This window comes from Rhodamnia argentea, chromosome 1 (genome assembly GCF_020921035.1).
Source record: "Rhodamnia argentea isolate NSW1041297 chromosome 1, ASM2092103v1, whole genome shotgun sequence".
Classification (NCBI taxonomy): Eukaryota; Viridiplantae; Streptophyta; class Magnoliopsida; order Myrtales; family Myrtaceae; genus Rhodamnia; species Rhodamnia argentea.
This window is the reverse complement of record NC_063150.1, coordinates 33483662-33595884: the sequence shown is the minus strand read 5'-3', so window position 1 is coordinate 33595884 and position 112223 is coordinate 33483662. Positions and strand designations below refer to the sequence as shown.

General features: G+C 40.5%; 9 protein-coding genes and 2 long non-coding RNA genes across 19 annotated transcripts; 5 read left to right on the top strand and 6 right to left on the bottom strand.

The window, feature by feature from the left end:
- Positions 1–3749: 3749 nt before the first annotated feature.
- Positions 3750–11043, top strand: LOC115738877 (histidine kinase 3-like). The gene is given in 12 exon segments (XM_030671657.2): positions 3750–4594; positions 4597–5057; positions 5525–5806; positions 6044–6213; positions 6399–6611; positions 7400–7586; positions 7676–7727; positions 7847–8076; positions 8173–8271; positions 8460–9598; positions 10167–10509; positions 10645–11043. Coding segments are annotated over 11 exon segments (3120 nt in total). The 5' UTR covers positions 3750–4572; the 3' UTR covers positions 10432–10509; positions 10645–11043.
- A 9099-nt stretch (positions 11044–20142) lies between these two features.
- On the top strand, positions 20143–23337 carry LOC115738881 (nuclear transport factor 2B). The gene is made up of 3 exons (XM_030671665.2): positions 20143–20252; positions 20286–20589; positions 22993–23337. Exons 1-3 carry the CDS (start codon positions 20161–20163, stop codon positions 23065–23067), a joined length of 471 nt encoding a protein of 156 aa, XP_030527525.2. The 5' UTR covers positions 20143–20160; the 3' UTR covers positions 23068–23337.
- A 2051-nt stretch (positions 23338–25388) lies between these two features.
- Positions 25389–37340, bottom strand: LOC115738878 (calmodulin-binding transcription activator 4). Of its 6 annotated transcripts, none has more exons than XM_030671658.2 (13): positions 37118–37340; positions 35850–35975; positions 35632–35747; positions 35357–35445; positions 33945–33990; positions 32649–33132; positions 31372–31520; positions 30825–30912; positions 30447–30664; positions 28824–29506; positions 26766–27336; positions 26341–26634; positions 25389–25738 (listed from the first exon to the last, which is right to left on the bottom strand). In XM_030671658.2, the coding sequence occupies exons 1-13, from the start codon at positions 37128–37130 to the stop codon at positions 25643–25645; spliced, it is 2973 nt and encodes a 990-aa protein (XP_030527518.1). In that variant the 5' UTR covers positions 37131–37340; the 3' UTR covers positions 25389–25642. The 6 variants fall into 6 exon arrangements, with proteins under 6 accessions (XP_030527518.1, XP_030527519.1, XP_030527520.1 ...); XM_030671659.2 differs by having other exon boundaries at positions 30447–30661; XM_030671660.2 differs by having other exon boundaries at positions 32655–33132.
- A 2500-nt stretch (positions 37341–39840) lies between these two features.
- LOC115738810 lies at positions 39841–43222 on the top strand. The gene is made up of 3 exons (XM_048278335.1): positions 39841–40214; positions 40336–40346; positions 42822–43222. Exons 1-3 carry the CDS (start codon positions 40010–40012, stop codon positions 43035–43037), a joined length of 432 nt encoding a protein of 143 aa, XP_048134292.1. The 5' UTR covers positions 39841–40009; the 3' UTR covers positions 43038–43222.
- Positions 43223–44047: 825 nt separating this feature from the next.
- LOC115738880 lies at positions 44048–47124 on the bottom strand. Its single transcript, XM_030671664.2, has 2 exons — positions 46348–47124; positions 44048–44483 (listed from the first exon to the last, which is right to left on the bottom strand). Exons 1-2 carry the CDS (start codon positions 46757–46759, stop codon positions 44467–44469), a joined length of 429 nt encoding a protein of 142 aa, XP_030527524.1. The 5' UTR covers positions 46760–47124; the 3' UTR covers positions 44048–44466.
- A 3173-nt stretch (positions 47125–50297) lies between these two features.
- On the top strand, positions 50298–53708 carry LOC125314242. Its single transcript, XR_007197804.1, has 2 exons — positions 50298–50730; positions 53431–53708. It is a non-coding gene; the product is annotated as an uncharacterized LOC125314242 (long non-coding RNA).
- On the bottom strand, positions 51257–66297 carry LOC115738879 (MADS-box protein 04g005320-like). Of its 3 annotated transcripts, XM_030671663.2 has the most exons (7): positions 65982–66295; positions 63064–63139; positions 62643–62704; positions 62465–62564; positions 52828–52869; positions 51662–51703; positions 51257–51561 (listed from the first exon to the last, which is right to left on the bottom strand). In XM_030671663.2, the coding sequence occupies exons 1-7, from the start codon at positions 66164–66166 to the stop codon at positions 51448–51450; spliced, it is 621 nt and encodes a 206-aa protein (XP_030527523.1). In that variant the 5' UTR covers positions 66167–66295; the 3' UTR covers positions 51257–51447. The 3 variants fall into 3 exon arrangements, with proteins under 3 accessions (XP_030527523.1, XP_048132047.1, XP_048132052.1); XM_048276090.1 differs by lacking the exon at positions 52828–52869 and having other exon boundaries at positions 51662–51709; positions 65982–66297; XM_048276095.1 differs by lacking the exons at positions 62465–62564; positions 62643–62704 and having other exon boundaries at positions 65982–66296.
- Positions 54842–60755, top strand: LOC125314243. The gene is made up of 3 exons (XR_007197805.1): positions 54842–56856; positions 59933–59936; positions 60743–60755. It is a non-coding gene; the product is annotated as an uncharacterized LOC125314243 (long non-coding RNA).
- A 3479-nt stretch (positions 66298–69776) lies between the features above and the next one.
- On the bottom strand, positions 69777–76716 carry LOC115739011 (agamous-like MADS-box protein MADS4). The gene is made up of 8 exons (XM_030671858.2): positions 76244–76716; positions 74020–74098; positions 72030–72097; positions 71832–71931; positions 71134–71175; positions 71000–71041; positions 70562–70722; positions 69777–70093 (listed from the first exon to the last, which is right to left on the bottom strand). Exons 1-8 carry the CDS (start codon positions 76426–76428, stop codon positions 70015–70017), a joined length of 756 nt encoding a protein of 251 aa, XP_030527718.1. The 5' UTR covers positions 76429–76716; the 3' UTR covers positions 69777–70014.
- A 12793-nt stretch (positions 76717–89509) lies between these two features.
- On the bottom strand, positions 89510–101020 carry LOC115738910 (probable DNA primase large subunit). Of its 2 annotated transcripts, XM_030671712.2 has the most exons (21): positions 100827–101020; positions 100589–100650; positions 100382–100485; positions 100213–100294; positions 100064–100123; positions 99805–99862; positions 99410–99429; positions 99050–99133; positions 98885–98949; positions 98247–98295; positions 98070–98117; positions 97896–97985; positions 97730–97789; positions 96482–96541; positions 94657–94731; positions 94396–94481; positions 92669–92762; positions 92475–92582; positions 91456–91525; positions 90833–90904; positions 89510–89814 (listed from the first exon to the last, which is right to left on the bottom strand). In XM_030671712.2, exons 1-20 carry the CDS (start codon positions 100957–100959, stop codon positions 90870–90872), a joined length of 1443 nt encoding a protein of 480 aa, XP_030527572.2. In that variant the 5' UTR covers positions 100960–101020; the 3' UTR covers positions 89510–89814; positions 90833–90869. The 2 variants fall into 2 exon arrangements, 1 of the variants encoding a protein (XP_030527572.2); XR_007199503.1 differs by lacking the exons at positions 89510–89814; positions 90833–90904; positions 91456–91525 and adding exons at positions 91532–92196; positions 96334–96378 and having other exon boundaries at positions 92350–92582.
- Positions 101021–102196: 1176 nt separating this feature from the next.
- Positions 102197–107233, bottom strand: LOC115738911 (protein LAZY 1-like). The gene is made up of 5 exons (XM_030671713.2): positions 107102–107233; positions 106950–107022; positions 105736–106511; positions 105242–105527; positions 102197–102475 (listed from the first exon to the last, which is right to left on the bottom strand). The coding sequence occupies exons 1-5, from the start codon at positions 107105–107107 to the stop codon at positions 102456–102458; spliced, it is 1161 nt and encodes a 386-aa protein (XP_030527573.1). The 5' UTR covers positions 107108–107233; the 3' UTR covers positions 102197–102455.
- Positions 107234–112223: the final 4990 nt, after the last annotated feature.

The following is a 112223-nucleotide window of genomic DNA, read 5'->3' as shown; positions in this document are numbered from 1 at the left end:
TGGTTATCGTGTAAAAAAAAAAGCCGTGATATTTCCTTAATCGGTTGCTTAATTACTTGCGACGGACAAGCTCCGGAAAAAGTACACTAAAAGTGCCATAACTTTTAAAAATCGTTTACTTGAGTGCCATGTTGACGTGGCAGTAGGAAAGCTGATGTGGCACTTCGAAAAAGTTATTGTAGCACGTCGGAAAGGCGACGTGGCACGCCGGAAAAGTTTGCGTAGCACTCAAGCGAACGACTTGCTACGACACTCAAGTGAACAATTTTGCTCCGACGTATCACTCAAGTGAACGATTTTTGAAAATTATAGCACTTAAGTGAACGTTTTGAAAGTTATGACATTTAAGCGAACACCGTACATAAGTTATGACATTTCTAATGTACTTTTCCCAACAAGCTCTTTTAACAAGTTCCAAAATGGTCGTTGGCCCAATCGTTTTTCACTCGTGGGTCTTCGAGTTACCAGCAAGGCAAACTTCTGCTTGCGTGTGGGAAAGAGGTTAACCAAATGTCGGCTGTGGTTGTCCACCGTCCCCCATTATCAGAAAGCCTGTTGTTCTTCGCGGACTCGACAACATCAAGCTGCGCACTAATTGGTCGGAACTCCTGTGTCCCCATTATTTGGAGCACCTCTTCTTGCGCTTTTCGTAGGAGATCACTTCCGATTCGCGGGAGGGGAGGAAAAAACCGAGAAAGGTACGGTGTGAAGTGGTGTATATATGTCAGTTGATACATTACTCATTGCTTCAGTTTTTGAGTAAATATCAAGTTCGAATTTTGACTTGAACTCTCTCTTGGTTATCTCTCGATGAAGGTATTGAGTTTTACTATAAACACCTAATAATATTGAATCGCACTGTAATTTCACACAAGTGCTATAGAAAACACTAAGTTTAAAAACCCGATATTAAGGTAATAATATGTTACGAGTCGATTAGAAATGCTCGTGTAGATAGATTACCACTATAAAATTATAGTTTATATATAAATCGTCGAACATTGTTCTTTTGTTATAATCCAAGGGCATGATTGAGGAGATATTTGACCGTTCGAAGGCTCGTTAAACGTCGTGTAAACCCCCGCGAGCCGTTGGTAAGACTTAAACGAGCGACTTACGGTTCCTAAACCAAAAAATCTCTCAACACCACGGCTGATAAATCAGTTCTTCTGTAATGAAAACTTGCAACGACTGGTTTTCTAACGTAAACGTCATGTTGAGCTTATGCACGCGAAGCAAAAGCGACATAATCTCCTCTCTTTAGACAAGATACAAGTCTCGATAAGCTACGATGCATATGGACGGACGATGCGCGACCAACTGACGTGGTCGACCAAAATTTCGCTAGCGAATGAACAAGATCTTAAAACCTTGGGTGCGGGGTGCGCCAACACTTTTACGGACCCGTGCTTATCTTAATGTAAATATCACCCAATTCCTTAACTGTTCCAACACCGAACACCTCTATTTATTGATCAGGTGTTACTCAACGAATTAATTATTGATACTTTGTCTTTTCAGCGAATTAAGTGCTCTATTGAAGTACAAGATAGCGTCCAATGCATCCACCCTGTAGCCGTCTGCGTACGCTAACCCCAGCATTCAATTTGTCATTCAAATCACGAAGTTTCTTCAGAGAACCTCACGGCTTGTTCCGGCAGAGTTTCTGTAATATATAATGAAGTCGAAGGCGATGTTCCATTTCCCTGTTTTCCAGACATTTCTGACCTGTCGTTGTACCGAGCTCGTGTGGTATGTCTCGAGGGGGACATCATTCGCCAAATGATTCAAAGTTGCAACCAACCATCACTTCCCAGCATTTATCAGAAAAACGCCAAGGAAGAAGAAGAAGAAGAAAGAGAATATGCGAGAGATGTTCATAAACCGCTGTTAAAATCTAGACCAAGCGAACTATCGAAGGGGATTTCCCTAAATCCAAAATTCAAAACTGTAAATCCTAAACCCTAAACTCAAATTGGATGAAAATAACTAGCTACGCTTGTCGGGTCATTACTAGCGTTTCTACTAATGGAGCACAAGTACTCCAAGCAAAGGTCACGATTTAAATATAGTCAGTAACGGGCCGTAGGAAATGTTAATTCAGATCTAAATAAAGAGTAAGGCGGCATGTTTCGGAAATCCCGAAAAAATTATTTTGGGTTTACATGATGGCACGTCCTTTTCTAAGGTTATTTCGAGAAAATAAAATTTACCCTTTCGCCGAAGTCAAACTTCGACGTGATGTGACGTAACGACTCTTTATCTCGCTTTAAATAGAAATTAAAGAAAGAGAGAGAGAGAGAGAGAGAATGCCCTCTTCTTACCACCCCGAAAAGAATAAACAAACAGTGTGCCGGAGGTCAAATGGAGAGGGCGGTCCCACGATTTGGCACACGTGCGAGCATTGAAATGGATGTGCCTCCACGTTTGCCGCTTTTTCCCCTTCACCCCGTGCGGGGCAGCCATCCCCCTCGCGACACGTGGGACCGTTCAATCGGACGGTGGCAGAGGGCCGGTGGGCTGACGTGGGACGTCCCTGTCGGAGGAGCTTCCGTAGAGTATAGAGTGGTGTGGACACTAGACGGTAGTGATGGCCTAATCACTCGGTGCAAAAAATGGGAAAAAACAACTCGATCTAAGGTGCGTCGTACCGGATCGCATTCCCCCCAAACCACTCCCTGCAACTTTACTCATGCGCCACCGCTCCGTACTGTTATTTACCGGCTTGCCACCGTTGCCGCTAAAACTCCATGCGAATTGACAGGATTGCCCTCGAACGTCTACCCAATGTTCGGTAATGCGCCGCTTTTCTTGTTATTTCTTCAAAGTTCCATATTGCTTTCACTCCCGGGGGAGTTGGTTGCAATTGCAACTACAATTTTTATTTTGCACCGGCTTGCTTTTTATGGGCATCCACTTTGAGAGCATGAAATTGGCCTAGATGGCCTTATGCCATCATTTATTTTTCAGTGCATTATTTCATTCCTTGCCAATTATTTCACAATTAGATGGGATTCCGAATAATCCGCGTGTGTACCGGTAAATCTTTAGAAAGAAGCGCAAGCTCGAAGTATGAGGAATGCGAATAGTGGGACATGTTATGTTCTTTTCACCTCCCAAAATGATGTTCAATCACGCGGGACATGTGAAAAGCACTCGCATGTTTTTATTGATTTTTTTGTTTGGACAAGGTTGGGCGATGTTGGGATGAACGAATCGCAATTTATTGCTCAAAAGTTGATATGAGGGAAAATTTCAAAAAGTAGCTTAGCTCTATGACTATGTTAAAACGGGAAACAGCTAGCGCAAGATTATGGCTTTATTTATTTCGCAAAAAATGTGGCGTTTCTGAAAAATGTTTTAAAGGAAGTTGCTTTCCAGAAAAATGACGATATTTTTCAGTGTTTGGTTGAAATCCGAAAACAAACTGAAAAATTTTAAAAATATAATTTTTTTTAAAGTTATTTTTGGAGAAACAAACAGAGCCTATATGTTCGACTCGTATTTTCAACACTGAGACATAGTTATAGTTCAAACTTCAGTCCGATGTTAGCGCTATCATTGGCAAAATTGAAATACCAACGAGATCAAGGTTGTTTTAGGAAGCGGTCCTTTTTGAAACACCCGCGGTCCGAAAAAATGAAAAATCTGGCAGCAATTGTTAAATGATATATCGCTTTCACATATGGTCGGACGAAGATAATAACGGGATAAATGTAGATAGCGCCCCCCACTAGCCGACGTTTCCCACCACCATATTCTTCCCCCATCTTCTTTGTGCAGATTCTTCTTCATCGTTTCTCTTTAATTTTCATTTTCAACAAGCAGGAGGGTGAAAAAAACAGAGCTTTTTCCTGCCTTCTTGGTTTCTTTCTCCCACTTTTCGGCCCTCTCCAGTCAGTTTCTTCCGCAGTTACTTCTCTGCATATGGTTCCCACCAGCTGGTCGGGTTCTTCCAGCAAGAGTCAAACCTCAAAACCCGCATGCTCTGTCGCGCTCTCGTCTTCCACGGTTTCGAGTCATTTTTCTTCTGGTTTTATTTGCTGGAGGCAACTAAATTTGGAATCTTTGTTTGTTTTCGGTTTGGACACATCTCTTGATTCCCAGGGTTCTTTGGTTAGCAACTAACCACATAGCATCACATTCTGATTGGGTATCAGAAAAAGAATCTGGGGACTCGCCGATTCTGTTTTCTTTGGTGTCTGGGTGCTGGTTGGGTTGTTTAATTTTTTAACCTTTCTGCAAAATTTTGTTCCTCCTGTTGTAATTTGAAGCTGAAGCTCTTTGGGTGGATAAGACAGCATCTTGTCTCTGTCAACTTCAGGAGCTCCCTTTTGATCTGCTTTCTTCTGGGTGCTCAATTTGGAGGTTTAAGTGGGATTCTTTGACTCTTCCATTGCTGAATGCCAATCACCAAGGTGAGATTTTTGAGTAGTTCCCCGTAGCTGGACTGTTTCTCTGGATCTGATAGTGGCTTTACAGGTCAGTCTTAGATAACTGTGGCAAAAGAAGAAAAGAAAAAGAACTTGTCGGTACTGTTTCTGCCCAAAGTTGTCGAGTTTACTGTGTTGGATGAGTCTGTTCCATATACTTGGTTGGGTTTGAAGGCAGGGCAATTAATTTGGATGTTATGTTGGTGGATAGCATCTGTATTTTCGATGAACTGGTTCATTAACGGGGGGCTCATGGATGCCAAGACTGGCCTGCTTGGAGGGGATGGCAAGATTTCGCTGAGTTGGTGCGAGAAAATGTCAGGGAACATCTCCAAGATTCAGCATCAGTATGACCAGTTGTTTGGGTCCAAGAGGACTAACAACGCATTGTGGAGGAAGCTGTTGTACACGTGGGTGCTCGGTGCCACCATGGTTTCTCTGTGGATATTCTTGTACATGAGCTCGCAAGCTATTGAGAAGAGGAAAGAGACGCTAGCTAGCATGTGTGATGAGAGGGCTCGGATGTTGCAGGACCAGTTCAACGTGAGCATGAACCATGTTCAGGCTATGTCAATTTTGATCTCGACCTTTTACCATGGCAAGAGCCCCTCTGCTATCGACCAGGTTACCTTCAGTATCTGGAACTTCTTTATACGCTTTCTAAATCAACTTTGTCTGACTCAAAGATCACACGATTGACGCGATTAATTTTACCGCTTGTGATATTTCGCGATCTTGGCTTTTATTGAAAGTTCTGTTGTTTGAGATTGAACATGTTTCAGCCATAGGCCTTGAACGGTGGAAAGTTTTTTCATATTTGCTTGCTCAAGTAATCAGTCTGAATCTTGATGAGTGCTTAGTCTTCAATTCCTTTATTTCTCGGGTCAAAACTTAATCTGAATTCCTTTGATTTTGTACTTCCATTCTATGATCATGATGTTTCTCGAGTTAAATACCTCAGTCATAGGAACTGTGTCTGCAATGTCCATGCTGTATGTATGTGAGCATCAAATTGTTTAGCTTGACATTCGAACCATTTGACTACACTCACTAATATGGTGTTCACAAAAAAAAAAACTTTCTGTCCACAGAGGACTTTTGCTAGATATACCGAAAGAACTGCTTTTGAGAGGCCTCTCACTAGTGGCGTGGCATATGCAGTGAGAGTGCTCCATTCGGAGAGGGCAGAGTTCGAGAAACAGCAAGGCTGGCCTATCCGGAGAATGGATACCCTGGAGCAAAATCCGGTTCATAAGGATGACTATGACCCTGAAATGTTGGAGCCCTCTCCAATTCAGGAAGAATATGCCCCCGTCATTTTTGCTCAAGATACTATCTCCCACATAGTTTCCCTCGACATGCTCTCAGGAAAGGTAAATTCCTTTTTGTCTTGCTATAAGTAAGTGAACCTGTTGCTGTGATTTTGGTAATTCTGACTGATGATCGATGGATGAAGGAATTCCGCGGCCTCCTTCTGAGTTCACTATTATAACAGCCTGAAAGACTCTTCTGAACTGATTGTTATCTGTTCATTCTTCACTTTGTCTTGAATTTTCTGCTTAAGATTTCTTCTGCAGAATATGGTGTCTTATGAATCTCTATTGCAACAGGAAGATCGTGAAAATGTATTGCGTGCAAGAGCTTCGGGAAAAGGGGTTCTTACCGCTCCTTTCAGGCTGATTAAAACGAACCGTCTGGGGGTCATATTAACCTTTGCTGTCTATAAAATTGATCTTCCTTCAAATGCAACTCCCGATGAAAGAATCCAGGCAACGGCTGGGTATGCCATTTCCTCATTTATGTGAAAATTTGTTGAAGATATTGTCTCATATAGATGTTCCGCAGCATATCAACTCGGTGGCAATATCTTACTCAGTGATTGGTTCCAAAGTTAGCTCAACAACCTAAAATGTTTCTGTGCTTAATGAAATATGTCACTTACATTAATGTGATGCTGATGAACAGGTACATTGGTGGAGTCTTTCATATTCAATCACTGGTGGAGAAATTGCTGCAACAGCTGGCTAGCAAGCAGACCATTGTGGTGAATGTATTGGACACCACCAATCAGTCACATCCAATCAGTATGTATGGTTCAGATGAAGCGGATGATGCTTTGGAGTATGTCAGTACACTTAATTTTGGTGATCCATTTAGGAAGCATGAGATGCGATGCAGGTAATACTAGTTCCTCCTCATGTGGCCGAGTTAAGCATTTATGGTGCCTTGTTATTATTCTGTATGATATGCATCAGCTAGTTGTCCACATCTTATATATTCAATGCGTCCATGGCCTTGCTCTTTCGGGTTTGCATATATCTGTTTCCATATCTTTGAAGATCTTGCATATCAGGACAAGATGCTTCGCAGGAAAACTTTGGAAATCTGTCATTACAAACTTGAAGGACCAACTAAAAGTGTACTTCATTAGTCTGAATAACTGAAACTGAAGTGTTTTAGTCTAATTGATGTATAAAAGTTATTCACTCTGTTGAATAAGATGTGGGATTCTTAACACTACTGAAAATTGTCAAAATAAGGACATGATTGTCCTCGTACGGATTTCTTCCTGGTGCTTTCTAAAGAGTAGAGAGTAAATGATCAGCATAAAATATTTAATTGAGTAGAGAACAATAAGTGTTCCTTTTGCAAAGAGAGAAGATACCCTAGTCTGTCATAATTCTGAACCACTATACCTTTATGGGACTGTGGTCAAACTAAGGCATTCTGGTTCAATTGTATGCAAATCCTTGAGATTTCGTGGAAGTATGTATTCCTTTTAATAGGTTCTTTGTCATGCTTCCCAGTACTTAGAGGTTCTTTAGTGTATAAATAGATGAAGCATCATGTGCATCTTCACTTCTGTGAAGCAAAAGGGGTGGAACCGCTGTCTCTTAAAGTTAATATACTCTGCTGAATTCTACATTTTAATGCCATTGCTGGGATTGACGATGTTCTTCACACAGATTCAAGCAGAAACCTCCATGGCCATGGCTTGCGATAACAACATCGTATGGGGTTCTTGTGATTGCGATGCTCATTGGGCATATATTCTATGCAACAGTAAATAGGATTGCCAAAGTCGAAGATGACTTCCATAAAATGACGGAGCTCAAAAAGCAGGCCGAGGCAGCTGACGTAGCAAAGTCTCAGGTTTTCATGTTTTTCATGCTTCATATAAGCTCAGTTTTTACATTACATGGATGTGTCTGTTGCCTAACATTGTCCTATGCATTTTTCAGTTCCTTGCCACTGTTTCCCACGAAATTAGAACTCCGATGAATGGTGTTTTAGGTGAGTATACCGGATTAATCTGTTCCGCATTCAGAGTTTCCTGTGAATTCTTGGAAAATAGTGTGACTTTCCTATGATCTTGTTCTGCCACAAATTTAAAAGTTCTGTTAATTTATCAGGAATGTTGCATATGTTGATGGACACGGATCTAGATGTGACTCAACAGGATTATGTCAGAACTGCCCAGGCCAGTGGAAAAGCTCTGGTCTCACTTATAACTAAGGTTTTGGACCAAGCAAAGATTGACTCTGGTAAACTTGAACTTGAGGCGGTACAATTTGATCTGCGGGCAATACTCGATGATGTATTGTCCCTCTTTTCTGGGAAGGCCCAGGAAAAAGGAGTGGAGGTATCAATCATCTTCTAGAATCATAGCTGTACTTCTTAACAATGTCAGGTTGGTGCTAGTCTCACAGATGACATTTCGATTTCTAAAAATCTGCAGTTGGCTGTTTTCATTTCCGATCGGGTTCCTGAGAAGTTAATTGGTGACCCTGGAAGATTTCGACAAATCATAACCAACCTCATGGGAAACTCGATTAAAGTAAGTATCTTGTAGGCCATGTTACAGCATTTCAAGATTAACTTTTGGCTCTAGAAAAATCTTCAACCTATATAACACTCTGTCAAACTTCTTCTGAATTTTGTGGATCTGTGCAAATATTTCTGAACTGTTTCTTTTGATCTTTTGGCCATCTATATAGAAAACTAACTATGAGTTTATAAATCTAGTTCACAGAGAAAGGCCATATCTTTGTCACAGTGCATCTTACTCAAGAGGTCATGGACTCGTTAGATGTTGAGACCGAGTCACCGTCGAAGAATACCTTGAGCGGTTTCCAAGTTGTTGAGAGACGTCTAAGCTGGGCGACATTCAAGACCTTTAGCCAAGAAGAACGTGTTTGTCCTTACCCTTCGTCTACCTACCACCCCATCAATCTAATTGTATCAGTTGAGGATACGGGAGTTGGGATCCCAGTTGAGGCCCAATCTCGTGTTTTTACTCCCTTCATGCAAGTTGATCCTTCCATATCCCGTACACATGGAGGGACTGGTATAGGGCTAAGCATAAGCAAGTGTTTGGTTGAACTCATGAATGGAGAGATTGGATTTGTGAGCATACCGAATGTAGGATCCACGTTTACCTTCACGGCAGTCTTCAATAATGGCTGTTCCGATTTGCACGAGTACACGAGCCAGAAAATAAACAATCAATCCAATTCTGCAAACTCGGAGTTTGAAGGCATGAGTGCATTGGTGGTGGATCCCAGATCTGTCCGGGCCAAAGTATCCAAGTATCATGTCCAGAGGCTTGGAATCCAAGTCGAGATCGTCTCAGACTTGAATCAAGTTTTATCATCAGTAAAAAGCAGGAACCCCAGAATCAACATGGTGCTTGTTGAAGAGGAGGTCTGGAACAATGATTTAGATTTGTCAGTTCTGTTTGTTGATCAGTTAAGGCGTACAGAACAAAAGGTTCCTCCAAAACTCTTCCTTTTAGCGAAATCCATTAGTCCAACCCGGAGCAACAATGTGATGGCTGGTGCTCATAGTCCTGCTGTCATCATAAAACCTCTACGGGCTAGTATGGTGGCCGCTTCTCTACAGCGAACCATGGGTAACGTGGGGAACAAGGGAAATTGCCGCAATGGCGAAGTCTCCAGGTTATCTCTGCAGCATCTTCTCCTAGGAAGAAAGATTCTAATCGTAGATGACAATAAGGTGAATCTTAAAGTGGCTGTGGGTGCATTGAAAAGATATGGAGCTGAAGTGGTCTGCGCAGAAAGTGGGAAAGAAGCAATTAGTTTGCTTACGCCGCCACACAGCTTCTATGCTTGCTTCATGGATATCCAGATGCCGGCAATGGATGGGTATGTGTGTTTTTTTTATTTATTAGATGGCCCTGTCGAATCTGGTTTAAAGAATTCATTGCTTCGTTCTGGGGTGTCAATCACCCATGCTGGTTTTGTTTGTGATAGCGTGGCCACCAGCGTAGCCAATTCAAGATTTTGATCCACACTAAATATTTTGAGGACCATTAGTTTTGCTGGACCATCTCCGTTTCTTCTTTTTAAGAAATTTCAATTGAAAATTTTGTGCCATGAAAAGCATGATTGCATACTGAAAGCACATTCTTATACTGGTTGTACATTTAAGAAGTTTACACGACCAAAACAGATTCTGTCAGTTTATGGCATGGCATAGTTGTCGTCTCTATGCTGGTTCACAAGCAAATGATTAGTGAAACTTGACTAGAAATTGAACTTACCCAGAAGTCTCAGAGGCTTTAGTTCTTTCATTTTTCTTTTAGATTCAAACTGTTTTGGCCATCGGGAGCAAGCTCTCTTTGTAAGATTTTCACACATTCATGGGTCTAAGTTATAGGTGAAGTAGACATAGGTTGCTCTATCTAATGATGGCTTGAATGCTGTCTTGAAGGTTTGAAGCTACAAAAAAAATCCGAGACATGGAAAAAAGCATCAACCGGAAAATCCAACTTGGGGAAGTATCTGCAGAAGCGCATGGAGATGTCTCCAATTGGCACGTCCCCATCTTGGCCATGACGGCGGATGTGATTCAAGCGACTCACGAACGGTGCATGAAGTGCGGAATGGATGGATACGTCTCGAAGCCATTCGAAGCAGAACAACTTTATCGGGAAGTTTCGCGATTTTCCTCATCAGCACCGAATTGGAAACTGTAAAGGGACTCCATTGCTGGTCGCTGAATTCATGATGGACTGCCATTCTTCTAGCTTCGCTTCAATAAGTTCTTTACCAAAGTAAGCTTCTGCCTCTGTCAACTTCATTCCTAAATACTTTGAAGTGTTAGCCAAATTGTGCATTGGTATTGCTGACTGCTGATTATTCGAAGAAAAGCTGGGAACCTCCCCGTAATTTCTTGCTTTCTTGTGAAGAGCTTTTCAGGTATTACTTGTGGAAGTGTGTGTAAATAAAGCAACGCCTTACTGCTGGAAAATCGGTTTTTGACAGATTGTCCATACATAGCAAAAGCTTGTTCTTTGTTTTTCCTTACACGCTCCGTCTCATCATCACGCGTGACACCGCCATCCGCAGTCGAGCAAATAGAAGTTCTTCAGAGGGATTCAGATTCCGAACAAGAAGTCGTCCCGGGAAATCAAGAGAATCAATTGTACTATAGCAACAACAACAGTATTGTATCATATTTCTTAGACATATTCATGTGAACTCACCATTCACAGTCATCTTGTTCTTATTTAGGACAGCCGCTGTCTGTAGATATTGTACAATGGTGTTCGATTCAGATGTAAGAATGAGAGTTGCCGGTCTTAGCATAGCATTGTCTACTTCCATGTTTATGCCCCCATTTGGACTTGCCCGAGTCTTCGAGTTCGCTGGGAATACATTGCCGTTAACTCAGAACTCCTGAATTTCAAATGTCTAAAGCACGCAAATTTTTTCTTTGTAAACGCGGATAGCCGGACTCTCGCAATAACTAGATGTTGACATTTAGATTCGCATATAATTCACTAATAATATTTCGAAGTTCGAACAGTATTTTAAATTTCTCACAAGGAAGTAAAAGAGTGCATTTTTATATTTAGTTGATGTGATCTAAAACACGCCCTTAACAATCTGTCAGTTCTCTTCTTTTTCAAGACGGAAAATAATACTACGGGTTGTAAGGGAAAAGAGAGAGCCAATTGGACCATAAGTAAGATAAATTGGGGGTTTAAATTATGTAACTTAGGATTTAAAAGTGAACAAGAACATCATAATAATAACAATTACGGTAGAAACCTCATTCATCTTAATTTGAATGTCTTCTAAATTGAGGTCTCGCAGTAGTTTTTAGGCAAAATCGGCGTATAAATTGTATCTAAACTTTTCGTATATCAACCGACGCTTTTGATTATTGCCAGGACTGCGCCCAAGGAAAAATGCCTGAGTTTGCTGCTGCAGTCACCTATTCAATGTTAAATACCGGACGAGTTTTTGTGTACTTCTAGTCCCAATTCAATATGCCTCAATACATTCAAGGTTAATTCATGTCATATATGCTCACGCGGAACGCCGAAAGACATCGCCTTGCACGGCGCAGCGTGCGCCGTCAGATGATTTCTACGTGTACAGATCTAATCCCAGGACAATCAAAGTCTTAATGGATTGATTAGATAGATTAATCCACGGAGATTAAAAAGAAATGCAGATATTGATTATTGGGAGCGTCTGAGGGGGGGGAACATTTGGCATCCAGAACAATTAAGTCTGGGTGATGGCGATGTATCCACGTGACGGATGGTGCGAATTGGACAATCAAAGTCTTAAATCGGATGATTTCTCTGCTGCTTGTGGCTTGAGGTTATTACTAGAGTGTCCTAACTTCCATTTCCAATGCATTTACTGGGTGATGTCGGCATTCTATAGCTGGTGTTATTTCACTTGGTGCTGCTGTGTAGGTGTGGTCGTACCTCCCTACAGGACAAGGATCCTCCACCACTACTAGCCATTCTCCGCCTACAGCGCAAAGTAATGAAGCCAAACAGCGAACCCCTTTTTCTGGACTAAACAAGGTTGCGAAAGGGAAGGGTGCTCTCAACCCCGTGAATATGATTTTTTGAACTACATTGATGCATCGTCCGAGAAATAATACAGGAGACATAAGCTGTTGCAATGCACCATCTGGAGGTTGATGAAGGGATCACACCCAGTTCATGTGCTTTTAGCGATGCACGAGACAGGTGGCCATTGTGTTCCAAATGTGGCTCTTACCGGAAAGTTTCAGCACAGGACAATAGTACAGATCCTTACGGTTATTGCTGTGATCCTAGGAAAATTTGTGGAAGGATTATGTGCTAGAGTGGCTGGTCAAGGTGTCCGGGCAACTGTTTCAAGAAGCTTTTACGTTGTATGTGTGGTCGAAACCTTCTTGAGTTCTCACACAACGTTTGGCTCACAGAACAGAACAAGGGAGAAGTAGAATATAGCTCTTTCACGGTAATCAAACAGAGCAGAAATACCAACAGAATACACTTCCCTTTGGTTGGTTCCTAGGATGGAACGGTTATTCCAAAAACATGCTATCAGTGTTGTACATGTCTCACAACCACTATTTAGCTAGGTGGAGGCGCATTTGATTCGGCAGGAGCATAACACGGAAAAACGCTACTCATAGGAGTCTACGAAACAGATGGATCAGATCACAAGTCAGACGCAGCCGGTACTTCGCTTTTGGTACATTCAACCATTGAGGCTTATGGACGAGTTGCTCCCATCGGATTATCCTAACATGGTGTGGACTTCATTGTGGGAGGGGCAACTATGGAGTGAATTGATGTCATCGTGTCTCGTTAGAACCATAGGTCGAAGTTCAGCTTTCGTCACGAAGCCGGTGCCGAATCACGTACAAAAGAAACCGGAAGGCAGAAGCAAGACGCACCCAGAACGACCACGATTCTAACCCACAAAAACGATTCGAAAGCTCTCGGCATGAAAGCACTCCCAAGACCAAAACCATAATGCAGAAAAACCTGATCCCACGAAGGCGCCCACGATTACCTGGCCGATTGTATGCAGTTGCTGCGAGCCCGCATCATTCTCAGTTTAAATTTAGCAAAACCTGTTTTTGAGGAAACAAGATGACTTGTTTCCACTTCGACGCCTACGGAGCCTACGCAGAGTCTATGGAGCTTACACACTCCCGCCTTGCCCGTCCATGTCAACAAACGATATCGGAAGATGGCTTCCCCCTTCCCAACTATAAGGACTAAGTTAATAAGAAAGACTTAGTCTAGATCGCCTATGTCTTCCCCTTTCCCAACTATAAGGATTATGTTAATAAGAAAGACTTAGTCTAGATCGCCTAGTCTTCCCAACTATAAGGACTAAATTCATAAGGAAGACTCAGTCTAGATCGCCTCTGCCTTGTGATGCAACTGAGTTCGCCTTCGCCCAAGTTGGGGGCCCTCCTGGTTCTCTGGGCATCTCTGTCCATACGAAACTGTTTAGGAATAAGTTGGACAGTGGGCCAGGCTCTCCATCCACCTGAAACATCTAAAGCCCAAGAAGAAAAATATGCATTAACGACCTACCGCCGTGAAGGCGCATTGCGTTGGCAAACCGGGACTTTCGACGAGGCAAGAAAAGTTGACAGACCTCCACGGCGGCGAGGCTCCACGCCATATGTAAAACGAGATAGTACTGGCCGATCGGACTCCGCTCGAACAATTGGGCTATCTACCGTAACCCTACAACAACATTTTGGCCTAGGAATATGACCACAGAATCCTTGCGACCTTCCTTAGTCGAAAGTCGACAAGAATTGATCCAAAAAAAAAAAATGAAAGGACTCAATCTCTATTCATCGTGCACAGATGGAGAAGATTTTGAGAATTTTTAAACACTGTTGTGGCTAAGGTTTTGTAAAGTTCGGAGATTTTTTTTTTTTAACGCGCTAGAATTTTGTAATGTCTCTTTAAAAAAAGGCGTTCAATGGGTTGGTTATCTAAGATGCATGAACAACCCAACCCGAGGCCCGACCCACATACATCCCAATTAACGACTCGACCCAACCCACTGAATGTTTATTTAATAGGCTTTAAACAATTATAGCACATTTTAAAAATTTAAAAATCTCCAAACTCTACGAAATACTAGCCGCAACAGCTTTTCAAAAAATCTCCAAAATCTTTTCGCTCTGTGCACCATAAATAGCGATCGAGTCACTTCGTTTTTGGGTGGTCAATTCTTGTCGATTTTCAACCAAAGAAGACTGAAATCCAGGACTCTGTGGTCATGGTCAAAATGCTGTAGCAATACGACAAATAGCCCAATTGTCCAACCAAGGTCCCCCAGCTGTCACTACCTCGTACTTTGTACGGCGCGGAGCCTTGCCGCCATCGGGATCTGTCTCAACTTTTATGGCCTCGTCCAAAGTCCCGACCTGGCAACACGATACGACTTCCACGGGTAGGTCGTTAATGCGTATTTTTGTTTGGGAAAATTTCAAAATGGTTTGAACTTTAAAGGATCTCTAATTTTTTCAAATAAAAATTTAAAATGCATATTATTTTAAATAAAAATTCGAAGTATATTTTTTATTTAAAAAAAAATCTGATCGAATGGTATTTTTATCTTTTATTTTTTTACTTTTTTGAATTTTTTTATCTTTTTCTATTTTTCTTTTTCCCTTTTCTTTTCTTTTTCCTTCTTTTCCCTCCCTCCCCAACGTCTTCTGCAACTTCTTCAACCCCACGTCTCAGCAACCGGTCATCCTGGCAGAGTACAGCACGCGGCCGGAGCCGTCGTCCACCGCGACCGTGGCGGCAAGGATGCCCCCGACGCCGGTCCTGGCGAGGATGTTGAAGAAGTCGTGATGGAGGTGTGGGGGTCGCCGATCCTAAGGCGGATCTGGTTCTCAAGGCAGACGAGAGCGGCGCCAGAGACAATGCAAGTGGTCCAGCTGCCGTCGATGCAGAGGAGGCGGGTGCGCTTGGCGGCCTCATGATGGGACAGCCATTTCTGTTACCTCTTCTCACTCTGAACCAGTAAGCTCGAGGGTTCTCTGAGTGGGGTTCATCAAACTCCGTTCTACAACACAAATTCAAAGAAAAATCTATCTGTTCACGCATGCCCTCGATCGAAGAGAAACTGTAAAATGAGAGCAAGAACAGAATCTGCAACTCGAGAGTATTGCATTCATGTCATCGCTGGTTTTCTAGCTGTTCTGATCGATAAAGTTATATACAATTACAACCTGAGCGCCCAAAAAAAAGTAAAAATCCACACTCCTGATCCTGAACCACCGAGCTATTATTGCACGAGCCGCCGACTACCATAGCTTCTGACTCTCTACCCCTACACCTACCACACCGCGTATTGTGAGCCGTCCATCCTCCCGCTCCCGCATCTGCTCTCGTCCCACAGCCGCACTCGAGACCGAAGGCAAGAGAAGTTCTCGACCACGTCCCATCTATTTGGCCATGACCAGGAAGTTCTCGACCACGTCCGGTGATTCCTCTAGGCCTCAGCCGCCAAGCTCGAGCAAAAATGGCTGCCTTTTCTCTCTCTCAGTGGTGTGATAATGCGAGACATTCTTTTGCCATATGCCTTGAGCTTACTGGTTCAGTGTGTGAAGAGGTAGCAGAAATGGCTGTCCCACTGCGACGAGGCCGCCAAGCGCATCCGCCTCCTCTGCATCGACGGCGGCTGGACCACTTGCATTGTTGCCGGCGCTGCCCTCGTTCACCTCGAGGACCAGATCCACCTTAGGACCGGCGACCCCCACGTCTCCGTCACGACTTCTTCAATGTCCTCGCTGGGACCGGCGTCGAATGCCCTCGCCGCCATGGTCGCGGCTGACGACGGCTGCAGCCGCCTGCAGTACTCCGTCAGGTTGACCATCGAAAGGTTGCAGAAGACGTCGGGTTGAAGAAGGTGCAGAAGACGTGGGGGGAGTGGAGGGGAAGAAGAAAAAGGAGAAAAGAAAGAAAAGAAAAGGGAAAGTGAAAATTGGAAAAAGAAAAAAAATTCAAAAATATGAAAAAGACAAAAATACCCTTTCGTCAGGCCCTTCTTTGAAACAAAAGTGACACTTCAGTCCCTTATTCTCTTATTTAAAGCAAGGTTCACTTCGGGCCCTTATTTGAGAAAACAAAAGCACTTTAGATTCTTATTTATAATTTTCTCTATTTATAATAACCATTCATAAGGTCTTAAAGTGCCCTAATTAGTTTTCAATACTTATGACAAGCTTTTCGTTGATGAACGCATTTTGAAAGTTGAACATTCAAATCATAAGCTTTTCGCTGGTGTAAAAATCGAATATGACAGGTAATGCTAAATATGCCCGATTCAAGAGCGGCTCAACGAAAGCCCATTTGTTATATAGCTCACGTTTTCATCGAACGTGCGAGGCCTATAAATCGAAAATTAACTTATCGTATTGATGAGCGCGCACATCGATTAAGGGATTGAGAGGGGTGTTTCCAAAATAAAACATTCCTAAACATTCCCAATTAGACAAGGCATGTTTCCAGAATGAAAACATTCACAGCTAGACAAATAAAAGCATTCCTGAACGTTCACAGCTAAACAAAAGCCCAAACAGTCCGTTCCATTCATAGGCCATTGTTGCCTAACGAGCTCTAACCAAACGATAAGAGAACACTTAGTCTAGAGAGGCTACAGACTCCGGAGCCTTCACCTTCCCGTCTTGTGGTAGTCTAAGTGGTGGTGCAATCCCGCCGACGACAGGATCATGCCATCCCCAACCCAATCCCCCGCCCCTCCTTGTGCTTCGTCGACGGTGAACATCTAAAGGCAAATAATAAAAAACAAAAGATGCATCAAGCAAAAATGGAGCGTAATCCAAGTTAAAAAAAGAAGAAGGAAACAAGCAACCACGCAAAGAATCGAACTCAGGATCTTTCGCACGATAATCGGACTCGGTTTTTCCTATTTCAACAATACTCTCCATAAATAAATGTTCATACGATTAGAGGAATGAGTGATTCGAATTGACGGCGTGGTTTTGCACTCTAAGAGTACCGAATTCAGGGCTATGTTTATAATGGCCATCCACAATGTGCTTTATTTAGTTTTCAAAACATTTGGATCACAAGCTTTTCACCGGTGTAAAAATAGAATCGATTGGAATTTGGATGGACAATATTCTCGAAATTGGCGATCCTAACTCATTTTGAAAATTGAACCGCATTATCAAAATTAAGCCCAGTCAAATTCACATAAGAGTAAACAATATATATAAAGTATCATCTTTTAAATATTAATTTGTTGTCATCGAACTTTCTTTCCAGAATCAGCAAAGGACATTCACACAACCTTTATCAATTCCGACAAACTGCCAGTATTAGTGACGGTAACTGCAGGTAAACCCTAGCCTCGCGAGACTATAAATGGGGCCACGTACCAAAAATTAGACTTCGTGTTAGGAAAAGCAATGCGAGGTCCTAAACATATGATGGGTCGCTAATGCTTTGTTGAAGGTTTGAAGCTCCGAGACATGGAGAAAAGCGTCAACCGGAAAATCCAACTCGGGGAAGTATCTGCACTTCAGTAGCGAATGGAAAGCATCGAATTGGCACGTGCCCGGCCACGATGGCGGACGTGATTCATGAGACTCGTGACCAGTGCATGAAGTGTGGAATGGACGGATATGTTCCGAAACCTTTGGAAGCAAGAACGGCTTTATCAGGAAGTTTCACGAGTGTCCTGATCACCGCCGGATCGGAAACCGCGGAGGGACTCCATTGCCGGTTGCTGAATACATAACAGACTGCCCCTATGGATTCGAAGTTCTTCACCAAAGTAAGCTTCTGCCTCTGTCAACTTTGTAAGCTTCTGCCTCTGTCAACTTTGTTCTTAAGTACTTTGAAGCGGTAGCCAAATTGCTCGTCGGCCTATTGCTAACTGCTGATTATTCAACGAAAAGCTGGGAACCTCCCCGTAAATTTCTTGCTTTATGTGAAGACTCTTTCAGGCATTACTTGTGGAAGACTCTGTAAATAGAGGGTCGCCTTGACAACTTCATCAGCAGTCGAGGAAATATATCTTAGGACCAAAGCCTTGAGTGAAAATAGTACTTGGCGCGGTTATCTTCAACAAAAGGGTACCTATGCCCTAAACCGACAAGCAATTATTTCTTCATTGAATTTGCTTTATTAATATTCGACCCAGCTCTAAATTAATTTCATTTTTTTTCCTCATTAAAAATTAAAACAAGGTTTTGAACCGATCAAACTAAGTCCAAAGATTCCCAAGTAAGACCGCCCACGTTCTCCAAGGACGCCTTCGGCATTGAGGGGTCGCGAATTGACCATAGAATTCGAAGGATTTTTGATTGGGTAAGTTCATGGATCATAATTATTACAGGGAACCCGCATGGCTCAACGGCCATTTTGTTTTTCTTTTAAAAGGTTTTTAAAAAGAATTCCTAGAATTTCGAATTTTACGTAAGTAGGAAAATTAAAATTATGCAACTTAGGATTTAAAATTGAGGAATAATTAAAAAAGAAGAAGCTGAACACGTCGGCAACTACCGTTGAAACTTTGATTGATCTTAATACGAATAAAATATCCTACCGAAAAATTTGGGAAAATTTCAAAAAAGGGCCCCAAATGCCATCACTTTCTCAAAAAAGGGTCCGAAGTGAACTTTGTGTCAAATAAGGGCCTAAAGTGCCTTTTGTGTTTCAAAAAAGGGCCTAACTAGGGGGTTTTGGGTCTTTTTACATTTTCTGATTTATTTCCTTTTTTCTTTCCTTTTTTTCTTTACGCTTTCCTGCTTCTTTTTTTTGCCTCCACCACCGCTCTCTCTCCTCTCTCTCTCTCTCCCACCACGCCCTTCCCTCACGCGGATCCAGCAAGCCCATGCTCAAATCATCGCCCGGATCCGGTCCACCGGCCGTGATCGCTCGCGTAGGGCAAGGGTCTCCCGCCCGACCCAGGAGACGGCGACCCTTGCCCGACGCAGGCCGAGGCCGGTGGTGGTGCCTTTGAAGATGTACGCGTGCGGGAGATGGGCTACCTCTGTTACGTCCCGAGGTCCATTTTTTCGACCGTAGTTTTGCTTTCCTTTGCTACCAAAACCGCACGATCCTTGCTCGATGACGCTCAGATTCGATCCTCAACTTGTGCGTAGATTTTTATTGGAACCGGACCGGCACCCGACCCGGTTGCACTCCCTCTGCTTCCCCCACACTCCAATATTCTCCATCTATATCTCTCTCTAACCGCAACGTCCCTTTCATCGTCCCCGAAGAACTATAGCTGGGCCTCGCTTGGGTCGACGTCGAATGAGGGCGACGGTCACCCTCGCCCGGGCCGGGCGAGCGACTCTTGCCCGTCGCTGCAGCATCGACGCTTAGACAAAGACCTATCCAAAAGGGGGATAGCTTCGGGCGAGGTATCGGATCATGTTATTGGAAGCGAAAACGGATGGGGGCTTGATGTTGTAGAGGAAGAGGTGGAGGAGCAGGTGGCCTTGGAGGTGGTTCTTATTCTTGACGGTGGCAACGTGGCCGGAGAGGGCGATGATTTGAGCATGGGGTTGCTGGTTCTGGGTGAGGGAAGGGCGTGGTGTGTGAGAGAGAGAGAGAGAGAGAGAGAGAGAGAGAGAGAGAGAGGGGGTGGTGGAGGCCAAAAACCAAAAAGGAAAAAGTAAAGAAAAAAAGGAAAGAAAAAAGGAAATAAATCAGAAAATGTAAAAAAACCCAAAACCCCATAGCCAGGCCCTTTTTTGAAATACAAAAGGCACTTCAGGCCCTCATTTGACACAAAGTTCACTTTGGGCCCTTTTTTGAGAAAGTGAGGGTAATTGGGGCCCTTTTTTGAAATTTTCCCGAAAAATTTTTCCTTACCCGATAATTTCCAAAAAAATAAGAAGAGAAAATTGAAAAAAGAAAAGAAAAGAGAGAGTCATAATTCGAGCAATGTGTAGCCAACTCTTTTGCCCTAGCGCTTCTCTCTCTTCATATCTCTCTCCTCTGTACCGTCTCGTTCGTTCGTCGCGAGGGTCTGAAGCGCAGACTCGAAGGATCGATCTCGAGAGAGAGAGAGAGAGAATGGATCCGGACGCGTTGGCGAAGGCGTTCGTGGAGCACTACTACTCGACGTTCGACGCGAACCGGGCGGGCCTGGCCAACCTGTACCAGGAAGGATCGATGCTCACCTTCGAGGGCCAGAAGATCCAGGGCTCCCAGAGCATCGTCGCCAAGCTCACCTCCCTCCCCTTCCAGCAGTGCCAGCACAGCATCACCACCGTCGATTGCCAGCCCTCCGGACCCGCCGGCGGCATGCTCGTCTTCGTCAGCGGCAACCTCCAGCTCGCCGGCGAGCAGCACGCCCTCAAGTTCAGCCAGGTCTCCTCCTTCTCTCACTCTCTCTCTGTTGGTTGGTTTTTCCCGTGGATCTGATTCGATGCGCGATGTGTGTCGCTGTTACTGTGAGCGTTAGGTTTGATGTTGCCTTGTTTAGGTGATGCTGGCGTTTTGTTTTCTCCTCCACTGGTTTTACGGCTTGATCGGCGTAGGATTTGGTGATTCGACCGATAATTGAATCCTCTCTTTCCTTGCTCTGATTAGCTCGTGTCGTGTTGGTGTGATATTTTTGCATCGACGTTAATCTTGCCTCTGCAGTGTGTCTGGGTTAAATTGGGTTAAGCTGCCATCTGATGTGGTTTCTCTGTCAGTGTTTTTAGCATCGATTTATTGCTTTGCTTGGGTTCTTTTTCCCGTTTCTTATTGCTGTCCCGTTCCTGCTTGATTGTAGACGAGCCAGTGATCTCTTGCATCCTCTGGTGTGACTGGTGATTCCTTCTGTTTATTGATAGAGATCCATTTGTATTTTTCTTATATTGTTTTTGGAGTGTCAAAGGATGGTTTGGATGATGACCTTCAGTTGATTGAATATCGCCTAGGTGATCTGTTTATGCATTGTTAATGGATTACGTATATAGTGAATGGAATTGTTGCTTTGATGAACTTTCTGAAGATGCTATCTATGCTATTTCTGTAGAGGCACCAAGATCTGGATAGGTTGCCACTTCTATTAATGTACTCGTATTTTGGTCTTTCCTCTAGCATGCCAACTGACTCCACTTAATTATGTTGTTCGGTTACTAGGATGAAAAGTCGTAACCGACGTGATATGATGCGATCTCTTACTTCCAATCTCTTGTTTGACAAGTGGCTTTATGTAGGACCGCATGTGGCTCTACTAGATCCCACCCTTTGTTTAACCTTTGTTGGCTTGTTTTGACTTATGCTATTTAGGAAAGTGAGAGTTAAAATAACAAATATTAGAGGTTAAGAAGCTTGGTGCACCGGTTGGCAATTAGTGATAGCATGCTGGTGGAAAACACCAGCAGGTAGCTCATCGCCTCCGGAACTTTAAAGAACTGCAGATCTGCAGCATGCATATCTTGTCTTGGTTGGACGAGATTGGCAAAATCAGATGAGCTTGGTGGTGCTTCCTAGTTTGGGAATTAGACGTGGTCCAATCTCTAGTGTACTTGACTGGACAATGAGAATATGTTGGAAAGAAAGCTGGGAGGGAAAGAGGGACAATGAGGGCGCATCAGCAAGACGGAGGGCTCACAATGTCAACATGTCCTTCAATAAAAGCACCTCCAAATTTCCATTAACATTCGATTTCGGTGAAAAGACATTGCATCTCTCTCTCTCTCCAAATTTCTCATGTCATTTATTGGATATATTCTATGCCCACTATGTTACCTGTCCCCTGGAAGTTGCCATACCCTCCCTGTGGACTTGCGACAAAGATGGCCTTTACAGTTGTACATTCTCGCATGAAAGGGGCATTCCATCGGTGTGCTTTTGGCTATCTGCCTTTTTTTGGGTGAGGGAGCGGGGAGTGGGCAGTATAGGCAATCTGCTTTTAGTCTGTTGGTTGTGTGGAAAGTTGTGGTACATTGTTTCCCAACACAAATGTGTGGCTGGCGACTGAAGAATTCTTCTTCTTCATATTCTTTTCAAATGCTGAAATTTGTTTTTCTCTCTAAGCTATGTGAAGCATGAACGATTGATGCTGTCACCATCTTGTCTGTTGCTGTCAGTTTTGATGGTCTTTCTGTGTTAACCGTAGGTTATGGCATTGCCAAGGAAAAGTACGTAAAAGAACTTGCGACAGTGACTGCATTTTTCCATAAAGGATTCTGTTAAATATCATGCTACCTATATTGACAGTTTGGGAATCTATCCGGATTTGCTTCTTGTCCATCTATAGTTTCTGTTATCTGGGGAGTTATTTCTGTAGTATCTGCTTAACTGGGTTGCATCCTTCTGTCATTCGGTTTTCTGTTTTTACCTTAAATTGGACCTCATAGTTGCTCTTAAAGAAGCTCTCAGCAAGGACATTCATATGTCCACCACGCAGCGTTATGTGGGGAATTAGTTTGTGAAGAGATTGGATACATTTGTATATCCCAAAGGTTTGGTCATCTGGTCGGATGCTTTTGATGCAGGGTTCATATATTGTAAGATATGTTTTGCCTTGTTAGAAAGTATTGAATGAGAGTGGGATTGACTTTTTTCACTCCCCTTTTTTGGTATTCTAGGAGGTACTAAGTCACATTTTTCATATTGTTGCTTGGTACTACTCCACCACCAATAAAGGTGTTGTATTGTATTTTGATGATACAAGTCATGTACTCGTGTACATCTAAAATTTGTGTAGTTATTTGTTTACTTCTTTGTGCCCTTTTTATTTGCCTAACACTTTGCTGTGATGTTATCTGCCCTCAGATGTTCCATTTGATGCCAACACCACAAGGAAGCTTTTATGTATTCAATGACATTTTTCGGTTGAACTATGCATGAAGACAGGATTTACATGGTGGATTCAACAACAGTGAGGTCGTATTGTCATGATCTTGAATGTCGAAGGACAGAAACCATTTGCCTTATTTCTGTAATTTCCCTAGGCTTTACAGAGGCTGGTATTTTCAGTCGGTGTTTTCGATGTTCTATTGCTGTGCTGTTCAAAAATGTCTTTGTTGAGATTGGTGAGATTTGAAAAAAGATTTCTATACTGTTCGATAAAATGGAACTGTGGAGGGTCTTAATTAGAATTCATGTTCAAATTGTGTCGTCTATGTCCGATTGCTACTTGTGATCTTTGTGCTCAATTTGAAGGGAGAAAAAAAATTGTTGCAGACATCTGGTCTTTGCCTATATGATGTTTGCAGGCATAATAGGTTTGCAAGAATGACTAATTGCAGTTCTCTAATTGCATTTTTGCTGGCCTTCTCGTGTTCCTCATGCACAAAACACCGCATTGGTGTTGATAGCCCGGTTTTGTTGACCACTTGTGTAAGCGTTGATGGTACCATCAACTGATTTAGGATCTTTCCTAAAATTGGAGGCAACACCTGCTTGCACAGGTTTACATTTATCCTCTCTGGATTCGCTTGAATTGTACTGTCATGAGGGAGGAGGTAAATTTCAGATGAAAGATCTATACTTCCTTTTCGACAAATACTAAACGTTTGTGAGAAAATCGTGTACTGTTACTACTGTTGGTGCACCTTTGTTTGCAATTTGCATATGGTTTGCCAAGGTACCGGATCTCCTTGGACAATGATCTCTTGGTTGATTTGAGTATCCTTTGGTCGGTCCTGTTCATTTATTAGTACCACAGAACAGGGAAAATCTAGGGATTTGATTTATCATGGACTAAATGATCTGCACATGGTCCCTGCTTCATTGGTTGATCAATAACTCATTGCGCGGTTGATAGTCTCTGTCTTACTCTATGCAAGCTGCTCTTTTAGGGTGAACGCTCCATGTTCAGCATTCCTGAAATATGGACTTATATATCCGGGATCAGAATTATAGGGTTATTGCAACCGTAGCAAGTGGATTAGCAGAGATTAATCTTTAATTGGCGAAATTGTACTATCAGACATAAATTTACTGTGCAGATGTCAATTTATTTCTGCAACTTTTCAATTTTGTCAATTTAATCATTAATCTTTGTGTGAAATTCAAACAAAGTTTTTTCAATCAATTTTCCAGAAAACCTAACACGACGGTGTACGCATAATATGACCAACGATTTCTAGACCGCCACGCTAGCTATTTCCTACAAAAAAATGACCAAACAAATCATATTGAAATTTGGCAGAAAAATTTGAGATTAAATTTACAGAATTATAAACTTTATAATTGAATTGACATGATATCCTCTTATTAGGGGTGAACATGGTTCCATGGTAGAATCCAGAACCTGGAATCGGAACCTGTAAGATCCGGTTTGATTCTATGTTCTAAGATATGCAAGGTAGGTTTCGGGTTCCAAAAATTGAGGAACTTGTTCCAACGGGTAGGTTTCGGGTTATACTACCCGGAACCTGGACCCTAGATCTTGAAATAAATTTTTATATTTTTTTTTATATATGTTTTTGCATGGTCCTACAATGTTCTATGACATTCGATGATGAGTGTATAATCCGGAGCCATACAAATTGTTAGGTTTCGGGTTCAAAAAAATGATAAACGTGTTCCAATGGATTGGTTTTAGGTTTTAAATGTAACCTGTACGGAACTTAAAACCACTCACCTCTACTTTTTCTTAGATATTGTAACGTTCACCCTCCTTTTGCTTAACTAAAAATGAAAAAATAAAATAAAATAAAAGAAATTGATAGGTTCTCGGGTATCCCGAAACCGACCCTAGAACCCGTGATAGGGTACGTTCCAGGTTCCAAGGTATAATAGGTAGGTTCCAAGTTCCAAAAAAGGAAAAACCTATTCCAACGGATAAGTTCCAAATTCTAAGTGGAACCTATAACCACTTGCCCCTACCCCTTATAAAGTAGGAGGAAAAAGACCCGGTTTCTCTATTCTGTTACATTGCCAGAGGCAATATCTCAGTGGGAAGAGAGATTAATGACCTCAAAATCCAGGACTGAATGCAGCAAGTTGAGATCCTCTAACAAGCAAGTAAATCTCAAGTTACCGAGTTAAGAGTTTTGCGTTGACAGTTCAACCACGAGCTTTGTTTATAACTGATGTCTAGGGAAATTTAAATATGAATCTTGCATCTAACCACAAATCATTTCATCGACAACCCTATATCATCCCCCCAGAAAAGCAGATATTCTTTCAGTTCCTTGACCACGAGTTGATTGTCACAAAGATCAGGAGAGATTGAAAATACGTACGACGTTCAGTTCTGCCAACCAGCAAAAACGAAGACATTTTCACGACAAATTATCAGCCAACGCATGTTCACTAAGGAGTTCTTACGCACTTTACACGTTTTCAGCCTTCTAAGAGACACTACAAATATGACTGTACAATCAACCGGTATCCTCTCTAACATCAGCTCAATCAGAATACTATACTGGACAAATATATACAAAGCAGCATGAGTTAAACGTCTTAAGAGGCTTCATGGGAACTGATCCACGAAGTCATCATTGTCCATATTGCTAAATTCCACAGAAGTTGATGGTGCTGCCTCACTAGATGCGCCGCTGAGTTCAGCCTGCAATAATAGTTCAAACATGGAGAATCATTAAGCTTTATCGAGATTTTGGTGTGAGGAATACTGTTGGTTGCACAAGTGGAAGCCACGCATTGTATTTTATCGAGCAGATGTTTGATGGTGATAAAAAAATAATGCCAGTGACATAGAACACCTACTGCCTAATTGTCGAATTCGTTGTAAAGAAAAGTAGCCTTTCCTTGCAGGTGTCCACAATAGAGAAACAAGCAATCCATTTAGACAAAGAAAAAGAATTTTTTTTTCTTTTTAATCCAGAGGCTGGGTAAACGAATCCATTCTTTCAATTCCTTCATCATAAAATTTGACTTCAATTTGAAGATGCGAGTTCTTTTCCATTTCTTGACAGTCCAACCATAGAATTATATCAGACGTTCCACATGGGATCCTGAGAAGATACTGTGAACTAGAGGAATTACAACAACGGCATGCTGGGAGTATAAGTAAACTAATGTACACGTGTGTGTATTAATGACTAGGAAATTTGAATAGAGTATTCACTCCTGGTCCTAACTATCAGGAAGATAGTGACACTGAGGAACCTCATATTTTATGATCAGATTAAGGATTCACAACTGACTAACCTTAGCTTGACGGTATTTTTCAAGCATGCGACGGTACTGCTGACGTGCATTTGGAGAATCAACCATGGATAAAACTCGTGAAACTGCCTCATCAACAGCTGCATGCACCTTTTGCTTACGAAAAACTTTGAGAATATCTTCATCATCACTATCTTCGATAGATTCTGCATCCTTTTGGAAACTTCGTAAACCAACCCCCTTCCTTCGCCATCGCAGTACAACCTTGTCTAAAATTCCAACAGCCCAACATAATACCTTGTAGTGTTTCCTAACCTGATAACCTCTCACATGAGCCTGCAAGAACAATAGAAGATGATCACAAAGTTCTGGGAATACTTTGAAGCATGCAATAAGTATTTCAGATGCAATATGCATACGCTCAATCCCTGCATCTACAATTGCTGTGAAAGGTCCAAAGTGGATACCTGTATTTTGACAACTTTCTGGCGAAATGTTAGGAAGTCTTTCCGACCTTTCCAGCCTCGATATTTCTTCTGAATAGATAATGCAGCCGAATTGTATTCACGAGCATTGCGTGAGGAAAGCTTCAGCCTACCTGTGAAACGTTGAATATCACCTGAACTGACGCCATAATCAGCAATAGCAGCAGGGTGCAATTGCTGCCGCTTCCTGAACGAATGTGCACGGAATGCAGATTGTATACGTGCAGCAGCCTGAGCAGCATTACGAACCGCAGCCAAGGTATCCTTTAGAGAAAGTTGATCATCGTTGGTAGCTAGACTTTGATTTGTGATGCTATTTATAGTTCTCTCTGCTTCAAGCTCCGCAGAGCCTCTCGAAAGCTCACTCTCCTCGAATGTAAGAGATGAAAGATGGCTGGTCAGGGCCACCTCCGAGAGATAGCCAGCTAGTCCTTTATGTCCACTGGAGGCAGCGATACTTGCAGGTGTTTTACCGGCAGGATCTTGACAGCTGGGGTCTGTGACTGCTCCAGCTGATGCCCCTGAAGCTACCAGAGCAGCAACCATTTTTTCCCTAATATGAAAGTTGTAGACAATCAAAATGTGACTAATTATGGATGCGAGTAAAGCCAGGTGTGCGATATGAGCATCAACAACAATGACAAGTCACTAAGGCAAAAGGGGCGAATTGATGTAGATAGAATCATAGGACTTCCAATACTTTGCAGTATATTATGTAAATCCCCTGGGTAGCATTGAGTGCTGCAAGATACCGATGCAGATCAACAGAAGAAAGGAATTTCTAGTTTATCACCCGATCATGCGTAAAGTTTTCTGCAATGCTGATGAACTGCATGAAAGGCAAGTAGCAATGAGTTTCCCTATTGGATTTCATGGAGATCTTTCAAAATTTATACCATACCGGGCCACCAGACCCACCCTTTTATATACACTAATTTAGTAATTTGTTATTTTGACACCCTAAATCCCACGCTAGATGATAGAGGACTTGTAAAGTGATTCATATGTAAAGACCAATCCCAAACAGCCACCATTTGAGTACTCCTTCAGTCATTAAAAAATGGTATTAGAGCAGATTCATACAGTTAAGGATGTAGATGATCCAAATAGCCTGAACCCCACATTGAACAGGATGCGGTTGAGTTGTTACACTCCAGACATTCAATGTTCCTCTTTGCCCCTTGACTTTTTTCCTCATTACTTACATAGCTGTTTACCGTATCCATCTACTACATAGTGTATTGCAGCATTATCCAAAAAAGACAAAATCCAAAGAACAACAAATAACAACGGTAAATGGAAATTATTAATATGAAGCAATGATATCTCATACCAATTAGTTCATGTGCTTCAGTGGCAGCAGAAAATCTAAACACAAGTAGGATTGCAAATGAATGCAGAAAAACAGATGCTTCCACTTTTGTGCTTTTACTATACCAAAGGACAAAAAAGTTCCAGTACCACTTACTGCTGACTACTGTATGACTTGGTAAAAGCCAGAATATAAGAACAGGGATGAGCGAGTGCATCATGCTCTATTAAAAATAAAGAAAAAGGAAAAATGGAATTTAACAGAAAACAGACATCATAAAAGTGTGGTAGTGGAATGTTTCTTCAAAATCCGCATCATATCTAAGTACTAAGAAGCAGGAAGGCATTGCGGACTCTTTTCGAAAATGAACCACTGAAAAAATTAAACAGTTGCTTTAGCAGTTTGAAATATTTCAATTTCCATTTCCTAGGGGCATGTTACTGCTTGGAGCTACTCAGGCGACTTCATGCTTAAAACCAGGAAAGTAATTTTCTTCGATAACCTAGATCTGACCAATGAAAAAAGAAAAGATATTCACGCGATAAACAAGTTCCTCTTTTTCTTTCTTTAGAACTGAGAGTTCAGTAAAACACTACAAGTGTTTGATACTGAAGTCACCGAGTGCCTTCCTCGAGCCTACTACTATTCTTCTCTTTATACTAAATTTTCCATATAAGCATCATTGTGGTTCACAGACCAAATAAATTGAAGAAGAAGCTCCTGCATACCTCCCAAAACGAGCGGCCCAATGGAGAGCGGTCCAACCATTAATGTCACGGAAATTTACATTGACTCCACAGCCAAGAATTGAGTTCAGAGCCCATTCAAAACCCAAGCCGGAAATCATGTGAATAATGCCTTGCTCTTTCCTGGACAAGGAGCAGCCTCCCCGGTCATGTTCTTGACTGGATCTAAGTGCAATCCACTGTTGCAACTTATCCTTTAACAGCTCCTGAAGAAGCCAATTAGTTGTTTCAGATGAATTTTCACAACCAACCAAGAGCCCCTCTATGATGTGACTCCAAGAATCATCCTCAGCTTTCAAATTTCCCGGAACATGAATTCCATAAGTAACACCATCTTCTTTCTGCATTGCTGAATCACATAAAAGCATTTGCACAAATCTGACGAGCAGCAACAGCTCTTCTGTGTGCCTAGCAGCTTCTGTCTGTTCCAAGTTACAGAGAGAGCATAAATTGGATTTTACTCTATACTCAAATTCTCTGACCTCGGAGCAGGACTGCCGGTTGCTAGAAGTAATGCAAAGCATGACCTTCCCAGGCAAGTGAGGAGGAGCTTCGCAGCATAAGGCACCTTGTTGAATGATCTCTACAGGAACTTCAATATCACCAAACATACAACTCCATACAGATTCGGATGGATCACATAGAAAAGATCCAACAATGACGATCTGCACGAAGAAACTAATAGATTATCAAATTTGAATTGTCATATTTCATGTGATTGAAATGTAAATCGATATTCTGCACAACCACATGCTCTTTTGTAAACTGCCTGCATCACAAGATATGATTCGATCTCATCTAATCAATCTGGAAACAAAAATTAACTCTCAATATGAGATTTTATTGATGAATAATCAATTATAATATCAAGACAGAAATTAAATCGTGATAAAACAAAGGAAAAGGAATCCCCCCTCAAAAAAATAAATTGCTAGTCTCATTCCATTTCAACCTATTCTAGCTAAACAAATTACTCATATGAGCACAGCTTGAAACTACTATGATCAGATCAACGTTTAACAAGTTTGTTTATAAGGCATCAACAAAGGCCACTATTATCAAGTAATTCTAGTTCTTCAGCATGTAATGTATTTAACCAATTTGCCATGAATTTATGCAATTGGAGTCCTCCTATCAGCATCAAAGTTGATAAACTCAAAAACTTTTGGTCAAAATTGGTCAAAAATATTCAAATGCACCATGTACTTACATTCAACTAGCACTATTAGTTAATCCAACATCTACTATTCAATGAAAAGCTTCCTGATTCAAAATTGTGATCTTGGATTACGAACCATCTATAGAATAGATAAACAAACTAGAGAAAGTGCAATTATCTTAAAGAAAATCATTTGCAATATAAACTGTTGCAAAAACTTGGCACCACAATGACACAGCATAAACATGGTAATAGGACTACAAGAGAATAAAAGAATAACCTAATATATTACCAGTTTGCTCCCCTTAAGATATAACATGGCAAGATTTAGAAAAAATCATGAGACATGTGGCCATAAATTAGGAACAAATCATTATATATAAATTTAAGGAGAATAACAAATTCACTTAGAATTCAGTCTGAACAATGTGACAGTTCATACCCACCTTTGTAGTTTCAGTGGTATAGCCCCATTCAGGAGATATTTCGCGAATTGTATATTTCTGAGTTTTTGCAACAGTCAAACATGAATTTCCGACAACTGACATGTCCAGTTGGTCTTGTCCAAACGGGACAGGATAGTATTCTGGATTTGCCCCATGAGCCATGGACGGGTAAACAGATACTTGGAAATTGTCAAGTTCAGAAAGCAACAACGAGGCTGCTAGAGCAAGAGATTTATGACATTTGTTAGATAGGGATATAGACCCAAATTAAGATATAATTAAAAACATTTCACTGACGTAATAGAAAAGGCACGGTTCCAAAAATTTCTTAATATACTATACTGCGTATTAATTATGCATTGTTGTAAAAAATCATACATGGATCCATGTTCTTATTAGCATCTGACAGGAGATAGCCTTCTTGTCCTTCTGCTGGTCCCATCTCTGTGTAAGAGTGTAATTTCTCCTGTAGCACATTGACCAAATAAGCAAACAACACTCATTCAGGAAAGACAAATATAAGTTCAAGTTGAAATTTTATAACATGAACTGTATTAATTTTTTATAAGAACTTGTATGCCCATAACCACATGCTACCAGTACACAACCTATGCACATGACTTAAAGATGTTCAACTGTCCCAAAAGAAAGATCTCATGCCTGCTTCTATGAGTCTGATATCAGTTTCAAAAGAACTAGACTGGTAATGTATAGAAATAGTTGAGTTTTCCAGACAGGTGAGGGAAGGACTGGTGAGACTTCAACACAGGTTTAGTGAATGGGAAAGTGACATTTGCCAAATAGGCAAATCCTAAGTTCCAACATAAAGGCACGTCTAGAACACTCCCAGTAAGAAATCTATAGATAACGAGCTAATCCTCAGTTATATAAATATTTAGCTTTTTACACTTCTGTTATGTCTCACATTTTCATTTGGTATCTGAGCATTCTTCTGTAGGGATCCATCGGCTGATGAGCTCAAGTAGGACTCCACCATATCTGTCCAGGAAAAAGATTCTTCTTTAACCAGATGTGCCTGTTCTAATGCCTGAAGACGATGCTGGCCATCATCATCTGCAGAAAACGGCTACATGAATCCTGAATTCTTTTACACCTATAATCTTCAATTGCATTTGCTATAAACAATACATTTCCTCTTCAGAAGAATAATGTTGCTGGTTAGACGAAAGTTATAGTGCATTTCTGATACCAAAGATTACTAGCCTCTATTAGATTTACTTGATAAAAAAATTAGCAACAAATAACACCAATAGATAATCTGAATTTTTCTAGGACTGCTGTTTAACTGAAACTTTTGATAAGTGGAAAGTCAAAATTTTCTCTTTTTCCTCCTCCTTAAGACATAGGCAAAGAAGGAAGAGAACATCTGCCTCAATTATGATAGACTTTGGAATAAGACTCACCTTGTTGAGCATAAGATCTTGCACAAACGTATGTATAATCTACTTTGTGATAAGAAATTGGGGTAGCTCTGTGGCATTGTTTTCATTTGGCACGTTTTTATGGTTGATTATGATTTGAGGCTAATTTTGGTTGCTTTGCTTACTTTTGCAGTTATTTAGAAGCTTGATGTCACTATAGCTTCAACATGCAAAATTCTTTATGCAAACAATGAAAATCATGATCATTTTGGTCTGTATGCTTGGCTTCTCAAAGCAGCATTATCATCATGCAATACAGCCTTCAATTGTGCTAGAAAGAATTTCATGGGGCAGATGAGAGCGAGCACTAATGAGAAGTTTTAAGACAATGAATGGAGTCCAACATACTGAAGAGACATAAGTGGTGACAAATTCAACAATATAATCCTAATACTCCCCACACCTGCCAACCCCATAGAAATATGACCCCATCACATGTAGTTCCTTAAGAACGAGTCAAGTTTGGGGTATGTTCCACAGAGTGATGAGATGTGACCGAATCTAGAAAATACTGTTCAGCATGAAACCAAAAGGTTAACAGAGCAGAGGGTTAACGTGATAGTTGCCCAATCAAGGTGAATTTTCTACCGTATGGTTCCAGACTATAGACTACAAATAGTTACTAACATTAAAATGTCAAAGTGGCCCCCGCATAATGTTACAAAATTCCTTCTCGTAAGATATGTAGCACTATGTCAACTAGTAGCCAACAGACTGTTGCCACTCTCACATGAGAGAGAGAGAGAGAGAGATGTGGTACCTGTATCCTTTTGTGGCATATAGTTGCTCGAAACATCTTGCACACCATTATTTTCACTAGGAAATTGATAATTTCCAGGGTCTGAGACATGCAATAATGCTTCATGCCGATCTTGCTGAGAAATCTCGCTTTCACAGTCCAGAAATCCTATCGAATTGAGATATTCATCATCGACGAAGAGCGGATCAATTTCTTTAATCGTGTCATCATTCAAACTGAGCTGCTCCTCAATCCTCCTCAAAGCTTTACTAACATCAAGATCAGACGAACTGCGAACCATCCTGTTCAAGTTATCCGTCCCATGGTTGATAACAGCGTTGACAGAACTAACTTCTGCAGGACTTGGACTGGACTGAGTTTGACAAGAGTCAAGTGAGGCAGAACCATGATTATGAATAGAGTAAGGGCTGGGACTCGGACTAGGCATAAAAGTAGACGATGACCCCGGAGAAAACAGTGCTTTGGATCCAGAACTATGTTTCCCCTGCAACACAGGCAAAGAACAATGCTAAATCCAATACTATTGGATACACCCTACACAGTCGGCCTAGTGGTCATGGGTGGGAGTGGGAGCAGTATATTAGAAGGTCAACCTTAGTAAAGACAAAAAAAATCATTATTAGATAAATGTTCTTCCCTAAAACTTAAACTGTCAAAAAATAGGCCCATTATGTATATTAAGCATATTTCTCAATGCTCCCACTTAAGGTAAGCCAGACCTAACGCGTTGAACACGACATAACCGCATCAAAGATGAAACAGATTAAAGGAGTAGGATCAGAATCACAAAAAAAAAAAAAAAATTCGTCAAAATAACAATGACAGAGAGTGTGTTACGTTACATGCTCTTGACCAGTGCTACATCCTCTATTGCTAACCGCTTTTTCCAAAAACTTAAGTTGTCAAAAATGTGCTCAAGATATACATTAACACATCTCCCTCCCTATACAAATAGTGTCGCCGGGGGAGTGGAGTGCGCAATTTGGTAGACGGCATTGGAGCAATAAAACAAGCAAGGACCTAGGACCATTAACAAAAAGTAGATGATAAACTAATCATAAAATGATAAAATACTAACCAGACAAAAAGTAAGCGGTATTCACCAATTTGAACTAAAAATTCTCAACCTTACAACAACATAACTAGTAGAGAAGAAGCTATAGATTATTGTCATGACGCCACTTAACCTTCCAAACAAAGGCTGACTATAGGGACTGGAGATACGTACACTCGACAACTTGATTAATCAGACTGATCAAATAAAATTTAAGCTGGATCCAGGAGTTATGAACTGACCTCAGTTATGTCCCGATAATGTACGAGGACTATGTGGTCACAAGCCCTGCCCACCGAAAAAGTAAAAGCAAGGTATTAGTGAATTTATGTCCTTCTCTCCATGCTAGAGAAGAAAAATAAGAGGACTGGAGGCGGGTGTTGTACAAACCCTAAAAGGATGTCCAACTCTCTATCCTATTTTATGCTGTAATGTTGTGAATCGATGGATTTCGAGAATTCTGACTTTGAGGCTTAAAAAGGTGCCACCAGAGAGCATGAATCAGTCACCCTTTATAGAGGGTAGGCATATCGACAATAGTATCTTTCTTGCTTAAAAGCTTATCAAGAACTACAACAGAAGAATATATCTCCTACATCTGTTATTAAGGCTGATTTTATAAAGGCATTTGGATTTGATGGACTGGATGTTTTGTTCAACATTCTTCATTCTGTAGCTTTCCATGACTGTTTACACTGTGGATAAGAAGCTGTGATACTACTCATCATTTCTCTGTCATTTTGAATGAACATATTGAAGATCTGTTAGAAAGCAGGCTCTTTCGGCTGTCATCCAAGATAGGAGGCTGCAATTTTAAAGGAAAACAAGGTGCGAGACAATGCAATCTGGTAAATTGATGCTATTTTTAAGTTTTCTGGTAAACTGACATAAATGAGTGTGAGTGGCCAAGGACATGATCAGTTTTGATGGGACGTATTTTTACTGCTGCTAGCCACCTTGAGGGAGTTTGGCTCATAATACTGAATTGTGCTTTCGACTGAATATTGCTTGGAATATTCTATGTAGCAGGGCTTATAAAGTTCCAACGCACAAACTTGTGTTGTTTACTCCTAGCATAACAGAGCACTGTATCGTCACTTGGTTAGCCATTACTGGATAAGTTGCCTACGAAGGCAAAATTGTCAAGGTGGCATTCATCTGCACAGTGTACTTGTTGGCTAGGTCAATTACATAATTAAACTAAAAGCCATTCATTCTTTGAGTGTTCTTTTTCCGGTCCCATGCGGAAGCAGTTCCATCTTCTAAATCAAATGAGGAACTCCGAGGAAGTTAGACTGAAGAACCTGATCAGGTTGTTTAACACCTGAAGGTGAAGGAGTTTCTCTAAGCTGCTGTTGAAGCTTACTAGATGTTGTAAGTCTGCTGTTGTAATCTTATACTTATCGTGGCCTGTACAAAGGCCTTTTTTCTTGGATAAATGAAATTCTAGTTCTAGCTTATTCAAAAGAGGAAGAGAAAAATATATTAGGAGAGAGTGTGCAGTTGAGCCGGTTTACTTTATTAGGAAAAGTTTGGCTACCAACTACCCCAAATTCTCGATGCCTTAAGTGCCCTAATAGGACAGGATCACAAAAGTGTAATGGCAAGAATTAATCACAAGAGAATATGCTATGCTACCAATATTTACACTCACGGATCAAGCATCCAGTAGCTGCGCCTCTGAAAATTTGGGTTGTCCTCTCCATGTGCGTAATAACAATTTAACTTTTCAACATTTCCCACCTAAACATATGAATGAATTTGATCATCAGTTCTGGCACATTTAAAAACAGAAATTGCCAATTAGACACAGAGAAGTTGAAAACGGCTGCCGGAAGTGACAATAACCATGACTATCACATATTGTGAGCTCCTCGCAACTTATTAATAAAGAAATAGTAGATATGTCCATTTACATAATTAGCAGACCTTGAGCCGTTCATGAGCTTCCCCAACAGTCCTCTGGTCCTTCTTTTTCCGCCAGTTATGCCCATCACGACGGAAGAATCGAAGAACTCTCTTATTGAAAAGGAACAACGATCCACCTGTTAAGAATTATCATACGCAGATCTCCATTCATTATAGACCTAACTAAGGATAGCAAGAGCACTAGTTATTCAATGATGCACAAAGGATATGAAGTTTACCGCTTGGACGTTGAGGTGGCTGCTGAGTAAGCTGGCAGTTTTCGTGGTTTTGCAAAATATAAAGCACTTCTGCTGGTTTGAGCCAACGATATTGAGCTTCCTGGTAGAGATCATTCATGCTGTATACTGAGAATTCAGAAAAAGGAGTATTTGTAGTTTTTTCACATAGTGCTTCTCTGCTTGAGGCAAAACAAATGAAAAGGCACAAAGACCAGAGGAAGCAGAAACACAAAAAGGACTACATAGAACAATAATGCAAATTTTTAGCATAACGATTTTCTTTACCAATAAAGAGCCACTACCTCTATAACCACCAAAGGGCTTAGCTGCAGTGCAGCCTTAACAAAGAGAAATACCGTTCAGGCAAATGAATTCATGACATCATTAAAGTTGCCAATATTTCAGATTCACGGCATAAAGGATATAGTTTAAAGCAGCCATTAGCCCATAAGTATTGTTAAAGTCTTTCCCTGTGTACAACGATGTTAGGACAACAATCAACTGTTTTCCTCTAAAGAGGTCAACAACAGGGATACTTAGGCCTTTGCGCTTATCCAGTCTCATATCATCCTTGAAATCAAAGTGCCCAAGATCTTTCTTCAAAGCATCCCCTGCGTCCTTTTTGACTTTTCCCCCAACCCTTCCCCACATTTCGATCATCGCATCATCACATCTTTCTTCGATTAGACTAATATCCTCCTTGTAACATAAAATGTAAGTAAAGTTCGCAAACCATGACACCAAGATCATGCATGTGGTGAATTCATCAGCATAAACGAGTCCCTTCTTACCTCTACAATCTCATGATAAGAGGGATCACCTAGGAAGTGGAGAGCCTTATGTCAGTAACCCACAATGCATGTTGAACAAAAGATAGCTCTTCTGGTTCCCCTCACGGTCGTCCCCGTCCCCAACACCCCCCAAAAAAAGAAAAACCCAAAAAAAAAAAAAAAAACTAACAGATAGACCGCTCAAACGAAAGCCAATGCCGCAAACTACGAGGTTCAATCGCTTTGAAATTAAAATATTCCTTTCCTCATCCATAAGATAGCAGCCAGTCCCTCTCCATTCGATCCCTACGGTTACTACTCCAGCTCATATTTTCCCCTTGGAAAGAAAAAAAAAACCAACACTCGAGTTCAAACGATCAAACCCCTAATGCTCACCGAAACATCTTCTACTCTAGAGTAGCGAAAATCGAACCATCTCGAATGCCAAATCGAAGCACTCCAACTTATCAACCGCAAGCGAATGAGAATGACGATTACCAGACGGCGTCATGCTTCCGTATCAAAGGAGCGAGCTGAATTGAGGAGACACCGCCTCGCTTGCGATCATTCGAAGAAGAAACCGACAGCGGCGTGCTTCGATTGAACAGAGCGATCCTCCGAGCAGCTCCGACACACTCCAGTACAAGAGAATGTGGGAAACTGACAGGACCGCGCGGACTCGTTAAGAAGGAGCGACCGAGCGCGCGATGTTGACTGTGACTAAGGTCGCAGATCGTTCGGTTTCGAGGTGTTCGGCCCCACCTTTCATTTCATACTGAGCGAGGAAAGCTGGCGGGCGTACACAAGACGGGGCAAAAAAATCCAGGCGAGAATCGAGTGCGAGTGGATGCACATACAAGTTTTAAGATCTTGGAGACGTGGCACGGTGCCATTGGGCCTCCCTCTAATAGGAAAGCTCTCTGGTCTCGCTTTTGATATTGTGTTAGGATAATGATACAAATGATCTACAAATTTTAATTCAATATACAATGTGATCTCTGAATTTTTAAATTGGTCAATTTAATCCATAAAATTTTGAAATATATTCAACTTAGTTCTTAAATTATAAAAAGATGTTTACTGTAGTCCTTTTATTAATTCAAATTCAAGGATGACTTTGAATATTTTCTTATAATTCGGAGACTAAACTGAACATGCTTCAAAAATTCAGGAATCACATTGAATAAATTGAAAATCTAGAGACCATATTAGATATTGGGCTAAAGTTCATAGATCATATTAATCAAATTAAAAGTTCATGGATCGCATTGCATATCTAACCAAAGTTCGGAGATCATTTGTGTCATTTTCTCATACTTTTTCACATGCTCTCACTAAATTGAAACAAATAGCTGATAAATAGGATAAAGTTGTAAATTTTCATGTTTTGATTACTGTTTTTTTATTTATTGACTTACGAACCAACAATAGATCTTCCTTCTACCGAAACAATGGATTATGATTCGCTCGGATCTTGATCGGTATTAATTTGACATGATTTTATCCGTTTCTGTTTCCCGAAAGAATTTACATTTCCGTTAGCTAAATCCTTTCTTACCATGCCAATGGGGATCTTCGAGTCCGGACCGACGAAAGCAAAGCGATGCTGGCTCATTTGAAATTTGTGAGCCTAAGCCATTGTCCGAGAGAGGTAAGTAGGCTTGCGGATTGGGTTGCCAAGGTCGAGCGAAAAAACGAACTTCTCCCCAATTGGGTACTTCATCCTCTGGAACCGATGTCGGACATTTTGGTTTTTGACGTCGACACACTTCCATTCAGTTAATGAAATTTCAGTATTGCGGGCGATGAATAAAAAAATAAAAATAAAAGTAAAAGAAAGAAAGATCCTTGGCTTGACATTTCCATTAGCTAAAACTTCTCGTTTGCCCTGTCTTTTATCTCACATCACATGCGTCGGAAAAGATTGTTACTCGGGCTAGTATGGATGTGATCCTTAGCTTCTATCATTTACGGATTTTAAGAAAGGCAGTCGTCCTAACGAGCGTGCGTGGCGGGCTGGAACACTCAACTTTTGTGGCTTTGTCCGGAGCGACCGACGGAAGAAGAGAGAGAAGTCGCTTTGGGGGTGGTCCGGTCTCCCCACTTATTTAGTGCAACAATTGAAAGGCTTGGGCCCAAGGCGACGATCACCTTACGACTTTTTGAGGGCTCATTGCGATAGCTGTCCCTTCCCCGTTTGCTTTTCGACAACGTTTATCACGTTACGGAACAAAAAAAAAAAACCTTTAGGACACTTTGATAAATCGGGGGTCCCACGGCCGTTTGTCGTCTTCTCCTGCGCCTCCACTGATTCAACAGGCGTTTGAATATTCTGCATGCTTCAAAGTCAATCATAATCATCGCACTTCCCATGATAGACCGCTACGATCAAAAGTGTTTGGTGATCGGGAAAAGCGATTTATCTACAACGGGTTACTCTAGAACCTAAAAGGATTACGAAAGCTTCTGTCGTAGTAACAATAAAATCCTAAACCCAGTCATTTAATTACGACAATTTGATCCTAAATATTTGCATAATTTTCCATCTGTATATTTTCGATCTATTTTGGCTGAAAATAACCGACGTGAACCTTTCATAGCCAGGCCCGAGTGAGGGATGCGACCCAACTAAAGGGAAAAAAATAAAATAAAAATGATTTTAAAAAGACAACAAAAAAAATTTAAAAATATATCTATAAGATTATTTGGACATTTCTTAAAAAATGTCTACGTTAGTACCAACTATACCATGTGAGATGACGGACATTTACATAAGTGATTTATAGTCAAAATTGAGTGAATGGATTCAAGTAACAAAATATGAGAAAATTTATGACTAAATTATTATGATTGAAAGGTTTAAGAATATATTAACAAAATTACAATATATTTACAACTTTTTGATACTTTTTCCAAACTTTTTTCCCGTTCTTTTGCGGATGGCATTATTTTCAATCGGGAAAAGCTTTTAGTTCGGGACGCATTGTACTTTTACTAAGGGCTATTGATTTCGCATTCGAGTTCCTTAAAATAGGAGGAAAACGATCCGACCATCCATGGAAATGGAAAACATCCTAGAACTGGTAATTCAGAGAAACCCGTTAAAACATGGCATACGGAAAATTAAACATAAAAGAAAAAAAGGAGAAATGTGCACCTTGGGCTCCACGCAGCTTTCAACCAGTAATCTACGCCACACTTTCCATCTCCTAGTCCCATCCACAAGCTCTTGCCTGTCCTGTCTCGATACTCTCTTGCTCTCACTTATGAACCACTCCATCGACCGTCGCTCGATTAATTTATCACCAGATTCCCCAAAAAGCCAAAAGAAAAAAAAAAGGAAAAACTGAATCCGGAAGCAGAAAGTGGAGAGATTAAATCAAAGAAGAGATGTCGGATTGGGGCCCTGTTTTCGTCGCGGTGGTGCTGTTCGTGCTGCTGACGCCGGGCCTGCTGTTCCAGCTGCCAGGTCGCCGCCGGCTCGTCGAGTTCGGCAATTTCGAAACGAGCGGCGCCTCGATCATGGTCCACTCGCTCCTCTACTTTTGCCTCGTGTCCGTCTTTGTTCTGGCCATCAAGGTTCACTTGTATCTTGGCTAAAACTCTTTGCTTCGGCTTTGAGAAGTTCGAAAGTGGCGAGCGGTTCTTTTCTTTTCTTTTCTCTTTTTTACCATCTCCATTTGCTTTTGACAAAATTGTGTTGCTCTTACGGCAAGATTCGAGTACTGTAAGCGATTTCTTTCACATGGGTATCGTGAAATCGACCGTAAAAGTCAACTTTGGCACGATCCCCTCTCTCCCTACTTGGTTTCCAGCGGCAAGCAACACTTGAACAGGCTTTGACCGAGTTTGCGCACGTTTAAATGGCAATGGGAGAGCTGTGGCTTTTTAGTAGGTGCAGAACTTAGAAGTCATCGAGACTGTAGCAATTCTAATTCATTGCAATTTATTATCGAGTCAATTAGTTAGGTGCGTTCCCTGATAAACAAGTCAAATGTGCGTTTATGTAAGATCCATGTGAGATTGCCAGGTTGCTTCTGCATTCCATGAGATATTCAGCCTCACCTACTCCGCAAGCTTTGACCTTTTAAGGAAAACTCTCTCGACATTTTTTAGTACTATGTTTTGGTTAAAATACGTTGTGCAAAATGTCCTTGTCCATCTTTGTCGTGACCAAGTGTATATGCACTTCCCATTGTATTCTGCTGTTGATACAATATCCAACTCAGTTGGATAAACTTGAAGAATATCGAGTCGATACCGGGTCATCATTTGAGCGAACTCCAATCTAGCAACGAAAAGAGGAGAATGGCTGGGGATGCGATGCTGAAATCAAATGTATTATCCGATTCGGCGATGGTTGTATATATGCCGTGTTAGGCGCTTTTAAGCACGACATTCCCTTTCACAAGCTAATGTCAGCGTGTGCCAATTGTTATGATTCGAGAAAAATTTTCTTACTTTGAAATTCAAGTGCTTTTTGAGGACCATCCTCCTTTTCTATCCTATTAGTCGATAGGTACTAGATGGTGGTTGTGACAATTGAGGAAACTGCGCTTGTTAGTCTGGTCTAATTTGTTGTTTCAGCACCTCCATGACCTATGATGTCCATTGAAATGTTCGGACCGGGTCAGGTCGAGCTGGGTCAAAATTGGGCAGGCTAGCATTTCTAATAGAAGGGTGCTGCCTGAGCCCACCAGTTTGTCCATGGAATCTCTCAGGTCTAGGGGCCACCGGGCCGCTCTCTCTTTGATCAGGGTTCTCAGATTTTGAATGTCCTGTCCAATCAATTTTTTGCCTAAGCTCCATTACCTTTTTAGAAAATGACACAAACAGTTCGTGAACTTTGGTCAAATATACAATATGATTCGTAAATTACAGCCCAATGTGTAATATGGTCCATGAACGTTTAATTTGTTCGATATAATCCCTTGAATTTTGAAACATGTTCAATTTAGTCCCCGAACTTGAATTAATGAAATAATATCATTGAACATTTTCATATAGTTCATAGACTAAATTGAACACGTACCAAACTTTAGGGACCACATTAAGTGAATTAAGAGTTCATGGACCACATTATACATTGAACCGAAGTTCGAGGGCCACATCGCAGATCGGGTCATAGTGCATGGACCATTTGTGTCATTATCTCTTATTTTCTTCTGTACTTGTATGTGCCTACCTAATCTGAGCACTGTCTGCCGGTTGTCGAACGTGGATGGGCACTAGGATCTATGACAGAGTTCAATGACGACGTTGGTGAGTCTTAATTACGGGTAGTTGGATTTGTTGGTAACCCTCCGTGTTTAGACCTTTCTTGTCTGTTTCAATATGCTTTTACTTAGCAACCTTCTTTTGTAGGTACTATAATAAAACCACGGTCTTCGTTCTTCTGGCGAGAGAATCAAACAAAAAACTTAATGATAATAGATGAAAAGAGACCACATAAGTATAAAAACTATTCAAACTCCATAAATAAATATCGTGCGATCCTTTGACACGTGTTCTCATTGACGAATTGCCTTCAAATTCCGAATAGAGCACTACATTTTTTTTTGTCTTAGAAATGCCCTGTCTTGTGTTGATCGGAGAGCACGACGCCAAGGCTCCGGGTCTTCTCTCAAATGTTCCCACAACTCTTGCTCTTGCCCAAATTTATTTCAACAATTCAAGCAAATTGAATTTCTGAATATATTCCACAACAGATAAATTCCGACCGCTTTCGACAATTCCGATTGCTTTCGACCTATCCACCGCGTCATAAACGACAAGTTCAAAGCAGAATATTTTCGCTTGTCCCCTTGGTTTCTACACCATTCTTCGATTTCGATTTTCGCACCGATGATGACGCGACGCCCGTCTTGAGAAGAAATGGGTTTTCGATTATTTAACAGTTAATACCACATCGCCCTTCGCGAACACGAACGACGACACCACCTAGGACGGAGCACGTGATGCAGAGCCAAGCACAAGGCTAAGCGCATCACCGACCACTTTGCCAGAAAGCTTTTCTTCCCCGTCACTGATGCTCGGTCTCATTTACATATTCCTTTCTTCCTCCTCCTGTACTCGGCAAACTCACACAAACTCTCCCTTTTCCCTTCTTTTCCTCCGTATAAAGAAGAGAAGTCACATCAACTAAAACCAAGAGACCTCCAAAAGTTGCTAGACACGCCCAATAACGCACGCAGAGAGCTAGAGAGAGATGGCGGATTGGGGGCCGGTGGTAATCGCGGTGGTGCTGTTCATCCTGCTGAGCCCGGGGCTGCTGTTTCAGCTGCCGGGGAAGGGGAAGGTGGTGGAGTTCGGGAACATGCAGACGAGCGGGCCCTCCATCCTCGTCCACACCATCATCTTCTTCTGTCTCATCACCATCTTCCTCATTGCCGTCGGCGTCCACATCTACACTGGATAGTCCGAAACGAGTCAGAGTCAACTCTTTCCTTATTCTTTTCTCCTGCGATGGTCGCTTTGATTAGCCTTATGTTGTGATTCCGTGCCGCTTCATTTCTTATTTCTTTTTGTTGAGCTTGTCATCTTGCGTTCAGTCAAGTGTACCCGAGTGAGGAAAGATGATATGATCTATTTTCCTTCCATTTCTTCGAGACTTAACAAGCAAGGGCGCTTAAAAAGCCAAGATCCGAGCGCGGCGGGTCAAATCAGATAAGTCGATCACGGAGGGTACACCTGAAAGTCAAACGGGGTGTGCTGCAGTCGTGATTGGTTTGTTTGGACTATCTAATGTTCCACGAGAGTCAGATTCTGATTAGGTGCTACCTCGAGCTTAGAACTTACCACCAACTGAGACCCTTTTCATTCATTAATTTGCCGGCATTTGCCCAGAAGAGTAGAAAACCAAATGACTTGAAATGATCCTCGGCTTTCGCTTATAATCTATAACCATGTTGTCAGTATCGCAGACTTTTACAATGAAAATGCTGCCAAAGTCGCAATGAAAATTGACTCGTGCTTATGTCCAGTTTGGAAAAGTTCGCAGGCACAACCGAACCAAGATAGAGGCTGGCGATCAGGATAAAACGGTGCGTCGTATTAAATTGTGGCAGCTTCCTATGAAGCCAATCCTGCCATAAGAGCTGTCACTTGGAGATAATCCGGCAGTTGTACCGAATCCAGACGCGTGAATTTAATGCCTTAAGACATGGTAGGACAAAGGACGACGATTCTGCATCTGAAGACATCTCAGACACGGATCAACATGGAACGTGTTCTTTTGTTACAATCAAAACGTTGAGAAACATTCTTTTACCCAAAAATTATCCAGCATTAGAAACCAGCAGTAAACGGGCATGTTCTAACCTAGGCTCAGTTCATGATGGAAGTCACCATGGAATCATGAGATTCGAACTGATCATCAGCAAAGCAAATAATAAAATGGCGAAAGAGCGAGGTTACAGAGACAAGACATAGGGATCAAAGTACTATAATCGAAAATGCCGACCTCCTGAAAATTTACAAATACAGAAACACGGAGGCGTAGGAGTAAAAATTTGAAAATGCGAGATACAAAGGAACTGATCACCAGCTCCCCAGCTATCATCCAGAGCGGGTATTGGACTGTTGATTATAATCCTCAAAAAGAGCTGCAACAATACATCATTTCGAAATCTAACTACTTCAAAAGCCATCTCGAAATATATTCGCAAAATCTACAATGAGAAAGGTATCCACAATTCTGCTTCAATACTTGAAATGCTCAGTAATCTCAATCTCCCTATATATGGTGCTTAACAGCTGTAGTAATTGCAAGAACAACCGAGTTCTGTGCTCTCAATCCTCTGGGACATAGTTTGTCCCTTCAGCACATCTCCCAACGGTCTTTCCATTCACAATAGCTTCCATGCTGATCAGTTCAAATTCACAAAAGGGGACATGTTAGAAAACTAACCATGGACTAGTGCTGCGCTCTTCTAAATCACACAGACACAGGAAACTGATCAAAATGCGAACAAGAAAAGGAAAAGAAGAGCTACTACCACCGGAACATGAAGCTGACTGACATGTCAAGCACTTTGTGTACCAGTTAAATGAAAATTCAAGTACATCAGAAATGTACAAGGAAAGAAAAGCAAGAAACAAAAGAAAACATCACAAGACTATGTGGAGTCATTATGAGATGTCCAAAGTCGAATAAAAGAGCACAACACAAATAGTGATAACTTGCCCCGGTGAAACTTGTTTTAGGCGACGGACTCTGTCTCACATGCTCAATATGCCCAAATGACCAACTGTGAGCGATTATATTTGGCTTGACCACTTAAATAAAACCTTTGGCTAAAGTCCATATTCCCAGTTCTCCTAGCCAGCTGAATTCTTGGCAAACAGAGTCAGAGGCAATGATCACTGACCAGAGCACAAATTTCTGTGGACAGCTCAAACCAAATCTTTTGGCAATTCTATTAGGTGAAGCAAGCCGATTTCAACTCAGAATTCTCTTTGAGGTTCCATCGTATGAAAGTGCATTTTCAACACGTCCAACAGCAGCCAACCACGACATTCTGAAAATTTTGGCTAGAAGCCTGACAGTTAGTTATTCCCCTTTCAAACTTTAATCAACTCCTACCTACTTGAATTTGATGAAAAAGAAAATCAAGGTACAATAACCCCGATGCATATAAGCAGGTTTGACTTCTGCCGGAAGTTGCTTGAAGAACCCTAATCCTAACACAATACAATACTGATGTAGACTCCAAAGAACCTCATATGTTTATCAATATATGACAAGAAATGTTCTGGAGTAATTCTCATTTGAGTAAATGATTTATAGTTTCTTGCTGTATGGGCCAAGAAGTTGCGCCCGTTACAAATTAAACAAAGAATTTACGGCGTCGCATCAGGAATCTACTTCTCAAAATGCGCTAGCAGCAATTCTGCTGCTGGCACAAGAGCGATGGCAAAGTCAAATCAGTGAAAAAGTGAAGAAAAGAATATAGAAACTATTGTGCAGAAAGCATACCGAACCAAGATTTTGTAATATCATTGATATATGAATCATGGCAGCAAGAACATGTTTTGCTAAAAAAATGTCCATCTTCCAAATTCCACACCACTCCAAACTTGTATTTACAAGCCAATGCCAAATTCAGTCCTTATACCATGAAAATTGAACAGAGCGCATTTAGAAGGAAGTCAAAAAGAGCAACCTATAGCAGTGCCTAACTATATGGAAATTGAACATGTCAGAGGACAGACAATATCACAAAAACATAATTTTTTGCCGAATTTTCTCATTTCCAATCAAGCACAACACATTCAAGCAGCTGGAAATAGACTACCCAAGATTCGCATCAGTACAAGTTCTTCACAGAGAGATCACACAGAGCACAAAAACAAAAGAAAAAAAAAATGTCAACAGCAGCATTAGGAACCAAAAAATCCATAGACAAGTTATCTCAATTTCGTTGAAGAAACTACATAAGGAGCTGTAAACTAGGTTCCTAATCATAAGTTGCTCCTCTGCCTTCCTTTTTGCTATGAATAACCTAAAAACTGACTTATTGATGAACAAGCCCTTGAACGCATACAAAGCTAACATTAACATCAAAACAAGCCACCACCAAATCAAATAGGACCATCAGGCAATAAGTCTATCAACAGCCATGTGAAATTTAAGAACCAGAGACAAATTCAACCCCAAAAGCGGTTCCCTGAGACAGGAACACAAAGTCAAACAGAACAGCTCAAGAAGGGACGGAGAAATTCCTTACACGGAATCTCCTTTCGCGGCGTTGGTGGACCAGTGGCGTAGTAAAGGATCGACCGTCCCAAGAGCGAGAGGCTCGAGACTATCCCGGCCACGTACAGGAACATCACCAGCCCGAGCACCCACGGCATCAGCATGAAGCCGATGAAGAAAGTGACCGATCCACACAGCATCAGAGCCAGCGATATCCCCAGCATCAGCGAGGCGAATCCCGCCGGCGTGATCTGCGCCACCGGCGCCACCGACCTCCTGGACGACGACGACGACGAAGAAGCCGCCGCCTCCGCAGAGATCGCCGCCGGGGATTGATCGGAGAACGAGATCGGCGTCGGGGGCGATCGCAGCAGGTTCAGAACGAGAGCGGACAGCTCGCAGAAGGCCCGAGACTGATGGTCCTGTTCCTGCCTTCTCATCATCTTCGACTTTTTCGCTCTTCCTTCTTCCTTTGGTCCCCCTCCTCCGAGAAAATCTGATCGGAGAAAATATCCGCTGAACGACCTAACCGGATAAAATCCACCCGAATTTCGCCAAAAACGAGGCAACCGGATAAACTCAGACGCTTTATCTGCGCAGTTACGTTTGATTGGAGAGAAAAGAAAGGAAAGAAGCTTCCTTTTACTTCCAGTTAATAATTTTCTCGGCAAAATGGGCTGAGTCGTAATCCGCAGAGCTCTGCAACATTTTCTCGGGAAAATACACACACAAAAATAAAGAAATGGAATTCTACACGGATGGAAAGGGACGCGGCGACACAATCATTTCTGGTGGAAGAAGGATTTGGCAAAAGTCCGGTAACATAATCCGTTATTTATCTCTTTTTCTGGAAATTTTATTATTGGATTTTATATATTCTTTTTTTTTTTTGGGTCAATTTATATTCATCAAGTGGATAGAAAATAAAATAAAAAACAAAAAAACAAATCGGACGATGGAGATCTTATCGACGTGTGATTCTGGGGGATGCTTTATCCATAAGCAACCGATGGTTACTTGGTTAGGGCGGGTAACACGTCATGGATCGGCGAGCGCGGGGGAGAGGCACGCGCTTCGGATGGAGTTGAGGCGGGGTGGGGCCCAGCTGACGTGGGACCCTATCCTCTGCGGGAGGGAGGTGGTGGTACTTGTGGTGTGGGCGCGTGGAGGGTGGCGACTGGTCGAGCGTTTCGCGGCTCGAAGCATCGTTTTGCCCCCAATTTTCAGGATAAAAGCTCTGATTTGCGAGGGCTGCTGTTTTCGGGCGGCGCGTCGTGCTTTTGGGCCTTCATGTCTCCAATGAATTCTCCTTTCAGACCGGACGGGCCCGATGGGCCCATGATTATGGGCCGTGGCAAAGCCCACCAACTGACAATCGCAGGCATGCGGTATATATAAAAAGTTGGGGTAATTATACAAATAGTCCATGGACTTTGGGTCAATATATAATGTCATCCCCAAACTTTTAATTTGTTTAATATGATTCTTGAACTTTTAGTATATAGTCAATTTAGTGACCAGATTGAATAAATTAAATGTTCATGGACGATATTTCACAATAAGTTAAATTTCAGGAATCATATTAAAAAAATTAAAAATTCATGGATAACATCACACGTTGGGTAAAAGTTCGGGAACCATTTGTTATTTTCACTAAATAGTTCAAAATTGGGTTTGTGAAGACTAGACCTGTCAAAATAAGTCGTAGGCAAATTTCTTAACCCATATTTAATGGCTGAGTTGTTATGTGGGTTAATTATATTCAGTAAATTGGTCATAAATGTGTTTAGAATGTTAAAACCTAAAATATATGGGTGTTAAACAGATTGATGACTTATTTAGAACCAACTCACCTTTATAACTCTTTCTTCACACTATCTCTTGCTCACTCACTCACTCTGCCATTTCACCACGGTTTGAGTATAAGTTTTCCTAATAGTAATATGGACGGGTCGGGTTTTCGTTGGGTATGAATTTGGATCGAGTATGGACCACAGATTTTTATTGCATGAAAATTAGCCAAAGAGGATTGAAAGATTCACTTTGGGTTGGATTGGCTTTTATCGACCCACCCCTTCGAAGGATTTGATGAAGATCGAGAGTGGATTATATCGGGAAAAAGGTAGCGAAAGAGAAAAAATAATACAAATGGTCTGTGGCGTCGTCATGTCCTATTTTGGTCTTTCTACTTCATTCTGTAAGAAAGTTTTGGTCGATAAATTAACCTCCCGTGAATATTCTTCAGCTGGAGAATTAACATAAAAATCCTAAACCTATTTTTATTTTGTCGGACTAAGCCTATTACGATCTTGGCAATTTAATTGTAGTTTTTTTTTGTCGGTTGAGTCTTAAAACGTTTACATTTATATTAATTCAGCTCATCCGATAAATTCTGACCGCAAATCACTAACAAGGACTCTGACCATTCTACGTAATGTGCTCGGTATTGACATGGATAATTTTAATAATATTTTTTGCTATTTTTTTTTCATTCTTTTTCTTTTTCTTTTCTTCCCTTCTTCTTCTAGCCGGTCGCCGGACCTTAACACTCGTGGGAGAGGTCAACCTAGCCAAAGACTAACACTTGCATTGATTGGGAATAAGTTATGGAAAAAAATAATAATAATCAACATAAGCTAGAAAGATGAGGTTTCGCGCATGTCAGCGGAACTCCCGAAGAGAGTAATTGGTCATCAAATTTTTGCATTATTTATATAACACGCGGACGCCTCATGTCGATTTCCAGCACTTAGTATTTTTGGTTGGCACGGTGAGGAAGATCCACGTGGCAACGAATCAGAACATACAATCTCACCAGGTAACAAAAGAAGTTGGTGAACCCTAATAATTGATAATGACTTTTTTTTTTTTTAATTTTGCAAGGAAAGGCTGCGCTAATTCGAATTTGATACAATTTTTTGGGTAGCGATGCCGCAATTAAAGGAGGAGATCTTGTCAAGCGCACTAGATCTATTGTGGATGTTCCTGCGGAAAAGGCTCTCTTAGGGCCGTATTGTCGACGCCTTATTTTGAAAATTAGTTGGAATGTGTTACTCCGTATTAGTTTTAAAGAATTTATGTTGTATCCAATATTGTAATTAGCACTATTATCGCATCAATCATAAATATTGCTTGTTGAATATTTTGGTTGGCACCGAATCGAACGTTGTCTCCTTTCTAGTTTCCCGCAAAAGAAGACGCCAGCTTCGCATGAATCAGCTGATGATGTGCCGACGAGCCCCTGACCCACTTTCCACCTCTAGAAGGAAATCTCTCGCTCTTTTCTCACCTTTTGCCCCCTTGTTTGCCTCCTTAAATAAAATAATAATAATAAAAAAACAACTCGTCGTTCGACATGAAATCTTCTTCGGAGCCGACAGAGAGCCGTGGCACACCGAGTCGCTCATCTTCAGGATCTTCATCCTCATCTCATCCTCCATTGCTGCGATCTCAAGCTCGTGATCTCCGGCAGACGCTGCGGAGTGAGCTTCTTACGCTGAAATGTGTCCATCTCTCTCTCGCGCGCGGGCGCGTTCGTCCTTGTTCATACTTTAGTAGTTCTGTTTCTCTGCTTCATTTGAATTTTTGGAGAAAACTCTTTCTAGCTCCGTCTCACCTCATGATTGAAGTTACGTTCGTTAGCATATGCGATCATTCATCCACGAGGGAAATTTCTTGGACGATCCAAAGAAGATGAGCCCCTGCTCTTGTCTTTGGCAACAATTGTTTGATGCGCGCGTTCGATCAAGTTTGCAACGTCACTGGCACGGTGGCGATCGCTCGATAGGTCAGTGTTTATAATGTAATTCTTTACGTTAGTTTTAGCTGAGATTTTAGAAATGAAAAACTGTCACAATGTGCCAGCGCTTTCGTTTCTCAATGTTATGTAGATGTTCGCTCTTCTCTCTCTCTCTCTCTCTCTCTCTCTCTCTCTCTCTCTCTCTCTTTGATGTTTTCCATTGCCTTTGGATAATTTGTATCGAGTGTGGATGGCCATTTCTGCACGATAATAGTCCCATTCACTGATGCAGCATTCGACCCTTGTTGTCCTTCTGATCAAATTAACGCAGGTTCTTTACATTTGACAAAGAATGGCCGAATGCTTGGTGTGTCTCATCTGCTTTTGCATGAGGTCTGATGCGGTTGGATCCGATAAATCGTTGGAGGTATGGCACTTTCCCACTGATATGGTTTGGATTTCTCTCAGCAGCTAACATTATCCTCTCTTTTTATTCCTTTTTCCATGAGTCTCATGATATAACTGGTAACCGCTAGCATGTCCTTACATATGATACCATGTCATGCACCAAGGAATAGATCCACCGAAGAAAAATTCGTGGGTCTTCCCAGAACTTTGTAAAGCCTGACTAGTGTATTGCTAGATGAGATGCGCCCACATGGTTTATTCGTGCTTGTAAGCCGAAGCATGCAACACTGGCTTACCCATCTATGTACATATATTCTTTAGCTTCTGGTTGGTATCGTTTTGATCATCTAGGCTTGTCCTCTTGCCATTTGATAATAAATCGCAAGATGGATCATAGTAGAAGGCAGCAGGTCAAGCTAGATTCTGTTGGAATATGGAGATAAGGCAATACCGGATTCAGCTTGGGGAGAACTAGAATTGTAGATTCAGACCAATGTACATTAACATGAGAGAGAGCTTAGCTTGTTGAGGAAATTATGTTCTAGTTGGGGGCAAATGAGGATAATCTACTTCATCCGATGGTAACGTTAATGCACTGTTCGGGTGTCCTCTCATAGAAGCCATCTTACCTATGACTCGGAAAAGTCTGGACTCTGTTTTCGCTCAAAGAAGGCATGTCGATTTATGTCTTACACGTACCCTCCTGTACTAAGGGGAATTCCATTCTCAATTCTGCTGACCGCCTGCTGACTCCTACTGTCCTGGTTGATATGAAGTTCAGTGAGAATCTCTCAGTAGTCCACATTACTGTGTCGTTATGCCTACCATAGATTATAACTCAAAGAGTGTGTCGACTAGGTCACAAGGTCCATAAAGATGACATGGTTTAATCTTGCATGATAACTGTTCTACACATTCGACCACAAGTGGATGACAGCAGGTCAAGCTAGATTCTATTAGTGAGTGCACAACCATTTTCCACCACTACCGGAGTAAGTGGAGAGTAGCCTGTCGAGGATGACGAAATGCAGTGTTTATGTCAGTGATCCCCAGAGCAACCTCATTGACATTATCATCATTGCTCACAAGGGAAGCAATCTGCAAGTCATGAACGGTATTAAGGTCATTGCATAGATACTGAAAAACCATATATATGATGGTCCCTTGTTGTGAAGCAAGTCCACGAGAGTCATCTTACCTCCTTCTCCAGAAGCTCGCGTTCCTCTCTCATCTTCTTTTCCTGTTCAGAAGATTAGCTCAGAATATTCACAAGTATTAGTCAGAATTCATGTTTCTCGTGTTCCGCGGGGCTTACATGATGCAGAAACACATAAAGCAGGTTTGTCAAGAGCCCTGCTTCAATTCTTATCCCTCCCTGAGTTTACTAGTTTAACTCCACTTTTAAAGCCAGTGGCACACCATGTAAACTTTGATCAGGCTGCTTTCTCAATTGACGGTAGATGCAACTTGCTCTCTCTTTCTATACCAGTCCTTCCTAACACATACTCTGTTCTTATTCTATTAGTTCAGAGCTACTTCCTTGTTCATTGTGTTTGAACTGGCCTATTCTCCTTCCTGCTGGACCATTAGCTTGAATAGTTGAATCCGTCAGCAAATATTAAAATTAAACACCCAGAATTGTTAGGATGAAATTCTCAAACTCCTTTTCTCGTCTACACACTCTTGAAAGTTGGTAATGACTATTTCTCTGAGCCCTAGGAAATCAAGGCCAGCCAGCTGAACGAGCGGATCAAAGGAAAATAATAGCAATGGAGAAGTTAATTGAAGACTAACTTCATTCAAGCTCTGAGAAAAAAACACAACAAAATGGCAATGAAGAAGCCAAAGTCACATTTCTCCAGATTCTAGAACTGCCAATGCTGGTTTAAAAAGTGCGCATACACATTCTTCTGCTCCTGCTTTGTGGAACCAGGCCCCTGAAGATCTATATTGTGATGGAAATTCCAGTCCAACTAAGGTAAAGAGGAACAATATTGCTGATTAATGAATTATTGACTGGTAACGTGCAGTGTCCTTAGTGGGTTTATACCAGGTAGTGGACAGCTGGAAATGTGAAAATTTATGCGAGACAGAACAGCTGCAGCACAAAGATTGTATGGCGAAATATTGGTGCAAATGGGTATAAGTGTTGCTAAGAACCCATTAGCATGGATTATGGACAGGTTGGTAGATTTTACTATGATATGTGGCTTTGGAACAAATTACGCAGTCCATTGTTGGCAAAAGTATCATAATACTTCAGTACGGGTTATAGCATGGACACAGAAGGCTCTTCGATTAACTGCTACTTATTGGGAGCATATAATGTAATTCAAATCCAAGAAATAAGAGACTATTTTGTACCTGTTCCTGCAAGGTAGTTTTGGACTCCAACATTAGCTTTGTCTGCAGGAAGTATAAATCAGTTTCAAATGTGCATGATGATCTCAGCAGGAGATTGCTGAAATAAAATTTACTTTGCATATGGGATGGAGTATACATGGAGAAAGTCATTTCAGACTTCACCAGTAATTGTAGTTTATGCAGACACGGAGTAATATCAGTAGAATGAGTGACTAGTAACTTTCAGCTCAACTAGGGAACTGCAGTATTTTACTCGAACGTGAATCAGTTCATCAGATGACAGAAGTGAAATTCAAATCACCTTTTCGTACCAACACATGATACTTTTGTAGCAAGCAATAACCTCTTGGTGGAGAAGCATGTGACTGCTATTGTCAAGTCTCTCAACACAGTTCAGAATTGGAAAAGAGTATCTAAAGTTTTAATCTTGCAATTTTCCTTTTCCCCTTTTTGATAAGAACGATTGTTAGACTGAGCTCACAGAAGATGAGTAAATAAGTGAAAGTGGATGCAGAGCCCAACACGTCAAAAGGGAAAGCCTAGCTTCCACTTGAAATAATGGAATTAGATACTGCCTCACTTCTGCACTCCTATTCCATGCAGAACCCACAAGTGTGCCCGCTTTCTCTTTTATAAGTAAGATCGTGCGGAGCTCACTGAAGATGAAGGAAGAAGGCGAAAATAAATGCACAGTCCAGCATGCCAAAAGGGAAAAGTCTAAACAGCTTCCGCTTTCGCAGGACCAGAGTTACATGCCACCTCACTTGCGCAAACGCACCAAATGGGCCTCGGCCACAACAATGCCTACTTTTGTGGAATCAGCTTTAATCTTTGAGTTACTCAAAAAAAGAAGACAAAATCAGTAACATGAGGGTAAGAACTATTCCAAGGAATATGACTAGGTACATCATAAGTTAACAGGGACAAACAAGCTTAGTCCATATAATCCACTGATCAACATCCAACATAAATTGATACACCAAATTAATTGTACCCATCTTCTTTGACTTTGGTTTCATTTAATCTTAAAGTTGAGGCTATCGGCAGTGGCTATTGGCACACAATACTTTCAGAAAGTTTTCAGCTGCAGGATCTGAGGACGCAAATGACAGCTAGGGAAAGAAAAGCCAGTGAAATACAGAAAAAAATTGAACTCCCCTTCGCAAATGAGACATGTAGGGAACACTTAATCATCCCCATATAATTGGTCAAATCCGATGATCATGCAGAATGCAAGAGGAGACGAATTGACATGAAAAAGGTGGTTCTAGCTGGATAAATTGTCAATTCTGTATGTTTCAACTTTTAGCCCGTGAAAAAAAGGGGGTCCAAATGAACTTCTAAATCTGAGTTTGACTTGTGATTTGACGTCCGGAATAGCAAATTGAAACATTTTCCACGTTAAAGTTGGATTCTTAGTTTGAGCAAGTTCTTTTTTTTTTTTCTTGGTTGAAAAGTTTCCTAGTTTGAGTCGGCAAGTCACCTATGACCATGTAAAAAATATAATTCTGCTCATTAATTGCAAACAATAGAAGTCTTAGGGTTTTCTCTCTGAGTTTTTGGAGTGAGTTCTCGGCGAGAAATTATGAGATAACGCTTATTGGTCTGTTTTTGTGCAATCTAAGGCAGGGAAACACCTGAGCAATTGGCCGATAGTGATTTTGTGATTCTTCAGATTTGTAGTGCAATTCTTTGTGAATGGCTCTCCTGTGGAATAGGTACCAATACTTAGACCGAATCACATAAATCCCTAGTATCTTTATCGTTTCTCATCGATTTCTCTGCTAAGTTTTCTTCTCAGTTAGAATTGAACTCCAAAATACATTAGGTTCTGCATTATTTCACAACAATTGCTACCAGAGCAAAGGTTAGTGTTGCCAAAGTTGATTTGGAGCTTTCACTATTTGATCATTGTTTAGAAATGTTATTTTTACAATTAAGTAGAAGTAAGAATTGAGAATAGGAGTGGACAACTATGGTTGTGCAGCATTAAGATGCATGCCCTATTCATAACCAAAGGTTTGGCGAAGGCTTTGATTACGAGGATAAAATAGCTAGAAACGATGAAGAGGCCAATAAGGTAGATTTGATGGAAGAGGCAAAAAGCATAATCGTGTTGAATCTATCGAATGAGATGTTGATTGAAGTGGCTGAAGAGATACGACGCTACGGACGTGGGTAAACTTTAGTCACTTTATCTGATAAAGGGTCTGACTAATCAGTTGTACATGCTTTAAAGGATGTTTCAATTTTGGGTGGTTGGACAAACAAATATCAATACCCATTTAATGAGCTCAACAAGCTCATGATGGACATGAGTAACGCCAATGATACCTTGCCCGATGAGACACAAGGTATGATATTGTTAGTGTACACTATATTCTTTTGAGCACTTTACCATTTCACCGTTGTAGGGCCACACTACATTATCCCAGAATAGCTAAAGTCCACCTTGGGAGTGGCAAAAGAAGTTACAAGAAGATAGCTTTGTGCAAAATATAACGCCAAGTTTACTTATCCAAGTTAGAGACGAACGTTCCAACCAAAAAAAAAAAAGAAGGTAGAAACGAACGTAGAGAGTGGAGGTAGTAGATAGAAGAGCCATTCTATACAGAGGTAGAATGTCTGGCATGATGGGACTACAAGATAAATTATTCGACATACTAGGGCAAAGGAGTTAAGGTGAAGTTTGCGGTGAGGTCAATGTTTGTCGCTACAACATAAAATAGTTCCAATGATGTCGATGATGTCTTAGCAGTCACCACAAATTCATTAGGTGATGATTGAGTGCTTGATTCTGAAAGTTCTTATCACGTGGCTTCTTATAGACATCGGTTTACTACCTCTTAGTGCATTAAGGTGTTAAGGCTCTTATGGAATCGGTATGGCTCATTGTTAGGAAATATGTGAGTGAGGGTGGAATGGTCATTTTATGTTTAGAGGGTTTAGTCTCATATATATTCTTGTAATCTCTTTGTTCAATACAAGAAATCATTATCTCCTCAAACATGGTATTGGAGCTAAATCCCTCGCCTATGATTCTAGTTGCCCACTCGTTGTTGCCAATTGCTCCATCCGATTGCTGGCCTATGACTCCTCTACCGAGCCTTGATTGGGCCTCGTCCATAGTTGGCCATCCGATCGAGCCTCGAGTCATTGCAATCGAGTTGACATTGCTATGCGACTTGCTGTCCTAGGATTTCTGAAGTTGCCAATGAAAATTGACCTCTGTCAAGTTAGATGTAAATAACTATCCATCTTGGTCTAAAGCGGTCAAAGTCTATCTTACCGCCACTATACAACGTGATTATATAACGTCACGGTCCCGATCGTAGTAAGGCACCCGATTGGCTTGTTGTAAATGTGATGATCTGTACTCTTTTATGGAATAGTATGGATCTTAAAATTAGTTATCACTAAATGAATTGTAACTCTGCTAAGGAAGTTTGGGAGAAGTGTGCCTTACTTTATTTTGGGACAAAACAACATGACACGAGTGTGTTACATGTGGGAGGCACTATTTGATCTTCGGCGTGGAGATCAATTTTTATTTGAGTATTATGCTCGTTTCTCGACACTTTGTAGGCATTTGGATATTTATCTTCTAGCTTCAAAAGCCAATTATTTTAGCTAAACACCAAGAGTACCTTCGACCGATATCGTTTCTCAAGGCACTAGGGCCTAAATATTCCTTCCTTCACCAGCAAATTACATCTCTGAGTTCCCTTCCTACGGTAGATGGGATTTTCTCCCAAGCTTTTCATTCGACACCTGCTTAAAAGATATCCACCATGGCTTTGGAGACAAGTGCTATGATTTCTCATGGCTCTAGTGGACGTGGAGCTTGTGGTCGTGGTTACCGGGGTGGTGGACGTGGTTTTGCTTAGAGTGGAGGTCATGGAAGCCGTGATGGAGGCATTGGTGCTTGTGGTGCTTCTATTTATGGGGGTAGTCGTGCTCCTCGTGTTGTAATCATTGTCCAAGGGCTGGACATACAGAGGCTTATTGCTACACTCTTCATCCCGAGCTGTCTATGTAGAGGTGGAAGATTCTCCGTCACTGGCTCCACCGGATTCTACTAGTGTGTGGAATACGGGTAATTCCGTACATTTGACACGTATTGAGTATTATGCATGGGTTCGCTCCCAGCAGGTGACAAGCTCTTTAGCTCCTATTGCAACCTCGGCATAAACCTCAAAAGATAGTTCATCCCGTTTACTTCAGCATCCGACTCCTGGGTAATAGACTGTGGAGCCACACATCATATAACCGGTAACCTCTACGTTGTTGTCTTTACTTCATTCCACATCTCCTAGGGTACCAAATTCTATTACATTAGCTATCGGCTCATAATCTCAGGTTACTAGTATTGGAGTTGCTCATTTGAGTTCTTCTCTTTCTTTGTCATCTATCCCGCATCTCAAATCTCCATATAATTTTTTTTCTGTTAGTTCTTTAATTAAAGAACTAAATTGTTCAATGACCTTCTTCTTTTCTCATTGTGTCTTTCGGAATCTAAGGATTGGGTAGATGATTGGTGGGAGACATGAATCAAATGATGTGTATTATCGTCAAGTGCTAGCTGCTGTAAAGCACCCATCCTCTAATGTGTATCAGATGCATTGTCGTGCTAGATATTCGCCATCGAACACTCTTCGGCATTTATTCTTGAGTCCAAGTCTGTGAGTTCCTTTCAGTGTAAAACTTGTCAATTTGGTAAACATCATAGAGCCTCTTTTCCTTTTCACATTCAAAGTTGTGTATCTAGTCCATTTGAGCTAGTTCGCTTATATGTATGTGGTGTCGTGTCCCGACATTTCTAGTTTCAAATATTTTGTTAAATTCGTGGATGATTCTCTCGAATGACTTAGTTATTCTTAATAGAAGAATTTCTCATTGCTTTCACCTGTTCTATTTTGAAGTGTTGAATCAATTCATACTACAGTCACAACTTTGCGATTAGACAAAGCCGGAGAGTATCTTGCCGTTACTTCTGATTATCAACCTTTTCTTGACTTTCATGGTATTATTCATCAGACTTTCTATTTAGACACTCCACATCAAAATGGTGTAGCCGAGCACAAAAATTGTCATCTTCTTGATGTTGCTTGTTGCCTCACATGCAGGTACCTAAAACTTTTTGGGGTCATGCTACTCTTACAGACCGCCACTTAATTAATTGACTTCCAATATCTATTCTTCAAGGGAGACACCGCTCTCTATTTTACATCTAAATCGTCCTCCTTTTCCATTACCTCTACGAATCTTTGGTTGTGTTTGTTTTGTACATTATCTTACTCAAGACCTTGACAAGTCGAATTCTCGTGCTAAAAAATGTGTCTTTGTGGGATACTTTTGAACTACTACAATGTTATAGTCATACTCACAATTTTAGTTTGCTAATCACACCTATCATCGGCATGGTGCAACGCCCACTACAGTAGTACAATCTTCACCAACAAATGGTTCATCTGTTTCCTCATCAATTGCTACACCATCCTCAGATGCTGATTTGGCCAATGCTACTCGAAAAGGTCCTCGCTCTTGTGTTGGTCGTCCCGTGAATCGTTATGCTCCTTATTCGGGTCTTTCTAGTTGTCTTTGTACTCGTTATCCTGTTTCTAATTTCTTGTCATATGATCGTTTATCTCCTATCTTCTCTACCTTTGTCTCATCTTTGTCCTCTGTTTCTATGCCTAGTAGTGTTGTTGAAGCTCTTGTTCCTCTTGGATGGCGGCAAGCAATGGAGGATGAAATGACAGCAGCAATTGAGTACAATACATGGCGGCTAACCCCGATGGCACTCTTGATCGATTGACGGCTCAACATTTGCAAAGGAATATAGTCGGACTTATGGTGTTGATTTTGATCACACTTTCACACCCGTAGCTAAAATTCCATATGTTCGTGTTTTTATTTCCTTGGCTGCATGCTTTAGTTGGCTTCTTCATCAATTAGATGTCACAAATACTTTCTTACATGGTGATTTGGCTGAGGAAGTGCGCACGGAGCAACCGCATTGGGTTTGTTGCTCGGGAGAGAATTTGGTATGTCGTTTACATAAGGCTTTGCATGGACTCAAGCAATCTCCTCATGCTTGGTTTGGTAGGTTCGGTGATGCTGTTATCATGTTCGGATTAAAGCGATGTCAAGTAGGTCATTCAGTCTTTAGTTATGTCTCCTTAGCTGGATGTATCCTTTTGATGGTATACGTGGATAATATCATCATTACCGGTAGTGATTTAAGTAGTATTCAACAACTTAAGCAATTCTTGCATAAAGAATTTAGTACTAAGGATCTGGAACGTTTGCGATATTTCCTTGGTATTGAGTTTGCCTATCCACACGCATGTACCAATTTATCACAACGAAGACATCTACTTGACATTCTTGATGAGGTTGGGATTCTTGGAGCAAAGCCACCTGATACTCCTATGGAACCCAATGTGAAACTTGATACAGAATATGGAGAATTATTACATGATCCAGTGAAGTATCGAAGATTAGTGAGTAAATTGAACTATCTTATCGTCACAAAACCCGATACATATTTTGCTGTCAGTGTAGTGAGTCAATTCATGAGTTCACCTCGTACTACTCATCGGGATGTTGTGCTTCGGATTATGAAGCACTTGAAAGGAACACCGAGTAAAGGGCTACTTTTCAAGAATTACGGTCATCCGAAACTACGGGTTTCTCTGATGCGGATTGGGCTGAATGTCCTACTAATAGAAGATCTAGGTCAGGCTATCATGTGTTTCTTGGAGGTAATTTAATTGCCTGAAAGAGCAAGAAACAATGTGTGGTTTCCCGATCAAGCGTTGAAGTAGAATATAGAGCTATGGCGCATGTGACGGGTGAATTGCTCTGGTTAAGGATGTTATTGTCGGGAATTGGCATGTCAAGGTCGGACCGTCCGTATTTTATAGTGATCATCAATCAGTTATTCATATTGCAAACAATCTCGTCTTCCATAGCAAACCAAGCACATTGAAATTGATTGTGACTTGTACGAAAAGAAAATTCAGAAATGGGAGATCATTTTTCAACATGCAATGATGGAAGATAAGCTTGCAGATATCTTGAATAAATCACTGCGGGGGAGTAGAGTGGGTTTCGTAGGTGACAAAGTTAGGATTATTTGATATTTACATCCCAACTTGAGGGGGAGTGTTAGGAAATATAATAGTTGGAGTAGAATGGTCATTTTACATTTAGATGGTTTGCTTTTGTAATCCCTTTATTCAATACAAGAAAGCATTATCTCCTCAAGCACTTATGAAATAGTAAGGATTGAAACAAGCCAGATTAATGCACAATGTAGTGGTGAGAACATTGATTGACGTAAGGCATGTACCAAAGTTGAGAAAAGACCTTAATTTGCCGAGTGAGTTCAGCCACGGATCTTTGCTAAAGGTGGAGTTTTGAAGCGCTCTCGAGGTGTGCTTACTATGATGCAATAATTGGCTCATCCATTCTCCGGGTTTTTAGGTTAGGACAAGATTCGGTTGTGGCACATGAGACTCGGACACATGAGAGAGAAATTATGGTTTTGACTCGGAGGGGATTCCTAGGAGGTCACTGAATAGAATAGGATTTCTTCATACCTTGGAAATTGTAGGTTCCATACACTTAAGTGGATCCTCATTCTTGTGAGGACTAGGTATGTGCTGTTCTTTGTCGATGGCATTTCAAAGAAAGCTGCATACGCTAGGTGTTTAATCGATTTAAGTCGTAACAGATGATCGAAATGCAGGTAGGACGAAAGATCATGTTTTTGAGAACAGACAAAGAACTAAAATTCTATTTTGAGGAGCTTAGTCGGTTTCTCGTAGAGAAAGGTATGGTGAAACATTCCATGAGGTCAACATACACGGCTGAATGGAGTCGCAAAACAAAATAATTTTGGAGAGAGCTTGCTCTTGCTGTCCAATGCAAGGCTTGGTAAAGATTGGTCAAACCAGTGAACTCTGCTTATTGGTTAGTGTATAAATCACCATCACTAACAATTTGATGGGAGAACTCCCAAGGAAATGTGATTAGGTAAGCCTACTCATTAATGGGCTGAGTGTTTAATGTTGCCGTCCTTACACTCGTGTACAATGGCACGCTGAACCCGAGGGCAAGGAGGTGCATGTTCCTAAACTATGCAGATGGGATGAAGTGATATGTCTGTGGTGCACTGGGGATGAATTATAAGTACCCCACTTTCAGCCTATCATGAATTGTTTAGACTCTCACTATGTACTTGGATGGAGGTGGAATATTTGTCTCATGCTTCACAAGATGGATGTCCGAGGCCATGAATACTACTAAGCTAGATCTTTCAAGTGCATTCAGGAGAATGTATACAGCTACTCCAAGTGCGCATGGGGATGCAGTAAGTGGATCCTCATTCTTGTGAACGACAGACGTTGCAATATGTTGTGGAGGATGCGATTGATAGGTAGTGTGGTGATATCTTTTGTGGACCCGGTCACGCGTGGAACTTGAAGGATGGTCGAAATACTATAGCTATTCCTTTGCTTCTCTCGGTTATGCTTTGACTTGAAAGGCGTCATGGTGAGGCATGATGACAATGAAAGGAGCTAGAGAGGTAGTGTGGTCTAATGACTCGATTAGTGATCTAGCTTGGGACATCGAGTTGATGTGTTGTTCGGTGGAAACGAGAGATATCATTAGAGAAACGAGTTCATTGGCGACCAAAATTTCTACATCATATATAGCATGTCAAGAGAGTATGTGATCGTAAAGAAGCTTCCTACAACAAAGAATCTTGCGGACATGTAGACCGAGTCAATTCCTCTACACAAGTTCAAAGTCAGCTTGGGCTTGATCGACGTCCGTAATGGTTGAGAATCATTTGAGCTTTGCGAAAGCCGGTATGGATGATAAGCACTACGATTTGACTACGAGAGCTAAGATGGAAAACTGTGACATAAGTCTTGAATTTGAGCTCATAAAAGAAACCCGATCCAACTAGAAATTCCAAATTCAAATAAGACTTGTGGTTTGATGTAAAAAAAAAAAATTATTGAAATGTTTTCTATACTAGAGTTGGATTTCTAATTTTGAGAACGTTTTCTAATTAGTCAACAGGTGACATAAAATTTACTTGATTGTTACACACTATGAGCATGAATATTAGAACTTTCTCTCTATGAGCATTTTGAGTGAATTCTCTTAAGAGATAGTGAGATAACATAACTAGGGTTTTTTTTTTTTTTTTTGTAATCTAGGACGGGGAAACACATAAGTGATTGTAATTCAGCACTTCTTCGAATTCATAGTGGATTACTTTGCGAATAACTCCGTACATAACTCTGTACTAGTAAGTATTAACACTAGAATCAAACCACACAATTCTTTGATATCCTTCCCCTTTGATTTCTCTAATAATTTCTTCTTCTCGCATTAGATTTGAGTAGCATTATTTGGTTCCTACGCTATTTGACAACCATTTCCACTACTCATTAATAATCAAGTCGAGATATAGCTCATCTTGATCGATGAAGACCGGTCCCAGCGTTGTCGGTGAGCATTTCATATATTTTAAGTCAATTTTTTTAATCGATTGCGCTAAAATTTTGCACCGTGTTATTGTTCACTGTAAACAAAAGGATAGATAGAGTAGCACCTTTCTAGATCTAGTTTGTCTCAGTGCAGAATCTAGTTGCTTCTCTAGTTGTGCTAAGTCGGTCACACTCATCTTCTCGATATCTGGTCCTCTTAAGTATCCGAAAAAGAAAGATATCCATGTAAAAACAAATTGAATGCTTTTCATAGAGAAGCGAGCCCATAAATAGAAGTTCAACCTTTGAACTATCTGAAGAATCTCGGGATATGACCAGTAAACCGCATCTTCAAATCCATTTCCCTGTAAAGAGGTTTTTTAGGTATTATCACTAGTAGTATAGTTCCGTAGGTAATTTCCGAATTTTGCTACACTTTAGGATTTGGATATAAGAAAAACGCTAGTGGCATTGGAAAAATACAAATAAAAATCTTGTAAATAAGTACACAAATTTGCTGAGTTGAAGTAGCAAACTTGTAGTTTTAAAAGTTGAGGTTTGTTTCTCATCATGAATGGCTAACTCGGGCATGTTTCTAGTATTTTCCTTTATGCTGACAATCTTGTAAGTGCATAAATTTGCTGAGTTGAAGTAGCAAACTTGTTATTCTAATAGTCAAGGAGTCAATGACCACTTCTATTTGCTTAGAGCAAATCTTACATACCTCAACCGTTTTGGCATCTTTGGAGGTCTCTGCTTCTCCAAAATAGTTGTGATATCGCTCGAGGATGTTGGTAAAGCTACAACAATAGTAGGGTACTTTAGGTCAGAAATATCAGGAAATTTGATTAACATGTTAAGAAGTACAACATAATTGGCACAAGATTGGAAGAAGAATTTCATAGACTTCACGTCCCGCTTGCTAGAGAAGGATGACATAAACAAAATTTGGCTTTGTAATGTAGACGCCATTTATGCCTTGTTCTATCTTTCTCAATTTATTTAAACTCGACTGATTAACATGGTGAAAATGACTTGCAACTTGTACTTGAAAGTATCACAAGCTTAAGTTAAGTATCACGCCTAATTTTGCGTCATAGTTGTTAGAGATATATCTAGGAAATTCTATATATTTTCCTTGATTGATCCCGATTGATTGTAATTGATAAGCTACAACTTTAGACGGTCACCCTATACTGTTTCATTTGATAATGTACAAAATATTACATTTTGCTATCATCACAATTCTCAACTTAGTATAAGAGCCATATTTATTTTATGAAGTGCCCATTGAGTGTATTTCGTAACAACGCCAGCTGTATCGGCCACATTTCTCCACAGTGGTTGTCACGGCGCCAACCGCATTGGCCATGTTTCTCCAAGGTGGTAGTCACAACGCTAGCCACATCGGCCTCATCTCCCTCATTTCCCAAATCCGCAACTTGAGTTGCTGTTAAGACTCTTCTACTACTTGTTTGGGAAGTCAAAAAGCACCACCAACCTTGCCACTTTTTTTTTTTTTTTTTGACCGAGGTTCCGCGCAGCGGCCGAGCTTCGCTCAACACGGCGGTGGAGCACGACTAGTTCTCGGGAGGAGCTAGCGCAGGAGCCCACCACCACGACCCCCCACTTAAGACACCGGCGCCGAGGAGTTTTGAACCCGGGACCTCTTATGAAAGAAACTGAACTCAAACCAACTCGGCCACCGATCGATGGGTCCAACCTCGCCACCGTTAGAGAAGCTAAATCCTAAAATTTAGTTGCAAAAAACCGACGAACGGTCTTCACACGCCACCACACACCGCCCACCTCTCTAATCACGTTGCCCGGCCATTGATCGGAGTTGACTTCGGGCATTGATCGGTTCGGTCGAACCAAACCGTTTTCGAGGCACTTTTCTAACCGGTTAGTCAACTTTTTGATTGGTTCCTGGCAATCTTAGACCAGTCCCCGATATTACGTCGTGTAGAGGCCATTTTTGGCCTTATTTTCTCCATATCAGCTCTTCAAATACTAGTTTCTAGTTTCTTCACATTTCTTGTCCAATCTACTTTGTTGGAACTGGTAAAGTGCATATTATGGATAAATTAGAAGTTCTATATCCAATTCTCATCGACTACAACCTTAGCAACCTACAAGACGCCCGATTGACCCCAAAACCGCAGTTCGGTTGCAAGTTCATCTACCACCGCTACTACCGTAAAGGCTTCTCCGAATGGATTGTCTGCCGCTCTCTCATCATAGGATTTTCATCCCATTCTTCTAGCTCCTCCGTTCCTTCCGTGACGTTTGTCGCTTCAAGTACTTCTGATTCGTGGTTTTGTTACTCCATTTGCTGCAATCATATGACTTCGTATTCTAATTTATTTCCGTCAAAATCATTCTATACTCATGCTCCTTCTGTTCAAATAGCTAATAATACACAAATGAGAGTCAATCATACAAAAAAAACATTTCAACATCTGTATTATTCTTTGCCGACACCTTTATGGTACTATAGTGTCCCTAAATTTGATTTCAATAGGTCAATTGTGTGAAATCCATAGACGGTACAGACTATTGGGATAGGCCGTAGAGTGAGACGTCTATTTGAGCTTGTTTCCTTAAATATTCCCAAATCTTATGCTTGTGCTGCTAAAATTTTATATGGAACTTGACATTCTCAGCTATGTCATGCTTCTTCCTCTAGATTAAGATCTTTGATTTCAAGTCTTCATTTAGGTTCTATCGACAATAAATATTTTGATTGTGCGCCTTGTCAATTGGAAAAACACCATGCCTTGCCATTTGATTATAGTGAATCTGTCTCTCATGCTCCCTTTTGTTCGCATTCACTTTGATATTTGGGGACCATCTCCAACCCCCATCAGGCGAGGCTCTTGCTACGTTATAATATTTGTGGATGATCATTCTCGTTATACATAGCTTTACCTTATGAAAAATCCATATGAATTCACTCTTTCCTGCCATAATTTTGTTGTCGCGATAAAAACACAATTTTCTCAATATCTCAATGTATTTCGTACAGATAATGCAATAAAATATAGAGATATCAAATTTCTTAGGATTCTCTCCCAAAATGGTATCATTGTTCATTGTTCATTGTTCTTATCTAGGCACTTCCCAAACAAAATGGTCGGTGATCATATTTTAGTGGCTTATCTTTCTTGTGGCTTAAATCTCGAGGTTCGTTATTGCATGACTTCCATTCCTGCCCGGTTTGAAATGACAAGGAAGAGAATACAAACAAAAAGGAAGAGGAGCAGAAATGAAGGAATGTCGCAAGTTCCCATGCCAAATAGCGTAAGCGACCAGGTCAGAGTTAGATAATCCACTCAGCCACAAATTTAAAGCAGAATCGACTAAGTGAGAGAACAAATACGTACAGTCCACAAAAGATAAGTAGCGAAAAAGAAAAAATTCCTAAAAACGGATAAGCAACAAACCTCGGGGAAATCGAGTTGTAAACAAAGACAGCTGGTTCTGCGTCGGCATTATCAACCGCCAGAATCACAACAGTAACATGAAACCAAAAAGCTCGAAAATCACGGTCGCAGTGCTACGAGCGACACTGAGCGAGCGAGTTTCGCAATCGCGAGAGCGACGGAGACTGAGAGGAATCGAAGGGAGTGGGAGGCGCACCTGTTGCGACTGCAGAATTCGTAGAGCTTGCCGCGGCTGGAGAAGACGACGAGGGCGACGTCGACGTCGCAGAGCACCGAGAGCTCGCGCGCCTTCTTCATCAATCCGCCCCGGCGCTTCGAGAAAGTCACCTGCCGGCTGCTCTTGTCGGCGATTCTCCGAATCTCCACCTTCCTCCGCCCCATTCGCAACGGCGATCGCGATGCTTCCCCTCGACGCTCCGAATCGAAGGAGAAGAAGAGCTTCTCGAGAGAGAGAGAGAGAGAGAGGCGTGTGTGCGGGGGAGGGGAGAACTGAAGGGACGCGCGCAGCTCTTTCGTAAAAATCTAATTTAATACCGAGTCGGTCAATTCTTGATTAAATAATCCCAGTAATTAGACAGGCCGACACGTGTCCTGTCCTGAGTCCCTCCCAGTCCAGATGCTACTCTTGTTTTGCTTTTCTCTTTCCTTTCTTTTTCGTACTCCGAAAATTCGCAACCTAAGCTATAAAGTACTTTAGTTCGGAAAACATCAAAAATAAAACGTCCCTGTGAACCATTTTTTTTCAAGGATCACGATTGTGTCTTGGATCGTGGAATTTTCCATTTTTAGCGTGACTTTTTCTTAAAATGTGTTATTCTTAAAAGGAGATAGATTATATAATAATTTTTTGATGAATGTTTGGTCAAATTTTTCAACTTTTTCGCAATTACAATTCACTGCACCCGATTCTGTACCTTTAGAAAAGAGCAAAGACTTGTTAGTTTATCCACATCCAATCCACGAATAATATGCTAACAGTTTAATTTGAACTACGTAAAACATATAATAAGTAACTAAAAATTAGCATGGGGTCTACTTTTTTAAGAATTTAAGACTCATAAGATACTAACGATTCAATACCATTTTTAAGGATCTTATGGATCTTAATTAGCAGGTTGTGAAACCATGTTCCTTCTTCACGCGTTCTAAATATGTCAAAATGGATTCAAAACCGATTTAATAACCCACAAGTATTTAAATGGGTTATAACAAACTTAGAAGATCAGCATAATGGGTCACAAAATAAAAAGGTCAAAATAAGTGGGTTATAAATAGGTCTATTATGAACTCGTACAATCCACTTAAGACAACCCATTTAAAATGTCTTTATCCTTTTTTTTCCTTTTACTTTTTTTCTTTCTTTTTTCTTACGCACATCGGCCGACCCTGCGAGAGGCGGGCCGCCGCCACCCAATTGCCGATCACCTGCCCCCACCACCCGCCTCGTCGCCCGCTGATTTATTGCATGGTCGCATTGGTCTATACGAAGAAGTCGTGCTTTACCAATGATAGCCTCAACATGTGCTCGAACCACGGCTATCACTCTGGGACCTGTTCCATTCGACCGACTACGCGACCCATAAAACCGTTATTACTCCGTTCACCGGGGACCCGAGCTTTGTAGCGCCGGTGAACTTCAACCAATTGGCCCAAGCCAACGCGTGAGGTCGACCACATCGCGATGCTCTCTCATCTTCTCTCTTCGTTCCGACACAAATTAACTTTTCCATGCATTGTTGTTTCGGGTGGCAATAATAAAACATCCTCTTCAGCTAGTTTTCGAGGAATGAATAAATTCCCGGTTCACTCTTTCGAAATGATCTTTGATAATTTTAGCTACTAATCTCGTCGATCCCATGGCAAGACCCGATTCAAAAACCTCTGATCCGAGATTAGATTATTTCATGTTCATATCCACAAGGAAACATGATAAAAAAATGTAAAAAATACAACTTTTTATATATTTTTGCCAGCCTTGCCGATCTTAGAAGAAAAACAAATCAGATAAAATTCAGATAAATGAGAAAATTCATATTTTTTAAATTAAAAAAATATAAAATTTGTCCACAATCATTTAGTTATAAAAATTTTTCAAAAATTTATAAGAAGTAATTTTTCTTAGATTGGATTAAATATAGAAGTGTTTTAGTAATATGGATCGGGTCGGGTATGAGTTGAGAATGGATCGAATTGGGTATGTGTCAAGGAATTTGCACTACGCATAAATGTGTCATAAATGAATTAATGAGTCGGTTTGGATCGGACCATTTATGACCCAACCCGATCCACCCTTTGACAGGTCTAGACGCGTTTCCACCCCAACCTCCCCCTAATCCCCATCTCTCCCTTTTCAAGTGAGAAGGGTGGCTACTAAAGTAAACCCTCAGTAATTGTCGTAACCGAGTTAAGACACTGGTTAATAATGGCTTCACAACTTTTAATACATAATTATAGTACAGCCGTGGTGATATTAAACGAGCTCTTGACCAAACACGACCAACGGAATTTATTACAAACTTTCATTTTCGGCAACAAACAATAAATTTTTTGTTCGCCCAAACATGAGTCATAACGTGCTCTTCGTTAAAAAACAATTGGACTGGGGGGATTAGGAACGCCTCAGAAATCCCGCCGATGGATGCACGGGCACGGTGATGGATTACGACTCCACGTGTCGCCGTCCGAAGCACCTGCTGACGACGGTCTGGGTCAAGTGATTTCTGATCCGCAGGACAGGTAGAGAGGCAGAGGAATCGCTGTCTTACTTTCTCGTTATGGATGATCCGGTTTTATCCGCTAATAAAACGTTTCAGTGGAGGACTTTCGAATGAAGACTATGACAGTTTTGTGGGTTTGTCTTTTTTTTTTTTTCAAAGGTGTGGGGTTTCATGGGTGCCATGCGCTGTATTGACCGAGGGAGAACGGCCAAGTAGCGGGCGGGTGGCAACACATCAGGCGAGCGGGGATGAGTTTCATTCAACTGTACGGTCAAAAAGAGTAGTGTATGTCGAGCGCATATCAGACTTTTTAGGGGCGGACTCTGAGGGAGAGTTTTCTGGGACTTTCATGCATTTGGTTTACCGAAAACGATTTATCAACGGAAAACTATTTACGGCCAAATTCCCTATCTTGAAAAGTGAAAAACATCTTTTCGGAAAATGACTTCCGAAAGGCATTTTCCTTCGTCATGACGGTGCGTTTGTTTAATGAGAAATGAATGATTTGAAAATTAATGTAAATAATCGACTGTATTGTTTACAAAAATAAATAAACGAAAAATATTTTCTTTATACACGAAAATACTTGCACATAAATTACTGCCAATAATGAATATAATTTTCATTGATTGCTTATTTCAAGAGATATGAACGATTATTTTTAGGAAAATATTTTTCAAATCACTTAATTTTTGCGAAATATTTGCTTGGTGGCTAAGGGAAAGTGTTTTCTTTCTTGCTAGAAGTGGTAGTCATTTTTCCTCAATCTAAACTTTTTTGTTTTTAGTCCACGGTAAACATTTTACGTAGATCGATTACCTTTCCTTCATCCGAACATCGTAGGTCAAGAAATGATTTTTCGAAAATAGTTTTTCTTCGTACCTACGAACAATCAATCCAATTAAAAAGATAGTATATATAAATGAATGTCAAATAAAATAAAAACAAATATAACTTATATATTTTTCTTACCGCTACTTCCAGTCCAATTTAGAAAACCTGGCATTTCCTCCGCTAAGGCCACTTGGCTAAGAGGACTACCCATTTCTTCGCATAAGAGAATCACCCATCATTTCGAGACAAACAATATTCTTGTGTTCACTTTGATGCTTTCCGTTCGTCCATTCGTTATGTTCTTGACCCAAAAAAAAAAAAGGCATTTCAACCCAATTCGATCTTTGACCCAAAAAAAAAAAAAAAAACAATTCGATCCGATTAGGCCCTCAAAAGATTGGTCGGATCAATTAATGAAGTGACGTGATACTCCGAGAGCAGCCAAAGCAAAGATCTTCCTCTTGTTCCCCATTGACTCAAAAGCCAATTGAAAGTACCAATCCAATGCTTTAGCAAACAAACGACCAAAAGCATTTAGGGTTACACAGCTCCTAAGGTCCAACACAATTAAAGTTACTAACAGCATTATCGATCCGGCATGTTTATCGGACAATAGACAAAATGACACCGGTTCTTGTGGCCAGAATCGATACAAAGGGCTCATTTGCCTCGCCGCCTTCAAGGCAACCATCCGGGCATGAAGTTATTTGTGCTCGGTCCTCCAATTAAAACAGACGACCCCGGATCGGGATGGTATCTGCAATCCATCGTTCCAAAGAAAAGGCACCCAAGATTAACGGATAGAGCAACAGTTAGAACTGAGGATTTTCGTCAGGCACCACCTAGGCAGGCAAAACTAATCTCCTCGGACAACGCTAAAACGTGAGCTCAGCTTTGGCATATGTAGCCGTACACTTTTTTGCTTGTCTTGACATGGATTGGGCTTGGGTAAAGCACAACATGAGCTCAAGCCCATCAAATCCATTCCAGTCCAATCCTTCATCTAGATAAATTTCAAGACAAACCCAAACCCAATTTCTATCCAATACCACATATGAATGCAATTGTGGGTCGTGAATACTAAAACATGAGATGGGCTCAAGCCCATCAAAAATTTCCAATTGTCTACCCTACACAAGTTACTACTTGGAACTCATCAGAACCAAAACGAGGAGTGATCAGTAGTAAAACATGATGATGATTGGCTTGTCTAAGCATTACTTACCCCATTTGCAAAGTGGGTTCGCATTCCAAGGGATGAAAAAAGGCTTCACTGTGAGGCTGAGGAAGCGGCGGCGGTGGCAACGGCAGCTGATGACCGTATCCTCCGACTTCCTCGGCATGTTGGTTTAACTGGAGCGCATTCACTTGGTATCCTTCCATCAACTGAAAAGCCCATCACCCAAAAGTCCGGAAATCATATTCTGTTACGATGAACCATAATCATGCAGAGGGACGAAATCGGGATATCGATTTACTCGAGATGAGAAGGCGATCCTTCAAACCTATGATCCGATTCGAATATGATCATAATGTCAAATTTAGGCAAGGCGATGAGGTGATTCGTCGAATCATGATCCTTTTCGAACTTAAATTTTGCACACATGATGTGAACAGATCAAAGTTTTAATGGTTCATGCAAAATAGGAGTGATGAGTCCTACCCGGTCGTTCAAAGCCTTGTTAGCTTCGTGGAGCAACTGTTCCTGCGGGGGCAATTTCTGCCGTTAACAACTGACTGGCCATGAGATGAAATAAAGAGTTAAGAGAGAGAGAGAGAGTTGGGAAGAAGACACACCCGACGTTGAAGGTCAGTCAGCTGATCCAACATGTTCTGAGTCTGCAAAATCAAAGAAGAAAGTGAAGAAATCCGAATGCACGTAGAGTCGAAGAAGTTCATTGCGCGAAATCCTCGAAAACTCTAATTTCTTCGAGGTGGTTTGTCCTATCAACAGAGATAGCTACTCGACGTGGCTCCTGACAACAAGATCGATAACCTTAACACGGGATCAAATTTGCTAGCGAAAGTACGAACGACATAGCTTGTTGATTTTCGTGGTTAAATAGACAATTTAGAGAGGTATAAATTCGTAAAGTAGGATAAATTCTTTAAAGGGGGAGGTGCAAGATAATAGCTTTGGGCTCTTTTTGGATCATCAATGAAATCTTGACGACAGGCACAATGGTAAACAGGTCTCAGCAGAACAAGCCACAATGGAACATGTCTTAGCATATCTGTTCTCTAGAACTAAGTCATCCAAGTGACTTTTTCAAAGCAGTTTTTGCAATTCTCGCATAATCTGTCTTGACGAGTGCAGTGTTTTAGGAGTGCAACAGTCGAACGATTGCAGATCCACCCATTTGTTTTACCTCGGTTTGCTACTAAGTTAGACAGATCGATGAACATTAACCGCAGTGATTGACACGGTAACTTGGATTCATGATAATGACCTCAGGATGTGATTTGGATAAAATTCATGAAAAAATTTTACGTACTCTTCGTGATCTGATCTGCTTCAATGACGCATCTAACTGTCTCTCCAAGGCCTCGAGCTCTTTGCTGCTTAACGGGCCGAGTTCTTCTCCCATGAGATTCCTAGTTCACCATGACACAGATAAACCCCAAACATATAGGAAAGTCCACGCCTTGCGAAGGGTGAAATTAAATTAAGAGGACAATGGAAACTTCAATACCTTTGAGTTCGCTGTAGCGCTTCGTAACGAGCCTTAAGTCTCAAATATTCCTGCTGACAGCTTAACTCCTATGTGCGGACCAAAGGAAAGGCCAATAATAGTTAGAAAACTGATAACATTCGCAAGGTTCAAGCAATAGTTTCATTCTTGGTAACAAATATGCAGTACATATCTACAGATTCCAGTTTTGGCGTAAGTACTGCATAGACATAAGTTCACTAGACAGACATGGCGTATATCCATGCGTACACATTGCAACAGTCAAATTCAGTGAAACATGCACCACAAGCGGAGATTTAGTTACTCGACATTAATATGCACCGTTCAGTCCAAGTTTATAGGCAATTTCAATGCAGAAACTTCATAAATAAAAGCCCGATTGGTCGTACAACAGCCAATGAGGTTTAAACCCGGCTCAAGAAGATTGCAGACAACGCCGCATCATGAGTGAAGATACCTCCTCTCTTTGATTAAACAAATTGACAAGTAGCAGATGCTGAATTGCTCTTACTATGGTCAATGTCACAGTAACATTTCTTTCTCACAGAAACTATTTAAGGAGCTCCTAAAGAAAAGCATTTTACAGAACTGTTGTTCACATTCCTAAAGGATCAATAATATCCAAAAAAGCTATATGGACCAAGCTATTAGAATGCTTGGACGACCATCCCTTGCCTACTGGCTTACTAGGGTTTATCATATGATAGCAAAATGCGGCTAATAATTCACATTTAGCCCTTCTTTTTTCTTGCAAGGGGTGGCCACTGAGACTGCAGCACAGACAAAAGGAAAAGCGACCGCAACAACTATTGAAATGCACTGATTTACCATAACCAATCTATTTTGCTATCAAAGTATTCAATATAAAATAACACTTTTACACTAAAAGGTATTTCCTAATATCTTCAGGCCTTTTATTTCGTTCGTGCAAAAGAAACTCGCCGTAGGTAGACAAGCTCTGGACTTGAATTTCATTACAACTCTGACGATGTTTGCTTCCATGAAGTTACATCTTCTTATAGTATAAACACAATCGATTGTCCAGGTACTGGGGCATCTATGCTCGTGCCACAACCATCTATATTTTTTTTATGTCTCTTCTGCTTATCATTTGTCTAACCAACCCAAATATTCCTAAATTTACATTCGTTTTCACTTGTAAAGACCACATCCACTAAACCATAATCGTTACTCATTTTATTTATTTTTGTTGTAAGTTTGGCTTCAGGTTCATGATGAGTTTACTTCATTACAAAAAAGCTATATATGTTCCTTTCTATTATGGTGCTAAAATGTTAAATCATGTCTAAATTCTAACAATTTAATCTTTTGAAGCATTCGGCTATGATCCCGCAAATTTTTTAGAAAACATGAACTCCCCGCAGCACAGATCCTTTCAACTGCTTCCGCTCAATACCTATCTATCCACAAGCATGCAAGACAAGTCAAGCTCAATCAAGGACTAGTAGTTGCGCTGCGTTATGCATTTGCCACACCATATGACCTTATTTATCCAAACAATTATGGCTTGTATTTTCAGCATTGGCATGATATGTTTGTGCTTCAGATGCATATGGTTAATTAACTATAGCTCCTCATATGGTAAAAGACAGAGAAAACACCAAACTTTTGTGACCAGCAAGGTGAAAAGAGAGACGACATGAGATGAGAAACTAATCACTAGTTACTATCAATCGCTTCTCCTTACTCACTCATGCAAATTGGTCGAGTAGAGACCGTGCACTTTCAGATAATGCGATGTAAACGGATGTAAGTTTATTTAACTTTGTTGGCAAACTATAAACCATTCATAATAGAAAGTGAACAGACGTTTGTGAGTGTGTGCATAAGCTTCTCGGCATCCTACTTAATACGAGCCACAAAGAGGCATTGAGACGATCGGGACCGACAATCATAGGAAGATTTAGCTGATAGAGTATAGCTAAAGTATGTTCAGAGAGATATTACGATCGGCAGTACTATCCATTACCAAGGATTCTCTTGCGGACACATTCGGCTCCAGGGCTCCATAGTTGCACTTCTGATATCTCTCTAGTGTCTGGAGCATGCTACAATATTACCGTCACGAAAAATACGAGTTAGGAGTAGAATAGGCTAGAACATTTGATGGCTAAGTGGCGGTTCCCATTTTCATAGAGAAAGAAATGATCAACAAAAGCATGGAGTTATGCGGGCTACAACCTATATGTGGTGACAATTCTCAAATGCTTTTAAAGCACTCACTAGTCGCTGGAGAAGATAATAAGCTCCTTTGGGGGTGTCCAAAATGAGTGAATCAAAGTTAAGAGCAATTTACACAAAGTACCAGAACCGCTTTGAAAGTGACCTAATCTGAATCATTGTTCTGAAGATGTTATGCTAAGGTAGCACAAAAGCACATGAACAGGAGCCATGAAGACTAAGACTTTGGAAAGATTAATGAAAGCCTTTGAAAATATCACATTGGCTATTGATGCTCCCATGTTTAACTTCCAATGAAGCTATCGCTTGAAAATCCACTTATCGACGAAATGAGAAGGCAAATAAATGAATTATGGATTCATTAAGTTGCACAGATAAATGTGAGCTTTGTTTTATATTATCTCTTGTGTAAGTCACAAAGAAGAAGTACAACCAGACAGGTAATTGAATAGTTTCTGGCCAAGAAGGAAGAAGGCTAGAAGACAGGAAATTTGAATAGTTCGGTCTCAAGGGCAATTTGCATGAGGAGACGAGCAATCCCGTGGATAATAACAAGAATCGTTTTAAAAGACGCATCTTGAAAACTCTCAGACACAAAATCACACGCAGATGGAGATCGCATTTGAGAAAATCCATACGGGAATCATTAAGAAACACTCAATCACACCCGCAAACCGAGACGTGAAGAGAGAGAGAGAGAGAGAGAGAGAGAGGAAACCCTAGACTTCCATCAATTTCGGGAACATCAAACCCTAGGAAGAAAGTTGATGTCTGGATTAGATGTTCGATCGAATTGATTGCACAACATCTATGTAAGTAAGTAGAGAAAGAGAGATGGCTTGAAAACACAGCGGTAAGAGAGGCAACGATAACACAGAATAGAACAGTTGCTTAAGATTTGAATCATCGATTTAACGCAACATCTCTTGGGAAAAAAGATGTCTTTTCTGTCTGTCAAAACTTTGCTACCGAAGGAAAGAAAAACTGCACAAAAAAAACAGAGGGAAGTTTGATATGAACGCCCCAACAAGATCAAAACCTCTTCCTCAAGCTAGAGACCCTTCTATATCCAACAGATTCTGGAAATAAGGAAACAAAAAATCGAATGGGTCGGTCGAAAGATGGTTTCAGCTAAGATGAATCTTCATAATCTGCTGCAAAAATGCCAGCTTCCTTTTCTGTGGCCGCAGATTCAGAGAGGAAAAGGAGGGGTAGTTAGTCAGACACTCTCAACGATTTGAGTTTCACTTGAGACCCTTTTGATGGGAGGAACGGAAATGGTGTTGAGAGTTGAGGAGCTTTACCGGATCAGAAGATCTTCGCAGCAGCATCCTCAAAAGCTCTTCGTTTCATGATCCCATCAAGGAACCAAGAAGATTGGATTATACTGAGGATATGACCAAGTCTCAAGATTGGGAATTGTTTTCAAGGCAGTGCATCGGATCGCACTTTGAACAGACTTGCCATAAAAATGTCTGGTTTTACATTAAATTATGGGCCAAAGAAGGAAAAGAGAGAAGGAAGGGAAAAAAAAACTAGCCCAAAAAAAGAGAAAAGAGAGAAGAACACAAAACAAGGAGCCACAGAAGACTCAGTAGCTTCTTTCCATGGTTTCCCTCTTGCAGATCTAACATCAAAGCAACACTCAACCTTCTGAAAACGCCGAGACATTCATCAAAAAGGAAACAAAAACAAAACATCCAAACCTAGACATCAAAGAGAGGAAAAAAGACCCAGCATCTTTATTTCCTTCGAATTTTCAAAGAAGACTGAAAGAAGCAAGAACCACCCCAAAAGACACAACCTTGAAATAAATGAAAAGAAGCAGAAGAAAAGGTTCAAAACAACCAACATATGGAGAATCTAAGATGACCCAATAGAGTTAGCGAGAGAGAGAGAGAGGGGAAAAAATGGTAGGTTTCCCTTTGGTTTCCCTTGCTTCTTCTTCTTCTTTTTCTAAGCTTAGGAGGGAGGCTATACGAAATAATTTGCTCTTGTTTTGGTGATAATACCTCGAGCTACTGCAGAACTCGTACAGCTTTCCTCTATTGGAGAAGATGATGAGAGCAACCTCCGCATCGCAAAGCACGGAAAGCTCGTAAGCTTTCTTCAAAAGACCATTCCTTCTCTTCGCAAAGGTCACTTGCCTGTTGATCTTGTTCTCGATCCTCTTCAGCTCCACTCTTCCTCTCCCCATCTTTTCCTCCTCTCCCCCCTCCCTTTTTCTTCCTTTCCTTTTGTTTTTGCTGTTTTCGTCACCAGCCCACAATCCCACAAATTTGTTCACTTCTTCAAAAGAGATCTCCTCTCGGTTCTGTAACCCTTCTCGTGTCTAGCCATACTTATGCATGGTCTCTCTCTCCCCTCCCTTCTCTCTCTCTCTCTCTCTCTCTCTCTCTCTCTCTCTCTCTCAGGAAGCCTCTACACTGTAAAGTCAACAAAAAAAAATTTAGCCCTCTTTCCACTTTTTGTCATGAGGCGGTTCTTTGAGGGCAATTGCAATGTTAAGAAACCAGAACCACCCGAATAAACCAGACCCAAAGCATTCCCCTCCTTAATTAGTGGATTGGTTCGGGCATGTATTGCAAGGTAAGAATTTGGAAAATCGCTAAGGATGATTTGCGATAGAACGTTACTTAGGCTCGTTCTATTAGATCGAATCAATCACATATCAAAACGTTTATTTGCAGAGTTCATTCACAAGTTGAGTATGGCAGAAAAAAAATGAATTCTTTTGTCATTTATATAATGCGATTGGTTCTATTTATCGTATAGTTGGGAATAAGAGTCCGATCGGATGGTGGAGGACTGAGGAAGACGAACAACATCTAACGGAGATCAGAAGAGAAAGATAACGGTGAGCTACGAGTAGAGAGGAACACGTCGGAGAGGCTGGCCTGATCAATGCGAAAGGTCCCCGGTCAGTGCCACGTGTCAAGACGAGAGGTGGAGATCGTCCTACGATCTCCCTAAACGTGACCCAAGGGGAAGAAATAATTATAAATTAACTGAGGTATTGTATTGTTTTTTTAAAAGATACTCCATCGGTTTAGTGTTCATCCGTAACTTAAAACTTTGCTTCTCAATAAGTGAATAAAAAAAGTGACATTTCTAATATTCGGCATAACGTACAATTTTTTTTTATCTCATCTCTCTAACTTTTACTTTGCTAAAGCGAGAGTCGATCCCCGCACCTGCGATATTAGTGTCCCCTCCCCCCCTCAATCATTTTACCAGCAGGGCTGCATACTTATTGGCTACATTACAAGTACTATTTATCGAAAAAAAGGTTTGGAAAGTGGTTGATATTACCAATGAAAAAGATTAATGTGCACGTGCTCGTTTGACGTTGTGGGGCGTAACATAAGTAGCGTGTCGTATTTAATATCCGCTAGCTTCCCGATAGCTTGAATTAATAAGGAAAAATAGTTCATATGATATACTGAGCACAAGTTAAAAGTTGAAATCCTGTTACTCCCTTTCGTGTACATGCCCATTCTTCTTGTTATTTTGTATATTTTATGTCTCCCGTCGTCTGCTCGATTTATTTACGTCCAAATCCCATATCGCGCGCGAAAGGACCAACTTTCCACGCAAGGGGAAGTGTTACATAGCCTGTGATGTAGACATTGTTTGTCCATTTTCTATACCTTAGACTTTTGTGGAAAGCAATTTACTTACACATTTCCAATTGACTACGGGATCCTGTATTGCTTTGCCAATATCACAAGACTTTGGCTCCATTTGTTTCCCGAAGGAACGATTTGAAAAATTATTTTTCCCGAAAAAGATCCTTTGTATGACTTAAAATAATTAGTCAATGAAAAACGTTTGCATAACGGACAACAATTTATATTTAAATATTTTTGTGGATGATGAAAATATTTAGTTTTTCTTCCACTCATATGTGCAAGTAATACAAGTGATCATTTTTAGGAAAATATATTTTAAATTATTCGTATTTTGGCAAAACAACGAAGCAAAAACAGTTTTCTTCCGAATTTACAACTATGAAAAGACATTATTTTACAAAATGTTTAACAAAGTCCCATCTATTAAGTCAATTTTTGGAGAAATTACTAAAAAAGTCCTAAATTTATTGCAATTGTGCCAATTCAGTTCTATTTTTTTTTGTAGATTGAATCCTCAACCTCTTGCAATTATCCAAACTCAGTCCACTTGGTCGGCCGGTGATAACGTAGCACCACTAGCACTAACACAGTAATTTTTAAAAAAATTTCAAATGTCAATTATTTTTTAATAAATTTTATGTCATTTTTTCTTTTTTCTTTTTTTGGGGTTTGGGCTGGAAGCCTCCTGTCGGCGACCTTTGCCGGCCCCCGGGTGGGGGCCCGCGAGCCCTCCTAGGCAAGGCTTCCAGCCCAACAAATAAAAAAAAAGGAAAAAAATATTAATAATTTAAAATTTACTAAAAATTTTCCATTGTCAATGCAAATTAGCCAAATAAACTGAATTGGCACAATTTCAAAAAGGTTTAAGACTAAATTGACAAAAAAAAAAATTAGGACTGAATCGACATAATTATAATAGGTTTAGAACTTTTTTGGTAATTTTTCCTTCAATTTTCAATTGTAGTCTCATCCAATTTTGAGGTATTGCATCTATAAAACATATAACACTAAATATACAAGTTACAATATTTTTGCAACCCGATCATAGCAAGCAAACTCATGTGAAACAATTACGAGCATACCAGGTAGACACTTAGGGTGCAAATGAGCTCTATTTCTAGCTAGAAATAGATTTTTCTATTTCTATTCCCTAAACAAATTTCTGAGTAGAAATGCATGTTTGACAACAATATGAAATTTCTGTTCTCGGAACAGAAATTCGTTTGATAACAATATAAAATTTTTGCGGTTGGGTGACCGGCAAATGACGGCCGATGATCGGAGGCCGGCAACTAGTGATCGGCAGATGAAGACCAATGGTCGGTGAACGATAGACGTGTGACCGGCAACTGGCGAACAGCGGTCAAGATGCAAGAGAGGCAACTGGCGGAGGGTGGCGGACGACGAACGGTGGCCGGGACATGAGAGAGGCAACTAACGGAGGGCGCGGCTAGCGGCCCGATAATCGCCGAGCATTGATTAGCGGACGGACCGATGACCAGCAAATGGTGACCAATGGATGGCCACCGACAACCGGCAGCAAGAAGGCAAGCGAGAGAGGGAGATCGCATGTGAGAGAGAGGGAGTGAGCAATGAGAAAAATTCTTATTTCCGTTTCATTTCCAAAAATTTTAAAAAAAGTAGAAAATTTCTACTTCCCATTTTTGTTCAAAGAAAATTTCTACTTCTCATTTCTATTCTGAATCTATTTATGGGCCAATTTTTCCCTGAAAATAGAAAAATGAAATTTCCTTACTAAACGGATTTTTGTTCAAAACATGTCCCTTGTACAGAAAAATAGAAAAATAGGGAAATGTATGAGCGCTCTTAGGCACCAAAAAGAGAAGGAAAGAAAAGGCATTTCATGTATCGATTACGGTGACAATAACCAGACAACAACTCTTTGTTATCTCTAGTGACATTCGACTCTCGCATCTTCAGCAACCCTCGCCTAGATTTATAATGAACCTCGCCATTCATTGCGAACAGAGTCGTGACATTTGCCAAGATCTCTCTCTCCCAGTGTACTTGTTTAACACATAGTTTTCGAACCCAAAGGAACTAGGAAAAATTCAAAGACCGGTCAGCTAGGCGGAAGCGGAGGCGGCAGTCGCCGTCCATTACCCCCCTTCTCTCTCGCTATGTTTTATTTGTCTAATGTCGCAATTCCTGTAGAAACCTCGATTTCCCGTACATCGTATGGACAAAATCCAACACATCGTACTAATGGACACATCACTTCTAAATCGAGTTTTGGTTTATATTTTCTGAGACGCATGGAGGATGGGGTGGTGGTGGGGACCAGCAAAACAGCATCGATAGTTAGGAGGGCCACATGGGCTTTGTTACGATGCGGTGTGGTCCAGACGTACGGAAATGAGCAGGTCTCCGTGTGGGGCCCGGGGATGACAACAGAAACTGGATCGCAGATGGATCCGATGATGGCGACGGAGCCAAGAGAGATCTCGAAGCAAAAACGTTTCGCCGGCTACGAAGAAAAGATCGAAGACGCATGGGTTCGCCCCTTTGTACTTTTGAGCCTTGCTTCTGAATTGATGATCGAACCTTCCTTCCTACCGTTTCAGCTATTAGATCAACTGAGTTGACCCTGTGTCTGAAGGTTCCACTTTTGCTAAGTAAACGAGCCCTGTCAGCAAAGCCATGTTAGCAAAATCATTAGACAAAACAAATTACATAAGTGAGGACTCGCATTGAGTCAAATTTGAAAAAAGAGTCGAGGGATTTGATCGAACAGAAAAGAAACCTAGGTACTTAATTTTAAAACCGACAAAAATTCGGGTACTTACGATGTCATTATCCTTCCACAAAGATAATATGTTCGAAGGGCCTTTAGATAGGTGTACACAGGTAGGATATATTAGGCCATACGTGTGAAAAAGGGCATCAATCACTTTTGTGGAAAAACATAGGAATGGATTCTTCCAATTTTGAGGAGGAGGATTACATAGGAAATGGTAAATTGGATGGAGGATACAAAGGAACCACACAAGCGGAACTCTCCCCAACTTTCAATTCATGTTGGACCAAAGGAGTTACTCGCGGTACCCCGTGTTGTCTTTGTTTTCTCACTTACCTTGTACTATGTTCTCTCTTGTTTTGCCAGTTTACGTTGGGACAACACCGAGTACTTGGATTAAGATAATGACGTGGACCTCCTAGAGGCCAGGGCAGCTGTTTAATTGCAACCCAAATTCAATGTCGGAACTCCTTTGGTCCATCCAACTCTTTGATTGTAACAAGAAGCCCAACCCCGCGTTTCGTTCCTCCCTGAAATTGTTAGTTGACACCAAAAAATGACTGACATTTTGCTATAATCGGCAAATGATGGACTTAACGGATGACAACAGAGTTTGGTGAACAACAAAAGTCATTGATTAAAAGAATAGTTGATAACTTGTAGAGCATCGATAAATCGCCAAGGAAGTTATCGACATTAAACATCATTTATAGATGAAAACCCTCTTGGATGGGATAAAGTCAAAGGACATCGACATGCAACCGCCAAATAATGATATTTTCGAATATGAACTTCTTTTAGATGAATTTTACTTAGATAATACGTAACTACTGGGTAGTTATGCTTATCACCACCGATTTAGGATTTTGTTACTTCTTGTAACTAGGGACAGGACTAGGGAATTCTTTGTTTTGAAAATATGATTGTGAAGTTATCTCCTTACATTCCATAAATATTTGTAACCATCAATTGTAGACTTTTAAAATAGCCATCTCGTACTCTTTGTGAAATACCCCAATCCATCACAGAACACAATGTTCTTTGCAAATTTATCTTGTCATTTACTGTCCTGTCCAAAGCCAACAAATGATCCTTCGTGACTTTTGATGATCCCTACGTTAATCCATATACAGTCAAAAGGTATATTTCGGTGTGGATTCCATTTTGGTGGAACATCTTTTCGGACATATTCAAAGAAATTTCATTGACGCCTTTTCGAGGAAACAATCCTAAATACGAAGCCACTTAAGACTTTATTTGCATGGGGAGACACTACCATCCTACATAATCCTATGTTTTTTTTTTTACATAATCCTATGCTTAAAGGTGACAATTTTGTCCAAGCCCAAAAGTTGCGTAAAGTTGGATCCGAGTAAAGTCCTTTAACTGCTTTGTCTGAATTTCGAGAAGTAAAATTTAGGGGCATTCCCTTGAATGAAGGGAACAAAATATTTTTTCTCAACTTATGGAGTGATGGTGGGGAAGGTAGACTTCACGTCATCTTCGGATGGTTACCGTCGGATATGGTCGTATAATAATGTCTCGCGCTAGAGGTGAATCACATAACACAATGTTCTTTACAAATTTATCCTGTCATTTACTTTATTATCTGAAGCATACAAATGATCCTTCATGACTTTTGTTGATCTCCTCAATAATCCATATACAATCGAAAGGTATTTCGTTATGGATTCCATTTTGGTGGAGCATCTTTTCGGACATATTCGAAGATATTTCATTGACGGCTTTTCGAGGAAACAATCCTAAATACGAGGCCACTTAAGACTTTATTTGTATGGGGGAGACACTATCATCCTACATAATCCTATGTTTTTTTTTTTAAAACATAATCCTATGTTTTAAGGTGACAATTTTGTCCAAGCCCAAAAGTTGCGTAAAGTAAAAGCAAGCCGAGGTGGGGGGGACCACGCAGATTTTTGCGAAAATCCGACGGCAGAGGATCGATGCCGGAGTGGGGCCCGCAGGCACTTGGAAAGCTGTCAGATTACTTGCCATTTTAAGGTGGGCATGATGGAGATCGACATTAAATGTCGAGCGGACTTCATACTGAGAATGGCAAAGACTTCACTTCAAAGGGAGTCACGTCGCCGTTGTGCTTTCTCTTTTATCTTCGACCGAACGTCGTTTCACCGCCCCCTCAGCTCCTCCACCACTTCACCCCTTTCGTCCTTTTTCCTTCTTTCATGAGACTTTGTGAGGGGAGTTCTACGATTTTATGCTACCGTTGATTGCACTTCGTATTCAAATCAAATCCACGATCTCCTCGGAAGGCTGGCTTACTATTCATTTCTTTAACAAAAAATAAATGACTTTAAAAAAAAAATATCTTCTTATAAAAATAATTATTTATATCGCTTTCGAAAATAAATGAAAAAAAATATTATGTTTACCATCCATGGGAATGATTAAACATAAGTTTTTGTCAATAATGAAAGCATTTTTCATTAACTAATTTCTTCAAGAGGTACAAGCAATCATTATTGTAAAAATATGTTTCAAATCATTCGTTTTTTGCTAACCAAATTGAGTCTTACATTGGGGGCGTGGTTTATGCTATCCATCGATTCGGCACATAATCGATAAGGAATGATGGCATTCGGGACTCTTTCAATTCATGCGATATAGCTTTCCCCGTACATGATTTTTTCGTGATCGGTTATCATGACTAATTATTCCTTTTACTCCAATTTTGATGATGGGGGAAAACATCTCATTCCTATTTTTTTCTTTAATTTGATTTCGCCGGGATAGAAGGATTTGTCACTTAATTTGAGGCATAAAAGCGACAAAGAATTGCACGGTCAGTATAAGGCCTTGTCAATTTAGCTCTGAAGAGGCCTTACGCACTAGGGTGAGCAAGATGGACCGACCAAATCGAGAACTGTCTCGACCGAACCAGTTATTTTTTTTATTTATTATTGTATTTCTTAAATGTAAACCTACTAGTCCACTGGTTATTTTTTTTTATTTATTGAATGCGAACCTAATTGTAATTAATATATTAAAATTAAAGTCCGTGTTGTTCACTCTAACTAACAATTCATCGGTTTCATTGGACTACTCGGAAATTGGATTGGACCGATTGTCTGGTTCGATTTCCGGTCCTAGAAACTAGGAACCGGTCCTTTCGGTCGGGTTTTGATTTTTGAATGGGATTAGACGGGAACGAGAACCGGTCACCCCTGTTACACGCGACATTTGATTGGCGATGGCAAGAAGACTTTCTCGTGGCCATATTCCTTTGCATCTCTGGTTGGTCCTCCGTTGGAGAAGTATCATCGTTGAGTCATCTCCAACTCAGGATTAGATTTCAAAGTCAAAGTTTGATTTGTTATCTTAGCGGTTCTTGGCATTAACTTCGTACCAGATATGATGATTTGTTTTCTATCCAAGTTATCTTGGATAGTTGGATAAGTATAAAAGAGTGACCGGATCGAATTTCAACTTTACATTTTTCATCTTGTTGTCTGCGAACTGTGACTTTAAGTAGATAAATTTGCGACCCTTAAAACACCCTATTAATCTCAATGATCTAGTTAAGACACGAGTCAAAATCCGGATAGACGGCCCGAGCTTAGAATTGTTTGCACTTTGCGACGCGAGAATGGGATGGTATTGTGCGCTTGACCCACGTAGAAAAGCTCGTTCCCCATCGCTACGCCAACCCATGAGGTCCGAGCCGTTCGTCAATCAATGGATGCGTCGGCTAGATCACGGCCGACGAGACAAGAAATTCGACAAGTTATCCTCCGACCCTGTACAATTTCCCCTTCAACATTTTCCGGGAAATTTCACGTATTTCAAGCCATGAGAAACTAAATGCACATCGGCCGCTACTGTCGATCGTGAAAGGGGAAATAAATAGTGTTGGCTGCAAAAGGACGTGAAGTGGGTCCTGTTTGGTTACCGGGGAATAGAGGTAACGAAATGGCAATCATATCCTCGTTCTCTTCCAACATTATTTGATAGGGATGAGCAAGACGAACCGTACGATCTAAAAACCACCCGGACCGCACCGAACTGATTGATTCGATCCAATTCTCGGTTCCATAAAATTAGAACCGTTGATTTTCGGTCCAATTCTTGGTTCGGGAGGAATCGAACTCGGACCGACTATTTTTTATTTATCAAATATAAACTTACTAATCCATCGGTTATTTTTTATTTTTTAAATGCAACCCTAATTTTAATTAATTTATTGAAGTTAAAATCCATGTTGCTCACTACTGCTAATAATCCACTAGTTTCGTTGGATTGCTTGAGAACCGGACCGGGTGGTTCGTTTTGATCGATCTAGTTCCATGACCATCCGATCTAGTTCATGGTTCCTTGGTGGGAGAGGATTGGACCGGAAATTGATCACCTCTAGTATTTGATGGCGCAAAATAGAGTCGAATGAATGTCAAAGCTCAAAGTGAATAGTGCGAATGAATGAGTAAAATTCACATATTGAGATACATGTGTGAGTTGAGTTAAAAAAAGGCTCACATCGAACAGTTACTATGATGTGGAGTAATTAATATATAACAATTCGGCCCATAACTCCCTATTTTAGATTTTCGAGTGGAGGTGAGTTCATGTGAATATATTGACGGGTTCGGACTTGACCTCTCTTTTAGCGATCTCCCAAGATGAAGGTATCGGATTTTCGCTGCGGACTCCCAACAATTGTTATCGGAGTTGATGGTCAATCGATGCCTTTCTCCTGACGAATTGCGTTAGAAAAGTCCCACCAGATGTATTGACGGGTTCTCTCTTGATGACCTCTCTGAGTGAGGATATCGAATCTTGCTTTGTGCTCCCGCCAGTTCATGATAAGACTAATGGTTAAACGTGGGCCTAATAAGCGGCGGTAGCTGTATAAGCTTTGTTTCTGCGACATACCAAGTCACAAGTTATGAGCACGTTTTGGTGTTTTGTTTGATGTTGATTTGTCGACGTAAATCCTCTCGAGGCAGACCAGTTGGAACGAAAGGCGATGGTCCTCTTGCTGGCGTCCTCAGGCAACTGCAATTAGCAACAGCGAGAAGCAACTGCACCTTGTACCACCTTCGCCCCACCTAGGAACTTTAAATATTGTCCGCTAGCTCTTATGTTTCAGTTCCCATAATAGCATCTGCTCCTCATTTTTCGTGCATTTTCTCTTCTGTTTTTTTTTTTCTTTCCTTCTCATCTTTTTTTTCCCCCTTTTTCCCCACGTGTTTATCGAATCGCCTTCTTTTCGTTCGTTTTTGAGGCATCGTAGCATCGTTGCAGCACGTTGCGATGGCAGAATTCAAGCATTGTCGCTCTCCAGTTATGCTCGCGAAATTTCCTACGATAAGCTCGTCAATTAATGCATATTTGTTTGAACGGAGGTTGTCCGGTCAACGTAATGCGTGCTTGTTTAGTCATAATTGTGAACAAAATCCAGGGCCCGTGTCTGGACTAGTAGTAGGATTTGCCCACATAGAGAATAGAGTGAATGGTAGGTTTTTAGGTGGAGCCAATGCGGCTAAGCCGGAAAGGAAATTTATGGCGCGTGGAAATTGGACCGAATGCTACCTAACCATGACAACTAAGAATAAGTGAAAAGTAGTATTGAACCGAAGTTACACAAGCATATGTAGATGGTTAAATAGAAACGTCTCTCAGCATTTTGAGTAGGTAGGAGCACCACTCAGCCTCAATGGAAAAGTTAAAAAAAGACTGCCTAGGGTGAATTCTACTTCTAATCTTGATTTCATTTTTTACAATGAATTTTACGGCACTCGTTATTTTTTTTTAGTTTAACATCTATATCTCTCTAAGTAATTTTCAAAAATTGGAAAGAATGTCGTTGGTAGAAATTGTCGCAAGCCCGCAACGCTGACGACCCACATTTAATCAAACCCAAAATGTTCGGGTTTACTTAGCTCCTAAAGATTATAGTTATGAGAATCGGTTGAATGCCGATTCGTACCACACGATGTAATTCGATTCGAGATCTAAGCGATATGTACCCAATTAGGAGGAACACTAATCTCCTTTATCGCAACTCATTTTCCAATTTGATACATATCCATCAATTCGAGTGATTCAAATTGTTTGGTATATTTACCGGTAAAACCATGTAACTTAGTCGTATATTTCATAACGCATGTTGTATTTTGGTAATTATAAAATCATTGAAAGAGTTGCAATCGTTGTGTTATTAAAACAATGGGAAATTATATCCTCTTACGGGTAGAAATTATTGCTTGTACTTGAGATTAAGATGTCGGTTTAATATCTCATATATCTTACTCACCTTTTCATACTATAGATTGTCACCAACGAAATATATAAATGCCTACAACATAAAATACTAATTTTAGGTATTTCATCAAATCTTACGATTCCATTCGATCCGCGATACCTAATTCGTGTGTCTAAAATTTTAGATTCACGGCACGCGTCTTGAAATACAGCTATGCTAAAAATACATAAACGGAATGTGATAGCTGATTGTGCTGAATCTAATTAGCCGGATAAAGCACGACTTTACTTAACCATTTCAGCCACTATCGACCTCCAAATTCCACGCGAATGTATGATCAACCCCCAGAGTCGACCCTCAAGAGGAAGTAGTTGCAGATTATGGCACAGCATGATGTTCTTCGAATGGAGAATGAATGACACAACACGTAAAAAGCAGTAAGGGGCAAAGGGTGTTAGGTAAACATCGTTCTCCCACGAGAATTGACGCAACCTTATAACCGTCGACCCTAGAGCGGTAGATGATTGCCCACTTAAGGACGTGTCTTATGTTGTTCATTGTTGGCTAAGAGGATCACCCCGCAACAAAGTCTGGTCCTACGCTTGTCGTGTTACGGTTGCGCCTACATCCCTGATGTGTAGCCAAAGAAAGAAAAGAGCTGGTTGGTATTAAGCATCCAGCCAATTACTCCTCCACAGGAAGAAAAGTTCCCTTCGATTACTTAGGAAAAAAATTAATAAATAAAAAACAAAGGGAAATAAAGCAGAGGAATTGAATGCCAGTCCGTTTAAATTTAAGCTAGTATTTTTGCTTCAAGAATAGACCATGAAGATTACAGTACTTTTTTTGTGCGATATGCACGGTTTACAGATTTTAATTTTTCAACACAAGTCACATTTCTCACCGTTAATTTAGATAGTAAGTGAATTCCCAAAAATATAGTCACCTAAGACCTTCGGGAAAAGTACCAAAAATTTCCCGAAATCATTGCATTCATACCAATTCAGTCTTAAATCTTTTAATTGGATCAATTTAGTTCTAAACATATTGCATTAGTACCAATTGAGATCCCCGATGTGGCACCGACCATCCTACGTGACATGGTTAGCGTTGACGTAGACATTGTTAATAATGTTTTAATAATCATTGGTATTTTTATTTATTGGGTTTTTCTTTTTCCATCTCTTTTTTGTTCTCGCACGCAAGGCCCCCGCCTGGCTAGATCCGGTGAGGGCATGGCGGACCTTGCCAGGCTTTCACCGCCACAACGAGGGTGTTGCATCCCTTGCCAGACCGGGCAAGGGCCCACGTTAGAGCCGGCCCTCAGCAAAAGAAGAAGAACTAAAGAACAGAAAACAAAATAAGAGGAAAAAAAAGCCAAAACAAATGTAGATAATTCTAAATATTATTGAAATATAATTAAAAAACTGCCCATGTTAGCAGCGACCATGTCACGTAGGATGGACGACGCCTACATCAGCGATTTCTTGCCACAATTGGCCAAATGAACTCAATTGATGCCAATGCAAAAAGGTCGAGGACTAAATTAGTCAAATTAAAAGGTTTACGACTAAATTAATATCAATGTAATAGATTTATGACTTTTTTTGGCACTTTCTCCAAGCACCACCTATTACAATATCATGAAGATTTTTGTGTGCTCACTACCAGCATTCGAATAGTGTGGTCGATTATCGTATATGACCAATTTATTTTCCTAGAATGCCGGAATTGAGAAAAGCAGAGACGCTGCACACGCCATGCAAACCTATCGCATGGAAGCCATTAGCAATGCGTTTACTTTAGCTACCTCAACTAACCCACCTATTTTCCACCTCGAACAACAAATGGGAGGCTGTTTTCGACCGAGAGTGTAATTTACTACTTAGGGTTACATTAGGTGGGTTTAAGCTCAACTAGACTCCTGAACCTAATTTGACAATCCAAATGTCTAGTGTCATTTATCTTCCGATTTCCTAAACCGCATAATCTTAGAAAACAGAAAAAGGGAAATCAACAGTCCCTTCTGATTCTTGTCACTTATTGTTGGAGAAGGTATGAATGAATGCACGGCTTGCCATTCACCTCTTCTCATCAATAATTGCCGAAGAAAAGAGGCATATGACGAGCCTTTCTTTTCTCCTACCTTTCAATTTTCTTTTTACCTCATTATTTGTCCCAAAAAAAAAAAAACCCAAAATTAATCAGTGAATCAACGTATCATAGAGCCCAAGTGTAATTCCACAACAAAAAGCAACTTTCCGAGAGTGAATGATTAGGCCCAGTTGCATATTACCCTTCAAGCCCAACTGGGAAAATCCTCGGGCTCTTTCATCATCCTTCATATTGTATCCTCATCCTCTCCTTTATTTTCTTTTGTCCCAAGCAATTCATCTCCTCACAACTCACTAAGGTCTAGGCCAAGCTGATCAATGATGGAGAGTGCACTGTGGTGTAACGCCTCATAGGATAGCACCGTGAACGGCCACAAACCAACAGAGGCATCATTGTGTGCACCTTAGAATAGAAACCCACGACTCTCATTCTGTTGGCAGACCATACATTAGATACTGAGAAGGAAGCCACCAAATGAAAAATGAAGTAATGCATCTAGACGAGGTTAGCTATTCCTGCAGGAGGAGCTTGGATATTTGAAATTCTGAAATGCGGAACCTTAAATAAATCTAGATTTGGCAGACAATTCATATTTAAGACGATAGAGCAGAGAAGTTTCCACACACTGTTAACTTATCCAGAATTTTCACGGGCTTTACTATATGATGGGCAATAATTGTACTGAAGACTAACCTGACTGCATAAACAAATACACCAGATCCTATATGTAATAATTGGGTTTTAGCAGGAGAGATCAACATTGAGAATTTACAACAAAATGCTGTCCTTGGAATCACGAACAACTCAATGATTGCGACCTCCAGGAAGCTGGGTGTTATGCTGAAAGGAAATGGGACAGATTTCAACTAACAGTTTGGCAACACATTTCATTCATGAGAATCTTCTTTATTGTGATCAACATAACAGAACTTGGAAAAGTTGTACAGCTTATAGTTAAAAATGAAATATGATGGTTAAAACAAAACACAGTAATATCAGTGAACTAAATCCAAACCTTAACCTACAGTTCCACAAACCAGTCGTACTTTCCTCATGCCCATCATCTAATTTCCATCTCTTTTAAAGTTTTAAATAACAAAATTATTACAGGAAAAATTAATAGGAAGCTATCAAAATAAGGATATGCACTCTTCCTAGTTTCTCTACTAGAATCCATGGCTACCACCATATACAGCTCATCGATCATCAAGGGGAAAATCTCCACATCCTTTTTGAGTTCTAACCGAAAATCAATTTAGTCTAACATCATGGAGAAACGGGACTCTAATCACTCATTTTGGTATTTACAAGCACAGTCCATGCTTATCCAACTCAAGCCAACTAACTCAATACAAAATTTTCTAAATGCTTTTGATCCCAAAGTCTAACCATCCATTTGCTAGATACAAAAGTCCATGACATAAACCCACCCAACAAGGCTGAAAGGGACAAATTGTATGGTTAAGAAAGTGTTCCCTCATATATCTGCAATTGTCAAGAAGGCTTTTCAAGACAGATTCTCTTGAATCCAGATTCGCTATTAGGCACCATTAGCAGCTTCCCAGATTTCGCAAGCACACAGAAAAGTAAATGTCCAATTAATGATACAATAAGAAAGCACAGTGTTTTCAAAATAATATCCTGGTCAATGCAAATTGACAGATGAAGAATCTCCCACAGCAGCGGTAGTAGATATAAAGCAGATTCAGCCCCTTGACTGAATGCACCGAGACATTTACAAACATCTCTTAATCAGAGAGGAAGAACCTAAAGAAGCTACTAATCCCACTCAGAAAAGGAAAAAAAAAAAAAAAACTGGCAAAACTATGTTCATGTAATGGACAAGAAATATTCAAACCTGGGAGTGTGGCAACATGATCAGATCATAGCGACTTTCAGAAATTCTTCTGCTTTACATGGTGGGCTGGTTCTATACATTACAAAAAAGGGTAAGTCATCTCAATTCAGTTGGAAAGTGTAATTAGTATAAAAAAAAAAAAGCAAATAGCCAGTTTCTTTAACTAATGCAAAGCAAGCAAGGAAATCATTCAGGCTGAGATATATGATCAAAGTAAACTTGGACAGCCAAGTTGCATTAATGCATAGAACAAGGTTTACACCCGAGGCTTAAAGGACCATCTCATTTATCGATGATTCATACTACTGGTATATTGAAGCACATTCTTTAAATTTGACAAGCCAAGCCCCAGACCGATGGTTAAGGGTTCTAGAACTACTAGCCTACATCACAGGCAATAGCACAGAGGATTGCTAAAGGAGAGGAAAGAGCCGAGATATCGACCCTTAAGAACTCCTGAGGCATCAAACTCCTATGCACCATTGATGGCAGAGGCACAAGCAGCACAATGTCACCAATGGTCTTTGAAAGTGGTTGTTTAACAGTCAACAAAATAACTAGCACACAAAAACTCTACTCCACGTGGGAGGTTGTCACTGATGTCTTTGACCTTCAAAGCTTACCACAATTTGATATGTTTGCAAGCAAGATAATTGTCTCTTCAGCATCCTTGATGGACATGTATTCTAAGAGCTGCTAATCAGCAATCACAAGAAGTCAATTAGTGGGACTACCTTAGCAACCTCTAACCTTTTTGATGTGCAGGATATACTATTTTCTCATGGAGGCTTCGCTAAGTGTACTAATATGATTCAGGAACGACAGACCCTTTTTCTTCAAAGGACAACTTGTTTTGTGGAAGGCTTACGTTGACCAAATTTGAGTGGTGAAATGGTGTTAAAATCATTGACCCCTATGTGCGAATCACGAGGACTACAGATGCCATATGCACCTTGGCTTTGGAGTGTGATTGCCATTAGCATGGCAGCCCATTAGTTCTGGAACCCACACAGCCTAGGATGTAAATGTGACATTGATTGGTAAACCGAAGGTAACAACTGTGCTGTGGGTTAGTGAGAACTCAAGTCTGACGTGGAGTTGGATGATTTGTCATTTGACATATACGTTCAGACTTCACCCCCATTCCCAACTTTCAACATCAGTCTTCCTAATAGCAAGTAATCTACATGGACATAAACCTGATAGTTGCATTAGGCTTCAACTGAGCCACAATTCTACCCTGGCAAATGGTCTCAATTTAGCTACAGCCCAAAAAAAAGGGACTCGCATATATAGTATTTAAGTTATTTATACTTGGACCAACATATTATGTGCCCTAAAACTATTAGGACAAAATGAATAGGTTTCGATTGAGGTGCCTCAAATTAGGAACCCACGTATTATGTAAATATGGACCCGATATAACATGCCGTCTAATGCAAGTGCATGTGCTCCACTGGAGTTGACAAAGTGCTAAAAACATATTGAGATTTGAATGCTATATGGCCAAATCTGGCCTTCAAATCTCATGGCTTCATTTGTTTATCACTTCCAAGTTTTCCAAGTTTAGGGAACTTAGACGTTACTTAAGTGCTTTATTTTTTTACCCAACAACATTGGGTAGTTTATCTAGAGAACTCACCTTAGACTGCAGAACCTTTTGGCTGTCAATAAAGTACTGATTGGGATGATTGATGCCAGCATCACATGTTGATCCATGAACAGCTTCAAATGTTAATGTACATGCAACCTGCATTCATGGGAAAAGAACATTCATGAGCAACACTTTAGCATTAAAGTGAAATAACATGCACTAGCAACATGTTATGGTCAGACCTGATAATGTCGGTTTCGCACTTTGTCAATTATGTCGTCCATTCCTCGATTACCTACTCCCATTCTACCAAGAGCAGCCCTTAGATTTTCTTCACTGTCACATACAATTGATGAACCAAGATCAACATGTATGGCTCAGTATAAATACTGTCTTTGTTATGTTTCAGAAGCAGCATAATGCTGTAATATGGAGTCAGATGTTGCACTATAGATATCACCATAAAGATGGATGCAATAGTGTTGGCTTAAAAGGTATAGATAAGTAATCTATGAGGTTAACTACATATTAAAATCCATACAAGCATGTAAAACTTCAATTACGAAGCCAAGACAAATACATAAGTCACAGAAATAAGAACTGTGTATGTGATCTTGTAGCCAGAGCAAGTCTTGGCTGCACCTAGGGCAGGTGAGCCAAACTCATGCAACTTTAAAGCTGTTGGGTCTCACACGGGGCCCACCTCGTACAACGGGTAATATGAGTTGGACTCACACACTGGAGCAGCCAAGAATGTTCCTTGTTACTAAATGCATCTGTTCATCTAACTCAAAATTGGTTCAAGCAAGAAGATATTAATACAGCAATTAAATTGACAAGCGAGTAATTCTTATCCATTATTAGAGCATCTGCACAAACAAAAATATGGAGCTCCAGTATGACAGCTTTCTAGATGCCTCTACAGCTTAGAATCATTGGAGATGATCCAGTTAGGCAGTTACACATGTTTGTTCAACTGATGTAAATGTCACTATCATATGACATGGTTGCCATTATGTAGTGTTTCCTAGGCATAAGAAGATTTAATACCAGTAGTCAAGATCAATTGTACAAAAGCTTTACTGTGATTTTGAAGGAATCACAAGGGGCTTAGGTTATGAACCCTGTCCGGAAACATCCAGGCCTTCTCCCATTATCAAACAGTAGTTAAAAGCAAGCAAATGATCATAGGTGATCCACCTGGGATTTATATGGAACTTAGTGTCAAACTGGAACTTCATGTCATCATTGATGACATAACAGTCATTGCGTCAGAAGGGAAACAATGACACTGGAATCCTAATCCAGGAGGTCAGGAACATGTAACATGCCCAGTCAACGCCCTCTCCTTGCAAGAGTTGAGGAGGAAAAGAATGACTTGCATCATGAGCAAGGCCAAAAAAAATTTAGTTATGACCTTGTTGTTACCTAAACAAAAGACATCTGGACTTTTCTTCCATGCAATACATATTATATTTACAACATAGGCACTTTACAAACTATTACCGCATTTCAGCAAGGTTTTAAAGTTATGTAGGATTTGCTATCCAATAATCAGAAAAAAAAAAAAAAAGCATGTTCCCAAGCATTGTCAAATGAGAGACCAAAAATGCCTTTACTACATCCTTGTGGCCACATCCATGTTTCACAACATGAAAAGTGGGCAAGTTCTTTTAAAACTGTGACGCTGTTTCAATTTATAAAACAGCGAAAACCTACATGACAGCTAGAACTAGAATGCAGCACAAGGATGGTATTTGGCGAGCTTTAATATGGTGATTTAGGACTATGAGGTGAATATGGTAATAGCCTAAAATGATGTGACTGCAGAAAAATCAGTGTTGCCTTCTCCTTGGTCCTTGGCCTAGTTCATAATTTGATGTACATAACCTTACAAGTAGAGGTTGGCAGCCAAAATGTTTTGCCTTCACAAATGCTTTATGAAACATCATTAGCACTTGAAGTGAACCTGAAATGTCGGAAAGGACACCCATGATGATCCCCAACGCCAGGAGTTGATGAAATGACCTTTTGACAAGAAAAAGGTGTGTAATCCTGCAATACCAATAAGAAACAAGATGATGAAAGATTTAAATTCCCAGAAGCTAAGGCATATGCAAAGAGAATATTGGTTTCACAATGCAAGTTGTCACGTTGTCATGTAAATTGCAATCAAATAGGGTACTCCCATTTTTACAAGGACAGTGAGGGAGAAATACAGAATGCTTACTGTTCTTTTTCCTTCTCTTCCATAATTGTGTCGTATGTTATAAGCATACTCTTTGTCAAACCTTTCAGCACCAACCTATGAGAAAATAATTCATCATGAACTCAATGATGCAGTATTTGAGTTGCCCACAACAAATGCATGAATACTAAGAACAATATAATACACCACAGAAAACACAATGCCAAGTCTCTACTCAATTCCAAAATAACGCTTAATTACAAACCCCAGTGCTCCCTTCAAAAAGGCTTCTTTGAGTTGGTTTTCTCAATTAAAATAATTCGGATTAAAATTGGTATTAATGCCTAATTAGTCAGAAACACCTGCAATACCTTTCACTCATTAACAAAAGCTTACGGTGTCCAATAAGTTGCAAGATCTCCCTAAGTATAGCAACACCTCTATGACCATCAGTTAAAAAAACGAATAATAAGAACGAAAATTTCTCAACATGAAATTTGATTGCATGGCATGTCCATGAAGGAGGGTATTGTACTGAAATCAGTAGTTACGAACTTTGAGGCCTGAAGTAGGACATCTTTCTTCGACCAAAAAAAAAAAGTAGGATATGTTTCGAATTCAAGTATTGTTAAGAAGTGCGGCAATTCTAAGAGCAAGCTATATGACAACACTATAATGTTGGCTTATTAAAGATTGGATGTCCGTGTGGAACACACAGGAACAGGTTTCATTACCCATGCCACCAAATGCAAGCAATCTTTATTTTGGCCACCCACTTAGGCTTTGGCTAGTGTCTTACGGTCCATGAGTTATTGGGGATTCTATGGGCTTACAATACTCTGTAGATGTGCTTCTTCATCATCATCATCATCATCATCAGAGAGAGAGAGAGAGAGAGAGAGATTTACAACAATCATGAATCTCCTTTAATCCTCATTTCCTCTAGAACCAAGAAAACAAATTCATGAAGATCAAAGCATTAAAACTACACTAACAGCAACAAGCAACAATTAATCCTAGTCAACTTTCCAACAAAATGGCAGCTTCTCTTCATTAACTAGAATCCTAAAAAATATTGCATGTCATGCTAGTTATCATACCTTCTCCAAGTACATCCGAACAGCAGCATCATATGCTCATAACACGCGTATGACCAACGCATTGTGCGCACACACACACATTGCACGTACATATGCATGCTGGCCAATAGAGACAGGAACTTAACATGTGCGGAGGACCCACACACCCCAACCTATGTATGCAAAGTAATGCTACAGGTGGTTATCAACCTCTAAAATGTGCTCTACAACTTAAATTAACACCACAAAGTTAACATGGTTCGTGTCGGTGAACAGAGGAATTCCAAAATTGGTTATTTACCGGTAACAAATCTGTTCTTGAATATAGATATATCCATTTTCCACTTGCCATAAACAATGGCTACAGTGAACCACTTACACGCTACCTCTTAGACCATTCTTTTTCTCTACTTCAAATTAAATGAAAACTAGTGTGCACATGCGCTCAAATGTCCGGTTGCATAGCAATGTACCTTGCAGTACACCAGTGCACCTTTATCTAGTTATTAGCATGGATCGAATCTCATAATAAGGTATGATCCACTATTAGGAGCATGTATAGCAGTTTCTCATGCCGATAACTACATTTGCCCATGAAGAGAAGTGGCATTGGCTTGACAGATGACATTATCTTTTCATCCTTAGCCTTTTCTTCTGAAAGGCGGAAAGCAGGAGAAAAATGACACTGCACATAACTTTCTGAACATGAGTATTAAAGGAAAAAGATCTCAGATGACCAGAACACTTGCGAAGCTAAGGTCTGATGCATAAATAATACATCAACTTACCTTTTGGGAGAATTCAGCTCTCCAGAATGCAAGTGCATCATCCAGATTCAAGCCAACTCCCTGTATACAGAGACAAACTTGAGAGAGAAAAAAGGGCTGATGACTAATGGCTTGAAAAACATGTCAATCATTTACAAATAGATGTTTGAGAATCATGATCGTAATCTCGTTAACTTTAGCAGATATTTGGTATCTGCCAGTGCTTCTTCCTTTTTTCCCTACATGTACCAAAATTGCAGAAACTTCGCTACATTTAACTGTTAATCGCATCAACTGTGGAATGAATTCATCATCCCTCACTATTCGGCAAAATACTCCATGGAGACCCTTGAATAGACATGTTAAATTATGCGATTATAACCATATTTTCCAATATAACAAAAGAAAAGTTGTTGTGAGAAACATGTGATCGAACAATATAATAAACATAACAAGGAAATAAATTGAACACTAGAGGCGGTTTAGTCGATGGGACTTATTCCACGAGGGGAGATGAGCACAAGATTTGACCCTAGATTAAGCGATACAACATAGATTACAACCATACTCGAATCACTCAGACAATTTCCCAAGCCCAATTAGATAACTCACAGTGTTTAGTTGTATAATTCTTTACGTGGCAAATTGGCAATCTCCTAATCTCACAAAAGAATTTACAAATCTTATCACAAGATTTATTGGGCACTGGATTTGCACGGTTCTGTCGGTGGGACTTATTCCACGACGAGAGCAAAACAAGATTCCACTATATATTAAGCTATACAACGGAGATTACAATCATACTCGAGTCACTCAAATACTCTTAATGTTTCTCGAGCCGTATTACATCACTCGATTTGTTTAGCCTATAATTCCTTATGAGACAATCTCACAAAGTAATGCCAAATATTACCACAAGATTTATTGGCTTGAACACTCGGTCCCTTAGATGCTATTTACGAAAAATACCATCTTCCCATATGTAGTATTTTGATTCATAATAGGAAACCATTTTTAGATAACCAACTCAAATCAATAAACCTACTTGGATCACGTTTCCATTAAGAGCTCAAACTCGAGACATAATTAAATATAAGTATTCATAAAATCTCAAGATATGACAAATAACATGTCAACTGGCAACTTTAATTCTTAAAGCAAAGTTAAAGTTATTTTCATGCATCACAGCTACTGTCCGTATTTCTACTTATTAAGATATGATGAGACATAGAGCTTCAAATAACCATAAAATACCAAAGTATAATTAACCTTGAGAAAGAGACCTAATTGCATTCTCCCTCCATGCTTTAAATGATGGTCTTCTTTCAACTGCAATTTAGACCAAAAACAGGAATTAAGGGAGATGAAGAAGAGGGAAAAAAGTTGTGACGCAGCAGCAGAGTAGAGAGCTTTGCTTTAGAACTATAACACACACCTTTTCATAGAGGTGACGCATACAGAGAGGGAATGAACTCTTAGCCAAGTGATCTATATCTTTTAGTGATATTTCAGCAGATTCTCTTGGCTGAATATGCACTTCGTCAAAGTCAGCACGTAAGAAATTCTAAAATAAGATTTAAAAAGGTGATTCAAATAAAGGTATGAATACCTGTGAATAATCAGGACCCAAGTAGCTCGTTGACAACTCTTCAACAATCTAAATGTTGTTATGCAAAAAAAAAAAAAAAAATAGTGAAAAGGTCTGAGTCCATGCATAAAATAGATAGACGTAGCATCGTTACTCTTTTCATTCAGTATAGCATTGTTACTTCTGGGCAACACTTACAGGGGTCAAGCGATCTTTCTCTTGTTCTTTGATAGACGAGGTCCATTTCCTGCAAGCGAAAGTACAATTTGACAGAGTCAGCAATTTCACTTGTCTCCTTACCAAGTATCAAGCAAGCAGCAGCATCTAACATGATGCAGAAACTGTCATTCACCAAATATCAGAAAGAATTAGAATCTCTTAAAACCCACCATGTAATCTCCGTCATTTTCATTTCTTATTTTAGTTGAAATGCACTCTCTTGAATTCAGATAGCATCTGTCTTTATTCACTTCTTGCTAGAGTTGTTCCCTACTAGGACATTTTTATATTGCCTTCAAAATTAGGCCAAGATAATTATTTTATAGGGAGAGCGATGGTGTTGAAATGTCATATCAACAGAACCTCATTTTGGGTAAAACCACATGCGAAGCCTTTGCAGCCAATTGGTTGCTTCTGAAAAATGCCCTAGCTGCATGCAACCGGTTTCTTTGTTTTCTTTCAATCTCAATGCAAAGGGCGAAGTAAAAAAAAGAAATAAAAGAAATATCGTTTGTTAAAAAGCATCAGCTACCCATAATGTTATCTTTGAGACCAATGATCGGCTAAAAAGTAGGTACAAAAATATGGCAAGCTTAACCATGACAGATAAAAATCACCTGTTTGTCAGGATGAGCGCCTTTGACAGAAAACTACGGAACTGTGTAACAACAAGTGAAACCACCTGAGGAAAAAAAATAAAATAATATCGTAGAGCCATCAGACAACCAAACCAAGTTGACAGTGATATGGCATATCAAAATTTGAAGAACATTATGTGTCACCTGATTCATAGCAACATATGCATTTCCTTGATGAATATACACCCTGCGGCTAGCTACAAGTTCTGGAACTTCTTCAAAAGGTACCTTCATCAGGTTGAGAAAAAGGAAAGTAAAGCAGCCAATCACAGCCAGCCAATATAGTCTCGCAGACCAAACTCGAGATGCTCAATAAAGACGCTCATCCTTTTTCAGACGTGTGCTTGAGTCAATGAATAATTTGTAGCACATTCAATCGAAGTTCTCCAAAACAAGCATCTAGCTGAGCTAATATACTGTAGTAATATCAAACTGAGTAAAACACAAGTAATGAGAACTTCATTAGAAAGAAACATAGACAAAGTGAAGTCAGATTAACCTCACCTTGTAAAATTTAGCATCCTCTGGAACAGAGAAAGGTCAAACAAATTTGGTTAGAGTTTCAACAAGCAAAAGAATCAATTATACATGATTAATAGCTATTGATCAATGACTTGGGCTGTAACTTATGAGTTACGGAAGATGAGATGGAATATCCTCAAATTCACCCAAGCTTTTGTCTTGGAATTTGGCCATCGCTCAATTTACTGGAGAATGAACAGATATGTTACAGGGACATCCTGAGGCAAGCCTTTAGGGTATAGCAAAATCTAAAACCTTTCTATGGAGACATTCTTTTCTGAAGGCATTGCCGCATTATGACTGAAACATGATTTTAAAATGGGTATTTAACTCAAGGAAAAATGTTAACAAACAGAAATTTATCGAAATTATTGCACCTGTTGGCGGAGGCTGAACAATGGAACGTGCAACCTGGCTCACTTTATCCTTCACACTCTGTAAGATAACAGACCGGTAAAACTTTAACAGCCTTTCAGGAAGGTTCGAGCAAGTAAACATATCGTGGCAAATAAGGGCTTGTTCAACTTCTATGTTTCTTATCAAACAATACGAGCACGAAAGCTGGAGTATCTAAACTTGTGATCCATTAACTCACTATCTTGTCGCAATCCAACCATGTAAAGGATATCTACCTACCTCAAATTCTGCAGTATTAACTGCCTTGTAGGGGAGGTCAAGATCAGCCATAAGTGCTCTCTGAAAGAAATTAGCAAGGGATGCAATTAGTCGGTCCCCCTACTTCAGCACTAAAAGCATGGTGATGCACAAAAAAGATTAGTGTCTACCTGAGCTTCTGGACTTTGAAGCTTGAAACGGTATCGGAAGAGCATCGTCTCCATTGAGAGAAACCACTTCCGTAAATCCTCACTAGGGGAAAGACCATTGAACAGAAGTTAAATACAACCTAATAAATTACGTGAATGAGGCAACTAGCGCAGCCCAGTGGAATCATACGTTCTACAGTACACGAGACGCAGGACGAAATGAGAGATGACATCCTTGTTGCCAGCCTCCGACAGCTTGGGCTGTTTCATGTGCGTTTTCCACAGTTCTTCAACCTATAGAACTTCAAACTGATAAGCAATTGTAGCTACAAGAACAAGCTTAATTACACAATACCATGGAAAACGAACTAGTCTATACAATTTTTCCCCGCCTTACCAGCTTTTCCATCTCCTCGGGCTTCTTTCCTCGGGATAATCCATCGGAGATCGCCTTAAGAACTGCGTATAGACCGATTTATGCAAATTCGTGTGAATATGCTCGAGAAAGAAAAAGCCATCGATACAAATGAAATCAACCAGTTCTACTTCCTAAACAGTCAGTGGCATCTAATGGCAATTCCTGGAGAAACAAGATAAAGAAAATTTGAGAGCCAGATTTACCAAGAGATATGTACCTCGGAGGCGATCGACGGCGAAAGCCTCGAAGTCCTCGAGCCTGACCTCGAGTGGCGGAGCTGAGCGATAGAGAGGAAGCGTGGAGACGGCGTCGTTCTGGTGGTAAACCCTCCGCGTTCCAAGGCTCTGCATCTCTATTTCTCTCTCTCTCTCCCTCCTTCCTGGTTCTCTTCTCTTCTCTGCTCGCTCTAGATTAGCGCGCGCGAAGCAGTACCAAATGCGGAAAATGGCGGGAGATGACGTCATCGGCGCTCGACGCCGAGCCACTTGCTCTGTGGCCGAGGGCTCGGCTCGGGGATCGAGTGGGTTTGCTTGTAGTATAACCGGCATTGCAGCCCATCGGCTCTGATGGACCGTCGTCACGTCCATGGGCTTGAACAACACAATTTGTACGCCAGGCCTAGCGGAAGACCGGTCCGGTTTTTTTTTTTTACCACAGACCGGTCCGGTTCAAACTTTAAATTTGTTGGCTAAGGTCTGACGGCCATAAACTTTGCCCAACGTGTAACATGGTTTTGAATTTTAAATCTGTTTAATGTGATTTTGAAATTTAGTTACATATTTAACTTAGTCCGTTGTTTGACAAAAAAAAAAATAGTCCATTGACTATATAATCCAAAGACTAGATTGAATCGGGGGATGTAACAATTTCAAGATTAAATTGAATATTTATCAAAAATTCGGGGATCACATTGAACAAATCAAGCATTAATGACCACGTTGCATATTCAAGCAAAGTTCAATGACTATTTGTATGATTATCCCTAAAGAAAAAGTGAGTCTAGATGAGATTTTTAGGCTAATGAGAACGGAACTCGCCTAAGTGATTTTGGGATAGATTAACCGTGCTGATATCACTAACCCATGCAAAATAATTGATTCATCTCGTAACGTGATAAAATGTAGCTTGGCATTTAAATAGATGGATCATATTCATATTCAACTATCCAAAAGGATTTTTTGTCGCGTCAATTAATCCAGCTTTATAAAACAATCTATATTTAAGGTAACTCTTTAGGACGCTCGTGTTGAGATACACACGTGGATTGTGCTAGAGAAATACCACATCGAAGAATTGATGTGATTTTGAGCAGTTAATATATCCTAGTTGGCCTATAACTCATTAATTTAAGCTTTCGAGTAAAGACGGGTTCAATTGGATTTATTAACGGGCTTGGACTCGGGATCCCTCTTGGGGATTTCCTTCGATAAATATATCCAACTTCTGTTGCGCGCTTCTAACAGCGCAAACCCTCACACGATTCATCCTCGGCGCATTGGGCTTCTAGTTCTCAAGAATCAAGAGATCGAGCAAATGAGATTTTGGAACAAGCACATGGATAATACCAATTTCCAGGCATTCATAAGCACACCCACACAAAACGATCGTCATTTTGCATTCTATACAGTAAGTGCATAGAAATAAGAAGCAGGTTTCGAGAGGGGTTGAACCCCTCTTTCTTTATTTTTGACAGTTCTAACTCAAGAGCTCTTCGTATATCGCTCGCACACTATCCACAATAGTAAGTGCATAAAAAAGACGCTACAAGCTCGGAAACGGGCAACGTGTCGGCGACGTCTCCGCCCTCGGATCGGGTCGTCTCATCCCGATGGCCTTCTGTCTGCTTTCAGAGCTCCAGCACCAGATCTGCATTTAAACCCCATTGTCAAACGAGAGAGCTTTTGTTAGTTCTCTTTCGGGAGTGTGAGAGAGTCCAGAGAAAGTCTCTGTATGCCAACGAGTTTTGATGCTCTAGGGGGTCCAATGAGGAGAGGCATCGAGACCAGGTCGAACAGGGAGCATCTGCAGGTGTGGTTGGGTCTTATATATTTGAGACTAGGGACTCGACTAACCCCAGGAAGCTATGCTATAAAAATTGTTGGTAAAATAAATTGCTGCGACCAGCTTCCCGATGATTTATTAGTTATCAACACTTTTACGAAATTACCAGGACTTATTGACAGTTCACAAATTACGTAATCGTTTTATCTTGTGCTAAATTTTACCCGTCTTTCTTATTAACACCTTAAATTTACTAACTTCAATATGAACTTATCAACTTTTATTAGAGTAACTCACCGTGTTATTCGGATTAAATTACTAACTAATTATGTTACCAACTATTTATTGTTTTTTCAGGAATTTTTTTTTTTTTGGGGGAGGGGGGCCGCTAGTTATGTAAGTGTGGGATTTGACTCTAGCGCTTTACAAAGAGATAAAGTAAAAGTCTGAGAGAGAAAGAGATGAGAGGAGTTAGACATGGGGTAGACATTAAAAAAGTCAATTTAAATGTATCAAACGTTGGTATCTTTTACTAATTTTTATATGTCACTCTTGCAGACACATTAACCTTAACCCTATACGGATTTACCAACATTTGTTTATACAACTCATCAGTTTTTTCATGGTTACTAACTGGTTTTGGTTCACCAATGCTCATATAAGTTGTTTACTAGTTTTTTCTATCGAGTTACCAACTTTTCATTGTCTTGCTTACTAGCTCATCAAATTTACCGAGTCCTCTTAGAAATTGAATAACTTAACAGCTTTTCTACACTTAAGTCACCAACTTGCGTTACCAACTTTTATTGGAACTATTTACCAATCCTATTTCGTTACTTTTAAGCTTACCAGTTTTTTTTAATTGAGTTATCACTTTTATTTACCTTGCTAACCATTTGAATTCACCACCCCTTTTTAGAAATTGCTAACCACAATTAGAGTAATACCAACTGTTCTCTGATTATGTTGACTATTTTATAAAATTACCAACATCTATTTGAGTTAGCAACTTTTATTCAATTAAGTTGCCAACTTACTCTGAGTTACTAACTTTATTTGAGTTGCTTATCAATTCTTATTAGTTGCTTTCAAGCTTACCAATATTGATATTATCACTTATGTTATCGACATTAAGTTGACTAACTTAGCAACTTTTCTTCAATCAAGTTATTAACTTATTTTGGTTACCAACTTTTATTTGAGTTGCTTACCAATTATTATTTGTTCTTTTTAAGCTTACCTAATTTCCGATTGAATGATCATTTTTATTTGCCTTGCTGACTTTTTACAATACACATTCTTTACAATTGCTCTGCCAGTTTTGGTAAGCGCTAAGACTTTTGGTCAATTGTTTGTGAAGTTACATGTACATAGAGATAGATTATTTTTCGAATTTATAGAAAATATTTTGGCAACTTTGAGTGTTTCTTTTAAGGTGTAGGAAAAAAAAAAAAGGGAGTAAGACATTCATGATATTGTGAAAGAGGAATAATATTATATAACTACTGTATAAAGTGGTGGATAAATGATTTATTATGATTTACAATAGAAAGAGAAAGTATTCGTATTCAATAAGATTGATGACTAAAGATAGAGAGAAGAAAAAGAAAATATTGCCCGATCAATTTTAAACCTATCGTACTTATGTCAATTCGATCATAAATTTTTCAATTTCAATAATTTGTTCATAAACATTTGTTCGAAGTTTCAATGTATTTCGTCAATTTTTGTTGAAAATTGCTCACATGAAGATCCAGTCATCGACTCTTGCTCTACACCGCCACGTCAGCAACTTTCGACAAAAATTAACCGGAAGGATTGCATCGGAAAATCGTGTAAAGTTATTCGCATAATATGTTTAGGATTGATTGGAAATTTCGCCAAGGAAAAAAGAGTACCTTTTAAAGGATGCGAGTCTAATTATTTCTTTACAACTCAATCAATTAGTTCGAATTTGAATAACTCCATTCATGGTGGAATACCGAATCCGTCTAATCTACTAATTCTATATTATTTATCAACCTTTTTTTTTGTTTAACTTATCAAATTTTCTCTCATTAAATTATCAACTATGATTTAATTACTTATGGACTTTTGGTTGATCGCTCAATTTGCCAACTGTCCTGTTTATTGAGTTACGAACTTTATTTTCCTTGTTTATCAACTTCTTTACGATTAAATTGCGAACTAGCTTTGAACTCCTTTTGAGTTAACTACCGATGTTCATTTGAAATTTTTTTTCATTTATCAATTTCTCTTATATCTGGAAAATGAATTATATTATATTTTACTAACTTTTACTACCTTCCTATCAACGTCTTAAATTACTACCTATCATACGTAATTATTAACATATATTTGGTTGACTTGAATTTATGTACGCCCGTGGAAAAAGTTGGTAAATCAAAGATACCCAAAATAAAAATGTTGGCAGCTAATTCAAATGAAAGTTGGAAATTCAAAATTAGTTGATAACTTAATCGGAAAAAAGGCTGATAAATAACTTAAGTTAAAATTAGTAATTTCACATTAGAGTTGGTAAATTTTAAGTAAGTTTATTGAGATTTACCAATATAGAAAAATTAGCAGTTACAGAATGAATGATAGGACGAGCAAGGCACAGCAACTTACAGTCCGCATCGGTCTTGATCCAACACTCCCTGTTCCCGTTGGATTCGTCCCCAGCGAGCACAATCCGGGCGCGATTCGACTGGCTCTTGAGGCGCCGGATCTTTTCCTTCAGGAGGATCTTATCGGGAACCATCACGATGTCCTCTTCAGGAAGGACATGGTCGCCAATGTCGTGCCCGTTTCTCTTTGCTGCTTTCTTCTTCACTTCTATCTTCTGCTGCTTGCCGGACTTCTTAGCCGCGGCCGAGTTTTCAGGGTGGACTTTCTTGTGGAACATGTGCAGGATCTACACAGTACATGGAAGGTGTGGCTACCTGAATCAAGCTTCTCTAGAATGCTTCCTTTGCCTGACAAGCAGGACAGTTTCTAATGCTATTTTGGAATCTATTCCTATGTCTGTTCGCATTCATGCGAGAACTGAGAAGTGTATTTTTGAGAATGAGTGTATGCGCTGCGAATACCTAATGTGACGGCACGATACTAGAAACGCGTACCTTATGTAGCTTAGTCTCTGCCGAACCGGAATCGGAACTTGTCCCTGCATCGAAAGCCGTGCTCCGGGCTGCAGGATTAGCTTGATGGGCCTTCTTTTTCAGCTTTTTCTTCACGAAATGCACCATGGAACCGTCCCAATCCTTTTTGCCGTACCCGTAGTCCTCATCGGTCATCTTGGTCTTCTGGAACAGCTCTCCGAGCGATGTCCTGTGCTCCTTCTTATCCGCTTTAGGCGCTTCCATCACTTCCACCGCCGAGCCGAACAAGTAGCCCTGAAGCGGGCACACGGCACTCCCATTGCTAGAATTGGTCTCTTGTGCTTCGGCCTTCCCGCCGAGCGTGATGGTGCTCCCGTGGCTGCTCCTCCCCATGCTGACGTGGCTGTTCCTCCCGGATGACTGGTTGCCCCACTCATCCTTGTTCGCCTCAGCGGCGAGCACCTTCTCCAGCTCTTCATTGATCAGCTTCAGATCGTTCTCGGTCACCTCAGTTTCTTTCTCAGTTATGTTCTCGAGAGAGTAGGAGAAAGCCGGAGTTGAGGGTTCAGGGATGAAAGCGGGCTCGGAACCAAGGGTACCGATCGCTAGGAAACCGTGGAAAAGGTCGGTTATCTCAGCAGCTGATTGCTCTTCTTTGTAGTGTTCTTCATCCTGCGAAATGGCCGATTCCAGGTCGGCAAAGGACTTTCGAAGGAGTTCGCGCTGAGACTGTTTGAGGTGCTCGGCGCCACAGCTTCGCCTCTGAGAGATCTTCTGATCATCTAGAGATGGCTGTCCTGAAAGACGATTAGACGGATAAGCCCGCATGATACACCGGAAAGAACTAGGATCTACCAGTGAGAGTTATAAGTAGGAAAGGCACATTTATGTTGGTAAGGCTATGGTTTTTATGAGATCGAGAGAAAACTCTCTAATGATCTCTTAACCCGTGATCTCGGCCTTTCGGATAGCCGTTAATTACTGTGGCATTGCCATAAGAAGTCATGCATCACATCGACAATATCATCCTCGTCGGAGCCTTACTTAGAGTATGATTGCTGGACGCCCTATTCTAGTCAATTCATGCAATGTTCTTATGTTAGTGAGATCGGTACTTGATAACTCCGTTGAAATTCAACCGGGCTAGACTCGTTGTGATCGAATCCGCACCTACATAGAGCAATCTGCTGATGAGCCCACTTCGGAGAAACAAGAGCTTACGCGCCTGGACTTACCTAGGGTGGCGCCAAAATCCTTGAGTGGCTCATGGCCATTGTGCCGTAACTTGCGGTGCATCCAACCAAGTAACTGCAGATGCCGAAACAGAACACTTAGTCCATTGATCATTCGGGACCTAACAAGCATTACTGTCGGAATCGGACTGTACCTTCATCTCCGATCGTTCGGTAAAAGCTCTCGACTCCCGATCGCTCCGGTGGTGCAGGAATAGTACTCCGAATGAACTTTATTTTCAGATGATAATGTTTAATAGCTGTCTGCCGATGGTCCAAGAAAGAGATGGATGGAATGAAACACGCAGAAAGTAAGAAATTTCGGGCTGGTTGCAATTCAATTTGTCAGGGGAAAAAGAACAAATCATGTGGCAAAATGGAGGGGGGGTGGGGGTCCAGAAGCTCCCAAGTGGAATGATTCAACACGACGTAAAGCCATCTTGCATATGTCCATTTCGTCGAGGTTGTTTTGCGAGTTCACTTCTGCCATTTCCTGCTTTTGTTGGTTTCGTTTGGTGTTTATCAAGTCGGGCGCGCGCAGACAGACCATCAAATCGGGAGCGGTACTATGGCTCGTCATGATGTTCGGCTCGTAGCTTTGAGAAAACAAGGTATATGTCGCATCGCAGTGACCTTTTGTGCGCCTCAGATTATGTGGTGATCAGTACGAGAGTAGCGTAAGCTGAAATAGGAGGAGAATTATCCAAAAAGGCATAAATTTATTGTAATTGTGTTAATTCAATCATAATTTTTTTTTCTCAATTGAATCTTAAACCTTTTGTAATTATGTCAATTCAGTTCATCCGACTAATTTTGATCAGAAATCGCCGACATAGAGACATGCCTTCTTATGTGGCGTGACCAGCCACGACGTAGATAATTTTTAATAATATTTTAATATTTATTCGATTTTTTTATTTTATCTATTTTTTATTTTTCTTGTCTTTCTCTTTCTTTTTTATTTTTCTTTCCCTTCCTTCTTCCTCCCGCCGATTGCCGAACCTTGGTGACAGACTCAAGATGAGGGCACACGAGGTCGACCTCGCCGGCCTCTCACAAAGCTCACCCCTGTCGACCATTGGCGAAGCTTGACCTCGCCCAACGACGGAGAGGTCGAACCTCTCCGGGGGTGAACGGCAAGGTCGAGCCTCACCTAGCCATGGCGAGGCCGACCTAACCCAACAGAAGCAAGGGTGAGACTCGCCAGAGGCGGGCGAGGCAAGGGCAAGCTTCGCCAAAGGTTGACAAGGTCGACCTCGCCTATGGCTATCATTGAGGTCCAACGATCAACTTGTTAGGATGCACATATGAGTTAGGTTAGATAAGTCTCACATTGGAGAATTGGTGTGGTGTTGAGCAGTTAATATAACTAACTTGGCATATAACTCATTGGTTTAAACTTTTGAGTTAAGATGGATCCAACTGGATATGTTAACGGGCTCGGACTTGACTTTCATTTTGCCAATCTCTTCGGGTGAAGGTATCGGACTTCTGCTGCGCTCTCCCCAACAAATAGTACCGGAGCCGATGGTTTATTGGTGGCCAACTCTCAATATATATCGGTGTTTGGTGAATATTTCGATGGAAGAATTTGGTGACCATCGCGGTTTCGGGACAAGTTAGCGTTGTGGTGTAGCAACGCGGGTCCGATAAGCGTTGATGGAAATTCAAGTTAAGATATGTTGGTACATAAATATAAGTGAATTAAGTGGGAGCAAACTTGACACCGAGATCACACGTGAGGGGGAGATTGTTAAGATGCATATGTAAGTTGTGTTAGAGAAGTCCTACATTAGAGAATTGGTGTGGTGTTGAGCAGTTAATATATCCAAGTTAGCCCATAATTCATTGGCTTAAGCTTTTGAGTTAAGGTGCATGCAACTGGATATGTTGACGGACTTCGACTTGGACTCCCTCTTAGCGATCTCCCGAGGTGAAAGTATTGGGCTTCTACTGCGCAAGAGAAAGAAAAGAAAAATTATATATAAATAAATAATTCGAAAAGATGATAATATTGTTAAAAGTTGTCCCAGTTAGCACCGGCCGTACCATATAAGACGGACGATATCCGTGTCGGCGATTTTCGATAAAAAATGATCGGATGGGTTGAATTGGCACAAATGCAAAATATTTAAACTCAATTAGAAAAAAAAGAAAAAAAAAATTAGGAATAAATTAGCACAATCACAATAAATTTAGGACTTTTTTGAAAATTTTCCCCCAAAATAGATGAAGCGACCCGCATTATGCTAGACCTAGGGACCAAGTCCTTTCGTGAGTCTGCGGTCCCACGGAGCTCGCCCTTGAGCTATTGCACCGATCGATAAATCTCAATCTAACTTCAAACTGGAACAGCGCGTTTTAAAGTGGTCCAGGGGTGAATACCTCGTGAGTCCATGACCAGAGCGAACAACATTGTATAGGTGGTAGAAGGCTGCCTATGGGGGTATCAAAGCCAAAGATGGGACCGTTCGGCAAGTACTCCTCCTTGCGTCACATAAGCATAGGTTGTCGCCCTGGCAAATGAGTCCGGCGTGGCCTCAAACTAGTACAACTCGTTTTAGCTTCAAAATTGACCAAACGATTCCGTAAAATCACAAGGATACATTTGAAATACACAATATAAACTATGGCCATGCACGAATATAATTGAAGATGATTACCAAGTAATCGATGCATCTCTTATATGTTAGATTTGAACTCGATATAACTGTCGAGTATTCCATCAATCAACAATCTTCCTTTTACGAAAATTCAAATAATCTTGACAAATGAATCAAAATCATTACATGTAACTAAAGATGTTCTTATTCCCTTTTTTCCTTTCAGATAAGGTTACTTCTGAATCTAAGAAGCGTCAATATCTCAATAAGGCAAGGAGTATCGCATCGTCCGCAAAATCGGACAAGCTCGCATGGTTTGCATGGGCAACCTTGATCTTTCCGGTGGTACACATGGGCGTATATGGCATAGGCAGTGTCCCTTTAATTGTGCACACATGTCAACTTATTAATACCACTTTTCTTTTTTTGGTCGAAATATCACTTTTCGAAAAAGTAGTAATCGATCGATTATGCAAATCGTACATCATCAACATTAATATCAACATTAACATCGCATTTATTCCAAACTAGTCGGGGTCAGCGCTCGATGAACCCAAAAATAAATAAAATAAAAGCAAGACCGATTGAGGGAAAAGAAATAATTATATAAAAATATAAATATAAATATGTATAAATATGTAGGGAAAAATGACTAAAAATGACAATCTGGAACATATGAATTCTGCTCTTCCACAATGCTAATAGTTTTCCTCTACTCCGTCTTAAGATAGACCGTACGCCAATCTATTTCTCACTTCATTAAATCTTGTTTTACTACTTTTCTCTAGGTACGTTTTGGCCGACCTCTTCCTTTCTTCATGTCATGCTCTTGGAACAAACTTATGTTCTTACTAGAGCATCTAGGGATCTTCAATGAATATGTCCAAATCATCTCAATCTATGTTCTCTCATCTTTTCTGCAGCCGGTACTACTATATAACTTTTCGTCGAATATCTTCATTTTTTATCTTATCCATCATTGTATGACCATACATCCACCTTAACATCCCATTTTCTCTACTCCCATTTTATGCTTATGTTGCCTTTGTGCTAGCCAATATTCAATTCCGTATAGCATTGTAGGCCTTACTGCTGTTCTATAAAATTATCCTTTTAGCCTAAGAGGGATTTTGCGATCACACAAAAATCCCGATGCATTGCTCCGATTCATTCAACCTGTTCTGATTCTATGGCTTACATCCTCATCAATTTCTCCTCTCTTTTGCAATATTGATCCCAGATATCTAAAAGCATGTTTCGTAGGTACCTCCCGTCCGAGTATATTCACGGATTCTTGATCTCCTCCTCTTGCCATGTCGAACTCACACTTCATGTATTCGGTTTTACTTCAACTTGACGTAAATCCTTTAGACTCCAACATGCTTCTCCATAATTCTAATTTAGCGCCAATTCAAATCCTAATCTCATCAATAAGGACAATATCATCTGTAAATAGCATATACCATGGCACCTCATTTTGGATATCTTTTGTAAGCTCATCCATAACTAGGGCAACAAGATAAATAGCGTCATTGCTATTACTTCTAGATGGATACACCTCTCGTTTGTCAATTCAACTTGCTTCCATATAGAATGACTTATGCGTGCACAAAAAAGATCATTTGTAGGCCCGGTGCATAGACTTTAAGTGCGTCCAAATGGTTAATTTTAGTGATTGAATGAGATCCATCAAATTCAATGGTTCATGTATATAAAACGAGCCGATCGCTTGTCCCCGGCTCTTTGACGTATCCATAGCAGGATCACTGATAAGATAGAATAACAACGATGCGTACATCAATTCGCAAGACTTTCAAATCATTCACGTTCCGGAGCACAGGTTCCCACTACAAAATGCACTGCTCCACGGACCCAACGAAATGGCCTTGTTTGTCGCTACCCCCATTAACTTATAATGAACTTCTGATTCTGAACTCTCTTGAGGAAAGGGAGGCGGAGGCGGGCATACTTTTACGTATCCTATCGTTTGGAAAGACTTGCAAGTTGACCACTGAACTGCCCACGGCCAAATCTGAGTAGACGTGGCCAGCGGTTCTTATGGGGTACCGTGACTCGTGACAACTAAATAGTAGCCAGACGGTTTATTCAGGCTTATGAGCGTTAGAGGGCAGACTACTTAGAAGCCTTTGGAATATTGCGGGAAAATTATAAAAAAAAAAGTCTTAAATATATTGTAATTGTGTCAATTCAGTCATAAATACTTTTCTTTTTTATATCATTTGAGTCATAAAGCTTTTGCATTTGTGTCAATTCAGTCCATCCGACCAACTTTCACCGTCAGCCTGACTTAGATAATTTTAGTAATATTTTTATTTTATTGTTATTTTTCTTCTCTTTCTTCCTCCAACTGATTGTCAAATCGGCAACTGGCCACAGAGGCAAGGGTCGGCAAGGTCGTACTCACCCCGATCCGGCAAGGTTCCACCTCACTATCGTCAATGGGCAAGGCTAAGCTTGCCCATAGACAGTGAGGTCGAGCCTCGCCAAATTTGGGCGAGCTCGGCCTCACCGGCCCTCAATGACCGGTTGGAAGAAGGACGAGAAAAAGAAAGAAATAAAAAAACAATAGAAAGTAAAAATTTTGAAAAAAAATAGACAAAATATTTAAAAATTATCACATCAGCATATGTAGCGTTGGTTGAGGTCCACGTCA

Excerpts from the sequence above, each read along its gene's own strand:
- LOC115738881 (XM_030671665.2), top strand. The coding sequence starts at position 20,161 with ATGTGTAGCCAACTCTTTTGCCCTAGCGCTTCTCTCTCTTCATATCTC. Across the intron at positions 20,253-20,285 it reads TCGTCGCGAGGGTCTGAAGC|AGAGAGAATGGATCCGGACG; the intron begins GCAGACTCGAAG and ends CGAGAGAGAGAG. Across the intron at positions 20,590-22,992 it reads ACGCCCTCAAGTTCAGCCAG|ATGTTCCATTTGATGCCAAC; the intron begins GTCTCCTCCTTC and ends ATCTGCCCTCAG.
- LOC115738878 (XM_030671658.2), bottom strand. Across the intron at positions 33,133-33,944 it reads ATTATCGGGACATAACTGAG|GGGAAACATAGTTCTGGATC; the intron begins GTCAGTTCATAA and ends CCTGTGTTGCAG. Across the intron at positions 26,635-26,765 it reads AGAAAGTTGTCAAAATACAG|GCTCATGTGAGAGGTTATCA; the intron begins GTATCCACTTTG and ends TTGTTCTTGCAG.
- LOC115738810 (XM_048278335.1), top strand. The coding sequence starts at position 40,010 with ATGTCGGATTGGGGCCCTGTTTTCGTCGCGGTGGTGCTGTTCGTGCTG.
- LOC115738880 (XM_030671664.2), bottom strand. The coding sequence starts at position 46,759 with ATGATGAGAAGGCAGGAACAGGACCATCAGTCTCGGGCCTTCTGCGAG.
- LOC115738879 (XM_030671663.2), bottom strand. The coding sequence starts at position 66,166 with ATGGGGCGGAGGAAGGTGGAGATTCGGAGAATCGCCGACAAGAGCAGC. Across the intron at positions 52,870-62,464 it reads GACAAACTAGATCTAGAAAG|ACAAAGCTAATGTTGGAGTC; the intron begins GTGCTACTCTAT and ends TACTTCCTGCAG. Across the intron at positions 51,704-52,827 it reads AAACTACCTTGCAGGAACAG|GAAAAGAAGATGAGAGAGGA; the intron begins GTACAAAATAGT and ends TCTTCTGAACAG.
- LOC115739011 (XM_030671858.2), bottom strand. The coding sequence starts at position 76,428 with ATGGGGAGAGGAAGAGTGGAGCTGAAGAGGATCGAGAACAAGATCAAC. Across the intron at positions 72,098-74,019 it reads TGTCCGCAAGAGAATCCTTG|GAGTTAAGCTGTCAGCAGGA; the intron begins GTAATGGATAGT and ends GTCCGCACATAG. Across the intron at positions 71,176-71,831 it reads AGCAGATCAGATCACGAAGA|ACTCAGAACATGTTGGATCA; the intron begins GTACGTAAAATT and ends TTGATTTTGCAG.
- LOC115738910 (XM_030671712.2), bottom strand. The coding sequence starts at position 100,959 with ATGCAGAGCCTTGGAACGCGGAGGGTTTACCACCAGAACGACGCCGTC. Across the intron at positions 98,296-98,884 it reads GCGCTCATCCTGACAAACAG|GAAATGGACCTCGTCTATCA; the intron begins GTGATTTTTATC and ends TTTCGCTTGCAG. Across the intron at positions 94,732-96,481 it reads GAGCTGAATTCTCCCAAAAG|GTTGGTGCTGAAAGGTTTGA; the intron begins GTAAGTTGATGT and ends ATTTTCTCATAG.
- LOC115738911 (XM_030671713.2), bottom strand. Across the intron at positions 105,528-105,735 it reads CAGAGACTAAGCTACATAAG|ATCCTGCACATGTTCCACAA; the intron begins GTACGCGTTTCT and ends TGTACTGTGTAG. Across the intron at positions 102,476-105,241 it reads GATCAAGACCGATGCGGACT|ATCTGGTGCTGGAGCTCTGA; the intron begins GTAAGTTGCTGT and ends GTTTAAATGCAG.